The sequence below is a fragment of the Podarcis vaucheri genome (assembly GCF_965113315.1).
Source record: "Podarcis vaucheri genome assembly, chromosome: W".
Classification (NCBI taxonomy): Eukaryota; Metazoa; Chordata; class Lepidosauria; order Squamata; family Lacertidae; genus Podarcis; species Podarcis vaucheri.
This window is the reverse complement of record NC_138757.1, coordinates 11,052,293-11,181,210: the sequence shown is the minus strand read 5'-3', so window position 1 is coordinate 11,181,210 and position 128,918 is coordinate 11,052,293. Positions and strand designations below refer to the sequence as shown.

At 45.1% G+C, this 128,918-nt stretch overlaps 1 protein-coding gene across 7 annotated transcripts; it reads right to left on the bottom strand.

The window, feature by feature from the left end:
- Nucleotides 1-16,621: 16,621 nt before the first annotated feature.
- On the bottom strand, nucleotides 16,622-80,957 carry LOC309523296 (zinc finger protein 711-like). 7 transcript variants are annotated; one of them, XM_082207077.1, is made up of 9 exons: nucleotides 80,659-80,957; nucleotides 71,573-71,674; nucleotides 66,964-67,488; nucleotides 31,271-31,429; nucleotides 27,150-27,296; nucleotides 24,905-25,042; nucleotides 22,382-22,426; nucleotides 21,361-21,504; nucleotides 16,622-19,457 (listed from the first exon to the last, which is right to left on the bottom strand). In XM_082207077.1, the coding sequence occupies exons 2-9, from the start codon at nucleotides 71,655-71,657 to the stop codon at nucleotides 18,280-18,282; spliced, it is 2,421 nt and encodes an 806-aa protein (XP_082063203.1). In that variant the 5' UTR covers nucleotides 71,658-71,674; nucleotides 80,659-80,957; the 3' UTR covers nucleotides 16,622-18,279. The 7 variants fall into 7 exon arrangements, with proteins under 7 accessions (XP_082063203.1, XP_082063202.1, XP_082063208.1 ...); XM_082207076.1 differs by having other exon boundaries at nucleotides 22,382-22,429; nucleotides 80,659-80,956; XM_082207082.1 differs by lacking the exon at nucleotides 21,361-21,504 and having other exon boundaries at nucleotides 16,622-16,855; nucleotides 22,382-22,429.
- Between the last annotated feature and the right edge of the window lie 47,961 nt (nucleotides 80,958-128,918).

Sequence of the window (128,918 nt, the reverse complement as noted above, 5' to 3'; positions counted from 1 at the left end):
TCTCTCTCAGTGCTTTTCAAATCTCACTTGCTGTTTCAAGGTCTCACACATGAGATAACAGACTTCTCTAAACTCAAAATTAAATTGGCATGGGCTTTGTCCTCCAGCCTTTGGTCTGCTTCATCTACTTCTTCATCCTCATCTTTTACAGGAGGGTTAACAATTAACAGTCCAACATTGTTCTTTCTTTAAAAATGCCTGCATCTGTAAACTCCATGACATATAATTGGACTCTCCCAGATTCTCTACTGGAAAACATGAAGCTCCCCCTTGAGCTCCAGCTCCAAGTCCAGCCATGGGTCCACCCAGCTTTCAGCTTTCCACTCAGTCTTTACTCACACGTGGCTTGAAGAATTGTTTGGCTCCTGGTCTCAAACAGACACTCCCTGCCGACGCCTTCACACAGCCAGCTGCTTGAGAAACGCTGAGTCACTTCTAGTCTCTGGGTTCTTTTCACACTCTGTCTCTGCCCACTCAGGACTGGGCCCATAACCTGTTAGAGGGGGATTTTCCACTGGTGGCAGATGACAGAAGACTGTGACACCATGAGACCGGTGTAAAACCAAATTAAATAAGGACTTTATTACAAAACAACAAACAGCAAAGCTTCTGGGTGTTTTTCCTGCAGACAGAGTTTAAACTGCAGCTTTTCTCCTTTTGTAGCCACGGCCAGCTGCAACCAATTAGCCCAGAGCTCACAAAAACTGTTCTTAAAGGTACAAACATGTTTCTGTGCAGAATGACTCCCAACATTCTCACACCAGGTAGACCGATAGTTTTGGGCTCTGGAGCCATCCTGGAACCCATTGCAAAATATTTATTCTTTTTTTCAAACCTTATGCCAAGGGCTAAGATCCAAGATGTAACTGAACGACTGCAAGGAATCATAAAACCCACTGACAAATACCCCTTCCTCTTGGTTCATGTGGGAACCAATGACACTGCAAGCAATAGCCTCCAGAAGATCAAATGAGACTACGAGGCTCTCGGCAGGAAATTGAAGCAACTAAATGCACAAATTGTCATCTCATCTGTCCTCCCAGTTGAACGACATGGCCCAGGGAGAGAGGGAAAAATAGTGGAAGTGAACAGCTGGCTTTGCAAATGGTGTAAACAGGAACAGTTTGGATTCTTAGATCACGGACTGCAGTTTCTTGAAGATGGACTTCTGGCAAGCGATGGGCTGCACCTCACAACGGTTGGGAGAAATGTTTTTGCCAAAAATCTCAGAAACCTCATTAGGAGGGCTTTAAACTGACTAATGTGGGGGAGGGAGACAGTGCTCCTGAAGGTAGGAGTCTATCAATTGATGAAGATGATCATCCAAATGTCATAGACCAAATGGAGCAAACAGCACGCAGACCTAGTGGTGGGAGGAAAAAATCCTTAAATAAGAGACACGGGGGAATGATTAATGGACTTCAATGTCTGTACACTAATGCGCAAAGCATGGGAAATAAACAAGATGAGCTTGAGCTCTTGGTACAGCAAACTAAATATGACATAATAGGCATCACTGAAACCTGGTGGGATAAGTCCCACGATTGGAATGTAAAAATGGGGGGACACAATCTATTTCAGAGAAACAGACCAGACAAGAAAGGAGGAGGAGTGGCGTTATATGTCAGGGATGTGTATACCTGTGAAGAGATCCAAGATTTAGAACCTCAAAGCCAAAGTGAGAGCATTTGGGTCAAAATTAAGGGAGAGAAGAATAACAGAGACCTCATTGTGGGAGTTTACTATAGATCCCCAAGCCAAACGGAGGACATAGATGATGCCTTCCTGGAACAGATGGCCAAGCATGCAAAAGGAAGGGAGATAGTAGTAATGGGGAACTTCAATTACCCGGATATTTGTTGGATGTCAAACTCAGCTAAGAGCATAAGGTCAAACAGATTCCTCACTGGCCTTGCAGACAACTTCATTGTCCAGAAAGTGGGAGAAGCAACAAGAGGAACAGCCATTTTAGATCTGGTCCTAACCAATGTTGATGACCTGGTTAGTGGGGTAGAAGTGGAAGGATCATTAGGCGCGAGTGATCATGCTCTTCTGAAGTTTACTATACAGCGGAAAGGAGCAGCCAAGCATACTAGGACTCAATTTCTCGACTTTAAGAAAGCCGACTTCATAAAACTTAGGGAAGTGCTGGGTGAGATCCCATGGACAGTAATACTAAAAGGAAAGGGAGTTCATGATGGCTGGGAGTTTGTTAAGAGGGAGATAGTAAAAGCACAACGTCAGGCAATACCAATGAGACGGAAACATGGAAGGTGCCTAAAGAAGCCAGGGTGGCTATCTAAAGAACTTTTAACTGAGTTAAGATTAAAAAAGGATGTGTACAAAAAATGGAAAAGGGGGGAAACCACCAAAGAGGAATTCAAACAAATAGCCAGCACGTGTAGACACAAAGTCAGAAAAGCTAAAGCACAGAATGAACTCAGGCTTGCTAGAGAGGTTAAAAGCAACAAAAAAGGCTTTTATGGGTATGTTCGTAGCAAAAGGAAGAACAAAGAAACAGTGGGGTCACTCAGAGGAGAAGATGGTGAAATGCAAACAGGGGACACAGAAAGGGCTGAACTCCTCAATGCCTTCTTTGCCTCAGTCTTCTCCGATAAAGAAAACAATGCCCGACCTGAAGAATTTGGAGCAAATGATTCAGCAGAGGAAACACAGCCCAGAATAACTAAGGAGATAGTACAAGAATACTTGGCTAGTTTAGATGTATTCAAGTCTCCAGGGCCAGATGAACTGCATCCAAGAGTATTAAAAGAACTGGCAGATGTGATCTCAGAACCACTGGCAGTCATCTTTGAGAATTCGTGGAGAACAGGCAAAGTCCCGGCAGACTGGAGGAGGGCAAATGTTGTCCCTATTTTCAAAAAGGGGAAAAGAGAGGACCCAAATAATTACCGCCCAGTCAGTCTGACATCAATACCAGGGAAGATTCTGGAGCAGATCATTAAGCAAACAGTCTATGAGCACCTAGAAAGGAATGCTGTGATCACCAATAGTCAGCATGGATTTCTGAAAAATAAGTCATGTCAGACCAACCTGATCTCGTTTTTTGACAGAATTACAAGCCTGGTAGATGAAGGGATGTAGCCTACCTTGATTTCAGCAAGGCATTTGACAAGGTGCCCCATGATATTCTTGTAAAGAAGCTGGTAAAATGCGGTCTTGACTATGCTACCACTCAGTGGATTTGTAACTGGCTGACTGACCGAACCCAAAGGGTGCTCATCAATGGTTCCTCTTCATCCTGGAGAAGAGTGACTAGTGGGGTGCCACAGGGTTCTGTCTTGGGCCCGGTCTTATTCAACATCTTTATCAACGACTTGGATGATGGACTCAAGGGCATCCTGATCAAATTTGCAGATGACACCAAACTGGGAGGGGTGGCTAACACCCCAGAGGACAGGATCACACTTCAAAACGACCTTGACAGATTAGAGAACTAGGCAAAAACAAACAAGATGAATTTTAACAGGGAGAAATGTAAAGTATTGCACTTGGGCAAAAAAAAATGAGAGGCACAAATACAAGATGGGGGACACCTGGCTTGAGAGCAGTACATGTGAAAAGGATCTAGGAGTCTTGGTTGACCACAAACTTGACATGAGCCAACAGTGTGACGCGGCAGCTAAAAAAGCCAATGCAATTCTGGGCTGCATCAATAGGAGTATAGCATCTAGATCAAGGGAAGTAATAGTGCCACTGTATTCTGCTCTGGTCAGACCTCACCTGGAGTACTGTGTCCAGTTCTGGGCACCACAGTTCAAGAAGGACACTGACAAACTGGAACGTGTCCAGAGGAGGGCAACCAAAATGGTCAAAGGCCTGGAAACGATGCCTTATGAGGAACGGCTAAGGTAGCTGGGCATGTTTAGCCTGGAGAAGAGGAGGTTAAGGGGTGATATGATAGCCATGTTCAAATATATAAAAGGATGTCACATAGAGGAGGGAGAAAGGTTGTTTTCTGCTGCTCCAGAGAAGCGGACACGGAGCAATGGATCCAAACTACAAGAAAGAAGATTCCACCTAAACATTAGGAAGAACTTCCTGACAGTAAGAGCTGTTCGACAGTGGAATTTGCTGCCAAGGAGTGTGGTGGAGTCTCCTACTTTGGAGGTCTTTAAGCAGAGGCTTGACAACCATATGTCAGGAGTGCTCTGATGGTGTTTCCTGCTTGGCAGGGGGTTGGACTCGATGGCCCTTGTGGTCTCTTCCAACTCTATGATTCTATGACTCTCTGGCATACATTGAAGACACAGCACATTTCATTCGACAAGTTTAACGGTTACAAGTATCAGACGCTACGGTTTTAGTACACAAAAATTCCTCTGGAAGAAGTATGCCACATCATTCTACAATTGTGGGAATCTAGACAGGACCTGCACCCCCCTCTGAATTCCTATTAGACTTATTGGATATCGTTTTTGAAAATAATTATTTTCGTTTTTTAGATCAATTCTATTTTCAGTCCCAAGGTGTGGCCTTGGGCTCACCTTTAGCTCCTTTGGTGGCCAATATTTTTATGATCTCATTTGAAAAAACTCATATTTTGAATAACAATCCATATTCTAAGTCTTTGCTGCACTATTATAGATGATCTGGTTTTTTCTGTTCAGCAATGAACATTACTTTTTACAGTTTTCTACTTGGATTAATTCCATACACCCTTCCCTGTCTTTTTCAGGACAACATAGTACTAATTCCTGCAAATTCCTAGATGTGGAGGTGGTAAAACAGGACGGGTACTTACTTGTGAAACCTTTCCATAAACCCACTAATTGTAATTCTTTACTTCATTACTCTTTCTTTCATCCTAAGTATTTTAAGGACAATTTACCGTATGAACAACTGTTGAGGATCAAGAGGAATTCCTCACTACATAATGATTTTCTAATTGGAGCTGAAACCCTTTCCAAATCTCTATTAACCAGAGGCGTCAGCTGCATCCCATTGCTGACAGAGGAGGAAAGTGTGGAGAGACAGGAGGAGGTACCGTATTTTTCGCTCTATAACACGCACCAGACCATAACACGCACGTAGTTTTTAGAGGAGGAAAACAAGAAAAAAAATATTCTAAACGAAACAGTGGATGTATGATTTTTGTGGTTCATGCTATGGCCACAGACATGTGATCTGACAGTGAGTTTGGAGTAGCCGAATGCAAAAATCCTGAGGATCCATGTGGATCCATGCTTTGTAACCACGTTTTAAGTGGGGAGGGAAGGAAAAGCACTCAAGGGACAAGGAGCACGCATGGGGTGTGTGGAGAAGGATGCTGCTAATAATGCTATTTAGCAAGCTGAGTGGGGAGGAGAGAGGGACAGAGCCTGCTTGCTTTAAAGGAACCAACTGGACAGGAGCCGCTTACACTCGTGTAAGCGGCTCCTCTCCTCTCCCGCTTTGCTCCTTTAAAGAAGCAGGCTCTCTGTCCCTCTCTCCTCCCCACTCAGCGGCTCTTCTCCCATTTTGCTGTTTCAAAGTGAGCCGCGGAGGAGGGAAGGAAGGGGAACCATGGATCTTCTGCTCACGACTGCAGCAGATCCCCCCCCCGCCACCCGTAGGCATTCCCTCCATAACACGCACAGACATTTCCCCTTACTTTCTAGGAGGAAAAAAGTGAGTGTTATGGTGCAAAAAATACGGTAATTAGGCAGGAATGCAGAACTAGGGAGGAGCAGCCTAGTTGCAGTAGATGCCTGAGCTCCAAGAACAAGGAGAAGGAAGGGGGCGTTCAAGGGAGAAGACACAGACTGACAGTTTAAGCTCGGACTCAGAGGGAGGGCCACTGGAAATAGCCCATCCCATGACACATAGGCACGCAAGAATTAATGAGAGGTGTGAACAGGAAAGGAAGTGAAAGTGGGGCTTTAAATGTGGGAAGAGGAAGGGGTGGAACTCAGACTCTGCAACAGCTAATTTGGAAGCAGACGCTGAGTGACTGAGCTCCAGAGTGATTTGTGTGTTTGAGAAATAAACCTGAGTTATTTACTGCCAGAGTTGTCTCACTTCTGTGGGAGAGACCCAACCATTACAGATTGCTGAGTCTCAAGTTATCTCTCATGCTGGAGGACAACAAGAACGTGATGGATGGGCAAGTACTGGACATGGGAAATGCAGCTGGAGGAGCAGAGGGAGGGGCAGGAGAGTCCTCAGACCCCATATTAGAGTTGCAAAGCTACACACGGCAGCTCAAATCTCAGGTAGACGTTTTAGCAGGAACGTTAAATGAACAGAAGTTGAGCTCAGAAAATGAAAGGAGCCTCAGAGCCAGCAAGGGGCTTGGGGTGCACCCTGCTAAATACAATGGAGACACAAAACACTATGCAGCCTTTAAAACTGAAGCCAGATACATCTTGGACATAAGATCAGCTGAATTCAGCTCAGGTAAGCATCGCATCGTGGTTTTGATCAGTTGGCTGGGGGGGCTAGCGAAGGACTGGGTCATTATGCTGATGGAGGGCCAACACAGCGCTCTAGGAAACCTGCGGGAGTTTTGGGAGCTGATGGATTCCATGTTCAAGAGCCCGCTGGAGCATGTGGCCACGGAACAGCAACTATTGAACTTGCGACAAGGAAGTGGCTCGGTGGCTTCTTATTGGACTGCTTTCAATTTGCTAGTGCAAAGAGTTGGCTGGGGACAGAACACAGGGCCGCTTGCCGCCGTGTATCACACAGGATTGAACCCGTCAGTCCTAGATGAGATGGCGAAGATGCAACCCATGCAGTTGCTGGACGAGATAGTCTGAGCCTTCCTATAGCTCGGCTTACAGCAGGAGCAATGGAAGCTGGAAAAGAGGGGGGCAGGAGGACTATTGGGGTTGGGGTCCACACTCCTAAGCTGCCGGAGCAGGGGGTCAGCAGCACACGTAGTCAAGGAGAAGCTGTTGAACCAATGCAGTTTGGCTCGGTGGAAGGGGGCAGAGCTAGAATGGCATGGAAGGAAGGAAGTCAGTGTTAGGATCGTCCTACTCACATGTAGGACTCCGATAGAGCCACATGCCCAACTGGCATGTTCTCTCCCTCCTGGTCGGTTGTTTGGGAGCTTCAAAAGCTTTCTCCAGCCCGAACATCACAGCGACTGATACCAAGAGGCATTAGCACGCTTATGGAACCTGCAGAGTATTGGCAGTTCACATAACAGACTCAATAGCTCAGCATTTTGGCTAAACTACTTTATTTACGTATAATGCACTCGGAGCATTCTGACTCGGCTCCTTCCACTTTCTCATCAAACAACAAAGAGAAAAAACAAAGGACAATAGTCCCACATCACGGAACACAGTAAGACAAAACATCCTGTCTCCATCACTTCCCACTATGTGGAATGAAAACATACACCATCATGTGACATAAAACAATCCCGTGACTGCAAGCACGGAGTAAGAATCTTAACAGTCAGCAGCATAGGGAGATGCACAGTTGCTTTGTGTGTGGGAGGTAGGGGCATTTGGCTAGACAGTGTCCCGATAGGAAGACAGGGGGGTCCCTGTCAGGGGCCAGTGTTGAGGAGAAGCTCAAATCCCAAGCAGCACAGTCAGGAAACGGCTGATCCCAGCTCTCCAGGGAGGCCAGAGACTGGGAGGCAAGCCAGTAGAGGGGCCTCAAATGGAACCAGCCGTTCCTGGGATAGCTCTGCCAGTGATGCTACAACTCCCAGATGGTTGGAGGGTGCAAGTGCCGGGGTTGGTGGAATCGAGAGCCTCGCTAGATTTTGTAGATGCAGATTTCGTGAAGCAACACAGCCTCGAGACCCAGTGGTTAGACTCCCAAGTAGAGGTCCAGACGATTGATGGTTGGCCCCTAGTAGCAGGGGAGGTGGTCCAAACCACACAGCCGTTAGGGGTGGAGGTGGCAGGGCACAACAAAACGAGGAGGTTCCACGTCATCAAGCTAGCTACTTATCCCCTAGTCCTGGGCATGATGTGGCTCACAAAACACGACCCCGCAGTGGCCTGGGTTCAATGGTCCTTAACGTTCGCATCAGCCTATTGCCAAGCAAATTGTTTGGAGCGTGAAACACCTAGAGAGGTGGGAGTGAAAGGGGTGGAGGTAGGAGGGAAACTCACGGGAGAAGAGAGTTCCATACCCCCACAGTATAAGGCCTTCAGGGACGTGTTCTGCAAGGAGGAGGCAGATAGGTTACCGCCACACCGACCTTATGACTGCAAAATAGACCGGGCGCCAGGGGCCCAAATACCCACGTCGTCTCTACACCATGTCGGAGGCGGAATTAGCTGAGCTGAGGGAGTTATTGCAGAAGAATTTGGCAAGGAGTTTTATCCAGCCAACCAAGGCACCAGGAGGAGCCCCCAGTCTTCTCTGTATATAAGAAGGACACCCCAGAGAAAAGGCTTATTGTGGACTACAGGAAGACTGAACAACTAATGATTCCCAGCCGGTACCCCTTGCTACGTATTGGGGATCTGCTAGAGAGGTTGAGATCAGTGAAAATTTTCACCAAACTGGACCTGGGGGGGGGGGGGGCTACAATCTGATACGTGTGAGGCAAGGCAACAAGGGGAAGACGGCCTTCAATACCAGGTATGGGACTTTTGAGTACCTACTGATGCCATTTGGGCTGCAGTCGGGCACTGCCACCTTCCAGGCCTTCATCAACAATATTTTGGCAGACTTGCTGGACTGTAATGTGCTAGCTTGCCTCAACGATATTTTGATCTACTCTGAGAGCCCTGGCGAGCACGTGCAACACATAAAGGAGGTGTTGCGACGACTGCGGGTGCACAGGCTCTATGTGTGAGAGAAGTAGAGTTTTTGGGATTTAGAGTGTCGCCTGGCGGAGTATACATGGATCCTGCGAGGGTGAAGGCGGTGTTGGAGTGGCAGAAGCCCAAGACGAAGAAGAATCTGCAGAGGTTCTTGGGCTTCACTAAGTATTACCAGAGGTTCGTGCCCAACTACTCACAACTCACTGCACCCCTCACGAACTGCTTGAAGGATAAGAAGCTGTTTGCCTGGACAGAGGAGGCGCAGTGCGCATTCGAGAGGCTCAAGGAGATGTTCGCAGCAGAGGAGTATCTGAACCATGTAGATCCATATCGACTGATGGTCTTGGACGGCTTGTCAGTACCCGCATAGGAGAGCATCACTCCCGTATTACTAACCAAATTATGGAGGCACCTTTGGTGGATCACTTTGTGAAGCATAACCATTCTGATACAGACTTACTCTATACAGTCCTAAAACACGGTACAGTGGTACCTCGGGTTAAGTACTTAATTCGTTCTGGAGGTCCGTTCTTAACCTGAAACTGTTCTTAACCTGAAGCACCACTTTAGCTAATGGGGCCTCCTGCTGCTGCCGCGCCGCCGGAGCATGATTTTTGTTCTTATCCTGAAGCAAAGTTCTTAACCCGAGGTACTATTTCTGGGTTAGCGGAGTCTGTAACCTGAAGCGTATGTAACCCGAGGTACCACTGTACAAGGAGGGATTATGTCAAACTGTTACATCAGGAAGAAGCTAGGTTGATTTTCCTATTTAAATCCCTATATCCGGGGGGATTAAACAATGAATTAGACCTAAATTGTTTTGTTTAATTTGCATGTCAATGTGGCTGTTGTCTGTAGTCTCATTTCTGTATATTGGATGCTGTACCTTTAAATTTTATGTTATTTCATTCACCTGCTAGTGGTCTTTATAATGCAACCATGTCTTAGCTAACAGTGTCAGCCTATTACACTGATTAGTGAAAGCTGAACCATATGTATCCTGTGTAACCTTTTGAACGTTTTACTTGGTAATGTATCTCTTATTGTGTAATAGCCATTTATAGAATATTCAGGTATATCATCTCATTTATTGTATTTGCATGTAATTGATTCTATTTGGTATTATTATCAGCTGAGGAAGAACACTGATTGAAACAGTCGGTTATCCTGGAAGGACTGTCCTATTGCTGTGTCTGGAGCACCAACATTATTCAGCTTACTCTCTGCAAATACTGCATAAGACACTTACCTTGGAAGGCATGTTGCCTCAAGCTTTAGTGATTTTTCGTGACATTATACTAGCCTAAAATCCCGCATTTTGAGACATTTTCTTAACTCACATTAGTTAGTGTCACCATGTATATATTACAGATAGGTAGCCATGTTGGTCTGCCATAGTCAAAATAAAAAAAATCCTTCCAGTAGCACCTTAAAGACCAACTAAGTTAGTTCTTGGTATGAGCTTTCGTGTGCATGCACACTTCTTCAGATACACGTATGTATCTGTGTGTATCTGTGTGTATCTGAAGAAGTGTGCATGCACACGAAAGCTCATACCATGTATATATTGTAAGTTATCTGATTGTAAATTAAGACATAATTCAATAGTGATATAAAAGTATTGTAATTATATTATTAGCCTACCATGTTGCTTTTGGATTGTCAGACTGTTCTGTTTGCAACACAGGGGTTCTTTTTTATTAGCATACTGATGGTACCTTGCCCCAAACCTCCTAATGGCAACTCCCACATGGCTTCATGTAGATATCAAATAGCACAAGAGATAAGATAGTCCCCTGTAGCACCCCATAACATAGCCGCAAGAGGGCCAAAACACACACTCCTAATCCTACCTTCTGGACTTGATCCTGAAAGTAGAATTGGGAGCACTGTAATACACACAGTGCCCTCAATTGCCATTCCATGTCATTTGCCACAGGGTTGGTGCTCAGCAGCTCTTTCTCATATTTTGAATTACTATGACTTTATTGAATTGTATTAATCATTTTGATGAATTTGTTGTTTTTTTATTTATTAATATGCTATTGTGTTTGATAGTATAGTAAATACAATGATTGTTTTTTAATGCTATTGTAATTACTGTGAGTTGCTTTGAACTCAACATTTATTGTTGGAAAAGTGGAATATAAATATTATATCAAATCAGTTCCCCAGAGCCAGTCCAGGAGGATACCATGGTTGATGGTATCAAAAGTTGATGAGTGATCAAAAAGCAGGAGCAAGGTTACACTCACCCTGTCCCTCTGAAGATGTAATCCATCAGGTTGACCAAGGACAACACAGTTCCGTAGCCAAGCATGAACCCAGATTGGAATGGATCTAAATAATCTGTGTCCTCCAATAATGTTTACAGCTCTGCACCACAGCCCTCTCCACCACTTTTCCTCCAAAATGGGTATTTGCAGCCACCCCCTCAAGCAGTGAAGAGTTAATCACACTCTGGACCAGGGATCAGGGATGCTGTTGAGAAGCAGGGTGGTTGGTAGACTAGCAGCATCCAATACCTGTCTCTCTGGCCCATCACCAGGTGCAGACCATCCATCTAAGTCAGGCTTTACCAAACTTGGGTCTTCAGCTGTTTTTGGACTACAATTCCCACCATCTCTGACCACTGGTCCTGTTACCTAGGGATGATGGACCCTGATAGATTCAGTCAGGCCTTGCAGGACCCTGCTCCCTCTGGTGGCTCATTGGGTGAGCTTGTTGAGAACGCACCTAGACGCCCTCTGTGACCCTGCAGAAACTGAGCCCCCTGGTTCACTGAGGAGCTCTGGAAAATGAAGTGGGACCTCAGACGGCTAGAGTGAGTATGGCAGGGTGCCCGCAACAGAGTGTCAAGAACATCCTATAGAACGCTTATGAAAGCCTATGAGATGGCAGTGAAGGCTGCTAAGAAGTCTTACTTCTCAGCCTCCATTGCATCCGCTAGCTCTCGCCCAGCGCAACTTTTTAGTATAATTGGGTCTCTAACGTCCCTAGAGGGACGGCCAAATTTAAATATGAATTTGACACACAGCTGTGAGGCATTTGCAACCTTTTTCACGGAGAAAGTCTTGTTGCTCTGCCGTGACCTCCCTGCCAACTTGTACAATAACGGAACTGGATCCCCCTCGACTGTCTTCGGGTCCAGTATTGGACCACTCCGATCGGATACTCACAGCCGATGTGGACAGACTCCTCCAAGCTGGAAAGCCCACCACTTGCCCTGTTGACCCTGTGAGGAGAACCTGAGCTTACAGGGTTAAACAGCTCAGAGTGTACGTCCTGCCTACTGTGGGGTGGGGAGAGACTCTGCGTCACTTCCGAGAGTCTCAGTCCTTTGTTCTATTCTGCTTTCGCTTTTACGTGGAGCAGACGTGTCTCACGATGCTGCGTGCTGTGTTAGACAATGGATAGCTTTGCTGTAAATAAACTGCTTTTAGTTTCTTAGTATCTCTGTGTGAGACTGCTTTGTGCACACTGAAGCACAGAAGACAGCAGCTTTCTCTGGACGCTGCTAAACTCTGCTTTTGCTCAGAGCTTTGGAATGCAGAGGCCTGGCGCAGCATTGGAAGCGGGCCGGACGCCAGGCTTATCTGGGCAATAAATCAACTCTACAGACCCGTGCCCATCCTGGTTGATTAGAGTGTGTCCACATGAGGTGTGGGGCCCCCTGTGTGACATCATTAATTTGTCCTGTGGAGTGTGGTGGTTAAGGGTTAACCTCCTGAATGTCCTGTATCTGGGAAGGAGCTTCGGAACGGAAGCTGTTAAGTTGTCTGTGAAAGTTAGTTTCACTTTGCTCCGAGAGCGAGAGAGAGCAAGATGTGATCAAGTTCCAATGGAACTGTTTGTTGTTTTTGCTTGTAAATAAACACTGTTAGAGATAGAAGAACAGTGTCTGGATTTCTTTCCTTTCTCCTTCTCACACGGAGGCAACCGCTGCTACTCTACAAAACTGCCTTAGGTCGTTTTTCCACAGAGGCTGTGCGCAGGAGAGGCGCACAGTAGCTTGCGCAGAGAAAACGGACAGAGTTTTGGCACAGAGGAAACGCACCTGACAGGCAGATAATCCAACAGGTTATGGAAGGCTTCGTTTATTTTGCCGGGTGTGAGAAGGGAACACAAGGAAAAGGCCAGTTCTGAAATCCTGCCTGGGGATGGGGCAGTCCTGATTTCACTGGTGAAAGCAGAGCTTGCTGCAGATAGCATATTCGAAGGACCGGCCAGCAGAAGCGTGAGTAAGCTTATAGCCCCGGGGGAAGATGGCTCAACCGCAAGCACATGAGTCTTACAATGTGCCTTTTGAGAGGCTGAATGGCAGCAACTGGGAGGACTGGTCACACTGAATGTATTACTGGCTGTTGGGAGAACAGCTCTGGTCTTGCATGCAACCCCCTCAGGCTGCTGAGAGAGCTACTGAGGCAGACGTGGCTGCAGCTCTGGAAAGGGAGCAGAGTGTGCTTGTGCTGGGCATGCAAAGAACAAGCGTGGACGCTTGGCTTTTGCCTCACCTTGAGGGAATTAAGGAAGCCTGGGTCGCTTGGCGGGCACTGCAGAGGGCGTGTGAAGCCACAGTGGGAGCCAAAGACCGAAAGGGGGCCGTGAGCCTAGTGAGGGCTAAAAGCAACGTTCCTGGAAGCTGTTTCTACGCTTCAACACATCTGTGTGATGGACAGGGAGAGAGGCAGAGAGCTGAGAGGAAAACAGTTGCAGGCTGTTCCTCTGGAAGCTGTGCACCCAGGAGTGGGGGTGCAGGCAGCAGAAGCTGTGAGAGCTCTGTAAAAGCCAAAGTCTCCAAGAGTTGTTTTCGCTGTGAGTCGACGTCACACCTCATGAGAAACTGTCCACTAGAGGCCCAAGACTCCAAGGACGGCCGGAAAGGAATGCAGGGGAAGCAGATAAGAGACTGTTCTCGAGACGGTTCTCAGGCACAGTGGAGTGGGAGAGCCAAAAGCCGGAGTGAGAAAGGCAAGGAGAAAACATCTCTTTTCCACCTAGCTGCATCCATGGCAACCCTGGAGGAATGGAATGTAAACAACCAGCTAGTTTCTCTTTTGTCGTCAATACTGGAGCGACTCATACCCTAGTGCCATCAAGTGGGCTTCTTCGGAACTGCAAGTCTGTGAAAAGTGGACATTTTGTGTCACTGGCTGATGGGAGCAAAAGACCTTTAACTGAGTCTGGCATGTTATATTGTTCTTTCCTAGACTATGAGGTCCAGGCTTTTGTGGTTCCAGAAATTGCCAACTGTCTTTTATCCGTGTCTGCTCTTGTCGCTGATGGTTTCAGTGTAACGTTTGCAAATAATGTGTTCTTTTTCCAGGGATGGGAAGAAGCTGTACAGTGTTGAGTGCAAGAATAGGCTGTTCGTGGTTGAGATGCCTATTGCTGTTGATGACCCCCCTGAGGTAACACAGGTGCAGTGCGCAAACGTGCCACCACACAATGATTGTTTTCATCTCTGGCACCACAGATTTGCGCATACAGGTTGGTCATATATCAAGAAGGCCCCAGAGTGTACTGAGGGGTGCAAGTTTAAGGGATATGACAAGTTCCTAGACTGCAGAGCCTGCAAGCAATCCAAGGTAACCACATGCTCATATCCCAGATCCAGTCAAAAGACTAGCAGGCCTTTGAGCTAGTCCATGCAGATTTGTGTGGGCCCATGCCAGTGGCATCTTTGGGTGGGTCCAAACATGTTTTGTTGCTTTTGGATGGCCAACAGCACTAGAGTTGAATTTTTTAAACATCTTTATGCGTCCCCTCGCCAAGCTTGTCCGGAGCTTTAGTCTGGGCTGCCATCAGTATGCTGATGACACCCAACTCTTATCTGCTGATGGATGGCCAACCTGACTCTGCCCCAGACACACTGGTCAGATGTTTGGAAGCTGTGGCTGGAGGGCTGCGTGCGAGCCAGTTGAAGCTAAATCCTTCAAAGACAGAGGTTGGGGTCGAAGTATGCTGGGTCGGGACGATATGGGGTTGGAGGGCCAACTCCCATCTCTTGCGAGGGCGCAATTAGTGCCAGCACCTTCTGTCAAGAGTTTGGGTGTAATCCTCAACGCCTCCCTTTCTATGGAGGCGCAGGTTGTAGCTACAACAAAGGCAGCATTTTTCCATCTCCGTCATGCTAAGCAGTTGGTCCCTTACCTCTCTCGCCCTGATCTCTCCACTGTGATCCACGCGACGGTCACCTCCAGGCTTGATTATTGTAACTCACTCTACGTGGGGCTGCCCTCGAAACTGACCCAGAAACTTCACCGGATGCAGAATACCGTGGCAAGACTCCTTACGGGGTCCTTGCCGCAAGATCACATTCATCCAGTGCTATACCGGTGGAATACAGGATCCAGTTTAAGGTGCTGGTTTTAACCTTTAAAGCCTTATACAGCCTAGGACCCTCGTACCTACGGGACCGCCTCTCCTGGTACGCCCCACGGAGGACCTTATGGTCTGCAAATAATAACATCTTGGAGATCCTGGGCCTCAGAGAGATTAGGCTGGACTCGACCAGGGCCAGGGCCTTTTCGGCCTTGGCCTCAGCCTGATAGAATGCTCTGCCACAAGAGATCAGGGCCTTGCGGGATTTGACATCTTTCCACAGGGCCTGCAAGACAGAGTTGTTCCACCAGGCCTTTGGTCAGGGCTCAGCCTGACTCTTTTCTTTTTGTATAAGAACTAATATGAAAGAGGCCTCCCAGCATTCTCACAGGCCCATATAAGATCAGCGTAAACAGCTGCGCCAATGAGCACTTATTGTTCCCAACCCTGCAGAAAGCCATCTAATTAGACTTTAGTTTGATTTTGACCTGTTTTTAGGAGGTAATTTAATTATTGTTTGATTTTATACTAACGTTATATATCTGATGATGAGCCCGACTTTGGCCGGGGAGGGTGGGATATATATAAAAGTTGTTGTTTTTATTTTTATTTTTGGAGTTGTAGTCCAAAAACAGCTGGAGACCCAAGTTTGGGAAGCCCTGCTCTAAGTTTATCTCAACACCTGCCTCAAACCCCTTGCCTAGCCTGGTACAGTACTGAAAACCCAGGTGGGCACAGCTGGGTAAAGTCAGGCCCATCCAGCCTTCTCACTGAAGTCTCGGTAATGCAAGGCAGATCAACCTGCTCACCCACAATCAAGTCATGGATGAGTATGGACTGATCTGGCATTCAGCAACAGCAGCACCAGACCAGGGGGCTCAGCAGATATTCTACCAATAACTTATGGTGGAGTGAAAGAGCTGGAACAAGTAATTGAGACCAAGCAACTAAGCCTCCACCCCCAATGTTGTTCAGCCTCCACTACAACTGTGCCCTTGCCTGCCCACCACCACTGGAATTAGGGCAGCATCTCAACCACTCCCTGCTACCTGCTCACCCAGAAGCATTAAAGCACCACCATTCACCCCATATGCAGCTAGGGGATTGGACCACAGAATAGGAAACTAAGGGCCTGTACTATACGTGCCCCACACTGTAAGTAGATGCTAAATCTCCTGAAGCTTAAAATGAATTTCAAACCAGACTACATTTACTTTTTGTCTACTTTAAATGTTACTGTTACAACTCTCATTGAACTACTGCAAATGACTAATATTGGTTCACTGAATAGAACACAGAAGAAGGAAAAGCTGAATATGAACACAAAAATGCCAGGCAATCACACATGACCAGTTAAATGGAAAAAAACCATTCTACAAACCTTTTTCTCTAAATGGAAGTTAAATTTCTGCGCATTTAACTGAGAAAAATTAAAGACACTATTATTTCTCCTCTTTACTTACTGTGATTGCAATTTACAGTAAGTTCTCAAAAATAATGACCAGGCTATCAAACAATTAAATTATGAAATAAATGATGAGTGAGCAATGCATGCCTGAAGTGCAAGAGATGGATTTTATTGTATGCTCATTACAATGAGTAATAATAATCTTGCATAACAGTGACAATCTTATTTTACAGAGTGTACATCATTTTTTTACAGCAACATAAAACACAAGTAGTTTTCTAAGGTTTCCCAAACTTAACTTTCTGAAGTTTAGAAATATAAAAGAAAATGGTTCTCAAGGAACGGATTCTCATCTGATGGAAAAACCAAGTATGAATATTTTCTGAAACACAAAGCCATAAAATAGTAGCATGAAGTAAAGTTACAATTTATCATGTGAACAGCTGTGTAAAAACATGAAGCAACTTAAAAAAAGTTTTTTAAAAGTACACATATGCATAACATTTATGAAGTTTTTAGTTATTAAATTGTCCTAGACCAGCTTGTTATACTAAGCGCCATTTTGATTTGCACCATGCTAACACAAAGCATTGTTTAAAGGGATGCATATTTCAAATGTATACACTGTAAACTGAAGATCCACCTCCAAACTCCAGCGGTAGCATAATGTCCTGGTTAACTACTGCATATATAACTTTATTATAGATTGAAAATGCATGTTTATGTTATATGTTTCACATGAATTGATTAAAAGGTGCAACTTTCATTTCTATATTGAAACATTTTTTATTAGCACGAAAACACCACAGTAGTCCCACCTTGCCAGGAACATTGCCCCATAAAATTCTCTAGGTATTTCTAACTACTGCAGTATTGATATTCATTTTGTTTATTATTTTTTAGGGAATATAATAAGGAAGCAAAAAAAAAGAAGTGTGAAACCTTAGCACCAACAGCCGCATCTTTCTATTTGTTTTCCTTTTTTAAAATAATAACAATAATTTTATAATAATTATGTTGGTCAAAAGGTACTTTTTGTTATATGTGCCATACTGAACATTCGACTGCATTTTTCACGTAAGAAGGGAAATTATATACATACACATCTTTAACCTTAGCACCAAACAATACCTTTTGAGCTCAAAAACAATGTTGTATTTTTAACATCACATCCTACAATAAAATGGGCTAGCAGTTCTGGGGAAACATTTAAATATTGCTCATTGAACTTAAATAAATAACAGAAACAATGTTTCCTGATGAAATGTGTGTTTGCTTTAAAAATGAAAAAAGACAGATCTCAAAATTTGACTTAATTCCTGAATACTATTTCCCAGCACAATTTAAAAATGTAATGACAAAGTACTGACTTCTATATAGTGTCACTGTTCAAAAAATGCATAATGTTAGATTTGCCTTAACATACATTTTTAAAGAACTCCATCCCTGATTTTCATTAAGGATTTAAATTGCATTGTTGGTAAAGGGCTAAGATAATTGACTTAAAATATTTTCTTTAGCTTAGTTATGTATAATACTTGAAACAGAATACATTCAGTCTCTTTCTACATCTTTTCAAACGTTCATCTCTTTGCATTTTACAGTGTTCTTTAGGTTCTGATGAGCAACTATCATAGAGCTATGAGATCCCATGTCAAACCCTAATAATTTAAAAGACTTATAACACAAATAATGTAAAGTTATGATTTAATATCAAACTTTGAAAAGAGGAGAAACAGTTCATGAGAATTTTGTTCCCCAATTATGATGTCAGTTTCTAAACTGCTTTCTTCTATAGCTCATATATTATATTAAGGCCTCTTTGTGATGCCTCATTATATGCTGCTTTTTCTCTGATGGTCTACGGAATCCCTTTTTGCAGTACTCACACCTGTGTGGATAGTCTTTTGTGTGTATTGATATGACATGCCGCTTGAAGCCTGATGCATCTGTAGTGCTGTACTCACAATATTGGCATTGGTAGACTTTTCTTCCACTGTGGGTCTTCATATGCTTCTTCAGTTCAGTGTGTTGCCTAAATCCTTTCTTGCATCTTTTGCATTTGAAAGGCAGGTCCTTAGTGTGAACTGAAAGGATATGTCCACTAAGTACAAAAGGATCTGAAGTCTTAAAGTTACAGTGCCTACACTGATGTATCTTTTTACCTTTGTGTGTTTCACTGTGCTTTTTGAGCTCTGATGGACGGTGGAAACCTTTTTCACACACCTCACATTTGTGAGGAAAGTCCTTTGTGTGAACAGATATTATATGTCTTTTCAGGTCACTCGAGTTGGTGCTCTTGTGGTCACAATGTGGGCACAGATGAGTCTTATGCCCTTGAAACAACTCTGTGTGCTGCTGGAGTTCTTTCTCATCTGTGAATGTCTGTGGACAATGTTCACACTTAAAGGGCAGGTCAGTACCATGCTTGGTTTTGATGTGTGTCTTCAGATTGGACTGATCAGCACAACGGAAGACACAATGCTGGCACTGGTAAGGCTTCTCCCCTGTGTGGGTCCTCATATGCTTTTTGAGCTCAGAAGGATGTCGGAAACCTTTTCCACACTCAACACAAACATGAGGGAAGTTCTTGCTGTGGACTGCAAGCAGATGTCTATTAAGCAGTCCTTGCTCTGCAGTCTCATAGTCACAATATTTGCACTTGTGCAATTTAGGTTCCTTATCTCTTAAGATCAATTTATTTGAACTCAGTGGGCTTGCTTCACTGTATCGCCTGGTGTACTCTGTGAATTCGTGCGTTTTGTCAACTCTGTTGATAAGCTTATGGCTTTCCAAATGATTATGAAAGCTTACTTTCTTGTTAGTTGTAAAATCACAATCTGTGCATTGGTACTTCTTCTTAATCATGTGATCTGGGTGGTTTTTCATATGCCTTTTCAAGAATCCCCTGGATTTAAATTTTTTTCCACATATATGACAAGGGTAGACAGTTAAGGGCTGTCCATCAGGACCTATTATAACAGCTGTTTTAAATAAACATAAAATATCATGAAATAAATTGTAACAAGAAAAAGAATAATTCTGACATCAGTCAAACACAACACAGTATCATAAAAAATAGTGAGCAGAGCAATCCAAAAGTGGGAGTGGAGAGAGAACTAAAGGCAGATTAACAGCTTTTCCTATGACCCACCAGGCTCAGGCCAGCAGGGCAAAAAGTGTGGAGGAGGGCAGGGCTGCATTTTGCCTTTTATAAATTTTTCCTTTCCTGTTATCATTTTTTATTTCTTTTAAAAAGTTACCTTCCCATTTACAGTGGAACCTTGGTTGCCGAACGTAATCCGTTCTAGAAGACCATTCGACTTCCGAAACGTTAGACAACTGACGCGCAATGGGAGGTCGGCAAAATCCATTGAAAAAATGGAGAAACAAGCCTCGGAAGCCATTTGACTTCCGAAGCACATTAGAAAACAGAAGCATTCACTTCCAGGTTGTCGGTGTTAAAAAGCCTAAATGTTCGACTTCCAAAGCGTTCGACAACCAAGGTTCCACTGTATTCCAAATGGAGGGAAATAAACAATGCCAGCTACAGGGTTAGCATAGTTTCCCCCCAATTCTGGGGACATGTCAGTGCAGTGGGAGGGGGATGGATTCTATGGATCCAGTTTCAGCACATTATTGGAATGCCTCCTTTTTACTCTCTCCAAAATCTCTACTCTAACACTGCAAATCGTTATGCAGCCTCAAAGAAGAGGCATACAAGGCCAGACCTTCCTCTTACAGTCTTTTCAGTTTAGCAACTTAGCAACTTTCTAGTGTGACAAGTTCAAAACACTTGTCAATGGTATTTTGGCTAACAACTCCTCATCCAATACCAGAAAGCAACTATTATATATGGATTGCTTTGAGAGACAATTTACTATCCCAAGCCAAGTTCCAATGTACCTCAGGGTAGTTCCAAAACAAAAACATATATGGTGTCAGGCTTCCATGAATCAGTTTTTGTTTGAAAAATGGCATGGGACAGTTTTACCCCAACGCTTTAGGTTAGCAGGAACAAAAAGCTTCCAAATATGGGATATTTTATTCCCCCTGGTGTTTGGAAACACACACACATGGTATGTGTACTGTACTTATATCAGTTTTCCTGGATAGTTTTTGTTTGAAAACTTTTACTCCAGTATTTCACACTGGCTGGAATAAAAAAGGACCTCTATTGCAAAATTCAGTCATTTTCTTTGGATATTTTTATTCCCCAATACTTTTTTATTTTTGTTTTCAGACAGAAAACTGTAAATGGTAAGTGGCTGAATTATGAGAATATTCTCTACTGCTGTGCAAGTGACAATGCACCACAAGGACTACATCGTAGTCTTATTTCTATATAAATTCTGCAAACAAAATGAACCTGGGTGGGGATTCTTTTCCTCTTGCTGATTGGTAAAATATTTCAAATTACAATTTCTGCTAGCTGTTTTATGTGTACAAACCCACAATGCAACACACTAAAGAACAATATCTTATAAATTATCTTTTTGCCATTTCCAACCCATGTCCCTCCTACTATGTTAATGTAACAAGAACTTAGCTACTACATGAATACTACATGAAACTGCAGTATAAATAAATCAGGAAATACTCTTCTGACAGTGCAGATAATAAAATAAGAGAAAATTGGACAAAATTTTATTGTAGTTTTCTCACTACATGAAACTGCAGTATAAATAAGTCAGGAAATACTCTTCTGACAGTGCAGATAATAAAATAAGAGAAAATTGGACAAAATTTTATTGTAGTTTTCTCTTTAAACAAACCACCCTCCTAATGATGTAAGAATGTGGCAATAACTACTCTTTTTTATTCTAATTTAATAATGTTAAAAGCTACAGGTAAGTAGGTAAATTCTAGCCAAGAAAGTAATTTTACCTGTTTGCCACTGCCTTGCTTCCCCTCTCCTCCTTTTTTTGGCTTTCTGTTTAAGAAGTCTGTTTGTGCTAATGCTATCACAGATTTGCAGGTATTGTGTTGCATTACCATTTTTGCTTTCTAATCTTGCATCCAAGTTGGGTCCTGATATGAAAGACCAGATACGCATCACAATGTTGCAAGTAGCTTCCTTGTAGGAGCTTATTTTGAAAACTGAAGCTGTTTATAGCGAAAGAACCAGCCGCTGCAATTGTGTTTGCACTGAGAGTGAGACAATGAGATTCTGCTTCGTAATAAGATGCTAGAAGCACTCGCCGGAAATAGCTACATACATTGTTTAATATAACACATAGAAAGCAATTATTTGCTATTGTTTCTATACATCTTACATAAGCCATTCTGGAGTCAGCTGAAGAGCAGGGAAAATATTTTGAGTTAATCAATCAATCAAATAAATAAATAAATAAATGCTGTCAGCTAATATGATTCTCATATATGAGTCTATGTATATTCAGGCTGCAACCATATGCACATTACTTGAAATAACCCCCAATGAACTCAGTGGGACTTATTTTTGAGTAAACACGCTTAAGTAAACATGTCCAAAAGCACTCCTATAATGAAAGATTCACTGGTTCCAGAACTGATAGGGGAGAAAGGAACAAAAATTGTCCCATCAAAGAACCTAATACACAGCTCTCTGCTCCAACTTAAGTTTCCCTTCCCAAATTCCTTCCTGCTTCCTTTAGATTCTTGATAGAGACTTTCACCCAAATGAAGCAGAGGTGAAGAGGGTTTATTTTGGTAATGTCACAGCTGTGGTAACAACGGCTGCAGCTATGGACAGCCCTACCCAAATAACTGATTAATATCATACTGTAATGTTGCTTTCTTTTACATTTAATTTATCTGCTATTCTAACATTCATGTGCTGATTCTTATTAAATTGCTGATGGAGCCTAAATGTAGTTAAGAACTGCTTTGCAATACTAGACATATAAGCAAGTCTTCATCTACTCACCTGGTGTTTGACAGTCTTCATACCTCCGGGGAAGTCTTCTATCATCTCCTAGGGGAAAAGGTTAGCCTTTAAATGTTTGTGTGAAACTATTTTTAAAAATAACATTTGCCACATAAGCAGAGGTCACAGCATTAACAGTACTGTCACACCATTCAGCAACAACAAGCCTCATATGAATGAGATTGGATCTACACTGAGTCTGACCTCTTGTCCATTTATTACAGTTCTGTTGATGACAGTAGCTTGCCAAGATTTTAGACAATTGTCTTTTTCAGCAGTATCTACCTGAGAACCTTACTAAATGGTAATGCTGTGGATTGAACCAGAGACCTTCTAAAAGCAATGTATATGCTCTACCATTGAGCTATTGCCCATATATATGTGTGTGTGTGTGTGTGTGTGTGTGTGTGTACACACACACACACACACACACACACACAGAGAGAGATTATTTGGCCAACCATCTCTCGACCCTGCACTATAACACTTGATCAGGGACAGCCTGCCCAAGAGGCACAGTAAGGCCATCACCTCAAACAGCAGGTTGCGGACAGCTGGGAAGGATGATAGATCTGGCCTCCAAGGAGTGTGCTGCTCGCCACCTCCTGCACTTGTTGGCCACCTCCACTGAGCACAACATGCTACCCATTCCCACCATCATGCACTGCCTGCCGCTGCCCACCCCTCTCCAGCCTCCTTTTACTCTCAGGCCACATCCAGCTGGCTCAGACAGTGGCAGCAGCTGAAGATGTGGTGGCAGTGGGGAGCTGTGGCAGCAGAGCATCATTTTAAGTTTTGCCTCAAGTGGCCAAGCATCCTGAGCCAGCCCTGCCTTTATACCAGTGAAAAGGAACAGATAAGGGTATATATGGAATAAGGGAAGTAGAAAGGAAGTTTAAAAAATATGCTGTGTGCTTCTGGTCAGCCACTTATGAGACAGGATGGAAGGCACAGCAGCAGCAACAGCAGCAGCGGCAGCCTATATTGTCTGCTTAAAATGGGAAATGCCGACAGTTAAAAGAACAAAAGGGCAAAATACAATAGCTTCTTCTACAATAACCATGGCAACTGTGGTGATGGTATTTGTAGACACCTGCTTTTATACACTGGTCAGATAGCATATGACCTGTTCACACTTGCAACAGCTGAATTTGCCATCTAGCAGCAGAGGTTCTTTTAAATGAAATATATTTTTTATTTTATTCTGCAGGTTTGTTTCAAATGCTTTTCTAATTTCATCAGGTGAGATCAACTATTTCTGAGGAAAGGAGAATAGGTGGAACAGGAGTTGCCTCAGAGGAGTACTTCTTGGAGTCCAAGTGTAGGTGGGCTGGCAACTTTCTGTAATTATAAACAGAATATACAACTAAGTGCTTGAAAACGCATTTTTTGAGCAAGACTTTGCACCTCCCTTAGTAACAGTAAGTATTAAACTACAAAACATCATTTTGAAGGTATTATTTCAACCTATATATGAACTGGGAAAGGTGGAAAGCATTCTGGAGCCTTTAAAACATGGGTCGACAAACTAAGGTCCGCGGGCCAGATCAGGCCCAATTGCCTTCTAGATCTAGCCCACGGACGGTCCGGGAATTGCCGAGTGGATTGCCAGTGCGCATGTTCTTTCCCTCTCCATCCCTCTCACGGCAGCGCTTTTATCCTCGAGGACAGAGCAATCTTGTCCCACGCCAGGCGTCATCAATGGCAGGAGTTGGCTCGCCTGCCCACCCGCCTCAACAGGGTGGCGCTGTGAAGGGGGCGTGTGACGCCGGGTGCCAGCTGCTTCTGCGTTTTCCTCCTGCTCCTCCTCCCTCAGTCCACCCTCCCTTCCTTCTCCACACCCCTTTTCCGCACCGTTTCCGCGCCGTTTCCTCGCACACTTTCTTCATTGCTGCCTGCCTCCCTCCTTCATTCCTCCCATGGCGTTCAGACGGGTTGTTGCAGTGGCCGTGGCCGCCGCTTGTGGGTTGGCAGGCGGCTCTGTCTTCTTCTCTGCGGTGCCTCTTGGGAAGCAGCAGCAGCAGCAGGTGGTGGGTAAAAGCTTGTGATGCCCCAGTTCCCCTACCTCCATCTGTGGCTCCTCAGCCGGGGCTGCTGCTTCTGTCTTCGCTGGCCAACACAGCCTCCTACCCCGCCACGGTGCCTGGCTGGCTGGAGAAGCCCAACTGCAGCTATTGGGATGACAACTGGGACAGGTAAAGCGAAGCATCTTCAGGCCTCTTTGTGGGCGGGCAAAAATCGTTCTCTCCCCCCCCCAAAAAAAAATACAGTCCGGCCCCCCACAAGGTCTGAGGGACAGTGGACCAGCCCCCTGCTAAACAGGTTTGCTGACCCCTGCTTTAAAATGAATTCATACTCTTTGGTACAACATGTCTTATTGCTCTCTTATGTCCACAAAATAGCAAAACATTATTTGGGCAGAAAGAGATTGGTCAATGCAATTAACTCTATGGGAACACTGCAAATTAAGCAAGAGTGGAGAAGAGACTCTCATTAAGATTAAGATATAATCTAGCCTCCTACCATAAGCAGCAGCCCACGCAACAGGAACAAAAGTTTTATTCACACAGGAGTCTTCAAGCTGTGCGTCGGAAAGTGATGTTGCTTCTTCTTCACCAACAATAACCTCCATGTAGACTTCATCAGCTATTTCAGCACAACCTATATTCAGTTTTAAAGGGTATGGGGAATTAATGACACTATCCATGCAACTTTTCATCTTTGCTCAATTAATTCATATTTGACTCAGTATAGTTATCTACTACCAGAGTACATCAATCTATGTGTGAAAACCAAAATCTGAATGCCAGATTCATGAAATTGTCTTGAAAGGTTTACCCCCATGACTAAGACTGCAAACCCATGCATATCTACCAGGAAAGAAGCCCACTTAACTTGGTCGGGGTTGCTTCTCAACAGAAGCAGCCAGCGGGGAGAGGCGCAGCTACACCTGGCCTCCCATCAGTGGCATCAATGTGCATACCATGAGAAAGCTGCAGTTCGGAGGTTGGTGAGGCAAGGGCTACACCTACTTCTAAATGAAAATGCTTAGAATTGCATTGCAAAGCTATTTATTAGCTGTGACAAGTTTAACATGGTTCCTCAGCACACAAGATTGACCTAAATATGGTCGTCTTTTGAATTTATTCACAACATAATATAGCCGCATCATAGAGTTCTAAGAATGTAACAACACCACCTATTTCTATAGCATTTGGAGTGATCAAATAACTTCACATACGTAACCAAGTAATCTTTACACCAGCTATGTAATATCATTTTTTCAATTTTGCAGATTGAGGGAATGAGTGGCTTGCCTACGAATACTAACCAACTAAGTCATACTTGGGAGTAGACTTATTAAAATTAATGAACATGAGTAACTTAGAAGCATTGTCTCTGTAGTCAAATTTCAACCAGGAACAAAACATGCATCTGTGCATGGCTTAGACATTAATTTGTTGTTTTTAAAAAGTACAGATTTTTTTTTAAAAGCAAACACTAACAAAAGAGTGGGTTTGGTGATGTTTCTTTATATTATTAAGATGTACAACGGTATAAACAAATTTTGAATACTGAATAAAAATGCAGTGTAATCCTAACCTGTAGTTCTGGCTGGAGGCATTTGGAAGGGGCAGGGGTGCCCCAAAAGCCCCTAAGAGCAGGCCCACGAACTATTCCAGGCTGAAAATGGTGAAATGATTCCTTCATTGGCTTTAATTGGTGTGTGGGGGGGTAATAAAAACCCACAGATCTGCAAGGTTTGTTTCTCAGACAACCTACTCCTTTTCAACTTCCCACCCTGGACAGCATGAAGAGGTAGATTGTCTGCCACTTCACTCTACACCCCACCTTGGATTGCTCTGCCCACTAATAAAATTGTACCACATTGTAGAAAAATTACAAATTTGCAAGTGATAAATTATTGGCATTTATGTATCACGAGTACAATCCTGTGTGCGTTTACTCTGATGTAAGTCTCACTGTCTTCCATGGGGCTTATTCCTTAAAATAGTGTTTACCTGCTTACCTTGGAGTAAACCCTGTTGAACTCAATGAGACATTGTCTTTTGAGTAGACATGTACAGAATTTCACTGCTAATCTATGAATAAAAAATGTAAAATTAATTAATGAAGGGCTTATGTATATGTGCTCTATGTATAGGATGTCTTATTTTTATGTTACGGTAACGTGTTGACATTAAACCTGACAGTGCTGTAGTTCATAAAATCACTTCAGAACGTCCAAAAGGCATAAATAAATAAGAAAAAGTGAATGTTGACAATCACCTACTTTGATGATCTACATTCATGGGCATAAGTCTAACAAACGGAGAAATATCTAGTTATTTTCAGACATTCACAAAATGCCTCTGGGATTGTCAGCATCCCCATGTAAATGCCAGCTGCCGTAACATTACTGAAATTCACTTAAACATAAAATAAATAATACACACTGCACAGATATAAGTGTGCTACCAATAGCAGCTAGGCAACTGTCCATCTACATACTGGATCACAAGTCTGTGATGAGGCAATATAGTGCAAACAATAGGACACTCATGACTAGGTTTGCTATGACCTCTCCATATGGGCTTTGCACATAGCTTGAGGAGATTGGATGTGTTAGGATCTCTATCCTCGTTTGAAGTATAAAATGATCAGTTATCAATATATGGATAAAATCAATTTACTTTCATAGTAATTGTAGGGGGAAGAGAAAAATGACAAGATTACTCTCTTAGCAACACAAAAATAAAATTCTTACTAATATCTTCATCCTCCTGAGAGGAATCCTTAACAGCCATATAAAGCATCTTCTCTCGCTGTACTCTGCCAACACCTCCTTGCTCTAGAACTCCAGCTACAGAATGCCCATTATGAAAGTCACTCTCTGTTACAATTTCTGTTCCACCTTGAAGAGAATAATTAATTTTCATTTAATAACATTTTAAAAGAAACAGCAAGATGTTTCATTTCTCTCCTGTGTGCTTGGTGAAATAAGAAGACAACAAAAGTCACTAGGGGAAACGATAGCTTGATGGGACAGCATTATAATTTGTAAGTAGCATGACAAATTGCCATGGCCTGGGCATATGGCAGGCATGAACTAACTTAGAAGAGCCTTTACAAGGGCATGGGGAGAGAAGTTAGTTCTGAAAGTGGAGTGAGATAACTGAGGAAGAAGCAGGGGTTGACTGAAGCTATCTGGAATCTACGGGCACAGCTTTCATAGTATTGTTATGTTATTTAATTGTTTTTGATTGTCTTATGAAAAACAATACAAGAGGTTTAACAGGAGACCATTTCAAGGAAGTATTCATTTTACACAATGTAGACAGCAGCCCTGGTGGGATCCACTTCAGTGAAGGGCAAGGGCAAGGGCCACCCCCTCAGCATTGCCTTTGGGGGGGGCTTGCCCTAAGTGTTTGTAAGTGTTTTAAAATGTTTTTTTATTTCTATGCTTGACTTTTTAAATTTGTTTTGCTTGGCTTTGTTGTTGCTGTTAATTTGTGGGTAGGAGGAAGAGAAATACATGTCTGTGAAGAGGGGACTTGGGGAGAGCAAGGGCCTCCCCCCCCCCCCAATCATAGTAGTTCTGGACAGGGGGAGGTATGGTGTAGGAGGTGGCACAGGCCGGGGAAGGGGCACATGACACAGGCAGTTAGTAACTGTGCCATATGCCAACCCCTCTTCCAAACTGGGGAAATTGTGGTTTTCTTATCAGACAGCTCTCAAATCTGCGGCTGCTGCTGTTGAATGCCAGGTTGGCTCTGAATAAGATCTGCCTTATGCATGATCTGATTATGAATGAGCAGGCGAGTCTGGTCTGTATCACTGAGACCTGAGTGGGTGAGCAGGACGGAGTTGGCTGCACCCAGCTGTGCCCACCTGGGTACTCAATGCAGTGTCAGGGCAGACTTGAGGATCAGGAAGCGGGAATTGCTGTGGTCTACAGAAATTCTCTCTCTCTCCTGGCTCTCTGTCCAGTTGCGTGGGGAACAATAGTGGTTGTTCCTGGCATTGGGTAATCAGGACAGATTAGGGATTCTGCTGGTTTAGCACAACACCTTGCTGCCCAGCAGTTTCCCTGACACAGCTGGTCTCAAAAGCAGTGCTGAGGACCCCCAGATTGCTGGTTTTGGGAGACTTCAACATCCATGCCAAGGCAATGGACTCTGGGGTGGCTCAGGACTTCATGGCTGTCATGATGACCATGGGGCTGTCACAACATGTTATCAGCCCAATGCATGTGGAATGCCACACTCTAGACCTTGTTTCCTCAGAAAACAGAGTGATCTAAGAGTGGGGGATACTGACATCAGTCCCTTGTCATGGTCAGATCACGTCCAGTTGAGATTTAGGCTTTCAGCACCTTTCCCCCCTCTGCAGAGGCAAGGGCCCTATGAGGACAGTCTACCTTTGGAGACTGATGGATCCAATTGACTTCCAGACAGCCTTGGGTTTCCATGCTGATATGACTCCTGTCGAAGCCCTCGCTGACTTGTGGAATATCCAAATGGCTCAGGCTATTGACTTGATCGCCTCTGAGCACGCTCTCCCACTTCATAGACCCCATTTGGTTCCCCGGTATACTCCAGAGCTCAGGGCAATGAGCCCAAGCTGGGAGACGGCTTAAATACAAGTGGAGGAAAACGCCAAACGAATGCAATCAAACACTGGGGAGGGCTCATCATCAAGCCTACTTAGTGGTAGTGAAGACAACAAAGAAGGCATACTTTGCTGCCTCCCTTACATCCTCATTGTGCCATCTGGCAGAGCTTTTCCAGGCAGTGCGGGGCCTTCAATAGTCTGGCCCAAAGGAGCAAGCAGAACTAATGGTAGCTCACAGTGACTTGTTTGCAAAGCATTTTGAGGATAAAGTTGCTTTGATCTGATGGGACTTTGACTCTGCTGTTACAGCAGATGAATCTCAAGGGGTGTCCAGAGCACTGTCTAGTCTTGTTGTGTTGCATGAGTTTCAGTTGTAAGGTTTGAGGCTGTCAACAGCATGCTTGGATCAGTCAGGGTGATGACTTATGCTCTGGATCCTTGCCTCTCTTGGCTGATAGAGACTAGCAGAGAAGGGACATTTGGCTGTGCCAGGAAGGTGACTAATGCCTCCTTGTGAGAGTGGATGGTCCCTGCCTGCTTGAACCACTCCTCAAGAAGCCCGCTCTGGATTCGCAAAATCTAAGTAATTACCAGCCAGTTGCCAACATCCCCTTCTTTGAGTGGGTGTTTGCAGAGCAGATCCAGGTACTCTTGGAGGAAACTGATTTTCTAGATCCATTTCAATTGGGGCTTAGGCCCAGTTTTGCCACAGAAACAGCTTTGGTCACCCTGTATGATGACCTCTGTCAGGAGAGAGACGGAAGAAATGTGTCACTGTTCATTCTCCTTGACCTTTTTCAATACCATCAACCATGGTATCCTTCTGGAGCAGCTATCTTGAGTTGGTGTCATGGACGGGCAGGAGCATGAGAGTTGGGGGGATGTGTGGGCAGAGGAGTCAGGTGAGGTTGAAAATCCAGGTGAAGAGGCCAGTGATTTGTGGGGGTTCCGTGCCACCCATGGGGCAGCTGCCGGAGTGGAGCTAGAGGTGGCCAGAGACCAAGTTAAAGGAGGTGGGGAAAGAGCTGGAGGAAGTATCAGAAGCTGAAGAGCCTGTGACGGGTCCAGAGACAGTTGTGCCTTTGGAATCCCCTCTGTCCCCCAATCTACTGTCTCCACACTTATGGAGAGACTTAAAGCAATGGGAGCAGCTGGAGCTGCCAGTCAGGAGAAGCCATTGGGTACTTGCAGGCACAGCATCAGACTAATAAGTTTAAGAAAGCAGGAACGGGAGTGGCTATACTGTTGCTCAAATTGTCCAAGACAGAGAACCGGCCAGAGAGGTAGATTGCCTAGCCAGCTAGTTAGTGTGGAATAGTGTGCATATCCTTGCACCTTAGGAGCTGATGTAACTGAGTGCTTTGCTAATAAAGAAATAAAATTCCAGTGACTTGTCCTCATTGGTCTGGGTGTGTGCAGGACAGATGGGCGGCCCTGCTTTGTGGTGGTCCCAGGCCTACTTGGATGGTCATTTCCAGAGGGTGATGCTTGGGGAGAGCTGTGAAGCCTTCAATGTGGGGTTCCTCAGGGTTCGATTTTATCCCTCATGCTGTTTAACATCTACATGAAACCGCTGAGTGGGGTCATCCAGTTTTGGAATACGTTGTCAGCAATATGCTGGAGACACACGGCTCTACTTCTTCTTTACACCTTCAGGTATGGAAACGGATGTGCTGGAATGTTGTCTTGCCTCAGGAATGAACTGGATGAGAGCCAACAAACTGAAGCTCCATCCAGGTAAGACTGAGGCACTGTTTGTTGGCGGTGCCCTAGTCCACATGGATGGGAGGTGGCCTGCTCTTGATAGGGTTTAGATCAGGCATAGGCAAACTCGGCCCTCCAGATTTTTTGGGACTACAATTCCCATAATCCCTGAACACTGGTCCTGTTAGCTAGGAATGATGGGAATTGTAGTCCCAAAACATCTGGAGAGCAGAGTTTGCCTATGCCTGGTCTAGATTACTGCTCTTCCCAGAGAGGCTTGCCTGGTTACTTCACTACATATTTTTAGGCACCAGGCAAAAACGTTCTTCTATAATCAGGCCTTTGGTTGATTAAACAATCTATGGCCCTTTACATGTGCTTGTACACAGGAGTTATTGATTTTTGTTGTTCTTATTATGATGATGATCGGTATTTTGTGTTTTCATTTTGGACTGTTATTTTGTAAACCTCCTTATGATCTTTGGATGAATAGTGGTATATAAAATTAATAAATAATAATAATTTTTGAAAACACTAGAAACTAGCAATAACAGAAGCTGGGATACATACCTATTTCCACATCATCCTCAGCTTCAGCTTTAAATATGTAAACTTTAATAACTTCAGAACCAAAACCATCATCTTTAGATACGTTTTCATGTGAAACCTCACTGTTGATTTTTAATGGTGTGTTTCCAATATGGTCGAGCTTTCCCCCAACATCATCCACTATAAAAACAAAACAAAACCAGTTAGAAGGAAGCAAGAAGTGTTAGCAATGTTGGTCCATTGTTCTTAGCTCATTTGTGCAAAACCTAATATGACTGGTAATATAAAGCTGGTGCACAGACCAATCACCTTGTTCTTGTTTATTTTGTGAAGATTACACATAATATGAAGAGATTTGTTTTAATTTTTTTGTTTTACTGTTTTAATAAGTCAATGTAGTTAATTTCAGCATAAAAACGATGAAGTGCAGTGTAGAAACATTTCTGTTACATTATAATGTCTGATTAAACAACTAAATAAGTCAAGATACTTTGTTTTTGTATTGATACGCTTCCCTCCCCCTTCAAACACAGTTATATAGTATTAAATGGTAGGTTTGTTCATGTTACCATTTTTTTAAAAAAAAATTATCATTGTATGTATTTATCTTTGCAAGATCTTCAAAATACCAAACACTGCTAAGATGAGAATCTCTTTGAAGGGTGCAGGAGAATCGCCACTTATGTGGGGGTTCCGGTTTGGGCCGCTACACATGTCACCAGGATGTGCATGAGTGGGGATTCCCCCGTTCCACTCCTGCCTCACCCCCTTTTGGTATGTGTGTCAGCGGGAGAACACATGCTCTTCACACGCAAGTAGGGAAATGCCTGTATAGCATTCCAAAAGATGAAAGGGTAACAGAACAACAGTGTAAAATGTTAGTGAGTCACCCTGTAAGAACCAGGAGAGATGTAACACTTAGAATTTCATAGATCAGAGCAGGATGGTACATTCAATCCCTGCATCTTACCCTTCCTCATAGTTAAGTTTATGTCAAACTAGATTTAACCATGGATAGGACTGAGGGCTTTTTCTTAACTAGAGAATTGATCAGTATGAGTTGTACAGGTGAAACTCGAAAAATTAGAAGTGCCACAGGCTGATAGCATCCATGCCACGCCGCATTGAGGCAGTAATTGATGCAAAAGGGGCCCAACCAAGTACTGAGTACATATGCATGCTTCTACTTCTCAGAGGTCCAATATTGCTCTATTTGCAGTCCTTGTTTTGCTGATTTCATTTAATATTCTAATTTTCTGAGATTGTTAATTTGGGGTTTTCATCAGCTGTACGCCATGATCATCACAATTATAACAAATAAAGGCTTGACATATCTCGCTTTGCATGTCATGAGTCTATCTCATATATATCTCATATATTAGTTTCACTTTTTAAGTTGAATTATTGAAATAAATGAACTTTTCCACGATATTCTAATTTTTCGAGTTTCACCTGTATTCAACTAAGTCCTAATCAAAAACTAGTTATGTCAATTCACTTCAATGGGTCTACTATGAGTAGGACTAGCACTGAGTATCACCCTATATCTTGTTTAAATGTAAACTATGCTTAAGGTTGGTGTCAATACAAGTCCTAACCTTAGTTAGCCTTACAGTGGAGGAGCAGGAGAAGGGAGGGAAGTGTGTGTCATATGAGCCCACTCCTGATCTCTTAACCATGATTTAAGAGATTCAGAACATTACATCTATAATGGGCTTAATTCTGAACTCACAAGCAACCCTTTCACAAAATCAGCAATATCATCTAGTCCAAGTGCTTTAACAAAATTTAGCATAATTTACTTTGCTGGAACTTGGAATTAAATGCCCAAGATGATACCGCTCTGCAACTGGTCAGCAAGAGGTCAAACTCCTTTGTAGCAATTAATTCTTCCAGGAAATTTTCACATATACCGTATTTTTCGCTCTATAACACGCACCTGACCATAACACGCACATCGTTTTTAGAGGAGGAAAACAAGGGAAAAAATATTCTGAATGAAACAGTGGACGTATCATTTTTGTGCTTCATGCTGTGGCCACAGACATGTGATCTGATGGTGAATTTGGGGTGACCCAATGCAAAAATCCTGAGAATCCCTGTGGATCCATACTTTTTAACCACGTTTTTGCACCATTGCAGCCCCAGGCAACAGTGGGTGCGTGATTTTTTTTTTTGGGGGGGACAGGCTGTAGCCATGGACATGCTATGTGCTCTGATGGTGAATTTTGGCTGACCCAATGCAAAGATCCTGAGGATCCATGTGGATCCATGCTTTGTAACCACGTTTTTGCACCATTGCAGCCCCAGGCAACAGTGGGTGCGTGATTTTTTTTTGGGGGGGCAGGCTGTAGCCATGGACATGCTGTGTGCTCTGATGGTGAATTTGGGGTGACCCAGTGCAAAGATCCTGAGGATCCATGTGGATCCATGCTTTGTAACCACATTTTAAGTGGGGAGGGAAGGAAAAACACAGAAGGCTAAGAATGCAGGAGAGGGCTATAACGTGAGGAAAGGAAGGCAAAAGTTTCCCCCCACCCACCCACACAAGCCAGCCAGCGTGTGCTCTCTCTCTCTCTCTCTCCCTCTTTAAATGGAAGAAAGCATATTTGAATGCTGTGTGTCTCCAAAAACAAAAAGCAGGAAGTCAAATCAGAATTTTAAGCCGAACCTGTAATCTCTCTTCCCTTCACAAACATTGTTCCTCCGGAGCAGGGAGAGGATAGAAGGACGGACGCTCTGCTTTCCCCTCTACTTGCCTGGAGGGGAGGGGCTTCCCCTGCTCTTTGTTCCGTTTGAGCAAACACAGCAAGGAAACAGAGAGGGCGGGCAGTAAGACCCTGAGGCAGAATGCAGGAAACCTGCCACTTCCTCTCTTCAGGCTTCCCTTCTCCCTGAAGCGCGGTTTGATTTTTGCCTCATTTTTCGGCTCCAGGGACCACACATTCGCTCCATAACACGCACAGACATTTCCCCTTCCTTTTTAGGAGAAAAAATCTGCGTGTTATAGAGCGAAAAATACGGTAATTTCCCAAGTTAAAGAAAACTACATTCAACATGTACTAATAATATATAATGCTAATAATATATAATACTTAAACATAATAATGCATATTTGTTTTATGTGTGCTCATATTGCCTGTGCTGGATGTTATTTAACAATACCTGCTAAAACTGTAGCAGTATTTGGTGTCACTGATGAAACTTGTATTTCAGAAGTTTGTGAATGAGTCAGAACACTGCTGGAGCTATTGAAAACAGAACTAAACAGAACTATATAGAATTAAAAATGCTAAGCACATTAAAAATATTTATATATCAGTACTGCTACTGTTAACCGTTGCAAAATTAAGCTTCTGTGACTGACTGGAAGGTGTTTCTTTAAAAATCCATCCCTCCTGCTTATGCAACCTGCATGTGTGCGAGAGCAACCCCATGGCATACAGTAGCCTTCCCCAACTGTTGGTCCCCAGAAGTTGTTGGCCTACAACATCCATCATCCCCAGCCACCATAACCAATGGTCAGGGACAGAATCATAAAACTGTAGAGTCAGAAGGGACCATGAGGGTCATCTAGTCCAACCCCCTGCAATGCAGGAATGTTTTGCCCAACCTGGGACATGAACCCATCCATGACCATGAGATTAAGAGCCTCATGCTCTACTGAGCATCTAACATCTGGGCCCAAGGTTGAGGGAAGTTGGCATAAAGCATAATGAGAGCCCTTTTCTTTTGCTAGCTCACAGAAGGTTACAATACTGATCAGAATACAAATAGCCTGAATGCTGAGAACCTGGAGAAAACCAAATCAACTGGATTAACATTTAGAGAAAAGGCTACATCAGTGTTTCTCAACTGGGGGCCAAATGGCCTCCTGGGGGCCCCCATAATATTCCAAGGGGGCCACAGGTGAAAATCACATAAATGGGGGGGGGGCACAGCATGAGACTAGGGGGCCACATAGAGAAGTGAGAAGTGAAGAAAACAGAGAAGGGACCGATAAAAGAAAACAGAAAACAGAGAACAGAGAAGTGACCAATAAAAGAAAACAGAGAAGTAGAGTGAACAGAGAAGTGACCATGCTTCCCAGTGGATGGATCGCCACGCAGAATCTGCGGCAATGTCCCTTCGGCTTCCTTCTCCCTCCCACTTCCACCACTGCAAGCACCAAGCTGCCCGCATCTCATTTCTCATGGGCAAGGTGTGCGGCTGCAACAGTGTTAGTGTGTGGGGTGCTGTTTCTTCGTGTAAGTATTGCTGCGAAAGGAGGTACTGCATGTTGCTGTATGCAAGAATACTGCATGTAATCTTCAGGTATTTTTAGCTGCTGTGTTTACCATTTTTTTCGCAGTTGCTGTGTTCAGTTGCTTCTCATTGTAAAGATCTATTGGTATGAGACATAATTTTTCACTTGTCTTTGTTCAGACGTTCTAACGCTGTTTTATTTCTGAGAAGTGATCTCAATTTTGTAGTTGCGAACATATGTAAAATTAGTCTTCATCTGTATCAGTCAAGTATCTTGGCTACGGATTTATTCTGTCACCACAAGACCACACAATACCTATGCGTTTGATATGTATGCTGACACTTTCCAATGAGAATATGTGTCCATGTAAGTTGCAGAAACATTTTTAAACTTCTCATAAAGACAAGTAGGATAAACCACTGGAATATTTTTGAGTGTCGCGAGATAAAATTGAAAATGTTTGTTCAGAAATCTGTTTTAAATGACAAAAGGTTTAATTGCATCTTATGATATATTCAAATTGACAGCCACACACTATAGGGCAATCAAATCCATCCCTTTGAGCAATACATCAGTGTTGAAGCATATTGACAAAATGACAGATGTTGAAAACCGGCTACAGTGGTACCTCGGGATGCTAACGGGATCCGTTCCGGAGCCCCGCTTGCATCCTGAACGGAACGTAAGACGTGATGGCACGTCTGCGCGTGCGCGGGTTGCGTTTTGCCGCTTCCGTGCATGACGTCATTTTGAGCGTCTGCACATGCGCGAGCGGTGAAACCCGGAAGTAACGCACTCCGTTACTTCTGGGTTGCCGCGGAGCGCAACCCAAACGCGCTCAACCTGATTGAACCCGAGGTATGACTGTAGTCTCGTAGTTAAAAGTTCAGAAGTTTGCTTTGCAAATTGATGAATTGTGTTTACCAGATAACACAGCAATGCTTATGTTAGATATTTGCAAGACAGAGTGTCTGTTTTGACAGCTTTGTGAGGACAATGACAAAGACTTCACATGCTTATTATTGCATACAGAAGTCTGTTGGCTGTCGTTTTGTTGCTTTGTGGGACTCAGTTGTGACATTTTTCAGAGGCAAGAAAATATGACCTCTGTTAAATGTGATATATTTTACCTGTTTGATGTCTCTGAAAAGCTCAGTTTGTTGAACAAAGAACTACAGGGCAGGAATTGTGACCTTTTTTCAAGCAAGGAGATTATTACAGGCTTTCTTCGAAGAGTCAAACTGTATACCATCAATTGGATGTCGAGAATTTGCAGTTTTCCTCTTTGGCAGCAGTTAGTGATGAATTGAAAGAGGATGAAATAATTGTGTATGTGAATCATTTGAAGCAGCTTTATAATGATAAGGAAGTTTGTTTGCATGATCTGCTGGACATGGATATTCCGGCCTGGGTAGTTGATCCATTTGCTGTGAATGCTGCTGTCATAGAGCTACAGAGTGACATAGCAGCCAAAGTAAATTTCAGTCAAGAAAAACACCATTTTGGGATAAAGGATACAATATCTAAAAAGTTTACACAGCTTTGAGATAAAGCAAAATTGTTTTTCATGTCATTTCCTACTCTGTATTTGGCAGAATGAGGTTTCAGTCATGTGAATTATTTACTCAGCCTAACATGGAATCGCCTTAACGTAACGGACAGAGGTGATCTTCAGTTATCCCTCACAACAATAGAACCAGATGTGAAAAAGCTTGTTTCTGGTCATCAAGCACAAGGGTCACATTGATCAAGAAATACATTTTTATGTAATTGTATTTTGTATAAATTATAGAACGTTCTATTTACAAAAAAAAGACATTTAAATAGCTACCTTTCAAGCAGTAGGGCAGGGGGGCCACAGGAAGGAAACAAAGTCGGAAGGGGGCCATGGTCGGGAAAAGGTTGAGAAACACTGGGCTACATTATGCCTTTTAGAGATCCCCTCCAATATATGCAGGTAGAAAGGATAGTGCCACCACTGCAGAAAAAGTTATTTTTTCAAAAATATTGTGAATAACTCCTTAATTAGGGTTGCCATATTTTGAAGAGCAAAAAGGGGGACACATTTGCCAATTTCTACTTTTTACTACAGATTGCAATTTTTAAAAATCTGTGTGTGATATAGAAATATATATCTACACATACCCCTCTATCTTCCACACCTCTTTCTAATGCTCCCTCAGTCACAAACAAGAATTAACTAACAGACCACTGGATCAGACAATCTTTCACCTTTGCCACATGCAAGAGAATAAAAAAACCCCCATAGAATAGACCCACGATTTCAAACAAAGAGAAAAAGACACCACAAAAATCAGGAGAGGTGTATTATCGCCATGCTATCATGCAGAACGAAGGCAGGGAATAATGTAGGGGTTCTGGATCATGTAAACTGGGTGATGTGGTGGAAAGGGGAGGGGAGGAAAAGAAGGAAGGAGGGGGGAAATCGGGAGTCCAATCCGGAGGGAACTACTGCCTCAGCCTTGCTCCTCCTTGAGCCAGTGTGGTGTAGTGGTTAAGAGCGGTAGTCATGTAATCTGGGTAACCGGGTTCACGTCTCCGCTCCTCCACATGCAGCTGCTGGGTGACCTTGGGCCAGTCACACTTCTTTGAAGTCTCTCAGCCTCACTCACCTCACAGAGTTTTTGTTGTGGGGGAGGAAGGGAAAGGAGATTGTTAGCCGCTTTGAGACTCCTGAAGGGGAGTGAAAGGCGGGATATCAAATCCAAACTCTTCTTCTTCTCTCCCCTTCCCTCCACTGGATCTCCACTGCAGCCACCACCAGCCTCTCACTGCCTTGCTTGGTCTACTCTCAGTGGCTACTGCTGTGGCGCTGCTCAACCCCTTCTCCGGGACCTCATGTGACCTGCCACAATTTGATACATTAAACACAGTGTGTCTGGTTTCCTGGAGGGGCCCTGAAGCAGACTGCTTGCTCGGGGCCCACGGCTGTACTTAGGAGCTGATTTGCTAGGAGTACCTGCACCCTGCCAGAGGTGAGCCAGCCATTGCCAAGCTTCCCAAAAGAGGGAACCAGAGTTTTCTCTTGTAGGGGCAACTTCATGGTTACCATATTTGATTTGGGTGCTGCTTTTCTCCTCTTCTTTTTTTTTTTTTAAAAAAAAACCCCGACATTTTTGCAAATGAAATTTTACCCCTGAAAAAGCAGTGGTGTCTGGGAAAATCTGGACATATAAAAACCCTACCTGAACTACTCACTTAGCAGAGAGCCTGAACCTGTATTAGAACAATAATGCTTTCTTCTTCTGCAATAGCCATTTGTCTTTGAAATGTAAAGCATTTATTTTTATTTTAAAATTTTATTACACAGATCTGCATAATGTTAACTATACCTACATTGTAGAGGGATAAAAAGGTAACAACAAATCTATGGACAGTATTAGTGCTAAAAAGCAATGTGTAAATGCTTGTGGATGGAAAATGTAAGAATTTCAGACTATTCATAAACAGCATAGCAGCATAGCAGTTTTCCTGCTTGGCAGGGGGTTGGACTCGATGGCCCTTGTGGTCTCTTCCAACTCTATGATTCTATGATTCTACTAAACGCATAAACAGTGAAGAAGTTACTCAATGCAGCAGTCAGAAGATGTGTACTAAAATAATTTTGTCAGAACAAAAAGATGACAAGCAAGTGACATCTTGGCATACAGCTGAAATGAATTGACTATTGAATATTTCTTTTGTTTCCTTCTTTCAAGATTCTGGTTGAAAAATCCTATTTGATGCATAACAGCCCACTTCTGCAAATTCTCATGCATTGGCTTAATTTTAGTCAACAAAAACAATTATGGGAGAGCAAGAATAAGGATCTTTACAAACAATAAAGATATAAATGTATACCATAGGACAAAGAATGTGTTTCAAGGTTCTAGAGATGCTAAATGCACAGGACAAAGTAAAAACAAAATTACAGAAACTTAACTTATTCTTATATAGTGATAACAGAGGCTGTTCATACATCATTTTGATATGTCACTAATAAAGAAATGTAACCAAGTTAACAGGAAGTACCATACAAGATTTGATTTGCTTTTTATACTTTTCATTTATCTTGTTTAAGATAAGAAACAGAAATGCTAATGTCATGAACACGTCTGCCCAAAGTAGAGAAGTACAGCATGAGTTAGCATGCAGTCAGCAACAAAGAGGCTTGCATTTCTCTCAGACAGCTGGAAGCAGTTGGCTGTCAACTTCTCTCCCCCCCCCCCCCGCCCCTTCTTGACAATGAAAGGAATGCAGATAAGCCATCAACAGAGGGCGGGTTGGAGAGAAGCCAACTCTATCAAGAAGCACAGGCAGGCTCGAAGGCAGGAGGGGGAGCATTTCCTAACTGAAGAGGAGGTAGTTAACCCCATGAGTCCAAGGAGTAGATGAATGGGGAAGGTATTAGACAGAAAGCAAACCCAGAAATGTAAGGGTCATCATTCAGGATATTCTGAAGAAGCAGGTCAGAAGGGTCAACTGAATCGTAAGACACGGACGCTTGGCTAGAGCATCAAAGGCTAATTGTTTGCTTTGCAAAAAATCTTCAAGCTAATTATGACTTGCATATGCTGTGTTATCAAGATGGCAGCCTGGGCTCCTGACAGCTAACATACATATAGGCCTGGGTTCTCATATTACAGTAAGCCAAACTATAGCATACCCAGGCTGTACATGTGAGGAGAATCAGAACTTACAGGGTTAAACAGTTCTGTGTGACGTCTCACATTCTGAGGCGTGGTTTTATTCACATACGTGAATCTTTCTTTGTGTGTGTTTTACTTTCGTTTTCAGCTGTCGAGCCAATGAGATGTCCGCTTGATCTCCAGGTTGATTTATGATGTTTTTCTGTACGATAATAAAGACTTTTTAGATAGCAAGAAGCCTGCGTACAGACTTTGATTTATCACCCACACAAGGCACTAACCGCTGCTGCGAAACTCTGCTTGGAACCAGGAAGAAAGCTTAAGGCTCACATTTGGCACAGGGAAGTGTGCCGGACGCCATTACATTCCACAGTACAAATGTAATGACTCCCAGTCAGAAGAGGATGCACCCACTTTGCTCTTCCCAAGTCCTTTTAGCACAATACAGTACAGCAACTAAGTTGGACAGAAACCCCAGATGATGAGCTTGCATTTTTTTTAAAAAATGTATTTAGCCCTTCTAGAAAAAAAGTTATGAAGCGAAATGTGTAAGTTCTCTTTGAAGCAATTTCTGTGAAATGAGCCAACTGCTCTTGCCTGTTAGTGGCTTTAGCCAATGAGGTAAGTCAAAGATTTGAGTGTTAAGTGAGTTGTTTGGACACCAGGCAACAGGAATCCTTGGTGTTCTAAAGAGCTGCTGTTTCCCCTTCTCCTTTAGTGTACCTTTCCTGTTTGTGTCTTATTTCCTAGTCCTTAGATCCAACCATTTGCTGTTCTATTTGTTTTGCTTTACTGCCTGCCAGCCACATAGAGCAGTACGCAGGCAGCTACTTGACATACTTTATAAAAATACGTATGTTGGGGTAGAGGAAGAAGTGCTGGAATCACAGCCTGCTGGCCATGTGGAACAAACAGTAAGCCACAACTTGAAAAACTTTATGAAAATGGGGGGGGGGGGAGAGAGAGAAATGCAAGATCCTGTTTTTTTGCCACCTGCTGACACATGGAGCTAGCAGCTGCTTGAAAGAGAACTGCTTGGAAGAGCTTTCCACCCCAATAATAAGTTTCAAAGCTGCAGAACAGTCTTAAATACCAGCTACAAAAGATAACTGTTACAACGGAACAAAGGAACACATTGCTCTCAAGTTATGAGGTTCTGTCCTTTATGCAGTTCAGTAAATGTTCCTCTTTGGTCCCAGAGAGAGTTCCTAAGCTTGTTCATCATTGCAGAGCTTAGCTTCATCTGCCACTGCTACTGCTAGCCATCACTGACTTTTCAAGTTTCCTCTCCTACTTTGAGAGATCTGCAGCTCAGATTGCCAGCAATGAGTCAACAAGTAGCCTAAGCCTGTGAAATGGAAAAAAAACACAGCCTTCTGCTTTCACCTAGAGTGGAACGTCTTGCTTAATGTAAACTTATCTGCCTTGCAAATACAAACCTTTACATAAGTTTGAAATTCAGCATATAGAGATATTTTATGCATATTAAACTTATAACTTTAACAGAATGCAGGTGTGTGTTGGCTATAGCAACCCTTTGTTGTTTTCGTTGCATGCTCTACAGTAGGGGTGACCAATACCTGCTTTCCAACATTGCAATATATTGCCAGCTAAGCTTTCTGATATGGCAGTATATTACCAGGTCAGCAAAGAGAAAAGAAAGAAGAAGAGTTTGGATTTGACATCCCGCTTTATTACTACCCAAAGGAGTCTCAAAGCGGCTAGCATTCTCCTTTCCCTTCCTCCCTCACAACAAACACTCTGTGAGGTGAGTGGAGCTGAGAGACTTCAAAGAAGTGTGACTAGCCCAAGGTCACCCAGCAAGCTGCATGTGGAGGAGCGGAGACACGAACCCAGTTCACCAGATTACGAGTCTACCGCTCTTAACCACTACACCACACTGGCAGGTAGGAAGAAGGCAGCTGCCAGCCATTCATACAATTAGCATCACCGTGCACAGCAGCTGCCCCTTTCTGGCAAAGCTGGCCGACCGGAGCACATCAGCCAAGGCACCACATGGCATGGCACTGTGGAGCCGCCAGCCTCCCCCAAACCACCTCCCACGGCTCGCCTCGAAGATAGGTTTCTCACCACGCAAGCGGCATCTACCAGGAGCCACTGATCTGTTTGGTGGAAAAGAATTTGCATTATTTTCTACTCTATGAAACTAGTAAAAGACCAACAACTTGACAGTCAGCATTAAGTATGTCTTTTTATTTGTGACGATGCATGTGTATGACTGGCTGCAGTAATATAAAATCATGCTTGGATTCAGTGATCTTTTATTTTCTAGCTCTAATCTGCAACAGCACACCAGCAACAAACAACGTTAACAGCCAAAACGTAACAGCGTTTGCAAATGAAAGTTTTTTAAACATTATTTGCTAACAACAACAAAAAATGGAACAGATTTTTTTTTAATGTTTGAACCATTTTATGTTCACATCTCTTTGATTTTCCTGCTCTTTTGGAAGCGGCAGCGATTTTCTGACTTGTGTCCTTAAAATTCCAAATTTGAGCCCCCAGACCAAAAGGCTGGTGACCAATGACTTAGCATGTTTTCTGAACCAGAGAGGTGAAGGTCTCTCCTCTTTTAACTACAATCTGTAATCTTAACCATGATCCTGGGTTCAGATGACATGCTAAGCCAAACACTGGTTTAGATGCTGCTCTGTACTGAAAAGACCAAGGAGGGGCAAAGTAGGTGCAAACTCCTTGACCGGTCCAGTACGTTTCCACAGCAACAGAATTCCCGGACTTGTAGCAGAGCGGGCACAGCGAGTGCTTGACGTGTGAGTGAAGAAACAGTCCACACGCTGTAGTTCTTCTAAACTAGACAGCTTCATTTACATCAGACAGATAAAATAACAAACACTCCATCAGAAACAGCAGACATGATGTCTCTGCCTCTCTCCGCAGAAAAGTGAAAGTACCTCACAGAAAAAGAACTCAGCTTTCCCGGATGTTGGGAAGGCTCCTCCCCAGATGCAGGACACACAGAGATGTTAACCTTGTAAACACCAAACCTCACCCCCTCTTGTCCTGCACTGGGGGAATGTAAGTGTGACCACTTACCTCTAAACACAGACCTTCACAGAACTCCCCATGACGCTGGAAGGTCAGCGGTTTCGTGAACCCATCTGCCAGGTTCTTCGAACTGGGACAGTACTTCAGTTCCACTAATCCCAACTGAACACTCTGACACACATTCTGGAAACGGATGTCTAGGTGTTTGGTTCTGGCCTTAAACTGCCCAGACTCTGCCAACTTCAGACAGGGTTGATTGTCCTCCCAAACCGTGACGGGCAAGCAACACTCGCCGCAGATCTCTTGAACCAAGCACACATAGAACTCCAATTCCCTGCAAATCTCAGACAGCGCGCTGAACTCAGCCTCAGTAGAGGAGAGTGCTATGAAACTTCGCTTTCGGGACTTCCACCCAACCGAAGAGTCCCCAAACTTCACCACCATACCAGAAACAGACTTCCTGTCCTCCAGATTCGCCCAATCGCTGTCTGCCCAGGACGTCAACTTGACATCGCCTTTGGCTGACAGCTTGAGACAGAAGTCTTTGGTATCTTCAGCACCCGCTTGACACCATTCTAGGCTTGAGTTTGTAGCTTCCCGGCTGAGCAGATTGGTAGCAAAAGCTATGTCAGGTCTGCTCCACTGGGACAGATACAACAGACTACCCAGGCCTGACTGAAAGAAGTCAGCATTTTCAAACTCAGTGCTTCCCACTTGCTGACTGTCTTTCACGTAGCTTGTCTCCATGGGTGTCCTGACCCCTGCACATTCAGACATCCTGAACTTCTCAAGCAACTGCTCAATCTTGCTTCTCTGACTGAGCAAGTAACTTCCATCTTCAGTTCTAAAAATCTCCACGCTCAGGTAGATCTTTACTGCACCCAGGTTCTTAAGTTTAAAACATTTAACAAGCTCTTTGGCAAACTTCTCCACCTGTCTATTTGTCTTTCAGACATGGACTATATCATCAACAAAGACTAAAACAATTTCCTGTGACTCTCCTGACCCTTTAAGGTACAGGCAGCTGTCAGAAAGACTCCTCTTGAAACCTAGCTTCTCTAAGGCTTCATTCAGACAAATTCCTGGCCGATTGTTTTAAACCGTAAAACGATTTGTGCAATCTCCACACAATGCCTTGCCCCTTGCCCTCAAACCCTGGAGGAGGAAGCATGTACAACTCCTCCTGGAGGTCTGAGTTCAAGTAGGCTACATCCACATCAAAGTAATGCACCTGCAAACCTCTTTGTGCAGCAATGGCTAAGAGCGTGTGCAGAGTTTCACTTCTGGAAGTAGGAGCATACACCTCAGTGTAATGCAGCCCCTTCCGCTGCGTGAACCCTCTGGCTACTAACCTAGCCTTGTACTGTGGTTCTCCAGTTTCTGTGGGTTTAAGGCAATAAACCCACCTGCTGCTCACAGCCTGTTTGCCAGCCAGCAATCTTGTGAGGGAGAACACACCTAGAGACTCCATAGAGCTCATCTCCTTCTGCATCGCCTCTTGCCATTTGCTGGCTTCTTCCTGAGGCAGTTTCTGAACATCCTCAAAACTTTCAGGTTCACACTGAGCCACCCCAACACATACACTTGTGGCCTCAAACCTGTCAGGTGGTTTACCTTTCATGGCCTGGGTTGACCATCTTAGTGTGAGCTCTGGTACCCCTTCTGACCCACTAGGGCCAGCTAGACCATCCCCAGTGTCAGAGAGGTCCCCCTCTGAATTGCTGCGCCTTTTGAACCTTACAACTGGACTTGTGGGCAAGGACAGTTCACTTTTTGGCTCTGACTTGACAGCTTTAGGAGAGGTTCTAGGCTGCTCCTGCTCTGGACTCTGTTCCTCAGCAGCAGGATCAGACTCCACCTCTTCCTCATCAGCTGAGTCAAGACAACTCTCTGAAAGTATATCTGGGTTACCATGTATGCGTGTCCACCCACTTTGCTCACAGAACTCAGCACTTCTGCTGACTAGAAGTCTGGACTGACTGCCTTCTGGATAGGCAAATCTCCACCCCTTGGTCCCTGGTTCATACCCACAGAAGATCATCTTCCTGGACCTTGGTCCACCCTTTCCGTGTTTGGCATTTGGCACAAGAACCAAAGCCTCACAACCAAAAACACGGAAGAAATGCACCTTGGGCTTCTTGCCATGCAGCAGAAAATAAGGTGTGTCCCCTACAACAAAACGATAGGAATGATTCTGAGAAAATGAAGCACACCACCAGGCTTCAGCCCAAAAACATTGTGGGAGCCCAGAATCAAAAAGCATAGCCGCAACAGCCTCTTGTAGCATTCTGTTCTTGCATTCAGCAATGCCATTTTTTTTAGGACTATGTGGGACTGTCAACCTGTGATGTATTCCCTTCTGGCGGAAGAAATTCTGCAGCACAGACGCGGTGAACACTGCACCACGACCAGACTGAAAGCTTCAGATCTTTGAAGAGAATTGCAATTCTACAGCAGAGATCCAGTCTTTCACCAATGCTGCATCTTCCCTTTTGTGTTTAAGCGGGAAGACCCAAGAATTCCTCGAAAAATAACCCAAAAGCAAAAGAATGTGTTTTGCCCCACCCAGACTAGCTACTGGCATAGGGCCACACAAGTCTGCACGCACCAGCTCAAAAGGCCTGGTTGTCACCCTACTAGACCAGGGGTATGAGCACGTTTTTACCTTGGATTGCTTACAAGCTCTGCAATCTAAAAACTTATCACATGCCTTCATTTTGCACCCCTCAGTGCACCCTGGGGCCTTCTTAACGTAACCCCAATTCACATGTGCCATACGTCGATGCCACAAATGTTGACAGCCATCATATGTTGGAACATTGGCACACTGCACATGTGTTGACTCAGTGGGACTGTTACTTGCAACAGGCATTTCTACCACAAACAGCCTGTTTTTGCATTCAACACTGAACAGTTGATGCCCACCCCTGGAAAAAGAACACACTATTCTCAAAACGAACGCTGAAACTGTTGGCAACGAGGGCAGTGACGGATAGAAGACAGCTGGACATTTCTGGAACTACAAAGGCCTGAATCTTGTCTGCAAGAAAGGACAGTACAGTGAGCCAGACATCATCAGAGCACGTCGACTTCCATCTGCCAACTTGACAGTTCTTCCATTTTTAACAGCCTTACAATCCCGCAGAAGCCCACCAGATGGCATGCTCCACTGTCAATCACGAAGGTCAGCACAGCGTCCTGTTTACAGCTCTTGACTGTTGCCATGGAAGCTGCCAGGTGATACTGCAAAGACTTGTACTTGCTCTCAGTTCCTTTGGAACTTTTGTGCATTTTCCCACATCTTTGCACTGAGCTAATCTGCTTGACCTTGCATTCCTGAGCCTCTACTGGGCAGCCTCTCACGAGATGGGAGGGGGACCCACATCTGTAGCAGTGTCTCAAAGCAAACACTTTCACAGATTCCTCATTGCTTTTCCCTGCACCCCCACTCCTCGGTGCACAGCTTCTAGAGGAACAGCCAGCGCCTGCTCGCCCACCACCTTTCTGTCTCTTCTCCTGTTCATCACAAAGATGCGCCGAAGCATAGAAACAGCTTCCAGGAACGTGGCCCTTAGCTCCCACATGGCCCTCGACTCCCTCACGGCCCTTGGCTTCCACTGTGGTTTCACAAACCATTTCCAGTGCCTGCCAAGTGGCCTGGGCCGTCTTGAGACCCTCAAGGTGGGGCAACAGCAGATCGTCCACGCTAAGCCTCAGCATGCTCGGCACACTCTGATCCCTCTTCAGAACAGCTGCCACGTCTGCTTCACTCCAGCAGCTCCAGCAGCAGCCTGGATCGGTGGGGTTTGCATGCAATCCCAAAGCTATTTTCCCAAAAGCCAGTACTTAATTCTCCTCGACCAGTCTTCCCAATTGCGCCCATTCAATCCCTCAAAAGGGACAGTGAAAGCCTCCTGAGCCTGAGTCATCTTCCTGGGGCTATAAGCTTACTCACGCTTTCTGCCAGCCGGTTGCTTCAAAGATGCCTCCTCCAGCAGGCTCCTGCTTTCACCAGCGAGATCAGGACTGCCTCTGCCCCTTCACAGCAGCAAACAAGATCTCAGAGCTGGACTTCACTTCTTATCAGGACTGCCTCTGCCCCTTCACAGCAGCAGACAGGATCTCAGAGCTGGACTTCACTTCTTCTCCTCCTCACACTCAGCACAAACGTGGCTGGCAACTTGCCATAACCTGACCGGTTCAGTAAGTTTCCACAGCAACAGAATTCCCGGATTTGTAGTAGAGCGGGCACAGCGAGTGCTTGACGTGTGAGTGAAGAGACAGTCCACACGCTGTAGTTCTTCTAAACTAGACAGATTTTATTTACATCAGACAGATAAAATAACAAACACTCCATCAGAAACAGCAGACATGATGTCTCTGCCTCTCTCCGCAGAAAAGTGAAAGTACCTCACAGACAAAGAACTCAGCTTTCCCGGATGTTGGGAAGGCTCCTCCCCAGATGCAGGACACACAGAGATGTTAACCCTGTAAACACCAAACCTCATACTCCTCTCTAAAAACTAACATATTTGCACGGTCCTAGTAAGCCATAGTTTGGTTTACCATGACTTGTGAATCAGGTTGTTGGCTTCATGCACACACATGTAGAGCTCATATTAAGCTGATTTTGTCACTGGATTTGATATGATCGCAGCTTTATGCAGATACCAGAAAAATTAATAAATAAAAGGGGTGAGAGACCAGGAACCCCGTCCCACCCAGAACGGCCACCTGATATCTCACAGGAGCCCTCGTGTGAGCTTCCCAGAGCCTGGTAAGCAAGACAGTGGGCTTAAGCAGCTTTTTCCAACACCATGTTTTTCTACCACGGAAAGAGCTTTTTAAGTAACCCTTCCCCCATCTTGCTTTCTGGGCTCTGGGAAAGTCCTGAGATATCTCAGACTACCCTGTGAGATCTTGCAGAAGTGTTGCAGAGCCTTCTAGAGGACTCATGTGACCTGCCCAGAGCCCCAGCTTGCATGGGGAGCAATGCCCACTCAGCACTTTAGAAAGTCTTTAGAAAGGTAGAGATGGTTATGCAGGGCTGTTCCGGTTTTGCACAATTTTGCTTAGATGTGTGATAAGCCAGAAATATAACCCTCAAGTAAGAGATCTACCTGTATCTGTTCTCCTACTGCACCCAGCCTGTGTAAGCTTCAGTGCACAAGCATTGCATGAGATGAGATGTTAAGTCTCTGAGTTGATGACAGTAACTCAAGTATTTCAATGGTCAAGTGTAATTATATTCTCCACCATTTATTGCCCACTTATCCTATCTAACTGTACTCTATCATAGTAGTGTTTGTTTTAACATAACTGCATGGGTGAGGAAGAGGAACCCCAGGAAAGATATTTGATCATAAAAATAGTACCCTCAGGTAAAATATTTGTAACAGTATTATTGTAGCACATAAAAGTGCATGAAGCATATCTTACCTTTATATATATAAAAAACTCATGTTAAAAATTGTTCAGTCTCCAGTCTGAAAGGCAGCAGTTTTAAATTAAGTGATATAATAATGAACTAGTATCCTAAAATCATCATCTCGGACTCAGAGGTGTATACTACACAACAAAATTAAAACTTGAACAGACAAGTTTGAATCCAGTGACAAAATGTGTGCAATGCATAGGGTATTTTAATTGAATATAGTAATTGCAACTTCTAGAATGTAGTTTAATATCAAATCTAGGCCTGGGCGATATGAGGGCCAGAGCACAGTGGAGGCTTCACCAGGCGGTATACCACGAGTGAAACCACCATTGCTCCCAAGTCCCTCCGCCCTCAGTGTCTGGCAGGAGGAACAAGAGCCCCCGGGCTGGGCTTGAGATTGGGTGGATAGGTGAAGGATGCTTGAAATTGGGGTGGTGGTGGGTGGGTGGAGGATCGTGGAGCATCAGGCAGGGTGAAGGAATGGTAATTGGGGGGTTGATGGATGAAGGAGTCCAGAGAATCAGGCAGGGGGTGAAGGAGCGGTGAATTTTAGCGGGAACACACTGGAGCCCAGAGGAGAAATCTGTTCCTCAGGAAATAGGCTGCCCTGAGGGGAAGGGACTGTGGCACTGGGGAGGTTAGCGAGTGATGCAAACCAGGGAAACAGTGCTTGTCCTTCCCCTTTCCTAGTTTGCTGTGTGTGTCTGTTGCATCCCTTCCTTTTCAACATTGCAATGTATAGTCATATCGCAAATGTTTCGCTGGTGATACATTTCGATGTTGAAAAGCTGACATCACCCAGCCCTAATCCAATCTATATTAGTAATATTTAAATGTGGAACTGTAAGGTGTAGTTTAGACACTACAGTGGTACCTCGGGTTAAGAACTTAATTCGTTCTGGAGGTCTGTTCTTAATCTGAAGCACCACTTTAGCTAATGGGGCCTCCTCCGCGCCACCACCGCACAATTTCTGTTCTCATCCTGAAGCAAAGTTCTTAACCCGAGGTAATATTTCTGGTTTAGCGGAGTCTGTAACCTGAAGCTTATGTAACCTGAAGCGTCTGTAACCCGAGGTACCACTGTACTTGCTGTCTAGAGTTCATACAGTAGGTAGTATTCCCTTTATAATGCTTTAAAATGTGAAATAGTTGCATGGATTTAGTCTGATGTAACCAAAGGGTGATGCTGGCCACATGACCCGGAAGCTGTACGCCAGCTCCCTCGGCCAATAAAACGAGATGAGTGCCGCAACCTCAGAGTCGTCCGTGACTGGACTAAATGGTCAAGGGTCCCTTTACCTTTTTAACCCTACCTTAAGTACATCCCAACTAGATGGGTCAACAAATTATTCTAGTGACCAATTTTACTGAATTTACATCAACACAACATCACTTTTTTTTCTTTTACAGCAAGTCTTTAGTGAAAATATATTAGTACATGTCAGATTCACAGTAAAAATTTGGTAAAATAGTTAACTTGTGTATTCCCACCAAGATGACAATAAAATAATGGGAGCACGATACCAACTGATTAACACCAGAGCTGAAGTAAGACTGAGTCTCAACTCATCGCTGAGCCCTGGACAAGAAGCCACAGCTTGTCCATACAGATCAAAGCCAGTCAATGATGGTTCAAACAAGCTGAAACTGTTTTGGAACACATTTTTAAAAGAAAAGCCTGACTAGCTTTTCAGGTACCCTTTAATTGCATAACTTTTTGAAGAAATACCTGAAGTAACTGATATTATGGTTTCAAGTCTTCTTTATTCTGTTACATTTTAATCCAGGAAGACCCATTTATCCTAAATAGAACCCAGTAAGGCCAACATGTACAGTTGCGATTGAAATTACTCAACCCCCATGGCAAATCATGTTTATCATCAAAATTTACAGACTCCAGCTGTTTGCAGTGAGCGAATCAAACAAAAGCAATTGAAATAGCTCCACACAACAGATGCTTCAAGTGGTTTCCCAAAATGCAGCTGAAATTGCAACTTATACTGGCTTCTCTAGTCTTGCTATTATTCAGCCCCCTGAATAGAATCCCTCACAACAGCACAAATACAACAGGTGTTGTCTCAAGCATACCTGATGCAATGAATCAAGGGCTTCATTAGTTGCACCAGGTGTACTTGAGCTGCAACACATGAAATACCTGAGCTGGCTAGGGGGTTGAGGACTGTCAAATTTGGATGCATGTTAGATATATGGCTAAGTCAAGAGAATGGTTCAAGAAGGTAAGAGAAGAGAACATCACCCATCACAAACAATGAGCAGCATACAAGAACACAGCGAAGGCACTGCATGTTCCTAAAGACACCAATGGAAGCAGAGTTTCCAAGTTCAAAGTTACGGTGGTTACACTACCTGGATGGGGCAGAAAGAGGAAGCAAACTGCAGCAGAAACCACATTTCTGAGAAGACAGGCTGGGAAAAACCCTTCGAGTGACTGCAAAAGAGCTGCAGTAAGACTTGGTGGTAGCAGGCACTGATGTTTCAGTGAGCACAGTAAGGCGCATACTAAACGCAGAAGGTATCCATCAGTGTTTGAAACTCCCATTGTTCTAGATGCATTTTGCGACGGAATTTCATTAGAGTGAGCAGTTTCTGAGCTCTGGGTGCAGTACTGCACCTAAAATTTCAGATAAAAACTGCAGGGTGGAAGGAAAGGAGGAGCTTTTTCTGCCTCCTCACTTCCAGCTGCTACTCTGAAAACTGAAGAGACCCTCTTAATAATATTAGGGGGGTGGGCTAAACCATGTGAAAAATGAAGATAAAAAATTAGCTGCAGTTCATTCATTTTCAGCTTTGTATCTCGTTATAAAAAACCATGCCTAGACATTCCATTGTTGCACCCATAACCTGCTGGAATGTAATGGCGCCCGGCACGCTTCCCCTTGTGCCTTGTGTGTGGGTGATAAATCAAAGACTGTACGCAGGCTTCTGCTATCGTATTTTTTGCTCTATAATACGCACCTGACCATAACACGCACATCGTTTTTAGAGGAGGAAAACAAGGGGAGGGGGAATTCTGAATGAAACAGTGGATGTATCATTTTTGTGCCTCATGCTGTGGCCACAGACATGTGATCTGATGGTGAATTTGGGGTGACCCAATGCAAAGATCCTGAGGATCCATGTGGATCCATGCTTTGTAACCACGTTTTAAGTGGGGAGGGAAGGAAAAACGCAGAAGGGCCAAGGAGCATGAGAGGGGTGTGCAGAGAAGCAGCTGGCTAAGAATGCAGGAGAGGGATCTAATGGGAGGGAGGAAAGGAAGGCAAAAGTTTTCCCCCACCCACCCAAGCCAGCCCCCCCTCTCTCTCCCACCTGCATGTTTTCCGGCTGCCTGCGAGTCCCTAAAATGCTTCCCTGGACGCAGCAGCACCGGAGCACGGAGAGGAATTAGAAGGAAGGACGCGATCCTTTCCTTTCCCCTCTGCTTGCCTGGAGGGGAGGGGATTTGCCTGCTCTTTGTTCCGTTTGAGCAAACAGCAACCAAAACAGAAGAGGGTGGGCAGTAAGACCCTGAGGCAGAATGCAGGAAAGCAACAGCTTCCTCATTCGTGCGATCGGATTTTTGCCTGATTTTTGCCCCTGCACTCGGACCAGTCGGCTCCAGGAACCACACATTCGCTCAATAACACGCACAGACATTTCCCCTTACTTTTTAGGAGAAAAAAATCTGCGTGTTATAGAGAGAAAAGTACGGTAATCTAAAACAGTCTTTAATGAGTAGAAAAACATCATAAATCAGACCAGCGATCGAGCGGACATCTTCTCAGCTCGACAGCCAAAAACGAAAGCAACTCACACACAAAGAAAGATTCCCGTATGTGAACAAAACCACGCCTCAGAATGTGAGACGTCACACAGAACTGTTTAACCCTGTAAGTTCTGATTCTCCTCACATAACCTAGGTTTAAGGCGGCATTTAGCTCCTAGATTTCATGTTTCTTTTTTTAAATACATTTTTATTAGAAATTTAAACAAAACATATTATGCAAAAACATGTCATCCTTAATTTTTCCCGTACCATAAATATGCGTGCCAACCAAATCTGTTGTCATGTCCTTCTAATTCTAATGACTCTTGCTTATCCAACCTCATCCAGTCCCTGATCCATACCAAACAAGCAGATTCATAATGCAATTTAAGGTCTGGGAGGGCAAAATATTATAAGAAATTAAATGAACAATTAGTGAACCCATTGAAAGATGTCATGAATGAAATATTGAATACAGGCGAAATCCCAGAAACATGGAAACAGGCCTATATAACAATAATTCCAAAACAAGATGCAGACTTACTGCAAATTAAAAACTATAGTCCTATCTCCTTGTTAAACAATGATTACAAATTGTTCGCAAATATATTAGATTAGAAATTAGATTTTTAAAAAATTAAATGAATATATATATCACGATCAGGCAGGGTTTTTACCAGGCAGACAAATGAAGGAGAATATAAGAAATATTCTGAATATAATAGAATACCTGGAGGCTAAAAATGAAAAGAAAGTGGCAATGATGTTTTTGCCGTAAAGCCATGCGGGCCTGGAGACTTGCCATTTTTAGAGCTTTTTATTGCCTCAAGTAATTCTTGCATTCTTATCTGGGAGTTAAGAATGATCCTTTGTTATTTTATCTGTGGCATATTACTACTTCTGATATACTCTTCTATCTTAAATGTTTTTTCTTTCCCTTGTCTATACAGCTTAGAAAAATATTTAACAAATCCTTCCCTTATTTCCTTCAACTTGTCTGTGATTCTGCCATTTATGTTAATTTTGTTTATGGAGTTCCTTTGTTCACTTTTTTCAGCTGCCAGGCTAACAACTTCCCTGGTTTATTTGCATGCTCAAAATATTTTTGTTTTACCCTTATTTTCCAGCTAATTTCCTCGTTTATGATCATTGAGTATTGAGTTTGTAGTGTTTTAATTGCTTGTTTTACTGCCTCTTTATTTGCTTTGGTAGCTGTTTCTCCTTTTTCATAATTTCCTCTAAAATTCCTTTTTTCTTTTTCTCTCTCAATTTCCTTTTAAATGCGTTTTGTTGTATAAAGAGTCCTCTCATTACAGCCTTGCTTGCGTCCCAGACCATCTGTAATTTTGTTTGCCCTTGACTGCTTATTTCAAAATAATCTGTGAGGGTCTTTTTTGCTTTTCCCACAAATTTTTGGTCATCTAATAAATCATCATTTAATCTCCATCTAAAAGAAATTTGGTTTTCTTTTTGTAGTTCCATAATCAAGGAATTGTGGTCTGAAAAGGTTCTGGGATTAATTTCAATTTTTTGACTCTTATTTCCAATTCTTTGGAAATCCATACGGAGTCTATTCTTGAGCTGCTGTCATCTACATGGCTGTAAAAGGTATACTCTTTATCAAACATATGTCTCATTCTCCATAAATCTATCAAATTTAGATTTTGAGTCATATCAAAAAAGGTTTTTGACAAGTTGCCTTCCTTAGTCTCTCTCCCCCCCTTCATGGATCACTGCCTTGCCGTGGCGAAGGGGCTTGAATAACTCGGAGAAGCTATGAGCTATGCCATGCGGGGCCACCAAAGATGGACAGGTCATAATGGAGTTTTGACCAAACGTGATCCACCTGGAGCAGGAACTGGCAAGCCACTCCAGTATCCCTGCCAAGAAAACTCCATGGACAAAGACAACAGGCATATAAAAGTTATGATGCTGGAAGATGAGCCCCTCAGGTTGGAAGGCGTCCAACATGCTACTGAGGAAGAGCGGAGGACAAGTACAAGTAGATTCAGAGCTGATGAAGCGGCTGGGCCAAAGCCGAAATGTCTCTCAGTTGCAGATATGCCTGGAAGGGAAAGGAAAGTCCAATGCTGTAAAGAAAAATATTGCATAGGAACCTGGAATGTAAGAACCATGAACCTTGGTAAGTTGGATGTGGTCAAAAATGAGATGGCAAGAATAAATATTGACATCCTGGGCATCAGTGAACTAAAATGGACGGGAATGGGCAAATTCAGTTCGGATGACCATCATATCTACTACTGTAGGCAAGAATCCCATAAAAGAAATGGAGTGGCCCTCATAGTAAACAAAAGAGTGGCGAAAGCTGTACTGGGATGCAATCTCAAAAATGACAGAATGATCTTGATACGAATCCAAGGCAGACCTTTTAACATGACAGTAATCCAAGCTTATGCACCAACTACTGGTGCTGAAGAAACTGAAATTGACCAATTCTATGAAGATTTACAACACCTTCTAGAAATGACACCAATGAAGGATGTTCTTCTCATTATAGGGGATTGGAATGCTAAAGTAGGGAATCAAGAGATAAAAGGACCCGGCAAGTTTGGCCTTGGAGTTCAAAACGAAGCAGGGCAAAGGCTAATAGAGTTCTGCCAAGAGAACAAGCTGGTAATCACAAACACCCTTTTCCAACAACACAAGAGACGACTCTACACATGGACATCACCAGATGGGCAGCATCGAAATCAGATTGATTATATTCTCTGCAGCCAAAGATGGAGAAGCTCTATACAGTCAGCAAAAACAAAACCTGGAGCTGACTGTGGCTCAGATCATCAGCTTCTTATAGCAAAATTCAAGCTTAAACTGAAGAAAGTAGGAAAAAAGCACTGGGCCGGTAAGATACAATCTAAATCAAATCCCTTATGAATACAGGGGAAGTGAGGAACAGGTTTAAGGATTTAGATTTGCTGGACAGAGTGCCTGAAGAACTATGGATGGAGGCTCGCAACATTATACAGGAGGCAGCAACGAAAACCATCCCAATGAAAAGGAAATGTAAGAAAGCAAAGTGGCTGTCCAACAAGGCCTTACAAATAGCGGGGGAGAGAAGGCAAGCAAAATGCGAGGGAGATAGTGAAAGATACAGGAAATTGAAGGCAGATTTCCAAAAAATAGCAAGGCGAGACAAGAAGGCTTTCTTAAACAAGCAATGCAAAGAAATAGAGGGAAACAATAGAATGGGAAAAACCAGAGACCTGTTTAAGAAAATTGGAGCTATGAAAGGAACATTTCGTGCAAAGATTTCCATAATAAAGGACAAAAGTGGTAAGGACCTAACAGAAACAGAAGACATCAAGAAGAGGTGGCAAGAATACACAGAGGAATTATACCAGAAAGATATGGATGTCTCGTACACCCCAGGTAGTGTGGTTGTTGACCTTGAGCCAGACATCTTGGGGAATGAAGTCAAATGGGCCTTAGAAAGCAGTGCTAATAACAAAACCAGTGGAAGTGATGATAGTCAGGCTGAACTATCTAAAATTTTAAAAGATGGTGCTGTTAAGGTGCTACACTCAATATGCCAGCAAGTTTGGAAAACTCAGCAGTGGCCAGAGGGCTGGAGAAGATCAGTCTACATCACCTCCTGGGCCCATCACCTCCTGGCAAACAGAAGAGGAAGAAATGGAGGCAGTGAGAGATTTTACTTTCTTGGGCTCCATGATCACTGCAGATGGTGACAGCAGTCACGAAATTAAAAGACGCCTGCTTCTTGGGAGAAAACCAGTGACAAACCTAGACAGCATCTTAAAAAGCAGAGACATCACCTTGCCGACAAAGGTCCATACAGTTAAAGCTATGGTTTCCCCAGTAGTGATGTATGGAAGTGAGAGCTGGACCATCAAGAAGGCTGATCACCAAAGAATTGATGCTTTTGAATTATGGTGCTGGAGGAGACACTTGAGAGTCCCATGGACTGCAAGAAGATCAAACCTATCCATTCTTAAGGAAATCAGCCCTGAGTGCTCACTGGAAGGACAGGTCCTGAAGCTGAGGCTCCAATACTTTGGCCACCTCATGAGAAGGGAAGACTCCCTGGAAAAGACCCTGATGTTGGGAAAGATGGAGGGCACAAGAAGAAGGGGTTGACAGAGGACAAGATGGTTGGACAGTGTTCTCGAAGCTACCAGCATGAGTTTGACCAAGCTGCGGGAGGCAGGGGAAGACAGGAGTGCCTGGCGTGCTCTGGTCCACGGGGTCACAAAGAGTCGGACACGACTAAACAACAAGTATCTTTTTTCCTGGCTGATCTGTCTTTAACTAGAGATGGAACTCCATTTAAGTCTCCCATTAGAATGATCTTTTGATCTGCGAATTCAAGTAATTCTGTTTCTAATTCTAATTGTTTCTAATGCTTTCTTGTCATTGGGTGCATAAATGCCAACCAGTATCACTTCCTCTCCCTGAATTTTAATTTGTATTATTAGAATTCTACCCTTTTCATCCTTCTGAATCAATTTGGGTTCAAGTGAGAGTTAATATAAAAGACAATTTGTTTTATCTGATGAGATGAAATCCATACCTATTTTTTTTATTAATTAAGACCCTTTTGTGCTTTTTTGCAATATGTGTCTCTTGGAGACAAATTATATCTAATTTCTGTTTTGCTATTACATGTTCAATCCAATGACGTTTGGCTTCACAGTTTAAACCATTTATGTTCCAACTCAGTTAATTTAAGATTGGCCATTTTCAGAGTCAGTTACAGTATCTACTTTCCCTGATGCAGCCTCTTCCAGTGCTAGTTGTTCCAGAACTTTCTTTTGCTAAGCTCGGGGGTATCCCCTATCTTGTTTGGGATCTAAGTCTCTCCTGCTTTTGTCCAGAAATTCTCTCGCCTGAAATTCTGATGTCAGTCTATATTTCCTCTTCATGTATGTAAAGGAAATGCCCTCTGGGAATTCCCATTTGTATCTGATGTCGGCTCTCCAAAGAACCGTTGTCAAAAACCTATATTTTGTTCTTCTTAATCTCAGTTTCAGCGGAATCTCTCTAAAAATGTCTACTTTCTGCCCAGCAACCACGAGATCATTTTCAAAACTGTTCTGAAGGATTGCGTCCTTCACTTTTTTTGTCACTAATGTTAGGAAAATGTATCCTGGCTGCTTCCGTTCTCTACTCTGAAATGATTTAATTCTAACACAGCTTTCTACTAGGCCGTCCAACCAGTCTGTGCTTTCCTCCATCCATTCTGAAATTGTCTGCATCACATATGTCTCTAGAATTGGCTCAGAGTCTGGTAGGCCTCTGATTCTGAGCGTCCTGTCTCTTGTAATTGCAAAAGTAGAACCTGAACCTCTAAGTCATTCTGTTTCTCTTGAACCCCTTGTACCAATCCCAACACCCCTTTTTGTTTCTCTTTTACTTCTGTGACCTCCTCTCTTAGTTTTTCTAATTTGTCTACTTGTTTCCAAGTTGTTGACCTTATCTCCCAATATCCCAAACTGTTCTTTCAAAACTTTATTTGAGTTCTCACTGTCTCTATGTACTTCTTCCTTCAGTGATAAGTTAGATTTTTCCATATCACTGCGGACCTGTTGTGTAAATTCTTTCATTGAGTTCAACACCTCTTTTCTAAATTCCGAAAGCTACAAGGAGGAGGAGGAGTTTGGATTTGATATCCCACTTTATCACTACCCGAAAGAGTCTCAAAACATTCTCCTTTCCCTCCCCCCCCCCACAACAAACACTCTGTGAGGTGAGTGGAGCTGAGAGACTTCAAAGAAGTGTGACTAGTCCAAGGTCACACAGCAGCTGCATGTGGAGGAGTGGAGACGTGAACCTGGTTCCCCAGATTATGAGTCTACCACTCTTAACCACTACACCACACTGACAATGCAAAAAGATCTGTCTGTTCTTTCTCTCCCTTATCCCCATTGTCACCAAGCTGTACGCTGGTCCATCTAGTAGCTGCCGCAGCAGTGGGAGCAGTCGCTTTCCTTGTTGTTACTCTGTCTGTTCCAGACATTTCTTATCTGTTGGTTCCCAGTATTGTGTGAATTGATCAAGGTCACACCTGCAGGCTCTGAGTCTATTCAAGCCGTGAGACTGACCCCCCCCCATCTCTCTTGGTTTCACTTTCCCTTTTGTCTGCTTTCTCCCTCCCCACCACACTGTAACAAATACTTTTATCACCAAAGCAAAAGGGAAATGTAAAAAAACAAACCCCAAATTTCCATTAGATCAAGAAATATACAAATACAATATTGTGCAGTGAAAGAAATAGTTCATTAATATTCCAAAAGGCAGAGAAAGTGAAGTGGTATAAATATGTTAGGCCAGTCCAATTTCCTGTTGTCGTCTTTTAGAGAAAAGGGGTAGAAGAAACATTGTTCTTTAAATTGTACTTATCTACTTGCAAGGTCTCAAATGATGATGGTTTGCGAAAGTTCCAAGACTTATAGTTCCTTTTTATTTTTATTGTAATCCCATGGCATGTCTTCAAGCTCAAAAACAGGCCGGATTTTTAATCAGAAAATCTTATTTGGGGAGCTCTTTCAGGTTTTTTGGGGGGGGTTCAGAATGCTTGGGAAGCTGTTCCAGGCTATTTTCCACTTTTGGGGGGTTACCCCCCAAATGTGCAAGAGTTCCCTGCAGGCTTCCTTTCCTCTCCTCCCCCTTTTCTTCTTTAGCTCCTCCAAATTTTTATATAAAATTGCTAAAACCACCAGCAGTCAGTAAGGTTCCATTTGTATCTCACTAGGTATCTGGATACAGTTAAAGTTGCAAGCCGTTAGAATGTAACCATCCATCCAGTCAAAGTTGAGTGTTACAGTTCCCCTTTGCTATAAGCAGAATCCGAGTCCCATTCACAAAAAAGTTCCCTTTGCAGAGCCTGTCCGCAAATATCGGAAGCTGACTTCCTGTTTTGCTTCCGTTTTGCCAAATAGTAAATTTAGAGTCTAATTCCACGTTTAAAATATTTTATTGACTTTTACCTCAAATCTGCCTGCTGCTTCTGGTGACACATCATAGCTTTGGCAGCAGGCTGCGTTGATGCTGAGAGCGATCTCAAGCCTCTTCCCCTTCCCTCCCGTGCGCACAGCAGCGGCCGAGATGATTGGGGGGAGGCGAGATTTTTCACTCTGCTGGAACCCTCAGGTCCCCACTCTCCTGTGGGGTTTTTTTGGGGGGGGTGCTGAGATCCAGAGCTGCCCTCCAAGCCTTTCCTGCCAGCTCCATGTCGCAGACAACACCCAGCACACCGCCATTATCCTTCGCAGCAGACTGGAAGTGATTTCATATGTTTCTAACACTGGTTTCCATGCCAGAACTCCAAGGCATACACCACTAATGACCCAAAGGAAGGAAGCTGCCTTTCCTCTAATTGCTTCTTTGACTGCTCATTAACCATGCTGGTGTCTCCTGGGCCCTCATGGTACCTTGCCTCAACTGCCCTATACATGCCAATTGAGTTTCTAATAGTGTATTTTTCAACAACTCACAAGCGTTTTGGAGTGATTTGACTCTGCTGACTTTGGCTTTCAGCTTTCTTTTTACCAGTCTCCTCATTTAATGGAAGTATCCTCTTTTGAAATCAAATGTGAGCATGTTGGATTTTTTTGGCAACTGGCCATTTGCATGCTTATTTAATTTAATAGCACTATGGCCACTGCTCCAAATTGGCTCAATAATACTTACATCCTGGGCACCATTCAAGATTAAGTGCAGGTTTGCCCCCCCCCCCCCAGTTCATTCCAACACCAACTCTTCTAGACAGAGTCGTTTAGAATATCTAGAAATTTTACCTGATTTTCGATAGTTGTGGGCCTATTACTTTCTGGTCTGGTCCACACAGTAAGCCCAGAGAAAAAACTGAGCAAATTACTGCTAATGCAAATTATCAATATCATATTGTTGCTCTCAGCACAAAGAAGTATACAGTGGTACCTCGGGTTACAGACGCTTCAGGTTACAGACTCCGCTAACCCAGAAATAGTACCTTGGGTTAAGAACTTTGCTTCAGGATGAGAACAGAAATCGTGTGGTGGCAGCGCAGTGGCAGCAGGAGGCCCCATTAGCTAAAGTGGTGCTTCAGGTTAAGAACAGTTTCAGGTTAAGAACCAACCTCCGGAACGAATTAAGTTCTTAACCCGAGGTACCACTATAGTATCCCAATCAAGGGAAGTAATAGTACCACTCTATTTTGCCTTGGTCAGACCACACCTGTAATACTGTGTCCAGTTCTGGGCATCACAATTTAAGGAGGGTATTGACCATCTGGAATGTGTGCAGAGGAGGGCAACCAAGATGATAAAGGGTCTGGAAGCCAAGCCTTATGAAGAACGGTTGAAGGAGTTAGGTATATTTAGTCTGGTAAATAGGAGACAGAGGTGAGATCTGATAGCCATCTTCAAATATCTCAAGGGCTGTTACATGGAGGATGGCACTGCTCCAGAGGCAAGGACCCGAACCAATGGATTCAAGTTACAAGAAAGGAGGTTCTGACTTTCTGGCACTAAGAATTGCTCAACAGTTGAACAGACCCCCTTGTGAGGTGGTGGACTCTCCTTCCTTCCAGTTTTTAAAGCAGAGGTTGGATGGCCATCTGTCATGTATGATCTAGCAGAGATTCCTGCATTAGAGTTTGGACTAGATGACCCTCGGGGTCCTTTCCAACTCTACAATTCTATGAATTGTGGAGAGATTATTTAGAAGATAAATGCTGCAGAAATGCCTGTTTGCCAAAGATCAAGAAAAATACTATTTGCCACCTCTAACTTACCTTTCTTGGCTGTTTCCAGGTGTGAGATGTTCAGATTCACTGTAGATTGCCAGCTCCCAGTTTATGTGATGTCTTAGCATGTACTATGCTGGTGATATCACACCCATCCTAGAAGCCCTTGAGATATGTGCCATAGTTCTACAGCTGTGCTATTTCTTTTTTTGGGGAAACCCCTTCCCTAGTATCTATCTCATAGGAAACAATAAAGGAATGAATTCATAACATTTGCAAAATAAGCAATGCCATTTTACAGGCTAGGTAACTTCTGACCAACATGCCAGATGTGGATGGCATATTATGTGATCTGCAGCAGGAGCAACAATGTTGTTCTACACATTGCTAGTTACAAACTCCACTACCTTTCAAGACTGTCATAATGATAACACTGGGGTGGTGGAATTCTACTACAATTAAGGCAGACTTGCTAGGGGAAATGGAATAGCACCAAGAAAAAGTTGCCCAATATATTGCTTATATTGTAATAAGTATAAGAATGGGCCCTGTTATTACTAGATTTTTGTATTTTTCTCTGATTTTATTATACAATTTTAATGTTTGCATTTCTGCATACCGCTTATCAATTTTAAATATTAAGCAGTTATAAATGCTGTTAAACAAAATAAATAAATTATGGAAGAAGGTGGTGGTGGAATATTACCTTACCCCTAAAAGACAGCTCCAGTGTGGTTCTGTAGTGGGTAGTATAGGATCATCAAAGAGTAAAGTTACTGTAACTTCCGTCATAGAGCTTCAGTATGCTGATGACAACGTAGTGTGTGCACGCTCAGAGGATGACCTCCAAACCATCCTAAACATCTTTCCAGAAGCTTACGAAAGGCTTGGCCTATCACTCAACATCCAAAAAACCAAAGTGCTGCACCAACAAGTACAAAATAACCCCTCTGCAGCACCACAAATCCAACTCAATGGTGTAACCTTGGAAAATGTCCATCACTTCTCCTACCTAGGCAGTTATCTTTCCACAAGGGCCAACACTGATGCTGAAATCCAGCATCGCCTGAGTTCTGCGAGTGCAGCTTTCTCCCGACTGAAGTGCAATGTTTGCAGTGTTTGAGGGATCAGGACATTCGCAGGGAAACCAAAATGCTTTTTTACAAAGCTATTGTACTGCCAACCTTACTATATGCTTGTGAAACATGGACCACTTATAAACGCCATCTCCAACTCATCGAAATATTAAATCAACAGTGTCTCCAAAAAATTTCACACATCACTTGGGAAGACAGGCGAACTAATACCAGTGTACTGGAAGAAGCAAAGATCAACTTCGTTGGACTGGTCATGTGCGGATGCCTGATGATCGTCTTCCAAAGCAACTACACTATTCCGAACTTAAAAATGGAAAGCTTAATGCTGGTGGTCAACAAAAGAGATTTAAAGAATGTCTCAAGACAAATCTAAAAAAAATGTAGCATAAACACTGACAACTGGGAAACATTGGCCTGCGAGCGCTCCAGTTGGAGAACAGCCTTTACCAAAGGTGTCAGGGGCTTTGAAGACACTCGAACTCAGGACGCAAGGGAGAAACGTGCTAAGAGGAAGGAACGCTTGGCAAATCCACACCGTGATCAACTCCCACCCGGAAACCAATGTCCCCACTGTGGAAGGACGTGTGGATCCAGAAATGGTCTCCACAGCCACTTACGGACTCATTGTTAAAACTGTGTTTATGGAAGACAATCTTACTCGGCTACGAGTGATTGCCAAAGAAGAAAAGAAAGAAGGATCATCAGTAATGTACATGCATAAGGATCAAGAGCTAGCAATCCACTGTGGGTGTTTGAACATCACAAACCTGAAAAACAAAAACAAAAGATGTTTTATGTTATTTGTGTCACATCTCTTACAGCAAAATCAATGGCACCTTAAGGACAAATTTCTTATGGTATAAGCTTTTTAGGACTACAGTCCACTTCATCAGATGTTTGAAGTGTTATCCTGAGTTGCAGTCAGATAGTATGTGTATGTATAAAACAAACACATACCTCTCTCTCTCTCTCTCTCTCTCTCTCTCTCTCTCTCTCACTTTCACCCACGACACACACGTGCCCCCAACCCAACAGTGTGTGTGTAAATATATATACACACAGAAAGACACACATGCAGTTGATAACACTTCCTATATCTGATAAAATAAATGGTATTTCACAAAAGCTCATGTCACAGTAACTTTGATAGTCTTTAAGGTCCCGTAAGAATCTGCTGTTTTTATTGAGTATCTGAGCTTCAATTTATGTATTGCCATTAATTTCCTGAAACAGGTCATTATAAAATCTAGATTTTTTTAAAAAAAAAACCTTTAAAAATGTAGAGTAACGTACTCCATTTGGAAATGTATGCTAAAGAGCTCAAGGAATAATAAAATCTGCTATGTCATATGTGTTCTTGAGATTCTTTCATAACGTTTTCCATTAAGTCCTGCTCCCATGGGTCCCAGAATGTATATACAGTGGTGCCTCGCAAGACGAAATTAATTCGTTCCGCAAGTCTCTTCGTCTTGCGGTTTTTTCGTCTTGCGATGCACGGTTTCCCATAGGAATGCATTGAAAATCAATTAATGCGTTCCTAGGGAAACCGCCTTCAGACCAGGTCCGGGGACAGTCTGTCCCCGGACATCTTCTGAAGGCTGGGGGGGGGGGACAAGGGCTTTTCTTCCCACCCCCAGCATTTTAAAAAACCCTGGGGTCCTCCGCTGTCCGGGGCGATCTTAAAATGCTGGCGGGCGGCATTTTAAAATCGCCCCGGACAGCGGAGGACTTCTCCGCTGTCCGGGGCGATTTAAAAGCCCCTGGGAAGGCAGGCAGGGGGGACAAAGACTTTCGCCCCCTGCCCGCCTTCAGAAGGTGTCCCCGCCCCCCCTCCCCACTTCGGAACAGCTTTCCGAAGTGGGACGGCTGGGGCAAGTGTCCCCGCCCCCCTCCCCACTTCGGAACAGCTTTCCGAAGTGGGGCGGCTGGGGCAAGTGTCCCCGCCCCCCCTCCCCACTTCGGAACAGCTTTCCGAAGTGGGGCGGCTGGGGCAAGTGTCCCCGCCCCCCGCCCCACTTCGGAACAGCTTTCCGAAGTGGGGCGGCTGGGGCAAGCGTCCCCGCCCCCCCTCCCCACTTCGGAACAGCTTTCCGAAGTGGGGCGGCTGGGGCAAGCGTCCCCGCCCCCCCTCCCCACTTCGGAACAGCTTTCCGAAGTGGGGCGGCTGGGGCAGGCGTCCCCGCCCCCCCTCCCCACTTCGGAACAGCTTTCCGAAGTGGGGCGGCTGGGGCAAGCGTCCCCGCCCCCCCCGCCCCACTTTGGAACAGCTTTCCGAAGTGGGGCGGCTGGGGCAAGCGTCCCCGCCCCCCCCCCGCCCCACTTCGGAACAGCTTTCCGAAGTGGGGCGGCTGGGGCAAGCGTCCCCGCCCCCCCGCCCCACTTCGGAACAGCTTTCCAAAGTGGGGCGGCTGGGGCAGGCGTCCCCGCCCCCCGCCCCACTTCGGAACAGCTTTCCGAAGTGGGGCGGCTGGGGCAGGCGTCCCCGCCCCCCCGCCCCACTTCGGAACAGCTTTCCGAAGTGGGGCGGCTGGGGCAGGCGTCCCCGCCCCCCCGCCCCACTTCGGAACAGCTTTCCGAAGTGGGGCGGCTGGGGCAGGCGTCCCCGCCCCCCCGCCCCACTTCGGAACAGCTTTCCGAAGTGGGGCGGCTGGGGCAGGCGTCCCCGCCCCCCCGCCCCACTTCGGAACAGCTTTCCGAAGTGGGGCGGCTGGCGCAGGCGTCCCCGCCCCCCCGCCTCACTTCGGAACAGCTTTCCGAAGTGGGGCGGCTGGCGCGGGCGTCCCCGCCCCACTTCGGAACAGCTTTCCGAAGTGGGGCGGCTGGCGCAGGCGTCCCCGCCCCCCCCGCCCCACTTCGGGACAGCTTTCCGAAGTGGGGCGGCTGGGGCAGGCGTCCCCGCCCCCCCCGCCCCACTTCGGGACAGCTTTCCGAAGTGGGGCGGCTGGGGCAGGCGTCCCCGCCCCCCGCCGGGACAGCTTTCCGAAGTGGGGCGGCTGGGGCAGGCGTCCCCGCCCCCCCCCCGCCCCACTTCGGGACAGCTTTCCGAAGTGGGGCGGCTGGGGCAGGCGTCCCCGCCCCCCGCCCCACTTCGGAACAGCTTTCCGAAGTGGGGCGGCTGGGGCAGGTGTCCCCGCCCCCCCTTCAGAACAGCGTTTTAAAATGCTGGGGGTCGGGAGCGAAGCGCTGCCGACCCCCAGCATTTTAAAACCTCCCCGGGACACGGGGAGATTTTAAAATGCTGGGGGTCGGCAGCTAACGCTTCGCTCCCGACCCCCAGCATTTTAAAATCTCCCCGGGACAGAGACTTCTCTGCTGTCCCTTGGAGATTTTAAAATGCTGGGGGTCGGCAGCGAACGCTTCGCTCCCGCCCGCCAGCATTTTAAGATCGCCCGGGGCAGGCAGGGGGAAGGCAGGCGGGGGGAGCAAAGACTTTTGCCCCCCGCCGGCCTTCAGAAGAGGTCCTCTTCTGAAGGCCGGCTGTGGGCGAAAGTCTTTGCTCCCGACCGCCAGCATTTCCCTATGGGCTTTCGTCTTGCGATGCAAGCCCATAGGGAAATTCGTCTTGCGAAGCGCCTCCAAAACAGAAAACCCTTTCGTCTCGCGGGTTTTCCGTCTTGCGAGGCATTCGTCTTGCGGGGTACCACTGTACTCTAGACCAGTGTTTCCCAACCGGTGTTCCGCGGCACACTACTGTGCCATGAGACGTTGGCTGGTGTGCCGTGGGAGGGAGGCGGGCGAGTCGGGCGGTGAGAGGCGGCGGCGGCAAGGATCCGCGTCGAGCCGGGGGCGGCTCCGCGGTGGTGGTGCCGAGCGGCGGGGCAGCGCGTCCAAAAGGGAGGAGCGCGAGACAGCGGAGGAGGAGGAGGCCGGCATGTCCGGGCAGCAGCAGCAACAACAGCAGCAGCAACTCCCGGCGACGGCTCAAGCCCCGCCGCCGCCCCCTCCTCCGCCCGCTATCGCCGCCACCACCACAACATCCGCCGCCGCCTCAGTTGCCGCCGTCCCTCAGTCCCTCGCTCTGCTGCCTCCTCCCACCCCCAAAGCTTGGAGGTTCCCCGGCAAGGGGGAGGGAAAAAACTTTCACTTTCGTGCGTCCCTCCCGGCGTGACGCTGCGCGCTGACGTCACGGGGTTGTAATGGTGGTGTGCCGCAAGATTTTTTTCATTAAACAGGTGTGCCGTTGCCCAAAACAGTTTGGGAAACACTGCTCTAGACTGATGCATCATTCCCATGGACCTCTAACTGTGAAAACAAAATCTCATTATATGGGTTGTATTAGAGCCACGTGTGACAGAAGGCTCTTCGATTTAGCAGGTGTTTTAATGGAAAGTAGGGTAGTGTCATTTTTTTCAGACTCCTCCATTGTCTCCAAAGACAGAAGGAAGCCAACTCAACTCTTTCCTCTGCAATCTCCTACAAGCCCTCCAAAATCAGCTCAAAAGAGTTGGGGAACCCTTTGGAATAGTGAAGTATGTAGTGTGTGTGACTGTCAGAGAAAGGAAAATTTGCAGAAATCCCTTCACTTCCATTCTGGGCCATGGAAGCCTGTGCTAGATCCAACAGTCTTCCATAAGTGAGGGGATATGAGTGGATTTAGGCACACTAACTTACTTACTACAAACCACATTTAAGCTGTATTGACTATTCGACTGGCATAACACTATTTCTGCCAAAAATTTACTGGGAAAATACATCATACTCACAACCAATTATATTTCATAGCCTCTCATCATTGGATCATTTCTAGTCTGAATAGTCAAATGTTGTATAAACCTTTACTTAACTTACAAGATATCATTAAGTAGTCTTCTGATGTGCTCTTGCCATCATCCTCATCTTCAGTCTTTATAGTAACTGTAGAACCAGGAATAGTGCCAGATGTTTGAATCACAGTTTCTGTATCTGAATTGGTTACAAGAACCTCTTCTGAAACCATTGTGGGAGAGTCAGATCCTGACACAGAATCTTGTACCACATGTTCCAAATGTCCATCAGGACTCGTAACAAGATCAGCCACAAAAACCTCATCAGGAACGCCAACAGTTTCTGCTACTATATCTGAAGTCAAAACATGATCACGGGTATCTAGTGCTTCTTCAATAGATACATCAGCTTCCAATACAGATTCAGGAACTATCACCCCTTCTGTAACATCAGTTTCGGTTATGATATCAGGTCCTTGGACAACTTCAGTGGCTAAGCCATGATCAAGGGTGATCCCATCTGTGACAAAATTGGAAACTAGTACAGCTTCAGGAACTGACACAACAATATGATCTCCATCAATGTGAGCAGTACCAGTCATTCCAGCCACTATGAAACAATTGTGAATGAGATAAAGCATTAATAGTTGCATTGCTGTAGCATAACAATTAGCATCTAAGAAATACATCCTACGAATATGACATAAGAATCAGAGACCCAGGGTGTATATTTTGATTTAATTGTTTCAAATATTAATAACATTTAAAGTTCAGAAAGATAGAACACATCACTGAATAGTTTTTATATATGGCTCCTGTGCACCTACATTTTATAAGGTTTTATAACCCCTGTGCTCTTGAGGCCGTAAACAAGAAACCCCATCTAACCCTGAAAGTGGCACAAACGATCATTAAGGATGTTGTTCTAATTAACATTGGAGTGTAAATCCAAACATATCCTTGAAGCTTCCTGGGAGATAGGTGAGGCAAGGAAAGTGAGATAGAGAAAGGAATGTCAACAGCCCTGCCAAAGGCCTAGTTGCCAGGGTAACGGTGATAGAAATGTAACATTTGAGGCCCAAATGGTCTGGGCACTTGGAACACCCAAAGTTAATTGCGGGGGAGCAGATGGCAGTATACATACAGTTGCAATTCAATCCCCATGGCAAATCATGTTTATCATCAAAATTTACAGACTTCCAGCTGTTTGCAGTGAGCGAATCAAACAAAAGCAATTGAAATAGCTCCACACAACAGATGTTTCAAGTGGTTTCCTGAAATGCAGCTGAAATTGCAACTTATACTGGCTTCTCTAGTCTTGCTATTATTCAACCCCCTGAATAGAATCCCTCACAACAGCACAAATACAACAGGTGTTGTCTCAAGCACACCTGATGCAATGAATCAAGGGCTTCATTAGTTGCACCAGGTGTACTTGAGGGGCAACACATGAAATACCTGAGCTGGCTAGGGGGTTGCAGAGTGTCAAATTTGGATGCATGTTAGAAATATGGCTAAGTCAAGAGAATGGTTCAAGAGAACATCACCCATCACAAACAATGAGCAGCATACAAGAACACAGCGAAGGCACTGCATGTTCCTAAAGACACCAATGGAAGCAGAGTTTCCAAGTTCAAAGTTACGGTGGTTACACTACCTGGATGGGGCAGAAAGAGGAAGCAAACTGCAGCAGAAACCACATTTCTGAGAAGACAGGCTGGGAAAAACACTTGAGTGACTGCAAAAGAGCTGCAGCAAGACTTTGTGGTAGCAGGCAGTGATGTTTCAGTGAGCACAGTAAGGCGCATATTTCTTGTTAATATTTCATGCCTCCGATGCTGCAGATGTGATTGGTATAATTCACATGCCTGGCTGGGAAGAGTGTGAGAATGTGTACTGTTACACTGAACTTTTGCTTTTGACCTGTCTGTTCTCTCAGAGCTGGAGAGAAGGGATGCAATAATTCCTTTGTCTGTATGTAGTGTGTAAATAAATATGCAGATTAGCTCTACAATGTCTCGTTCTTCTTGCTGTGTTATGCCAGAAGATTAGTGTGCATATATCAGTTGATATATGTAGCTGAAGCGCACTGAAGAAGGTGAATGCCTTTTCCAGAGCTGCGCATACCGGAGGACGCTCAGAGTTTGGGGGCTGCAGGGGCACTCCAGGGCGTTTTCCCAACAGTTAGCACCTCCTCCCCCGCCCCACAGAGGCGGGGGATCTATTAGGAAGGTCCACTCTTGAAGACTGATGTATCCAGTGATCAATGCCTCTTTAAGAGAGGGGGTGGTCCCTGCCTGTTTGTAGGAGGAAGTGGTAAAACCACTCCTTATGAAACCTCCCCTGGATTTGGAAAACCTAACTACCAGCCACTTGCTAATCTCCCTGTCCTGGACAAGGTTCTGGATTGAGTGGTCGCAGACCAGATCCAGATGCTTTTGGAAAAAACTGATTTTCTGGATCCATTTCTTTCTTTTTTTATCAGAATAATTACCGGAGGACGCTCAGAGTTTGGGGGCTGCAGGGGCACCCCAGGGCATTTTCCCAACATTTCTATGCCAGAACTCCAAGGCGTACACCACTGCTGACCCAAAAGCTCAAGAAAAGTTGGCTCCAATAAGCTCAAAATCATATAAATAAGCCACAGTAGTTTTGGGATTCTGTTCTGTGGAGCGATGAAACAAAATTGGAACTTTTTGGCCCCATGGATCAGCGCTATGTCTGGACGAAGATGAATGAAGCACACGCTGAAAAGAACACTCTGCCTACAGTGAAGCATGGTGGTGGCTCAGTGATGCTCTGGGGCTGCTTTGCATCCTCTGCCACTTGCAGTTTGCAATGTGTGGAAGGCAGGATGGATTCATTGAAGTATTGGGAAATCCTAGGAGGAAACGTCATGCTGTCTGTGAGGAAGGTGAAGTTTGGGTGTCACTGGACCTTCCAACAGGGCAATGGTCCCAAGCATACCTCAAATTACACCAAGGTTTGGTTGCAGAAGTAGTCCTGGAAGCTTCTACAGTGGCCATCAGTGTCACCTGACCTGAACCCCATAGAAAATCTCAGGTGGATTTGAAGAAGGCGGTTGCAGCACACAAACCCAAGAATATTGCAGTCATACCTCGGGTTACAGACGCTTTAGGTTGTATGTTTTCGGGTTGCGCACTGCGCCGAACCCAAAAGTACCGGAACGGGTTACTTCTGGGTTTCAGCACTCGCACATGCGCAGAAGCTCAGGAACGCTGCCAGAAGCTGTTGTCTGGCAATGCATCTAGTTTGCAGTAGGCTGTAGCAGCAAAAGGCTCCTCTACTAAGTACTAAAGACGCTTGCCATGAAGGGGTTGAATAATAGTGAGACTGAAGAAGCCAGTGTAAGTTGCAATTTCAGCTGCATTTGTATTATGTATTTACCATCTCGTGACCTGTAACCTTTCTTGATGCATGTAGAAAATTTAACAATGTTATATTTTGATGTTTTATGACTCTGTGTGCTGTGTCTATAAAACTCTTGTTCTGATGCTCCTCGTAGCACACCTTTTTCTTAACTGGATAGAACCACCATGTTAAGTTGAGCTCTGCCCTATTGCAATAGCTATAATAAAAGCTGGGTTCCTCCTGGATGCTGGACTTAAATTAATTTCCTTGGTTCCATGTTTTATTTAAAAGATGGTCCCTCACCTGGGTAACAAACAAAGTGGTGTAGACGTAATTTTTTACCACAAATACAGTCTGGTAAACTACTCTACCTTCCAATACATTTAATTATAGTTTTAAGAAGTTATGATAGCTGAGCTACTAAGCTTCAAAAGATCCCCATAGGTAGCTCATGTTATTGTCTTCTGAAGGAGAGGATAGGTTAGGCTGGCTGTTTTTTGATAGCCATATCTGGTCCATTCTAAGTACACACACACACACACACACACACACACACACACACCCCTCACTGAGCCTGTTTCCGTCATACCCTTTTGCACAGCATTTTAAATGTCTTTGTGGGAGGGGGAGCTGTTGTTTGTTGTTTGGTTTTAACTATTTATGCTTTTATCTTGTATATTTATCTTATGAAACACCCTGAGATCTTTTGAAGAAGGTTGGTAACTAAGTAAATAAATAATCTTAAGATCCACTGAGCTCAGCTCAGTCAGCTAGGTTCTGGCTGAGCTGGGAGATACAATAATGTATCTCTGGCTGTGTTCAGAACCTCCTGACTCGGATGAAAATCAGCTGGATCCTAACCTGCTCATCCCAGTGGAACTTACTATAGGATTGCTCTCCTAGTATACAGAATATTATTAATTAAAACAAAAAAATTAACTCTCAATTGCCATCCAATACTGAAGCTTACATTATTTCAAAAAATACAGTAGTATTATAAGCAATAATTGTTTGGGCATCCTTTTGGCAAGCTCAAAGTAAAGATAGCACCACTCTAGTGTGTGTTACAATCCATACACATCCCTCAAGCCTCTGGTCTACTAAAGCAGCAAGTTGGCAGCAGTGCAACATAGAACAGGTTGTCAAGAATGCCAGCCAACCCCTGTGCTACAGCCAGGCCTTTACGACCTCAGGCTCCTGCTTAGTAGTGCCAGAAATGCCTACTTCCTGTGTCATGTTTGGCACCTATGCCACAGGTTATTTATTCATTATACACTGCAAAAGATTAACAAGCATGAGTTAAAAATGAAAGGTCGTTTTACCAAAATCCTGCATAATCATGGTGTGAGGCATTTTGCATTCCTCTGTCTGCAACCCAAGACTTCCACCACCTGGATCCATAATCATCTATGCTCATTCACAAACTGTGAAAAGAAAAGTATATAGAAATTACTACTTGTACTAAGATAAATGTCTTAGAATGATGCTTTAGCACTTAATACAGAATTCAATGCAAGCCTCTTTAGCAAGCACATGTAAAGTTATCTTATTACTAGATTTCACAACAAGCACAAATATCAGCATCCACCCCCAGCATCTCCTAGTAGAGCAGAGAGAGAACCCTGTTTGAAATCCTGGAGAGCTGCTACCAGTCAGTGTAGACAATATCTGGCTAGAAGGAACAATGGTCTGACTCAGTATAAGGTGGCTTCCTATGTACCTACCAGCAGACCAGCTGAGGAATAAGAAAGTAGACTCAGTTGCTATTTGGATGACAGGATTTGCAAATAATAGCGTAACCAACCTACAAACATTTATAAATGAGTAACACTTCAATTTATAGTGGTACTCTAAGCATGTCTACTGATAAATAAGTCCCACTATGTTCAGGGAGGCAAATGCCTTAGCAAATCTATTTCAGATTGCAGCCTAACACAATGTTATTTATAGAGTCATACCATGGAAGCTGAATGGAATCCATTCCAGAAGTCCGTTAGACTTCAAAGGTGCAGATTCGGATTGGCCACAGGAGCTTCCTGCAGCCAATCAGAAGCCGCAGAAACCCCGCCGGACGTCCGGCTTCCAAAAGAACGTTTGCAAACTGGAACACTCACTTCCGGGTTTGCGGCGTTTGGGAGGCAAAACATTCAACTGCCAAGGCATTCGTCAGCTAAGGTACAACTGTACTGAACACAGTAGTAAGTACCCAGATAGTAGGGCTGTTTAATAAATTGCCGTATCATTGAATATGGTATTGAAATAACATCATGGTAAGTGCTTCAACAAGGCAATATGCTGGTGAACAAAAGGTGGAGACTTAACAGCTTCTCAGGGCTCAGCTGAAGATACTTTACAGATAATGCAGGCACTGTGTCTCCAACTTTGTTTCCTCTTTCCCTCCTCACCAATAAGAAATGATGATTACTCGTTAGACAAACCAGCAAACTTTTTCAGCTTCACTGTTATCTTTCCACTTAGAGCTCAGCTAATTATGCACAGCCTGATAAACAAAGAACTGAAAAGCTCTTCTTTCTTTCCTCACCTCCATCCTACTTTATTGTCCCATCCTGCTATATCCAGTAAATTAGTATTCTTTAAGATCATCCAATCCTTTCCAGTGAAAGGCCGTGAGGGATTTTTCAGGATTTTACCCCAAAGATGTTGAGCTTTTTTAGGATTGAAGTTGTTGAGGTGTTTTTTTTAGGATTTTACCCTAGGAAATAAACTGCCACATGGGTTGGATTAAACCGACTGGCGGGCCGGATTAGGCCCCCGAAACAGACTTTGGACATGCCTGCTTTAACCATACAAAACATGCTGCTTCGTAGTACAACCTACGGTCTGGCAAAGCGAAGCCACCTCTTTCTTTTAAATCTGTTAATAATTTACATTTTATTCTGGGTTTCTTACCTTGCCAAATGTAAGATAAAGATAAAAACCAAATACCTGTGCCATTCTTTGAAACAGTTAAGTCCATTAATAACTGGAATGGTTTGAAAAAGGAACATTTTTGGAAATGCTTTAATTGTACAATTTTAATTGTACAGATTCTCCCCCATAACGACAGTTTTAATCTATTCCAGCTCTCTAGCTCTTTTTTTTATACCATTCCAGGCCTTTATATAATAATCCTTATAAAGATTGATGTTTTTCATAGTAATCCAAACTCCTAAGTATCTGGCTTTGTTCATAACTTTTAATCCTGTCTCTTTTTCCAACTCTACTTTTTCTTGTGCGTCCAAATTTTTCACCATAAGTTTTGTTTTTTCTTTGTTGATTTTGAAACCGGATAATTGGCCGAATTCGTTCATTTTCTCCAACAGTTTTAAAATACTTTCTAATGGGTTTTTTTTTGTAATTATCAGGTCATCTGCAAAAGCCTTGACCTTATAGGATCTTTTTCAGATTTTATTCCCTTCTATTTTTGGGTCGTCCCTAATTGCTTTTAAATGTGTTTCTAACACTGCTATGAAGAGAAGGGGAGTCAGTGGGCAGCCCTGCCTTGTCCCTTTAGAAATGTCAAAAGGTTCTGACAGTTCATTGTTTATAATCAGTCTAGCCCTTTGAAATGTATATATTGCTTGATGTTGTGGCGGGAACCCAAAACAAAGAAGGACTTACAAAGATTCTTAGGGTTCGCCAACTATTATTGTAGGTTTGTGCCTGCCTATTCAAGACTTACTGCACCGTTCACTGATTGCCTCAGGGGCAAAAAAAAACCTTCTGGTGGACAAATGATGCGCGACGGGCATTCCAACGTTTAAAAACCATGTTCTCTTCAGAGATGTATCTGGCACATGCAGACCTTCATCAACCACTAATAGTGGAGATGGACGCTTCAGATAGGGCAGTAGCGGTGCTGCTGCTACAAGAGGACATAGAGGGCAACCTTCGGCCGTGCGTGTTCCACTTGAGAAAGCTGAACCTTTCTGAGAAGAACTACACAATTTGGGAGAAGGAACTTTTGGCAATCAAGGAAGCCTTTGAAGTGTGGAGAAATTTCCTGGAGGGAGCTCTGCACCAGGTAGAAGTGCACATAAACCATTGGAATTTGGAATGTTGTCAGGCGGTGAAACAGTTGAATCTGAGGCAAATTTGGTGGGCAGTTTTTTTGATAGGTTTGACTTCAGAGTCAAGTATGTGGCCGGGAGCCAGAAACAAGGGGCAGACGCCCTTTCAAGGAAACCTGAATACCAGGAAGAAGAATCAGTCTTGGTATACAGGCATATCTTGACACCGAAACAGTTGCAGTTGGCGGCAGGATTAGTGAGAGACGAGACAGACTTTCAGCGGCAGACAAGAGAGGATGCTTTCCCCAGAGACAAATTGAGGGCACTGGAGGGAGATAATAATGATATTGAGGGTTTTTCAGAAAAAGAAGGACTTTTGTACAAGGGTGAGACTCTCTACGTTCCAGCAGGGGACCTTAGAGCCACTGTTCTGCGTCAATGTCATGACAACCCTACAGCAGGTCCCTTTGGTCAGTACAAAACATTATACCATGTGACGAGACAGTTTTGGTGACCAAGGGTAAGAGAAGATGTAAAGGATTATGTGCAAGCTTGTAAAACGTGTCAACATGCAAAGAGACCCAAGGAAGCCCCACCGGGCTTACTACAACTGCTACCTACCAGTCAAGAGCCTTGGGAAACCATTGCTATGGATTTTATAACTGGTCTATCAAGGTTGCAGCAACAGACAGGAATTTGGGTGATGGTGGATTCCCCCCCCCCAAATGGCCCACTTCATGCCTCATAAAAGACTCCCAACAGCCCCCAAAACAGCACAGTTGTTTGTAGATCATGTGTTCAAGTTGCATGGACTTCCCTGTCAAGTGATTTCAGATCGCAGAACCCAATTTACCTCACAGTTCTGGAAAAAACTCATGCAGTTGCTCAAAGTGGAAATAAGCCTTTCCTCGGCCAGGCATCCAGAAACGAACGGAGAGTCAGAGAGAAGGAACACAACATTGCAGCAATACCTACGTTGCTATGTTAATTACCAGAAGGACAATTGGGTAACCAAGCTTCCTCTAGCGGAGTTCGCATATAATAACGCCCTGCATGTTTCAACAAAACAAACCCCATTCTTTGCAAATTACGGTTACCACCCTCGTGCGTTCCCGTCCCCGTCCCCAACCAACACCTTGCCAGTACCTGCCACGGAAGAATTTTTAGAGGAGTTGGCAGCCATTCAGGAATTACTGGAGGAACGGTGGAACTATGCTAAAGAGGCTTATAAGAAGGCAGCAAATGATCACCGCCAACCAGGTAGGGAGATAAAAGTTGGGAATCAGGTATGGTTGTCAACACGTGATCTACCGCAAAGAGGCAGATGTAAGAAATTAGATCATCAGAGAGTGGGTCTGTTTGAGGTGACAGGCCAAATTAAGCCTGTGACTTTCAGACTCCAAATACCTTCATCTATGAAGATTCACCCCATGTTCCACAGGTCAATGTTATCCCCAGTGGTGCTGGTGCATCCATATCAGACATCTAGGGAAACTCCTCCCCCTCCCATTGTAGTGGAAGTGTAGAAGAAGATTATGAAGTTGAGCAGATTTTGGACTCTCGATAGCAACGTAAAGAATTACAGTACTTGATTGGGTGGAAGGGTTATGGACCAGCCAAGCACTCATGGGAATATGCAGAGCATGTGCATGCACCTGATTTGCAAAAAAACGTTTCATGCGAGACACCCCCAGAAACCCAAACAAGAGGGGTGGGAGGAGGAGAGTCTTAGAGGGAGGGATGATGTGAGGAACCAGACTGAAGGGTATTGCTCTGAGGAAGAATGGTGGGAGCCCCCCTCTCCCTCTCTCTCTCTTGCTGCAAAAGACTGCTTTCGCTTCATGCTGTTATCTACAGAGAGGGGGAAGGTAAGCCTTGCCTGGCAGCCTAACACTTATGCTGAAATGGGAGGTTGGGTACTATGTGAGAATGATGGGGAGGATGTTTTTCCGTAGGCAGTGCAAGCAAATGTGTGTCTACTCACAAGCAAGCACTACTGGATTCAATGAGGCTTACTCCCAGGAAAGTAGAAGTTTAGTTGATCTCAGTAAGGCTTATGCATGCGGATTCCACTCAGACCTCTGAGTGGGGAAGCAGATGCAACTTCGTACAGTGGTACCCCGGGTTAAGAACTTAATTCGTTCTGGAGGTCTGTTCTTAACCTGAAGCACCACTTTAGCTAATGGGGCCTCCTGCTGCCGCTGCTGCACGATTTCTGTTCTTATCTTGAAGCAAAGATCTTAACCCGAGGTAATATTTCTGGGTTAGCGGAGTCTGTAACCTGAAGCATATGTAACCTGAAGTGTATGTAACCCGAGGTACCACTGTATTGTCTGGAATATAAGACGAACCCACAAATAAGCCGCACCTTTAAAATTCAAGGCTTATTTGTGGGTGTGGCCCGCCTCCCGGCATTACTGTACTGAACAGGGGATGGGGGGGGCGATGGGCGCCCCACTCCCCAAGCTGGCGTCTGGTTCAGAGCATGCTGCGTGTCTGCCTCCTAGCACTACTGCCCTGAATGGGGGACAGCCGACGATCAGCTCCGAGCACACAGTGTGACCACCTCCCAACACTACCACCTCGTGGCACTACCTCCCCAAGGGAGGCTTGGGAACGGCAGGCAGGCAGGCTGTGCGCCGTTGCCTCATGCCCCCGGGCTTCTTTCCCCTTCCCCTTTCCTTACGGCAGCTCTGGGGAAACTTGGCAGAGGGAAACTGTGCCATTGCCCCATGGGCTGATTCCGGGGGGGGGGGGCAGTGCCGCTTTGCTGCAGCCTCCCCCCTTCCCCTTTCCTTACAGTGGCTCAGGGGAGGCTTGGGAGACGCAGATGGGATGGGCGCAGTTGTCTTGCACCCCCGACGGCCCTCGTGAGCAGCTGTTTCAGCAATGATACCGTAAGGTCGCAAATATAAGCCACACTTTTAACTTTTCACAATTGGAATTTGGGGGGAAAGTGTGGCTTATATTCGGGCCAATACGGTATATTATATGGAAGTTCATTTAATATTTTTATTGAATCTACTACTTCCTTAAATGTTCAGGCCCTCCTCCGCTGCAGGGAGCCTCAAGGGCCTCAGCAGCTGCAGGGAAGCGTGGTGCACCCCCTGCCTGCTGCAAGGGGGTATAGCCTGACTCTCTGCTGCCAAGGGGAGGTGTGGCAAGGCCCTCTGTTGCTGGGGGGAAGCATGGCACACCCTCCACCACTTTGGGGAGGTATGGTGGGACCAGTGTTAGAAACTGAGATATGAAAGCTAGGAGCTAAATGGCACCTTCAACCTAGGTTATGAGCATAACAATGGAATGTCCAGGCACACTTTTGTTTAACAAGAATACAAAGCTGAAAATGAATGAACTGCAGCTAAAATTTTATGTTCATTTTTCACATGGTTTAGCCCACCCCCCCTAATATTCTTAAGAGGGTCTCTTCTCCAGTTCCTCCTTTCCTTCCACCGTGCAGTTTTTATCTGAAATCTTAGATGCAGTACTGCACCCAGAGCTCAGAAATTGCTCACCCTAATGAAATTCCCTGTCGCAAAATGCACCTAGAACAATGGGAGTTTCAAACACTGGGTGAGACCCTCAGCCGGCACAGGGGGGCGCAGAAAAGCCGTCTGCTGCTGCAGGGAAGCGTGGTGAACCCTCCACTACTGTGGAGAGGCACGTCAAGACCCTTTGCTGCTGCGGGGAAGTGCAGCACACCCTCTGCCGCTGTGAGGAGGTACATTGGGACCCTCTGCTGCCACAGGGAGGTTGAGCAAGGCCCTCTGCCGCTGCAGATATATAGTGCTTGATATATCGAAATATCGTAATATTTAGCTGGTGATATATTGTGATGTTGAAAACCAGATATCGCCCAGCCCTACCAGGTAGAAATACTAAGTGAGTTGCATCCAAATGTGTTCCACCACTCACTGAAGGCTTTTCAAGCCACTGGAGGCTTTCGTGAACAGAAAATGGTGGAAAGCAATTTTTGCCAACTACCCTTCCCTCTGCAGTCTCCTCAACTTCCACACAATTCTACTCCAGAAGGTTAGATGAGCCTTTGGAACAGTGTGGGAGGGGGAAGGAGGGCTGCAAGAGGAAGCGAAAATGGCGAAAATGGCTTCCCTTCTTTCCATTCATGAAGACTGTACTGGAACAAAAAGCCTTCTGTGAAGAACACCATACCATAGGTTCATTTAAATTTTATAATCACAATTTTTGACAGCTAAGGATTTCTGTTGTTGTTTTTACACATTTAGTGTGAATAGTAAAAAGTGGTGTAACAGGTGTATAAGACTACTGCAACAAGAAAAGGCTGGAGCAATAATCTACCACCAGGTAACAAAAGACCACCTCAGGTTCCTGTAAACGTTCCTGTAAATTATTATTTTGAAATAGCTGTGATTCACTTCTGAATATCCATTTCCAATTGCAGGATGTTTAGAACTTAATAGATTATGAAAATCCATTACATATCAGTACATACCATAATACTACATTAATTCAGTTTATGCATTGTACAGACTCATTTTATATTTTGTCAAAATCCTTTGCTGCTGTAGTAGACAACATTACAATTTTGGGGTTCTGTTTTTAAAAAACTTAGCACTTTCTTAATGACATCAAACACATGAATTTCTTAAGTCTCTTGGATAGGCATTTTAACTCACTTTTAAGTTCCCCAGAATTAAAATTAAAAAAAAAATTCACTCTTCTGCAAATGCAGTGCTCAATTGCCCAGTGTGTGCAAACTGTATTTACTTGGCTCCATTCCAGTCTGGCTTTACGACTGTTCATGGCACAAACTGCCTTGATAACACTGAGTTATGACATTTATCTGGAGAGAGATGAAGGGTGTGCCACCCCACTCATTCTCCTTGATCTCTCAGCAGCTTTTGATACTGCTGGCCACAGTATCCTTCTGGAGAGGCTCAGAGGAACTGTGCTTCAGTGGTTCCAATTCTACTTACAGGGCCATTTTCAGAAAATAGTAATGGGAGGCTACTGTTCAGCACCATGGGTGTTGCTCTGTGGTGTCCCACAGGACTCCATCTTGTCCCTCATGCTCTGAAGCCTGTGGGAACTGTCATTAGGAGATTTGGAATGAAGTTTCATCAATATGCAGATGTCACCCAGCTCTATCTCTCTGTTCCACCTGCATCGGGAGAGGCAGTTGAGGTGGTGCTTAGAGGTGGTGGTGGTTTGCATGTGGGCCAATAAACAAAAGTTGAATTTTGAAAATACAGGTTGTATGTGCCCCAAGTCCTCATGAAGTAGGCTGTAGTCTATATCATTAAAGTTTATGCAGTAGATGCATTTAATCTTAAAGAAGCTGAAAGACTAAGCCTGGGGTTTTTTGGTAAACATGTGCAAGTAAAGGCAGCAAACCACTGCAAACTTAAAAGCACATGGGCAAGTCCCAACAAAACTTAAATGTAAACACACACAAGGGGTCAGACTGTTTCTGGCTGGAAAGAGCTCTCCCAAACCAAGTCGTGGGGCTCAAAACGTAAATTCTTTTTTCCAAAGGCTTCCAAGGTGGCGGCTACTCAATAAAGGGGATGGGGAACCTTGCGCTTGAATGAGGCGGAGACCCGCATGCCTATATACACACACAAAATGCTCCTTTCCCCTCGCTTCCAATCAGCGCCCGTGACGGGCAAACAATAAAGCGGCTCTTTAGAGCGCGGGTAGGGCAAAAGGGGGTGGGGTTGTACCCATCCTTCCCAGAGCTAGTGTTGCACGGCCGAGGAAGGCAAAGAGCCAGCGATGCCTCGCGCGGGATCTGAGATAAGACATGACGACGAAGGCTCCCATCAGCTGTGGGCTGTCGGGGGAAGGAGGAAGTTTTCAGCCGACAACTCCCCTGACAGCCGCACCGCCGGCGCTTCCTTCTTCCCCTGCACCCTTTCCGTTTTGTCTTTAACATCCCACAGTACTATAAGGCGCAGAAGCGAGGTTTGTCTGGCGCTACAACCACTGGCTATTGGAAGACTTCGGGGGGAGGTGTGTGTTTTCTAAAAGTTGAATAAGGCAGAGGAAGAAAAAGGCCTCTGTAAGCTGTGCTTCTCTGTTATCTCTGCCGCTGATTCTGACAGCCGCCATTTTGTTTGCCGCCATTTTCTGGCCGCCTCTCGGGGACAGCTACAGTGCTGGGTCGAACCGCGCGGCGGAGTAGAAGCCGAACGCACACTCGCGCCCCTCTGCTTGTAAAGCCCGAGCGGGTTTACATGTGAAGCAGGGAGTAAATTTTAAAAAGTGGTGTGCTACGTGAGTGTTGGTAGGCGTTGGGGCCTGTTCTGGGGCCTAAGCAGCCTGGCACCTCTCCCACACATCCGCCCTTTAAAAAACAATTAATTAAAATTTTCAACAATCCCCTTTCCGCGATTGAGCACCCCCCACCCACTCCTCACCTTCGCTTGGCGTGCTCCTGCTCGAGCTGGAGGAGTGGAGAAAAGAGGACTTGACTGCCGCTTTCCAGGGTTCGCCAGGTCCGAGGCCTGCACTAATCACAGGCTAAGCTTAGGAAATTGCAGGTGAGCGAGAGAGCGAGCGGCCTGCTCACTCGCAAACCCACACGCACATCCCCCCCCCGCCCTTTATCCCTTCTTCTCCCCCTCCCCCCAATAGTCTAGCGACCAGTCTTTGCTAAAACAAACGTCACAAAGGAGCGGGCATCAACCTCTTGTGCGCACCGTTCTTCTTTCACTTGCCCCGCCCCCTTCCCGACAGCGTTCTGAGCACGCGTAGCAAAGTTAATTAAGTTAGCTGTGCCCATGCCTTCGTGCCATTAGTGGGGAGAGAAAGGGAGCTGTAGCAGAAAAGCAAGCTGAAGGCTCCTTCATTTACTGCAGTGGAGGAAAATGGGAGAGGAAGGAGACCGACAACCAAATGCATTGAGTGCTTGATTTTGCGTTTCATTTTATCACGCCATTGTCAGTCCGAAAGTAGGAAGGCAGAATCTGCTCTTGACAAAACTCCAGAAGCATGAAGAAGATGGGTGGTTTTTGTTTTATTTTTTAGGGAAATAAAATGAATTTTAGTTTTGAACCCTTTATTAAAAATGAGAAGTTAACAGGTATTGTTACCAGAAAAGTGTATTACCAGAAAATGGGGGGGGGGGTGTGCCTTTAACAGCCCAACTCCCCTTTTATGGGACTCAGAGCATAACTGAGTCAAAGTATCCACAAACATTTTAAAGTTAGATGTGTGAATACTTAATATAAGTTGTACTAGCAGGGACTTGGGTTCAATAATTGTGTTCCAATATTGGAACTGAGGACATTCAGATGTTTTCCACGTAATCCATAGTTCAATGTTTACGTCACTGATGGTGGAATCTGTTTCACATGCTTTGTGGAATGCTTGTACCTGTAGACAGTGTAATGCAGTTAAAGTAACTTGATGAGCATATCAATATCTTTTCACATATGACAATGTGAGGGAGGATTCTGCAACACCAGAACTGACACTACCAGTTATTTCCAATTGTTGTTACTAATTCAGTTAATCCACTGCAAGTTAACCACTTGCCAAGTAAGTTAATGACCATCATTTCACTATGAAGGCCACACTTCATGAATATAATGTGATCCTCACTATACTTGTCAGGAAACTTCCACTGCAGTTCCTTTCCAATTGCATATACAGGCATTTGATTTCCATTTAATTTAGCTGTTGCCATTATTATGATATCCATAACATGACGTGCCATTGCTGGTGTTGCAATTTTGTCATTTAAAAGTGGAAGCAATGCTGCATTACATTTTAGTTTCCCTATACCAGGTTCATTTTTTGCATGAAAAGCAGCAAAGAATACTCAAGGTACTTCCTCCATTCTTTGTGTGTCTTGAATATGCATTCTCTCCAGGACAGAGTTTAGCCAAGGATATAAAACTTCCTTGGGGTGAAGGCAGGATTGTGATCAATGTAGCATGGATTAACAGTTGGCAAACGTAGGTCCCTTGTCACTTTACCAGTTGCAGGAAAAGTAGTGTAAGATTCGGGGAGGCAGTTGACTATTTTCTGGCTCCTCTGCTGGATATGAATGCTGTCGTCATCATCCTCCATATCTACTTCATGTTGAGGATGCTGAATAATTGTAACACTTGAACCATGGAAAGAGGTTACGGCAATAGATGATTGATCAATATCTATTGTTGATGTTACAAAGATATTGAGACACTGTTTGAGCAGGCACACACCATTTATTCATGTACATTTCAGGCATAGGCAAACTCAGCCCGCCAGATGTTTTGAGACTACAACTCCCATCATCCCTAGCTAACAGGACCAGTGGTCAGAGATGATGGGAATTGTAGTCTCAAAATATCTGGAGGGTCGAGTTTGCCTATGCCTGGTACATTTGTTACTGTGGCTGATACTTCTTGCACTCAAGTATATGTAACACTCAGGCCCTGATAAGACAGTTTATAATTTTCTTCTTCTTAGTAACAGCCTGAATCATGAGACCTATATACAGTGGGAGGGCATACTGATGTATGTTTTGGTTAGGAGACTTAGTTTGGTCAGAATCGGGTATACAATTCCACATTTAACACTAAGTACACTACTTCTAGTACGGGAGCCACTATAGTCTCTAGAAGGCCATGAAAATTTGTTCCCCGGGCTTTTTAGACTTGTCTACCAATGTGCTATCTGAACCAAAGTGGTGCATTGTTGCCTACTGTGATTTTTTTCCCCAGCTCTCCCACTCAACTTATTTTATGTGCATCCTGTGAACATGTGGTGGGACACAGGGTGGCACAAAACAGATGTATGGAGGCATGGTTATTGAAAAACAGTCCTTGTCTCTGCCCTAAAGCACTCAAATTCTACTTCATATCCTCCCTAAGTGGTGTAACTTTATGCATGTGGGGGATGTCCTGGTGTGTGCATGTGTTCATGAAGAGGTCCTCATACTGCAGGTTTCTAAAAATAGTTTTTTTAGAGAAGTAGAGCATCTGGATAACATTAAACAATGGCATTATGCAGAAGTTAGCTGAGAGGAATAGATGAATTCCCTCTTTCAAAACTTTGGTTTTCCTTATCAATTGTTATTGGCATCTTTCTTTTCCATTTCTTAATCTGAAGGTTTATACTTTACACTCAGCAGGAAGGAGTATCCTTCTTATTTTCAGCTTTTCTTGGTTCCCTAGATTGCAGATTTAGCCTTCCGCATCCTAACTCCTCAGCATTCACCTTTTTATGAATCCCTGTTGTCAGGGCTGCTACCCAGTCCCAGCTCACATAGGACCACGTTAGCCAGCGTTCACGTTAAAAGAGTCTTTATTGGGTTACAGGTTCCATTTCCAAACTGCAATGTGCAGCCCTACGTCTTCTATGTCAGACCGGCGAAGACCCGTCTGAGTCTCCGCCTCTAGCACACCAGCTTAATACCCTAGCCTTGCTCCACCTCCTGCGCCTTTCCTTCCGTCTCTGGGTCCTTCTGCCCCCCGGGGTCTCTTCTTTCCTACTCTCTTCTGACGCGGACCCCCCTGACCCTTCCGCCTCCTTGCGGCGGGCTTTGGGACCTGGCTCACTCTCCGGGCTGCTTACTGCGCCAGCTTCCGCTGCATTTGAACTTGGCGCGCGCGCCCAACTCTCTACCTTCCTCTTGATCGTTTCGTCGCTCCCCGAGGTGGGCGTGACTACTCCTGACTCATGCCCTCCCTCCTGCTGAAAGCCTCCGGAACCCGATGTCTGGTCCCCTTTCTCCCCGCTGCTCCCGGCTGGGCACGTGGGTCCCGATCTCCAACTGCTGCTCTCTGATCCCTCTCTGGACCCTTCTTCCTGGGGTGTCCCCCTGCTTTCCCCCCTTGCTCTGACCACTGGCGCTCCCTTCTGGGAATCCTCGGACTCACTGGACAGGCTCGGTGATCTCGGGTCGTCATCCCCACTCATCCTTCCTTCGTATTCCTCCCCCTCGCTCTCTGTCTCCTCCCTTCTCTGCGTCTCTGCTCTTGAACCCCTGACATCCATCCCCCCCTCGAAGCCCCCCCTTCCCCCCTCCCCGCTTTCAGGTGTGGGTGCTGGGTGCTCCATCATCACGGGAGTGAATGCCGGATACAGTTCGCTCCCCGTCGCTGGCCGCCAACTGAAGACCTCCGAGTCTTCCTCCTCGCGTTCGTCAACGTTGATCTGCTCCGCCTCCATTTCAGTGCCGCCGTGCTCGAACCCAAGATCCTCCCCGAACACGTCCATGTCAGTCTCTGCGTCGGTCGCTCGACCTGGCATCTCCAGCCACCTCTGGCGCCACTGCTCCTCTGGTCGATCGTCCCACCAATACGAGGTGTCTGACGCCGAACCCTCCGGTGACCCCTCTGGGGAACGGGTGCCCGGTGCGGGCTCCCCGTCCGAGTCGAATCCATGGAACGTGCTGGAGGAAAGTGTGGGCGTGAACAACCAGTCGTCGAAGAAGCCTGCTGGCATGGGTCTGTGTGGGAAAAGGGCATGAAACTCGTCCTTGAGCAGGGGTTCCTCCAAAGCGTAGTCTGGCACCCAGCTATTAGCACTGGCCCGGGTGCCCTCTCTGGCTAGGAGGTATTCTACTCCCTCTTCCCCCCATCTGGAGTCCAAAATCTCTGTGACTTCGTTGATGGGGTCCTGCTGTGGCAATCTCCCCGCCTCCGTCCGCTCCTGAGACGGACTCGGTGCCGTTCCTTGTTCCTGGAATCTGTGAGGTGCCTTGTAGGGAGTGAGCACCGACCTGTGGAACACTGGATGCATCCTGGAACCCTCCGGCAGTACCAGCCGAAAAGCTACTGGGTTGATCTGTGCTTCGACTTGGTATGGACCGAGTTGCTTGTGCCCCAACTTCTTCTTGGCTAACGATCTGGTCGGCACTGCGTGGGCTGCCAACCAGACCCAGTCTCCCACTCGGATCTCTTCGCCAACCCGCCTGTGCTTGTCAGCTTGCACCTTGTATGCGTGCTTCGCTAGCTCCAGCTGCCGTCGGAGTTGATCGTGGACCTCCTGCAACTCAGACGCGAAAGCGTCCGCCGTCTGCGGTTCCCCTTCCCCCACTCTCTCCAGTCCCGGGAAGGTTCTGGGATTCCTCCCATTGTTGGCGAAGAACGGCGTCACCCCTGTGGACACGTGCTTCGTGTTGTTGTAGGCGAACTCGGCGAGCGGCAGGTAATCCACCCACGTCGCAGGCTGTTGATTGGCATAGCATCTCAGGTACTGCTGCATGATGGCATTGACCCTCTCCGCTTGCCCGTTGGTCTGCGGGTGTCTCGCTGATGTCAGGTTGATCTTGACGTTCAGGAAGCCCATCAGCTTCTGCCAGAAATTCGAGATGAACTGGCGTCCGCGGTCGGACAGTATAGACCGCGGCAGCCCGTGCACTTTGAACACGTGATCTATGAACAGTTTGGCTGTTTGTTCCGCCGTGGCCACCTTCGCACACGGTATGAAATGTGCCATCTTGGTGAACAAGTCCACCACCACTAGTACAGCTGTCTTGCCTCTCGAGCTGGGTAGATCCGTGACAAAGTCCAGGGCCACCCTCTCCCACGGTTCAAACGGCGTTTGCAGCGGTTCCAGCAGTCCCGCCGGTGGTTTGTGCACCGGCTTGGCCCTCTGGCAGGTGTCGCACCTCACGACGTAGTCCGCGACTTCCCCTCTCAGTCTGGGCCACCAAAAGTCCCTTGCGACTAATTCCACCGTTTTTTCTGTGCCAAAGTGTCCGGCCGTGGGTGCGTCGTGCAACTGTTGCAGTACCTTGGCGCGAAGTTCGTCTCCCGGCACGTAGATGGCCCCTTTACGTAAGAGCAAGCCGTCTCGTATCTGGAACTCGTCGCTCTTCGCCGTGCCCTTGTGCACCTCGGCCATCTTCGCCTGCGCGAATGAGTCGTCCTGCAACGCCCGCCGCACCGCATCCAGGTCTACTGTGGCTGAAGCGCACGCCCACGCTGTTGGCGCGAAGATGTGCATGGCTGCCGCTGGCGTCGCCTCTTCGAGGTATTGCGGTTTTCGGGACAGTGCATCCGCCATGATGTTGGTGTCGCCTGGGACGTACTCTATTCGGAAATCGAAGTCAGCAAAGAACTCTGCCCAACGTATCTGCCTCTGGTTCAGGAACTGCGCCGTGCGCCAGTGCTCCAGATTCTTGTGGTCCGTGCAGACTTGCACTGTGTGCTTGGCGCCGATCAGGAAATGCCTCCACGCTTTGAACGCTGCATGAATGGCCAGCAACTCCCTGTCCCAGATGGTGTAGTTCTGCTCCGATTTGCTGAGCTTTCTGGAGTAGAACGCTCCCGGCCTCCAGACCCCCTGCGGGTCTCTCTGCAGCAGGACAGCTCCCACGGCTCTATCGGACGCGTCTGTCTCTACCCGCATCGGTCTGCTGGGGTCGATATGCAGCAGTTGCTCTTCCGACGCGAAGAGACGCTTGAGTGCCTGAAAGGACTGCTCCGCCTGCTCCGTCCAGATGAATTTCTTTTTCTTGGAGCTTAGCGTGTCCGTAATAGCCGCCGTCTGCATCGCGAACCCCTTGATAAACTTGCGATAGAAGTTGGCGAAGCCCACAAACCGCTGGACCTCCTTCCGGTTGCGCGGGCTCTTCCAATCCAACACCGCGCGAACCTTGGCGCTGTCCATGGCTAGCCCCTTGTCCGACAACTTGTAGCCCAAGAAATCCACCTCCGTCGTGTCGAACTGGCACTTCTCCAGTTTGGCGTACAGTCTATGCTGCTGCAGCCTCTTCAGCACCTCCCGAACGTCTTGGTCATGTGCTTGCTGCGATTCGGAGAATATCAGGATGTCATCCAGGAAGCAGACGCACTTCTTGTAGAGGAGTCCCGCCAACACATGATGCATGAAAGCTTGAAAACAGTGAGAACCGTTTTGCAATCCAAACGGCATCACTCTGTATTCGTAGGTGCCCAGAGGCGTGAACATGGCTGTCTTCCACTCATCGCCTTCCCTCATGCGGATGAGATTGTACGCCCCTCGCAGGTCCAACTTGGTGAACACGCGTCCCTTGCGCACCGTCGCTAGGAGGTCGTCAATCCTGGGCATGGGGAAATCAGAGGGCTTGGTCATCTTGTTCAAGAGGCGAAAATCAACTACAAGTCTTTTTTGGGGCGTGTCTTTCTTCTTCACGAAGAAAACAGGACTGCCCCCCACTGCCTTGGACTCCCGGATGAAACCGCGCTCCAAATTGTGATCTATGAACTGTTTGAGTTCCTGTAGTTCGTCCTCAGACATGGAATACAGCTTCCCTTTCGGCAGCGTCGCCCCTGGTAGGAGGTCAATCTTGCAGTCATACTGCCTGTGAGGGGGTAGCTTGTCTGCCTCCTTCTCGCAGAAGACCTCCAGAAAGTCTGCGTATTTGTGGGGGACTGCTTGCAACGTTCCCAACTGCAGCTGTGATTCCTCCTCCTCTCCCTCCTGTCTGGGCAGGATGCAGTGCTCGGCACAATAAGAAGAGCCGAAGATCAGCTGTCGCTGGTACCAAGCCAGTGTCGGACTGTGCCTGTCCAGCCAACTCATGCCCAACACAATGGGTGTGTCCGACAGTCGGGTGACATTAAAACTGATGACTTCCCTGTGGTTACCAAGTCGCATCACCATTGGCGGCGTCTGCTTCACCACCTGCCCCCCCAGCAACTCTCTGCCATCCACTGTGACGACTTGCAGGGGCAGAGTGGCAGGCAGTAGCTGTATAGCGTGCTGCTCCACAAAATCCTGCGCTATAAAGTCTGCGTTACTTCCCGAATCCACAGAAAGTGGCACGTCTATAGTGATGCCATCGGGTAGCTGGAGAGATGCGGTGAGCTGCACGACTGGTTTGGGTGGGAGGGGGTCTGTGGGTTGCAAGATCGCTGGGGACTGCTTCACTGATTCGTCTGGCTGGGCCCCAGTGCCTCTGCCTCCAGCCAGACATCGTCGTTTCCCTGCTGGGGTTCGCTGTGCTGCGTGGCTGCTATCACCGTTGCGGAGGCTGCAGTGTGCTTGGAGTTCCTCTGGGGACACTCTCTCGCCAAGTGTTGAGGGCTGTCGCATATGTAACACTTCCGGGTACCTCTAGGAGGCTTAGTCTTGACTGCTCCCGGTGCAGGGGCTCTGGTAGCTGACTGAGCCCTGGCGCCTCCCACCTCCATAGGTTCCACTCCCCCTCCTGGCGGAGGTGTGGATTGCGCACGCGCAGCTTCCCTGGGAACGAAAGAGAAACTTCTCGCTGCTTCGCGCCCTCCACGTCCTCCGTCTCTGCACCATGGACGTTCTTCCAGCCTCACCCCCACAGTCAGCGCCCTTTGGACCACCTCCTGTGTGCTCCGGGGCCTCTCCCCCCTCGCAATTTCGTCTTTAACAGCACTGCTCAGACCCTCCCAGAACAGGTCTCTGACTGGAGGTGAATCCCGGTCCCATTCCAAGGCACTGACTAGCGCAAAAAAGCGGGCGTGATACTGCCGTACGCTCGCCCTCCCTTGTCTCAGTCCATGTATCTCCCGTCGGGCAAGATCCACGTCAATGGTAGATAAAAAGCACGCATCCATCGCTTTGATAAAGGCATCTGCACTCTGAAGCGCCGGATCTTTATCCCTCCACAAATTGCGCAGCCACGCTTTAGCATCCCCATGCAAATGGGATAGTATAAACCCCACTTTCTCTTCCTCATCTCTAAAGTCTTTTGCCAGCAGTTGCAGTGCGCACATTACGTCTGCTCGAAAATTGGGGTACTGTTGCAAATTCCCATCGAAGTGAGCCACAAGCCCTCCTGCTCTCCGTGCCAACCCAACCCCCTCCGGTCTGGGTCCCGGTTGCCCTTGCTTAACCAACGCTTCAAACCTGGCGTGGAGATCTCTGTAGGCGGCCGCAGCATCCTGCTCCCTTTTCTTGGATGCCAGTACCTCTGCGTTCAATTGGGTCACTGCCTGTTGCAGCGCTGAAATTTTTTCTGCTTCCGTCATCTCTGCCAACCTTTGTGAGCTTGCTCCCAAACACCAATTGCCTCCTCTCGCTGCTTCTGCCTCCGCTGCGAGGTATCAGGTGTCCGAAGCTATGTCAGAGACGGGTCTTACTGTCAGGGCTGCTACCCAGTCCCAGCTCACATAGGACCACGTTAGCCAGCGTTCACGTTAAAAGAGTCTTTATTGGGTTACAGGTTCCATTTCCAAACTGCAATGTGCAGCCCTACGTCTTCTATGTCAGACCGGCGAAGACCCGTCTGAGTCTCCGCCTCTAGCACACCAGCTTAATACCCTAGCCTTGCTCCACCTCCTGCGCCTTTCCTTCCGTCTCTGGGTCCTTCTGCCCCCCGGGGTCTCTTCTTTCCTACTCTCTTCTGACGCGGACCCCCCTGACCCTTCCGCCTCCTTGCGGCGGGCTTTGGGACCTGGCTCACTCTCCGGGCTGCTTACTGCGCCAGCTTCCGCTGCATTTGAACTTGGCGTGCGCGCCCAACTCTCTACCTTCCTCTTGATCGTTTCGTCGCTCCCCGAGGTGGGCGTGACTACTCCTGACTCATGCCCTCCCTCCTGCTGAAAGCCTCCGGAACCCGATGTCTGGTCCCCTTTCTCCCCGCTGCTCCCGGCTGGGCACGTGGGTCCCGATCTCCAACTGCTGCTCTCTGATCCCTCTCTGGACCCTTCTTCCTGGGGTGTCCCCCTGCTTTCCCCCCTTGCTCTGACCACTGGCGCTCCCTTCTGGGAATCCTCGGACTCACTGGACAGGCTCGGTGATCTCGGGTCGTCATCCCCACTCATCCTTCCTTCGTATTCCTCCCCCTCGCTCTCTGTCTCCTCCCTTCTCTGCGTCTCTGCTCCTGAACCCCTGACACCTGTGAAGGGCTTTCATTTGCTTTCATTTATCATAAGCAACTTCCCATTTGGCACAGGTGTTGGCATATCTTGAGAGAAATGTATTCAGCTTGGCATTTCTGTAGGAGTTTTACATTGGCTGTGGTCTTTCACTTAAGGGATATGTCAATTAGCTTGCTCTCCAAAAGGGATGCAAAAGGCTAATTTGTACCTTGGGTACATTGTCTAATTTACAGGGGAAATCCAACTGGAATTTTATGTGGCCCCATGGTTTTCAAATCTTGAAACCCAATCCATTAAAAAAAATACTAAAATTGGTCCATATTAGTGATTTTGATTATATAGGGCACACACACATAGTGACATATGGGCATGCACCATTTTCCTGCTCAATCAAAGCATACTGTCTCACACGGTTTCTGAACCTTCTGGGTAAAAGGGACAGGGAGAGATTGGTACAAGTACAGTGACAGGTGAAAACAAAGAAATAATATGATTACCAAGGAACCTGTTTAAACCTTTGGAAGGGTTGAAGAGTATGTGGAACTCAGCCCTCATGTTGATGTAAAACACTTGGGTGCAAATCAGAGTATCCCCTTAAGTTTCTATGTCAGCTAGTTGCTCTCAGATGGAGAGCCAAAGATACACACAGAGGTATTCACTAGGCCTGGGCGATACATCGATATATTGCCCAGGACCAGTATGAGGAGCAGACCATGATGTCGGTTTCACTCAGCAGCATATCGCTGGTGAAACCACCACCACTTCTGAGTGGAAGCTGAAGGAAGGCACTCCGGGCCACTGAGGCCACCCAAGCCTTGAGCAACAGCAAAGGATCCAGGAGTACCCCCAAGCTATGAACCTGCTCCTTCAGATGAAGTGTAACCCCATCAAAAGCAGGAGATCTCCCACTCATCTGGTCTAGGGAACCACCCACTAACAGTGCCTCATACTTATCTGGAGTTAATGATAAATAATGAAATTACAGAGGGATTTGATATCGAGAGAAGGGTTAGACAGGGATGCCCCCTGTCACCACTGTTATTCATTACGGCACTGGAAACTCTTCTAGGAGCATTAAAAAAAGACAAGGAAATTAGAGGGATAAATGTAGGAAACCACTGCTACAAAGTTAAAGCATTTGCGGATGATGTGATTATAACGATGGAAGCACCATTAGAAAGTATTCAAAGCAAAGAACCCTAGAAAAAATGAAGGAATTCGGCAAGGTTTCGGGTTTTAAGTTGAATAAAGAAAAGTTGAAACTGTTGACAAAGAATATGGGAGAGAAAGACAGAGAAGAGTTAGAGAAAACAACAGGGTTAAAAATAGAAGGTAAAGTGAAGTATTTCGGCCTTTGGATAACAAATAAAAATATGAACTTATTTAAAGACAACTATATCAAAAAATGGAAAGAAATCAAAGAAATCTTAGGAAAATGGAATAAATTAAAATTATCGCTATGAGAGAAAGTATCAATGATTAAAATGATGATACTCCCAAAAATTCTGTTCCTCTTCCAGACCGCACCTATAATGATAGGGACTAAATATCTGAAAGACTGCCGAAAAGACCTTGCCAATTTTATTTGGCAAGGGAAAAAAGCTAGAATTAAATCTGAAATTATGACTGGGTCTAAAGAAATAGGAGGCTTTGCAGTTCCAGATTTAAAAAGATATTATGAAGCTGCATGTTGGAGCTGGTTGAAAGAGTGGATGCTACTTAAAAATATGGAGATTTTGGAATTAGAAGGTTGGGATAGAATTTATGGCTATCTAATGTATGAGAAAATACAGGTACAAAAAAGATTTACGAATCATTTAGTGCAAAAGGCTCTATTTGAAGTTTGGGAGCGAACAAAGCAGAAAATCATAGAAAAAACTCTGTGGTGGACCTCCCCAGTAGAGGCAACCTCGACACTCAAGAATAATGCAAGAAAACTGTGGCCAGCCTACAAAGAGTTAGTGGAAGAAATGAATGGAAAACCAAAATTAAAAGTTTATGAGGAATTAAAAAAGATGGGAATAAATTGGTTGGAATATTTTCAATTGAAAGCGACTTTTGAAAAAGATACAAAAAGCAGAGGGTTTGAAAATAAAATACAGTGGTACCTCGGGTTACATACACTTCAGGTTACATACGCTTCAGATTACAGACTCCGCTAACCCAGAAGTATTACCTCGGGTTAAGAACTTTGCTTCAGGATGAGAACAGAAATCATGCAGCGGCGACACAGCGGCAGCAGGAGGCCCCATTAGCTAAAGTAGTGCTTCAGGTTAAGAACAGACCTCCAGAACGAATTAAGTTCTTAACCTGAGGTACCACTGTATCAAAGTTAGATAAAGAAGTCTTACAGAGTAAACAAAATATACTTACAAAAATGTATAAATTATTAAATAATGTACAAACAGATCAAGAAATCAAAAGTAATACTATGTTAAGGTGGAAACAAGATTTAGGTTATGAAATTGAATACAAAGATTGGGTTAAATTTTGGGGGGGGGGAATTTAAATTTTACGGCTTCTTATCAGTTGAAAGAAAATTTCATGAAGATGCTGTTGGGATACTGCCAGGGAGACATAGGCCATCATGCCTCCACGTCGTCTCCCAGTCTCCTGTGGAAACAGTATCAGTCAATTAGCGACACGAGCCTCAGAAATAGCTGTCCACATTCCAGGACTCGTGCACGCCCTTTTTGCAGAGTTTCCACAATGAAAGATTCACCCAGGAGAGTGTTGGGAAACTGCCAGGGAGATAACGTCCATCATGGCCCCCAAGCCGGAGTTCGGAGATTCAATCGGCCTCCCGTAGTCACGCAGATCCAACAGTTAGGGGCACAAAGCCTTAGAAATTCCTAGCCACATTCCAGGGCTTGGTGCACCCTCTTTCAGCAGAAACACAGCCAAAAGCTTGCATCACAGAAGAGCATAATTTACAGACTTTATTTAGTGTTGAACAGAACAAAAGAAAACACGTCCATTCTGTCAGCGTCTCTGAGCCGACTGAGAAAACGAAAGGAATATCAGCAGAAACATAAACATCCTGTGAACAGGACATGCGCAGACTCTGTAACTTACAAAAGCCTGCTCCCTTTTAAGGTGGAACGGAAATATCCTAACATCCTCCCCCTTTCCGTGTAACCTGTTGTACCTGTGGTTCACCCAATTGCAACCTTTGTACATAAACCTTAAGTTGTTCTTTGTTAACAACCTTAGACAACAGATCAGCAGGAATTTCATTTCCTGCCATGTAAGACACCTGAATCAGTCCTTTCTGAATACACTCTCTTGCACGATGTAGCTTAATCTGCAAGTACTTGGTTCTCTGCTTGCAACTCTCTGAGTTCAGCAAAGCCAAACACGATCTATTGTCTTGATACACTTGTATAGGACATTTCACAGACACCCTGATGTCCTTAAACAGTTGCATCAACCATTCACAATCCATGAGTGAAAATGACAGAGCATTGAGTTCTGCTTCACAGGAACTTAGGCTCACTGTTGTCTGCTTCTTGCACAACCAGTCAAACAGGCAGTGGTTGTACATGTAGCATACTCCAGAAGTGCCACATGCTTAAAGTTGCTTTATTTTCAGTTCAGTATTGAGAAATCACAAACATGCATCTTGCCTCTGCGGGAGCAGAGAAGCAACCCTCCTTCTCCTCGGAACGAAGAACACAGAGAGACTCGCAGTGAAAAACAGGAAACCAGTGTACGTCACACCCAGCTTCCCATTCCCGTGGGAAAACCCAACAGTGCTCTGACTGTGGAATGTAAACATTGTCTCGTGACAAGCACTTCGCTGCACAGTGAAGAGAGCAGAAACCAACAGTACCATCCGTGGTGTCACTTCCAAAACTAGCATCTGCAAAGATTTCAAGACCTCCAGTCTTCTGACTGGTGAACCTCAGCCTGTAGTGCATAGTCCCTTTTAAATAGCGGGCTACGCGCTTCAGAGCTTTCCAATCCTGAACCGTAGGATTGTTGGCATGTCTGCTAAGCAGATTACAGCTTACAGCTATGTCAGGTCTTGAACATCTGGCAATGAAATTCAGCTTGCCTAGAATGCATCTGTATAGCGTTGTGTCAGAAAACGCTTCAGCAGTACTATCTACCTGGTAACCTGTCACCATCGGTGTGTCTGCTGGGTTTGCATCAACCAAATTCAACCTGGTTAACACATCAGCAATTTTCTGTGTTTGGTGTACCAGAAAATTACCTGCTTGGTCCTTCTCCACCTGCAGAGAAAGATAGTTGGATACCTCACCAAGATCCTTCATGTCAAAGTGCTCCTTCAGCTGAGCTAGGGTGCTTTGGTAAAAAGCCTGATTCTTCCAAAACATCAGAAGATCATCAACAAAACATAAACAATACAGTTTGTTTTGCCCCTCCTCCTTGACAAACACACATGGATCAGCTTTGCCCTGGTGAAAACCTAGAGAAAGCAATGTCTCAGTGAGTTTTGTGTTCCAACACCTGGCACTCTGCTTGAGAGCATATAAGGATTTCCGCAGTTTACAGACCATTCCCTTCTGTATCTGCATCCCATCAGGTGGAAGCATGAACAGCTCCTCCCCCAAAACCCCGTACAAAAAAGCTGTATTAATGTCATGATGGGTAACATGCAGTTTCTCCTCCGCAGCGACCTTGAGCATCAGCCGAATGCTCTCATATTTGACTGTGGGTGAGTAGGTCTCGTGGTAATCCTGTCCTGGTACCTGTGAAAAACCTCTGGCAACCAATCTGGCTTTGTGTCTGACTACCTTGCCATTCTGGTCTGTCTTGGCCTTGAAGACCCATTTGCTGCCAACCAGTCTCATTCCTGGGACTACCGGTACCAGTTCCCAAGTTTGGTTCCTGTTCAAGGAATCAACTTCAGCCTTCATGGCATTAAGCCAAGGCTCAGCATCTTTAGAGGTCAACTCCTGAACCTCTTTGAAGCTTGAAGGTTCCCATACCTTCTCTGAGCTACTAAGAACAGCAGTTGCTGTCTTAGCAAACTCATCAGCATACCTCTTTGGAGGTCTGCCTTTGGTCGCCCTTTCAGATCTGCGTACTAGACGCAAGTCTTCTGGACTCATCTCCTCTTTCTTAGGAGAAAAATGACCAATGGTGAACAGTGGTTCTTCCAGTTCATTGTCAGACGCATCAGATGGTCTGACTGAGGCCTTTGCGCTCTGGTAGTCTGCTGTGTCATCACTGTCACTGACACCAGCAGCAGCAGCAGCGCCGCCCACTGAACTGGAATCCGAACTCTGATCATCATCCTCATCCTCATCCTCTTCATCATCCTCAGCAGCTTTCTCAACTTTAGCTGCTTGCTTGACATCACCTTCATCCTCCTCTGGGTAACTCTGGAAAATTCCCACATTTTCCCCCCACTTAGGATTGTACTCAACACTCCTTGTGAACTTAATGGATTTAGAGTCAGTCATCCATACCCTGTATGCACCTTTTTCGTACCCCATGAACAAACCATGTGCCCCACGCTTCCCAAGCTTGTTGGTTTGTTGTGTGCGTACCCACATGTCAGAACCAAATATTTTCATGTGTTTGGTGTTGGGTTTCTTGCCAAACATCTTCTCATAGGGGGTACAACCAATGGGTGATGACAATCTGCGATTAAAGGAATAAACCAAATTCCCCAAAGCTTCCCCCCAAAACTTATCAGGGAGATTGGCATCATGCAACAAGGTTTTGATTCCTTGCAGCAATGTTTGATTTGCTCTCTCCACAAGACCATTCATCCATGGCGATCTGGGCGTTGACATGTCATGCTGGATTCCCTTCTCAGTCAGGAAAGCTTCAAACTGCTGAGAAGTAAACTCCCCGCCCCGATCAGTAAATAAACAAGAAATACGTTTACCGTGCACATTCTCCAACCAAGCACAGAATTCCTTAAACTTCGGAAACGCTTGCGATTTCTGTTCGAGCAAATACACATGAATGTACCTGGTAAAAGAATCAATCAGAATCATAAAGTACCTTGTTCCTCCTAAAGAGGGCGCAAGTGGCCCAACCAGGTCCGCATGCACTAGCTGGTAGGGTTTGGAAGCCTGCCTGCTAGACTCCTTGCCTTTTGGAGCAACCTTCACCTTGTTCTCTGCACAAGATACACATTTCATGTGAAATTTACAGGGTTTGATGTTCAAACCCTCAACCACCTCTGGCATCTTGGCCAGTGCCTTCCAAGAGAGGTGACCAAACCGGCGATGCGCATCGTGAATGCAACCTGCATGAAGAACTTTGTTAGTTTGTGCAACACAACAGGAATCAGCATTTGACACAACAGCAGTGTCCTCATAAGTTATATGGAACAAACCATCCATAAACTTTGCATGCAAATAGTCCTCTTTGCCTTTACTGATGACACAGACGCTCCTCTTGAAGGAAATCTGAAAACCACGTCCAGTAAGCTGTGGGACGCTCAGCAAGTTGCTCGCCGCTCCTGGAACGTAAAGTACATTACTGATGGTAGTGTGCAGACTTGCAAGTTTCACAGTCCCTTCTCCAGCAATTTGCAACGTCCTTCCATCAGCCAGGTGGATCTCACCTTCCTGAGGCTTGAAGGAGATAAAGAGATGCCTGTCCTTGGAAACGTGGCGGGTGGCACCTGAATCCACAATAAACCTGCCTCTGGCTGTTGGAGCAGTCTTTACAGCAAGCAAACCCTTGTTTTGCACTGGTGTGGGCTTTTGCAGCTTGCCCCCCTGCTGCTCCTGGCCAGCAGACGTGCCTTTAGCCTTTGGTGAAGCTGTGCCAGCAAGCAAAACCTTGCTTTCCACTGGCGTGGGCTTTTGCAGCTTGCCCCCCCCGCTTCTGGTCAGCAGACGTGCCTGTAGCCTTTGGTGAAGCAGTGCCAGCAAACAACGCTTTGTTTTTCCCTTGCGCGGGCTCTTCACCCTCCCTCTGCTCCTGGCCATCTGCAGGTGTCTGCCTGTGGCTCTGTTTACCTTTGCCTTTCCGGCCTCTGCAAAGGCGATGGCCTTGGTTCCCATGAGAAACAGAGCTCTCAGCTGCCGACTCCTTGGCTCCCCCTGGATGCTGGAATGCTGCCTGGGATGACGTGATGGTCAGCTCCCCCTGCAGCTTGCAACCGGTGCCCTCAGCATCCCTGCATTCACTCGCATTCTGGGAAACAGCTAGGACCTCCGATGCAGTCAAACTCTGGGCTGGGATTATTGGCTTGTGAGCTTTTTTCAAAGCAGACCACATTCCACGTGCAGTGGTGTTGCCAGCCAGCGTCTTAATTTCCTCAAGAGATACGGATAGGACTATTACGTCCATCGCTCTCGAATCAGCTGATTTCCATCTCTCTGTCAGAGGAACTGGGGGGGGCTTCACTCACGGTATGCCACACCCGAAACTGACGCAGCAAAGATTCACACCATTTTGCCCAGGTTTCATAATTCTGCCCATCCAACTTAGGACACTGAGTATCCTCTGAGGTCTGTAAGAAATCCATCTCAGCTTTTACTTTAGCCGTGAGTCTATTTATGCCTTCAAAGACTCGTTATCTTGGCAGCCATTAATCACGAAGCCTCTTTGGCTCGGCTCCCAGGCCAATTAATCTGCCAGAGATCAAAGACTCCTTGCGAGGTAAAACAGAAAAACGTCCCTTTGCTTTCGCTTTTCCCCCTTCATACCTCTCAAACGCAGTCTGTTGCAGCTTTACTCTCCTGTAGGTGCCGTGAATCTGGGCCCGAAACCTTGTTGTTGGGAAACTGCCAGGGAGATAACGTCCATCATGGCCCCCAAGCCGGAGTTCGGAGATTCAATCGGCCTCCCGTAGTCACGCAGATCCAACAGTTAGGGGCACAAAGCCTTAGAAATTCCTAGCCACATTCCAGGGCTTGGTGCACCCTCTTTCAGCAGAAACACAGCCAAAAGCTTGCATCACAGAAGAGCATAATTTACAGACTTTATTTAGTGTTGAACAGAACAAAAGAAAACACGTCCATTCTGTCAGCGTCTCTGAGCCGACTGAGAAAACGAAAGGAATATCAGCAGAAACATAAACATCCTGTGAACAGGACATGCGCAGACTCTGTAACTTACAAAAGCCTGCTCCCTTTTAAGGTGGAACGGAAATATCCTAACATCGAGCATATTCTACAGATTTATTCAACGTTGGTCAGAACAAAGGAAAAACATGACTGCCTGCCTCCGTGTCGAGGCAACAGACTGAAAACAAAAGCTATATACAAAACAGAAACTTCCTGTGAGCAGGAAGTACGCAGGCTTGTGACACACAGCAGCCTGCTCCCTTTTTAAGGTGGAACGGAAATATCCTAACATCCTCCCCCTTTCCGTGTAACCTGTAGAACCTGTGGTTCAACCCTATTGCAACCTCTGTACGTAAACCTTAAGTTGTTCTCTGTTAACAACCTTAGACAACAGATCAGCAGGAAGTTCATTTCCTGGCATGTAGGACACCTGAATGAGTCCTTTCTGAATACACTCTCTTGCAAGATGTATCTTAATCTGCAAGTACCTGGTTCTTTGCTTGCAACTCTCTGAGTTCAACAAAGCCAAACAGGATCTATTGTCTTGGTACACTTGTATAGGACATTTCACAGAAACTCTGATGTCTTGAAACAGTTGCATCAACCATTCACAATCCATGAGTGAAAATGAAAGAGCATTGAGTTCTGCTTTTTTCACATCATCTTCATCTTCCTCTGAGTGACTCTGGAAAATTCCCACATTTCCCCCCCACTTAGGATTGTACTCAACACTCTTTGTGAACATAATGGACTTAGAGTCAGTCATCCATACCCTGTATGCACCTTTTTCATACCCCATGAACAAACCATGTGCCCCACGCTTCCCAAGCTTGCTTCTCTGTGGGGTGTGGACCCACATGTCAGAACCAAAGATTCTCATGTGCTTGACGTAAGGTTTCTTACCAAACCTCTTCTCATAGGGAGTACAACCAATAGGTGATGACAGTCTGCGATTATAAGTGTAAACAAACAAGTTCCAAGACTCCCCCCAAAACTTCTCAGGGAGATTGGTATAATGCAGCAAGGTTTTCAAGCCTTGAAGCAATGTTTGATTTCCTCGCTCACAAAGTCCATTCATCCATGGAGATCTAGGCGTTGAGAGGTTGTGCTGGATTCCCTTCTCAGTCAGGAAAGCTTCAAACTGCTGAGAAGTGAATTCACCGCCTCGATCAGTAAACAAACAGCCAATACGTTTACTGTGAGCATTCTCCAACCATGCACAGAACGCCTTGAACCTAGGAAACACTTCTGATTTCTTTTGGAGCATAAACACATGAATGTACCTGGAAAAAGAATCAATTAAAACCATGAAGTACCGTATTTTTCGCTATATAGGACGCACTTTTTCCCCTCCAAAAATGAAGGGAAAATGTGTGTGTGTCCTATGGAGCGAATGCAGGCTTTTGCTGAAGCCTGGAAAGCGAGAGGGGTCGGTGAACACCGACCCCTCTCGCTCTCCAGGCTTCAGGAAGCTATCCGCAAGCCTTTGGAGCGCGGTGGGAGTTCCCGCCGGGCTCCGAAGGCTTGCGGATAGCAACCTGCAGCCCGAAGCCCGGGGAGCGCAGCACTGCACACCCTGGGCTTCGGGCAGAGTTTGGTGGTTATAGGGTTAAACTCCTTGGTGTCCTGTATCTGGGGAGGGGCCTTTACGCAAGGCCGTGCTTCACAGTCTTTGTCTGTGAGTTGGTTTCAGTTTTAGGCAGAGAGACGCTGTAGACAGACACTGCAGACAGTCTGTGTGTGCTTTCAGCACAGGAAAGATGCCGGAAAGTTCCGGTGGTGTACAGATGATTTACTGCTGTAAATAAACACTTTAGAGATAGCAAAGAACTGTCTCTGGACTTGATTTATCCCTCTATCTCACACGGACAGCAGGACCGCTGCGACTCTGCATTTTCTGCCCAGGTCGCCCCAGCAGATGTTGAGCAGTGGGAGCGCGACTGGACGGCAGATTTATAGCCACAGGTTATGGATCTTACGTGTTTCCTGCCAAGTGTGAGGAGGGAGACAAGCAAGGCTGCCAGCTTTGAGCTCCTGCCAAAGGGAAAGGCAGTGGGAGAGCGCTGGTGAAGAGTGGAGCCAAGAGGAGGCTGCTTCTTCAAAGGACTGGCTGGCTAGCAACGCGTGAGTACGCTTAAGCCCCGGGGTGTGGAAAAATGGCTGCCCTGCAACCGCAAGCCCATGAGACTTTTAACGTGCCCTTCAAACGCTTGAATGGTTCAAATTGGGAAGACTGGAGCAAGTGCATGTACTACTGGCTGGAAGGAAAACAGCTTTGGGAATGTACGCAGGCTGATCCAGTTCTTTCTGTGCCCGGAGCTGCAGCTGGAGAAGTTGAGAGGGCTGCAGGGGCGGTGAGGAAAGACAAAAAAGCTATGTCTCATGTGGTGATGGCGATGGAGGCGTCGCAACTCCCTCATATTGATGGCTTGCGAACTTGTCACCAAATTTGGTCCGCTTTGACTAGAATACATCAAAGGACCACAGCTGGGGCAAAGATCCATGTGATACGTTCTGTTTGAGAAGAGGCTGTCCCTAGGGGAATCAATACGGGACCACATTGTTCAGATGCTGACTATTTTCAGCAAGCTGCGTCAGCTCAATGTACCCTTCCCAGACGAACTCAAATCTTATACCCTGTTAAGCTCTTTGGACAGGAGTTATGAGAACTTGGTTCTAACGATGGAAACGATGCCACCAAACGATTTAACGATTGAATATATAAGCGGACGCTTGATTGATGAAGAATCGAAGCGGCAGAGGGCTGGGAAGGAGGGCACAGGTTGCACCCCAAGAAGGAGTGGGGGGGGTGGCAGCCAGAGGCAGCGAAGACTGTGTAAAAGCTTTCGCTTCCAAAAGATTCTATCGATGTGGCAGCAATACACATCTGGTACGCAATTGTCCGCTAGAGGCCCAGGAAGGCAAGGACACTGGCCGGAAAGGAATGTCAACAAAGCAGATAAGCGGCAGTTCCAGAGCCGGTTCCCAGCAGAGACGTGGGAAAGGAGCAGGCCAGGAGAAAAACAAGGACAAGTCGTTTTATCATCTCACAGCTGCGATGGTGTCTCTGGGAAGCAACAAAGGCCCCAGTCGGGGGGGAGAGTGTTGCTATGGCAGCGTTGGAAGACAGCCAGAGAGCCACTATGACTCTTGTTGTGGACACTGGAGCTACCCATTGCCTAGTGCCATCTAGTGGGCTCCTCAGAAACTGCAAGAAAGTTAAAACTGGTCGATTTGTGTCACTGGCTGATGGTTCGAAGAGACAGTTAACTGAATCTGGTTCTTTGTACTGTTCCTTTATAGATCATGAAGTGCAGGCTTTTGTGGTGCCTGAGATCGCCAATTCTCTTTTAAGTGTGTCAGCTCTTGTTGCTGATGGCTTTGATGTGGTGTTTACTAACAACATGTGCTATTTTTACAGGGATGGAAAGAAGATCCACAGCGTTGAGGGGAGAGACAGGCTCTTCCTGGTGCAGATGCCTGTTGCAAATGCTGCTGTTGCAGAACCCCCTGAAGAGGCACAAGTGCAATGTGCAAATGTACCACCACATGATAATTGTTTACATCTATGGCATCACAGATTTGTGCATGCGGGGTGGTCTTATGTTAAAAGGGCCACTGAGAACACGGTTGGGTGTGGGTTTAAAGCATGTGACAAATTCCTAGATTGTCGAGCGTGTAAACAATTGAAGGTCACGACATGCACATATCCCAGGTCAGACAGGAGGACCAGCAGACCCTTTGAGCTGGTTCACGTAGATTTATGTGGACCGATGCAGGTAGCTTCTTTAAGTGGATCGAAGCATGTTCTGGTCCTGATTGACAATCCGACACAAGGGGGAGGCGGCTGCATTGATCAGGGATTGAAATTCACCCAAAGGTAATCTCGGATCATAATGCAATAAAATTGGAAATAAAGGGATTTGAAGAAAAAACGTTTAGATGGAGAATAAATGAGAACCTTCTCAATGATCAAGAAATTTTAATGAAAGCACAAAAAAAATTGACGGACTATTTTGTAAACAATTCTAATAAAGAAACGAAAATGAATATAGTATGGGATGCCAGCAAAGCCGTGATGAGAAGTTTCTTTATTCAGCAGAATTCGATTAAAAAATTTTTTAGAGAGAAAGGGAAAAAAGAGATTTTGAAACAAATAATGGAAAATGAGAAAAAACAAATCAAAAGACCAAACAATTTGAAAATAAAACAAAATATAAAGATTCTACAAACACAATTTGTAATGATAATAAATAAAGAAGTGGAATGGAATATTAAAAGAATGAAACAAAGAAATTTCGAATTTGCTAATAAATCAGGAAAATGGTTGGTTTGGCAGATTAAGAAAAGAAAGGAACAGAATACAATTAACAAAATCATCGTTGAGGGAACTGAAATAGATAATCCGAAAGGAATTAGAAAAGGATTCTTGGATTTTTATAGACATTTGTATAAAAGAAGAGAGAAGAGCAATATGAAAAAAATAGAAAAAATTTTAAAGGAAAAAGAGGCGCAGAAAATCCCGACTGATAAAAGAGACAGACGGAATGACCCAATAGAAACTGAAGAGATAAAAGAGGCTATAAAGTAATTAAAAAAGGAAAGACACCAGGACCAGATGGATTTACGGCAAGGTATTATAAAGAGATGAAACACATCCTACTAGTACCATTGAAAGAAGTTATGAATAATATCTTAAAGAAAAAGGAAATTCCTGAAACTTGGAAAGAAGCTTTTATCATGTTTATTCCAAAACAAGACTCTGATCTAACACAAGTAAAAAACTATAGGCCTATTTCGTTGTTAAACAGTGATTACAAGTTATTTGCAAGTATTTTAGCTAAGAGGATGAAAAAGTTATTATAAGAAGTGATTCATAAAGATCAAACTGGTTTTCTACCTGGCAGACAGATGAAAGATCATATAAGAAATATAATTAATATTTTGGAATATCTGACAGCCAGAAATGAAAAACAAGCTATGTTGATATTTGTAGATGCAGAAAAGGCCTTTGATAATATATCTTGGGATTTTATGTTAAAAAATTTAGAAGCTATGGATGTAGGTCAAGAGTTTTTTAATGGTATAAAAGCTATATATATGGAACAAAGAGCAAAATTGATTGTAAATAATGTGATGACAGAAGATATAAAAATAACTAAAGGTACAAGACAGGGATGTCCTCTTTCACCACTATTATTCATCTTGGTGTTGGAAATCTTTCTGAGATCTATAAGGAAAAATAAATCAATAAGAGGGGTAACAGTGAGTCATAATGAGTACAAGGTTAAAGCCTTTGCTGATGATCTGGTATTGACTGTGGAAGAACCGTTAAGAAGTGTTAAAGAGGTATTAGAGGAGATAGAACAGTTTGGTCAAGTAGCAGGATTCATACTTGTTATGTACTGAGTTGAATAGGATCCAAACTGCAGCAGTCTGATTGGTCCTAGAACAATAGGATCCAAATTGCAGCAGTCTGATTGGTCCTAGAACAATAGGATTCAGAATGCAGCAGTCTGATTGGTCCAAGAACAATGCAGCAGTATGATTGGTTGGCAGGAACCACCCAATCATGCTCCAGATATAAGTGAATCCACAACCAGATTGGCTTACAGTAGAATTCCAGAATTAACCAATCATGTGCAGCCCATTGTGTAAATAATGTATATAAAGCAGATACTTTGAGGGGACATTCATTCATTCCTCCTCACCACTATGAGCTGAATAAAGAGCATGAAATCACTTTGCTACTCTGAGTATATTTCACTGGCGACGAAAGTGGGATCCCGCTGAGCTGACTGCCACACACAGCACCGCAGCACCGCCACCTGCCGCAACGCTGCCTCGCACCGTGTATCCAGGCTTCAGCTCCGGAACACAAGGAACTCAGAATGGCAACCGACAGCAGCTTCTCGCCGTTCAACCCAGCATCTGGAGACTGGGAAGCGTACGCCTCCCGTTTCACCTTCCTCCTAGAAGCCAAAGGGGTCACCAATGAAGAAGACGCCAAGAAGAGGGCGATATTCTTCAGCATCTGCGGAGAGGAGACATTTGAAATCGCCCGGGCTCTCCTTGCACCTGAAGACGTCGCTACTGTTCCATACAAAACAATAATGGAACAGCTGAAGGGGCACTTTTCGCCGCAGCCCTCAGTGGTGGCTCGTCTAAATGCCTTCTACGCAAAGCGGCAAGCCCCTGGGGAAACCATAACTGGGTTTGTGACCTCTCTCCGCCAAGCTGCCCGGTTCTGCAACTTCTCAGAGCTGGAGAATATGCTTCGTGACCGCCTCGTCGGTGGCCTGAAGGATGAGAAGCTGCAACAACGCCTTTACGCCAAGAAGGACCTAACGTTCCAGGTCGCTCTGGAGGAGGCCCTGGCAACGGAAGCTGCCAAGAGGTCGACGCAAGAGGCACGGCTGAGCCTGCCACCCCAACCGAGGGTCCACCATGAAGACCTCACCGACGACTCAGGATCTGACAGGGAGGAGGTGCACCGAGTACAGCAGCGCACTCAAGCAGCCCACATACCACAGCTGCCTCGACGAGAAGGAGGGAACTGCGCAAGCTGCGGGGAAAGTTACGAGAGGAGGACCTGTCGTTTCCGCAACGCAGAGTGCAGGCAGTGCAGAAAATTGGGACACATCGCCCGGGTGTGTCGAGCTCGGCCCACCCGATGCCAGGCATCAGATGACCAATCCAAGAGCCCCAGATCCCGGGGCCCAACGCACCAAGGCAACCCTACGGAGCTCACGGACTTCCAGGTATACCAGTTGCCCCACCCCAACGTAGAGAAAATTTATGTAGAGGTACAGATAGAGGGGGCCCCATGCCGCATGGAGCTTGACACGGGTTCAACTCTATCCATAATCTCGGCAAGGACCTTAAGGAAACTGTGTCCTATTGGGGGTCCCAAACTCAGGCCGGCCCCATTCACCCTCCGGGACTTCCAGAAACGTAAGGTCCCCACAATGGGGGTGGGGACCTTCAGGGTGCAATACCGAGGGCGGACGCGGCAACTGGACTTGCTCGTGGTCAAGGGCCCCTACATTAGTTTACTGGGATTGGCAGGGTTTGGACCACTGGGGCTAGCCATCACCGGGGTGAACCACACTACCTTACAAGTGGACGTGGACTCCATCTGCAAGGAATTTCCAGGGGTTTTCGATGGGAAATTGGGACAGTATACGGCCCCCCCCAATTGCTCTACAGCTTGACTCCGCAGTACGACCGGTCAGGCTCAAGGCCCGCCGGGTTCCGTTCGCCCTGAAACCCCGTATAGAAGAGGAATTGGACCGGCTCGTGGAGCAAGGAGTGCTGGAGCCGGTGCCTAATGCCCCCTGGGAAACCCCAATTGTCACACCCGTCAAGCCTAATGGTTCGGTCCGCATCTGCGCAGACTACAAATGTACCATAAACAAGGCCCTCACGGCCCATGCATACCCAGTGCCAGTGGTCAGCCATGTCCTTGTCAGCATCGCCCTAGAGCCAGTGCACCAACTGGACTCTTGCACCTCAACCCCGACTGGGCTGGGCGAGCTGGGTAGCACCGCCAGAGACCTCCTTCTCGCAGGAACAGGTCACAGTGCTGTGGACTCACAGCTTAGAGCTGAGAGCACCGGATTCACTGTCTCAATAATACAGTCGTTGTGCAGCAGAGTTTGCAGAGTCTTGCAGAGTATAAACCACTCAGAGAGCAGCTCTGTAGAATATCTTCCTTTTATTCTGTAACTACAACTATGATACAAAACTATATACAGAGCTGAATGTTCTAAGCATAAATCAATGCTACACTGAGAGTCTGCAGCTGCTCTTAGCAGCAATCTTATCTCTAGGATCTCTAACACTCTCACTTTCTCCGATACACTGACTGACTGACTGACTCTTTCTCTCACACACACACAGATATGTTGCTGGGCAGAATAAGTAGATAGGCAGGACACGCCTCCTTCTCTCTGGAGAGTCAGCAGAGACCATCAGGAGATGATCAGGAGATTCTTGAGTATGGGAGGGGTGAAATCTCCTCATCCTCCCCCATTTCATCCGACCATTTCAAGAATCTTTAACATAACTGCAATTTACACATACACTCCAAAAGTTGTTCTCTGCTTACAACCTTGGTTAACATATTTGCAGGCATCTCTTTTCCTGGCATATAACACACTGTGACAATACAAATGAATAAGCAGCTTCTGGAAAAATCTTCACACACATTTCTTCCTTTCAGATATAAATTGACATTTCTAATTAGGCAGATTTGAACAAACCACTTTTCAGAACTCAAATACACACTTTCCTTCAAATATCAGGTAAGGAAATAAATAAAGCGTTTTGTGCTACTACTCTCAGCACACTTCATGCCTGGTTTAAAAACCCCACCAGAGTTGCTCGTGACCGCAGTCTTTGCAAACTCTTCAGAAAACCTTTTCGGTGGTACACCCTTGGTTGTTCTCTCGGATCTGCACAAAACTCTCTGATCCTCTTGTTCTGGTGCTTCCTCCTCTTTGGGAGAATGGGGAGCTAAAGTATATGAAGCTGCTAAGTCTGAGTCAGCGTCAGACTCACCTGAGGCTTTTGGGCTCTGATAATCTGTGCCATCATCTGGAACTACATTGGCATCAGGATTATCACCACCAACAACACTTGCCTTTCTCTTAACTTTCTTTGCCCCTTTTGCACCATCATCACAAATGGGATGGCACTGAAAAACGCCAACTCTGTCCCATTGTGGATTGTCTTCAATACTCCTGGTCAGCCTTATGGTTTTCGTGTCTGTGATCAGAACACGATAAGACCCTTTCTCATATCCTAGGAAAATACCATGTTCTCCACGCTTGCTCAGTTTGTCACCTTGCGAGGTGTGCACCCAAACCTCCGAACCAAAAATTTTAAAATGCTTTACACATGGCTTTCTTCCGTGAAGCATCTCATATGGGGTGCAATTTACACTAGATTGGTACCTCCTGTTATACACATGACAGAAAAACGAAAGAGCTTCAGCCCAATAGGGATTGGGCAGCCCCGAATCATGTAACAGCATTCTGATTCCTTGCTGCAGGGTCTGGTTTACTCTCTCACATAAACCATTCTGCCAGGGTGATCTGGGCGTGGCGGTCCTATGCTCAATGCCCTGTTCAGAAAGAAAACTCTCAAACTCTTCTGAACAAAACTCTCCACCCTTGTCTGTGAAAAGAAAATGTACATTCTCATTATGTACATTTCTGAGCCATTTACAAAACTGGCGAAACTTGGTAAAGGCTTCAGACTTTTTCTGCAGCATATAGACCCAAACATATTTCGAATAGGAGTCTATCAGAACCATGAAAAACCTTGAATTGCCTCTAGAGAGCGCTAGAGGCCCCACTAAGTCTGCATGAATGACTTCATATGGTTTCTTGGCCTCTCTCCCAGACTCTGTACCTTTGGGAGCTTGCCTTGCCTTACTCTCAGCACAAGAAACACATTTCATGTGGTAGGGACATTCTTTCAACTTCATACCCTGAACCATATCAGGCATTTTTGCCACAGCCTGGAAATTCAAATGACCATAAACGCGATGATAATAATGAATACATTGGTCATGCAACTTCTCATTCTTGTCCACAGATAAATTGCAACACTCTTTCTCAGTTGCTTCTGCAGTGCCTGTACCTGAAACAAAAGGCAATTGGTACAATCCATTTACACATTTTGCATACAAAATGAGCTTGCCATCTCTAAGAATTTCACAGCGAGATTTAGCAAACACCACCTTAAAACCTTGACGATCAAGCTGGGAAACACTCAACAAATTGTCCTGAATATCAGGTGCATACAGGACATTCTGAATAGTTGCATTCAGGCTCTTTAAGAACACAGTTCCACTTCCGGTTCGGCGCCAGCGCTAATGGCTGCTCCCTCTCCGAGCTCCGGAGAGAGGACGGCTCTGTGAGTTCGGGTCTGACCCGCTACGGCAAGCGGGGGACCCCTAAAATCACAGGAACGGAGCCTGTGAACAAGGAGATTCGGTGGGCACCTGAAGCGCCCCCCTTTACCGCAGAAAGAGCCTTTTTAAAGGCTCCGGAACGACAACGGGGAGCGCGGTGCTGAGAATCGCTACCCAGCCCGCAGGGTGAAGCCGCGTCGCCATTAGTGGAGAGCGCCGATTCCTTCCTGAATAATTTGGACAAGAAAGACCCGTGAGTAAGATCGAACCTCTATTCGTGTCAAAACTACTTGAAATTAGGCTGAAAACGGGAAAGGCGAAAATTAAGGAAGTCTGCCTTCCCCCGACTGCATGACAATTAAAGCAACGAAAGTTACTAAGCTGCATCCGTATGGGACATTGTTTTTAACTGCTTGAATCCGACATTTGGACTTTGACTATCCCCTCTAGCTTGCAGGGCAGAGGGGAGGAAAAAGTGACTTTATAAGCTGCATGATCAATTTAAAGGAAAAGGAAATTCTCTGCAGCCTCCAACCTGGCACAAACTGCTTATAAGACAAAGGAACACTGAACTGACTCTAGATTCCCGTGAAAGTAACAAAGTGGAAGTCTTACTGGTTACTTGTTACAAAGTTTTGGGACTCTGTGGCTACAATATATCAGGGAAGGCTGGGACTGTATCTATTGGAAAAGTGTAGCAATATATATATAGAAGCCTCCTGATATATTTGCTTTTTAAGTACTCTTTGTCTTTGTTTGTGGACATTTTGATTTGCTCCCTCTAGAGGGTAAATTAAAAGTTGCTATACCTTGGGACAGTGGAATTTTCCTTTAGGAGAAGGCTCCCGTGGGAAACGACCTTGGGATATGAGTGGCCCAGCAGACGAGATAAGCACGAGAGCCAAGACAAGGCAACATCAACAACAGCTACAGCAACAAAAGAAAAGAGGCTCGATCTCAGGTATAACCCCTACAGTGACAACAGGACAAGAAAAAGGCACAGCAGTCTCCATGGATGCAGTGTCGCAAGCCCTTCTTAAGATAAACCAATCTCTGGAGAATCTAACAAAGCAGACGGCAGAAAACACCAAGAAATTGACAGAGAATTCACAGAAATTGACAGATTTAACAACAAGACTTGACCTGAATACAGAATCTATAAACAGGCTTACGCAAGAAAATTCTGCCACACGCCAAATTGCGGAGGAAGCTAGAACTATTGCTGGAGAGACCCAAGAAAAATTAGAACCGATTGCCAGGAAGGTCTATGACCATGATGCAACTCTGGCATTGTGGGAACTACAAAGAAAAGAAAGGAATTTGAAATTACGATCAATTCCAGAGGACGAAGGAGACAATCTTACGGATTTCTTAACGCAAGAGTTTGCTGACGCCTGGGGAGATCTAGAGGAAGACGAATTTAAAATCACAACAGCATTTAGACTGGGCAAAAGACAGAACAGAAAGGCACCGAGAGACTGTTTGATTACCTTGAGATCGAAGGAGGAAAGAGACAAAATTTTAAGACTGCATTTTGAAAAAGCCTTACAAATCGGGAACTCACCGATACAGATCTTTAAAGATATTCCTAAACACATTCTGGACTTGAGAGCTTCTTATAAGGATTTGGTCTACCTGCTGAAGAAGAACACCATTCTTTTTAGGTGGGAATTTCCACAGGGATTGTCTTTTGATTACAGGGGGAAGAAGGTGAAAATAAAGACGATACAGGATAAAGACAGGTTCCTGCAAAGAAATCAAGAAGATCTACAGAAAGGAACTGTAGACCCAATTGCTGAGCAAAAGAGTGTAATAGACATCTTGAACCTCTCGTTTGGACAGAACCTTCCACCACCAACAGAGGAAGAACAACAATTGGGAGCTGTTGGAGGAATACCAGAAAAATAACAAGATGGCCCTGCAATTCCTTAGCTGGAATTGTAATGGGATGAACATGCCTTTGAAGAGACGACAAGTATTCCATATTTTGTACAGAGAACAACTGGACTTGATTTGCTTACAGGAAACTCATATAACTAGAGCTCACAGGAGACTGCTTATAAATAAAAGATTGGGACAAGAATTTATTTCGTCGGACACAGTGAAAAAAAGAGTTGTGATTTATGTAAAAGAGAAGTGGGCCCCAAAAATGATGTTCAAAGATGAACAAGGAAGATATTTAGCGGTGGAGATACAGGTACAAGGAGAAAAATTTTTGATAATTGGGATCTATGCACCAAATGAAGGTAAAGCAGAATTCTTCAAAAAACTTCATGAAACTTTGATGGACTATTTGGAATATAATATGATAATCATGGGAGATATGAATGGTGTAGTTTCTACAAACATGGACAAGACACAAAGACTGACACTTACTAAAGAAGGGAGACTCCCTAAGACCTTCTTTGAAATGACTGAAAATATGGACTTAATAGACATCTGGAGAACAAGGAACCCTCTTGAAAGAGAGGGAACCTTTTTCTCCCAAGCAAAGATGACCTGGACCAGAATCGACCAAATATGGGTTACTAGTGGAATGGCTCCGAAGATTAAGAAGGTAGAAATCTGCCCAAAAACCTGCTCCGACCATAACGCCGTGAAGATGGAAATGAAATTTACAACAACTGGTCAGTTTAGATGGAGAATGAATGACACCCTGTTTCGAGATAGAGAGATCCACATGAAGGCCCAAAAAACTCTAAAGGACTATTTTGAAATTAATCTAAAGGGCGATGTGGAAAAAAGAGTGATCTGGGACGCAAGTAAAGCTGTGATGCGAGGATTTTTGATTCAACAAAATTCAATAAAGAAGAGAAAGCAGAATGAGAAAAAGGAAAAACTTCTGGAAAAGATAAAAGAAGGAGAGAAAAAATTAAGATTAAAACCAAAGTCCCAGGAGATTTTGAGGGAGATCAAGTTATATCAAACACAATATATGGAATTGATGAACCAAGAGATAGAGTGGAAAATAAAGCAAATGAAACAAAAGACATTTGAGTCGGCAGACAAATGTGGTAAACTTCTGGCATGGCAACTAAAGAAAAGACAGAAATTAAATACAGTTACAAGTTTAGAAGTGGATGGAAAGATTATATCTAAACCCAACGAGATAAGAAATTGTTTTGTGAGCTATTTTAAAAAACTTTATTCTCAAGGATTACAAAATGAAGAGGACATAGATAAATTCCTTAATAAATTTGGATTACAGAAAATCTCTCATCAAAGTAAGATGGATCTAAACCAGAGAATTACAGAACAAGAGATAGAGGGTGCCATTCAGGACATGCAATTGGGCAAATCTCCAGGGCCAGACGGACTGACTTCCAGATATTACAAATCTTTAAAGGAATGGCTGATACAACCGTTAAAGGACGTCTGTAACGAGATCTTAGAGGGAAAAAGGGCACCCGAATCGTGGAAAGAAGCATATATTTCACTCATACCAAAGACAGAGACTGAAAAGACTCAACTGAAGAACTACCGCCCAATTTCGTTACTCAATGTGGATTACAAATTTTTTGCAGACATTTTAGCAAAAAGATTTAAAAGAGTACTGATGGAGAAGATTCACAGAGACCAAGCAGGCTTTCTCCCAAAGAGACACCTCTCAGACAATGTTAGGAATATAATAGACATCTTGGAAAAGTTAGAGGTGAACATAAATACTAAAGTAGTTTTGATATTTGTGGATGCGGAGAAAGCCTTCGACAATATTTCTTGGAGTTTTATGAAAAAGAATCTTCATGGGATGGGGGTAGGACAAGGATTTGAGAATGGTATGGGTGCAATATATTCCGAACAAAAAGCTAAGTTGATTGTAAACAATGTAATAACTGAGGAACTTAAGATAGAAAAAGGAACACGACAGGGGTGCCCAATTTCTCCACTGCTTTTTATTTCGGTCCTGGAGGTGTTGCTGAACATGATTAGAGAGGACCAGCAAGTTAAAGGTGTAAAGGTCGGAGCCAAACATTATAAGTTAAGAGCGTTTGCAGATGACCTTGTATTGACTTTGCAAGAGCCAAACACTAGTACAAAAAGAGTGTTGGAAATAATCCAACAATTTGGACAGGTAGCTGGATTCAAATTGAATAAACAAAAAACTAAAGTCTTAGGGAAAAACCTAACAGATATGGAGAAGAAGAGACAGGTTTGATGGTGGTTAAGAAGGTGAAATATCTAGGGGTTAATTTAACATCTAAAAACTTGAATTTGTATAAGGACAACTATGAAAAATGTTGGTCAGAAATTAAAAAAGATCTAGAAATATGGTCAAATTTGAGATTGTCAATGTTAGGCCGAATTGCAGTGATTAAGATGAATGTATTGCCTAGAATGTTATTCTTATTTCAAACTTTGCAGATTATTGACAAGATGGACTGTTTCAAGAGGTGGCAGAAAGATATTGCGAAATTTGTCTGGCAGGGCAAAAAGCCCAGAATAAAATATAAAATATTAACAGATGCAAAAGAAAGAGGGGGATTTGCCCTGCCGGACTTAAAATTGTACTATGAAGCAGCAGCATTCTGCTGGCTGAAAGAGTGGATGCTCCTCGAGAATACAGATACCTTGGATTTAGAAGGTTTCAACAATGCATTTGGTTGGCATGCATATCTATGGTATGATAAAATCAAAGTGCATAGTGCCTTTAAAAATCATATTGTTAGGAAAGCGTTGTTTAATGTCTGGATGAGATATAAAGATCTGTTGGAAAACAAAACCCCTAGATGGTTGTCACCTTTAGAGGCTAAGGCACACAAGAAAGTCAATATGGAGGTCGGATGGCCAAAGTATTGTGAGATTTTAGAACAGGATGGAGAGAAATTGAAATTAAAGAGCCATGAAAAACTAAAACCCAAAGTACAAGATTGGCTCCACTATTATCAAATAATGGAGGTTTTTAAACAAGACAGGAAAATTGGCTTCCAGGTGGAAAAATCAAAACTTGAGACAGAATTGTTAGAACCCAATACTAAGAATTTGTCAAGAATGTATAACTTGCTGTTGAAATGGAATACACAAGATGAAATAGTTAAATCAGCTATGATTAAGTGGGCACAAGACATTGGTCATAATATTATGCTTGCTGACTGGGAAAGGTTGTGGAACACCGGTATTAAATTTACGGCATGTAATGCCTTAAAGGAAAACGTGATGAAAATGATCTATAGGTGGTACATGACCCCAGTTAAGCTAGCAAAAATTTACCATTTGCCTGATAACAAATGTTGGAAATGTAAGGAAACTGAAGGTACTTTTTATCATCTTTGGTGGACATGCCCGAAGATTAAGGCTTTCTGGGAAATGATATATAATGAAATGAAAAAGGTATTTAAATATACCTTTCTTAAGAAACCAGAGGCCTTTCTCTTGGGCATTGTCGGCCAATTGGTGCCAAAGAAGGATAGAACTTTTTTCATGTATGCAACAACAGCAGCAAGAATATTGATCGCAAAGTATTGGAAGACACAAGACCTACCCACCTTGGAAGAATGGCAGATGAAAGTGATTGACTATATGACATTGGCGGAAATGACGAGCAGAATTCGTGACCAGGGAAAGGAGACTGCGGAAGAAGACTGGAAGAAATTTAAGATTTATCTTAAGGACTATTATAAACTTGATGAATCTTAGAATGTCGAGATTTTACAGAGAGAAAGGGTTGCAGTAATATAAGATTAGATTAAGAAAGGACTATGATGAACTAGGACGGGAAAAAACATTTACAAGTTGCTATAAAAATTTGGACATGAGGATGCAGAAAGGGGAGGTATGGGGAAGTCCGAGGAAAGAAGTTTATGAAAGGACATTATGAAATTATACTTGTTTGTTTGTCTTTTTTCTTTTTTAATGTTTGTTTGTTATAAAAACTTTTGTAAAACCAATAAAAATTTTATAAAAAAAAAAAAAAGAACACAGTTCCCTGAGCCACACTCGTGAGAACTGTCCCATCTGCTTGATGAATTGCTTTCTCTTGCTTCTCAAGCTGAACAAAGAGATTCTTATCTTTGGCCACGTGGTTTGAACAGCCAGAGTCGACCACGAAGAAACTCCGCCCACGTTGACTGGAACAGCGAGAGATCAAGGCCTTTGAAGTAGCAGGTGCTTGGGGATTTCGTCCTCCTCCCCCTCTGCCTCTGAAGTTTCCCTTCTTCTTTGAAGACTTCTTACACTGGAAACTCAAATGGCCTTGTGCTCCACACGAAAAGCACCGCTTCAATTTCAAAGCTTTAACAGCAGCAGTTTCACTTTCACTTTCCCCTGCTGAAGACTCAGGCACATTTTCAAGCACATTTTTAACAGCACAGTCCCGGCTTTCTCTAACAGCCTGTCTGCGATCCCACTCATTCAGGAGCACGCTAGACACATAATCTTCTGTTAGCCGGTCAGAAGGCATTGTAGAAATCTGGGCAGCTACTCCATCATAAGACTCATCTAGGCTATTGATCATCAGCATTGCAAATACAGCCTCTGAAATAGCCAGGTCTCGCTGAACAAGGTCCTGTCTGAGACGCTTTAATTGAGATAGATGGCTAGGCAAATCACCACCTTTCTCCAACTGCAGCCTGCACAGCTTCTTAAAGAAAATCACACTGGAACCAGCATTTTGTCTCAGATGCATATCTCTCAACTTATGCCAAACAGCTTGTGCAGTCTCTTGACCCTCTAAGTTCACCAGCAAGTGGTCTGAAACACTCAAAACAATTGTCCCTCGGGCTTTCATGTCTGCAGCATGCCACTCAGCCCAATCATCATCATCCTTATCTGGAGGGTCATCTTCTATCGTGTGAAATAGCTTCTCCCTCTGTAAAAGCGCTTTCATCTTTACTTGCCAAACTGCATAGGTTTCAGGCGTGAGGAGAGGAAAGGACAGAGCCATCTGGCCAGAATGTGCACAGGCCATGTCTGCTATTACTTAGAGCAAGACACTTCCCTCGTGCAACACAGATAAAGCCTTGACTCCCTCAGCCACTCTCTCTCCCACTCAGAGCGCAATTAACAGGCAAACAGGGATGCTATCTTCTTCCTTTGGCAGTCAGCAACATACCTCCATAAATCAAGCAGCAGCAACAGCAACAGTGGCAGCTTGAACACTCTGCTCCAAAACAGCTCTGCTTCTGGGCACCACAAATCAGTCCAGCATGCAGCGTCTGTTCCACCGTCCGGCAAACAGCAACAGAAACCTCTGACGACTGGGACGCCTGGGACGCCTGGGATGACTGGAACAACGCCAGGTCAGACGACTGGAACAACGACTGGGCCCACAACCGATGTCAGCATCGCCCTAGAGCCAGTGTACCAACTGGACTCTTGCACCTCAACCCCAACTGGGCTGGGCGAGCTGAGTAGCACCACCAGAGACCTCCTTCTCGCAGGAACAGGTCACAGTGCTGTGGACTCACAGCTTAGAGCTGAGAGCACCGGATTCACTGTCTCAATAATACAGTCGTTGCGCAGCAGAGTTTGCAGAGTCTTGCAGAGTATAAACCACTCGGAGAGCAGCTCTGTAGAATATCTTCCTTTTATTCTGTAACTACAACTATGATACAAAACTATATACAGAGCTGAATGTTCTAAGCATAAATCAATGCTACACTGAGAGTCTGCAGCTGCTCTTAGCAGCAATCTTATCTCTAGGATCTCTAACACTCTCACTTTCTCCGATACACTGACTGACTGACTCTCTCTCACACACACAGATATGTTGCTGGGCAGAATAAGTAGATTGGCAGGACACGCCTCCTTCTCTCTGGAGAGTCAGCAGAGACCATCAGGAGATGATCAGGAGATTCTTGAGTATGGGAGGGGTGAAATCTCCTCAGTCCTTGCCACCCTGGCTGGGTCGAAAAATTTTGGCAAGCTGGACTTGGCCCAAGCATATCAACAGCTGCCAGTAGATGAGGCCACAACAGAGGCACAGACGATTGTGACGCACAGAGGAGCGTTCAGGGTAAAGCGGCTGCAATTCAGTGTCAGTGTTGCACCAGGCATATTCCAGAATCTAATGGACTCGCTCCTTAAAGGGATTCCTGGCGTCACCCCCTTCTTCGATGATGTGTTGATTGCCGGGCCCACACCAGAGGAGTTTGAGGACCGCCTCCGCACCGTTCTGCACCGTTTCCAGACGGCGGGTCTCAAGGTGAAGCGGGAAAAATGTCTACTAGGAGTGCCTCAGGTGGACTTTCTGGGATTTATGGTGGACGCAGAAGGGGTCCATGTTGGTTTCTGCTCTCTTCACTGTGCAGCAAAGTGCTTGTCACAAGACAATGTTTACATTCCACAGTCAGAGCACTGTTGGGTTTTCCCACGGGAATGGGAAGCTGGATGTGACGTACACTGGTTTCCTGTTTTTCACTGTCCTCTCGGTGTTCGTTATTCCGAGGAGGAGTACGGTTGCTTCTCTGCTCCAGCAGAGGCAAGATGCATGTTTGTAATTTCTCAACAATGAACTGAAAATAAAGCAACTTTAAGCATGTGGCACGTACTATTCATCATTCCGTTGTGCACAGGACTCTGCAATATCAACATTATGGTTATCGGGCCCAGAAAGACGTAAATCAAACTGAGGAATGCAGACTCCAGCAGTCGAGTCGGAATGCCGGCAGAGGTACAGAGGAACGGATCGCGTTATCTGCTCTGCGCGTCAAGTTTGATTGATGGAGGTATGTGCAGCCTGCCAGTTTCTAATTTATGGTTTTATGGCTGGACTTTGAACTTTTAAAGCCGTTTTGCCGCAATACAGGCAATGGCTGGGGAAAACGAAAGTACTTTTTAAAAGTGCTTTTGGAAGAAGCTGCAGTACTGTGACGCAGCTCGTTTAAAGCAGCAATGATGGCTGATGCAAAGCTGGTTGATGCTTTTGGGTTTCCTAAGCTCAATAAGAAAAATTACACGGAGTGGGTGCAGTATGCAGAGGCAATTCTGCGGAAAGAAGGTCTGTTTAATGTTATTACAGACAACCCCCCAGCTCCAATTACAGCTGAATGGACTGCTAAGGATTCCAAAGCAAGGGGAACGCTTACGTTGATAGTATCCCCAGAAGAGCTCTGTCTGTTGCGTGGAAAGACCACAGCCAAAGAAATTTGGAACTCTTTAAGAGAAGCTCACTTGAGGACAGAAGCTGGTTCCTCAATGTATTATTATGCCAAGCTGCATGGCATGGCTCTTGCTGAAGGTGGAGATGTGCGTAAACACCTGATGGAGATGCAAAATCTGAGACATGAGCTGCAACAGAGAGGACTCACCTTTCCAGAGGCTGTGTATTCCTTTATGATACTACATTCTTTGGGTCCAAGTTGGGAGTCCGTTGCCACTCAGATTGCTGTTCAACCAACTGCTCAGCTCACAGTAGCCTATGTTACTGCCGTGATCCAGAATGAAGCAGATCGCCGGGGTGCTAGCTGCATGGATAAGGGGGAGTCTTCACAGACGTCATCCCAGAATGCAGTGGAACCACCAGAGGGCGCCAAAGCTTTGAAGGCAGTGAAATGCTACTCGTGTGGACGTCTAGGCCATATGAAGAGGGAATGCAAACATCCCAGGGCCAAGACAGAGCAGCGCAGCGGAAGCTCATCGCGTGGAAAAGGCCAAAGCAAAGGCAAAGGTCCGGTGTCCAGGACAACGCAGCACAAGGCAATGGTCTCACGCTTCACTCCAAAGGTTGCAAAGGTCCAGAAGACGTCTAGATCTTTCTTCGTTGTTGATTCAGCAGCTACCCACCACATGTGCAACGACAAGAGACTGTTCGTGTCTTTTACACCGCAGGAAGGTGCGATTCACCAGGCGGATGACCACACGATCCCCAGTCAAGGCTACGGAACTGTTGTTCTTCACAGTTTGGACTTATCGATACAGGATGTACTTTATGTTCCGGATGCCACACACAATCTTCTAAGTGTGATGCAGCTGAATGAACGGAACATTGACGTTTCCTTCAAGAACAAGAAATGCACCATCACAAAGAAAGACGATTATGTATTGCATGCTGAATGTGTTGATCGTTTGTTTGTTTTGTATTATGATGATGTTGTGCAGAATGAGACTTGTTGCATTGCAGGTTCTAACAAAAGTTTGCATGCAGGATGTATTCATGAATTTCACAGGAAATTTGGTCATTTGCATTTTGAGGCAGTATCTAAAATGCCTACTTTGGTTGAAGGTATGACTATTAAACCCTGCAGGTACCACATGAAGTGCAAGGCATGCGCAGCAAACAAGGTGAAAATGGCTGCGAAAGGTAAGGTGTCTAGTAGGCAAGCTACAGAACCATACCAGATTGTTCATGCTGATTTAGTCGGTCCACTATCGCCCTCTTTGGGTGGCAATAGGTTCTTCATGGTTCTCATTGATGCATTTTCCAGGTATATTTACGTATATAATCTCAAGCAGAAATCAGAGGCTTTTCCAAGGTTCAAGGAATTCTGTGCTTGGTTGGAAAATGTGCATGGTAAGAAGATAAAAACTCTTTTCACAGATCGCGGGGGAGAATTCACTTCTCAGCAGTTTGAAGCTTTTCTGACTGAGAAAGGAATTCAACACGATTTGTCCAATCCTCGCTCGCCATGGCAGAATGGACTTTGCGAAAGGGCAAATCAAACATTGCTTCAAGGGTTAAAAACCTTGCTGCATGATGCCAATCTTCCAGAGAGTTATTGGGCCGAAGCTCTCTCATGTTTTGTTTACAGTTACAATCGCAGGTTATCTTCAGCGATTGGTTGTACCCCGTATGAGAAGATGTTTGGCAAGAAACCATACATCAAACACATGAAAATTTTTGGTTCTGACATGTGGATTCACTCACCACAAGGCTCCAAATTAGGCAAACGTGGATTGCATGGTATCTTTCTAGGTTATCAGAAAGGTTCTTACAGAATAATGATGACTGACTCTAAGACAATTAAGCTCACAAGAAGTGTAGAGTACAATGCCAAGTGGGGGGAGAACGTGGGAATTTTTCAATGTTATCCTGATGACAGTGATGAGACTGAGGATAAGCAACAACAACCCACACCCACTGATGAAGGTTCTGATTCTGAGTCTGAAACTGAATCGGGTGATTCAGAGGATTTCAAGAGTGCGAAAGCCTCTATGCGACCCTCTGAAAGCTCTGATCAGGAATTGGAAGAACCATTGTTCACAATAGGTCATTTTTCTCCTAAGAAGGAAGAGGAGAGTGTTGAAGACCAAAGGCTGATTCGCAGGTCACAAAGAGCCACAAAAGGCAGACCTCCAAAGAGATTTGCTGATGAATTTGCCAAGACAGCAGTAGCAGCTGTTAAAAGCTCCAAGAAGGTATTTGAACCTTCAAGTTTCCAAGAAATCCAGGATTTGGATTCTAAGGAAGCTGAGCCATGGTTAAATGCTATGAAGGCTGAGCTTGATTCCTTAGAAAGGAACAAAACTTGGGAGCTAGTTCCAGTAGTTCCAGGAATGAAACTGCTTGGAAGCAAATGGGTCTTCAAAGCGAAGACTGATCAAAATGGCAAGATAGTCAGACACAAAGCCAGATTGGTAGCCAGAGGTTTTGCACAGGTACCAGGTGAAGACTATCACGAGACCTACTCACCCACTGTGAGATATGAGAGCATTAGGCTTATGCTCAAGCTAGCTGCAGAGGAGAATCTACACATTAGTCACCACGATGTAAATACAGCATTTTTGTACGGATCTCTAGGTGAATCACTATATATGCTTCCACCTGATGGCGTACAGGTAAAACAGGGATTTGTTTGTGCTCTGAAGAAGTCCCTTTATGGTCTCAAACAAAGTGCACGGTGTTGGCACACAAAACTCACTGAAGCATTGTTTTCTCTAGGTTTTCAGCAAGGGAAAGCTGATCCATGTGTGTTTGTCAAAGAGGAGGGGCAAAAGAAGCTGTATTGTTTGTTTTATGTTGATGATATTTTATTCTTTTGGAAAGATGTCACAATGTACAGTAACACCCTAGCTCAACTGAAAGAGCACTTTGACATGAAAGATCTTGGTGAGGTAAACAACTACCTATCTCTGGAAATAGAGAAAGATCAAAGTGGTAACATTCTAGTACACCAGTCAAGGAAAATTGCTGATGTGTTAAGCAAACTGAACCTGATGGATGCTAACCCTGTAGATACACTGATGACAACAGGTTATCAGGTAGAAGACACTGAAGAAGCATTTTCTGACACTACACTGTACAGAAGTGTGCTAGGTAAGCTAAACTTCATTGCCAGATGTTCAAGACCTGACATTGCTGTTAGCTGTAGTTTGCTAAGCAGACAAGTTAACAATCCTACTGTTAAGGATTGGAAAGCTCTGAAACGCATAGCACGCTATTTGAAAGGCACTATGCATTACAGACTGAGATTTAACAATCAGAAGTCTGGTGGTCTTGAGATTTTTGCAGATGCAAGTTTTGGAAGTGACACTACAGACAGGAAAAGTACGTCTGGAGTTTGCTACATGTACAATCAGGGTCTTTTTGATTGGTCATGCAAGAAGCAAACAACAATTAGCTTAAGTACTTGTGAAGCTGAACTGAATGCACTGTCTTATTCACTTAAGGATTGTGAATGGTTGTTACAATTGTGCAAAGACATGAAAATTCCTGTCAAATGTCCAATCCAGGTTTACCAGGACAACAAAGCATGTTTGGCTTTGCTGAATTCGGAAGGTTGTAAGCAAAGCACGAAACACTTGCAATTGAAGGTGCAACATGCTAGGGAACATATTCAGAAGGGACTCGTAACGGTGTCCTATATGCCAGGTAATGAAATTCCTGCTGATGTATTGTCCAAGATTGTGTCAAGGGATCAACACTGTACCTATGTACAGAAGTTGGGTTTGTACTGATATTGTACGAACACGCTGCCCAGTGATGTTCACAGAAAGGGGGAGGATGTTGGTTTCTGCTCTCTTCACTGTGCAGCAAAGTGCTTGTCACAAGACAATGTTTACATTCCACAGTCAGAGCACTGTTGGGTTTTCCCACGGGAATGGGAAGCTGGATGTGACGTACACTGGTTTCCTGTTTTTCACTGTCCTCTCGGTGTTCGTTATTCCGAGGAGGAGTACGGTTGCTTCTCTGCTCCAGCAGAGGCAAGATGCATGTTTGTAATTTCTCAACAATGAACTGAAAATAAAGCAACTTTAAGCATGTGGCACGTACTATTCATCATTCCGTTGTGCACAGGACTCTGCAATATCAACAGTCCACCCGACTGGGGACAAGGTACGGGCCATTTGTGATGCCCCAGCGCCCAAGAGCAAGACTGAACTTCAGGCCTTCTTGGGACTATTGAACTTTTACCATTCCTTCCTTCCCCACAAGGCGGCGGTAGCAGAGCCCCTACACAGACTCCTGGACAAGCGGGCCCCTTGGGTGTGGGGCCAGCGCCAGGAGGCTGCATTCCAGGCAGTCAAGGACTTGCTTGTCTCAAACTCGGTCTTGGCACACTTCGACGAGAGGCTGCCGGTGGTGCTAGCATGCGACGCCTCGCCCTATGGCATTGGCGCTGTCCTGGGACACCAACTCCCGGATGGAAGAGAGGTACCGGTGGCATACTTTTCCCAGACACTCAATGCAACTGAGCGGAACTACTCGCAAATAGACAAGGAGGGTCTGGCAATCGTGAAGGGAGTAAAAAAATTCCATGATTTCTTGTACGGGCGGCCCTTCACCGTGGTGACTGACCACAAGCCGTTGCTTGGCTTGTTTGCCCCCGAAAAGCAGACCCCCCCCCAAGTGCTGTCTCCTCGCGTCCTCAGGTGGTCAATTTTCCTTGCCAGCTACCAGTATGCACTGATTCACCGCCCGGGGAAGGCAATGGGCCATGCGGACGCCCTCAGCAGGCTACCACTACCGGAAACAGGCCCCGACCCAGCACCTGCACAAGAGGTTATGAGCCTGGAGCTGCTTCCCGACCGCCCCATCCAGGCACAAGAAGTTGCACACCATTCCAAGAAAGATAGGGTCATCTCCCGGGTCCTGGACTGGGCGTGGAGGGGATGGCCCAGCAGCAGCCCTGGGCCAGAATTCGCTGGCTACACAACCCGCAGACATGAACTGTCGGCCCACAAGGGGTGCCTGTTATGGGGAAGCAGGGTCGTTGTTCCCCAGCCCCTCCGCAAAAGGGTCCTCACAGCCCTACACGAGACACACCCAGGGGTAGTAAGAATGAAGGCCCTTGCCAGGAGTTATGTGTGGTGGCCAGGGATCGACGGAGAGATGGGTCTACTACTCTCGAACTACTAATGGGTCGGCGCCTTGCAATCAGATTGGACCGCCTTCACCCCGATAGAGCTCAGGATGAGGTAGTGGTGGGGGAAGGCAGGAACCCCCGGACCTTCGAGGCCCAGGACCCAGTGTACGCAAAGAATTTTGGGGCAGGCCCAGCATGGGTACCCGCCACAGTCACCAGGGTCACTGGCCCCGTGTCGTACGAGGTGCTAATGGATGGGGGGCAATGCTGGTGCCGCCACTGCGACCAGATACGGCGACGATTCCCAGGAGGAAACCAGGAGGAGGAAAGGTCAGAGGAGTCCCAAGGGAACAGAGGGGCAGTGAGGCCCATAGACCAGGAGGGGCCAGCAGGAGAGGCAGAATCAGTAAATACAGAGAGGACCTGCGAGGCCGAAAGGACACCGGAACCAGAACCACGACTGAGTGAGCCGGTTGCGCCAAACCAAACAGGCCCATCACAGCCAGCATGCTTGGAACACAAGCCAGAACCTGAACCCCGGACCAGGGAACACCACAGGCCGCAACGCACACGTAGGCCGCTGGCGTACCTCGAGGACTATGAATGCGACCTCCCGGGCAGGACTGGAACTTAGAGGGGAGGGGTGTTATGTACTGAGTTGAATAGGATCCAAACTGCAGCAGTCTGATTGGTCCTAGAACAATAGGATCCAAATTGCAGCAGTCTGATTGGTCCTAGAACAATGCAGCAGTATGATTGGTTGGCAGGAACCACCCAATCATGCTCCAGATATAAGTGAATCCACAACCTGATTGGCTTACAGTAGAATTTCAGAATTAACCAATCATGTGCAGCCCATTGTGTAAATAATGTATATAAAGCAGATACTTTGAGGGGACATTCATTCATTCCTCCTCACCACTATGAGCTGAATAAAGAGCATGAAATCACTTTGCGACTCTGAGTATATTTCAATACTAAATAAGAAAAAAACTAAAATAATTGCTAAAAACATGGAACAAGGTCTGATAGAAACAATGCAACAACAAATAGGAATAGAAGTGGTTAAGAAGGTTAAATATTTGGGAATTTGGTTAACCCCCCAAAATATTGATCTGTTTCAAAACATCTATATACCAATGTGGAATGGAATTAAAAGGGACCTGGAGGTGTGGGGGAGGATGAAGTTATCATTTTGGGGAAGAATTTCAACGATAAAGATGAGCGTGTTACCAAAGATGCTATTTTTATTTCAGACAATCCCGATAATCAAAGGGGCAATAATATATAAAGAATGGCAAAGAACAATTTCAAGGTATATCTGGCAGGGTAAGAAGCCAAGAATACAGTTTAAGTTGTTAACAGATGCGAAAGAAAGAGGAGGCTTCGCCCTACCAGACCTGAAATTGTATTATGAAGCATCATGCCTCTGTTGTTTGAAGGAGTGAATGAGATTAGAAAATGGAGAATTGTTAGACTTGGAAGGATTTGATAACAGATTTGGTTGGCACGCATATTTATGGTGTGATAAGAAAAAAAATTCACAAAGGCTTTGAAAACCACATCTTCAGAAGATCTCTTATAGAAGCTTGGGATAGGTATAAAAACCTATTAGAACCAAGGATACCACACTGGTTGTCTCCATTAGAGGTGATGAGTGTAAAGAAGATCAATATGAGGGGGAATTGGGTAACATATGGGAACTTGATTGTTAAAGAAGGAGGTAAATGGAAATTGAAACCCTACGAGGAAGTTAAAGAATATGTTAATGATTGGTTGCATTATTATCAGGTTAATGAAATGTTTAAAAAAGAACTAAAAGAAAAAGGTTATGTTGAAAAAGAATCGAAATTTCAAATAGAGATATTCAATAATTAATTTAAAATTTTATCGAAGATGTATAAATTGCTGCTAGACTGGTATACTAAAGATGAAGAAATTAAATCGGTTATGATTCATTGGGCTAGAGATTTTGGATATAATATACAGTTATGTGGATGGATAAAACTATGGAACGAAAGGTTAAAATTTACGGCCTCTACTGCGTTAAAAGAAAATGTTATGAAAATGGTATGTAGATGGTATATAACACCAGCGAAGTTAGCAAGAATGTATAAAGTGTGTAATAAATGTTGGAAATGTAAAGAAAAGGAAGGGACTTTTTATCATATGTGGTGGGAATGTAAGAAAGTGAAAGGCTTCTGGGAAATGATATATAATGAATTGAAAAAAAATGTTGAAATATACATTTGTTAAGAAACCAGAGGCATTTTTGTTAGGAATGGTAGGAAATGAAATAAACAGGAAAGATTATAAACTTTTTTTTATACGCAGTAACAGCGGCAAGAATACTGCTAGCCCAAAAATGGAAACAAGAAGAATTACCGTCGATGGAAGAATGGTGAATGAAGTTAATGGAATACGCAGAACTTGATAAACAGGAAGGATCCGAGGCCTACGAGACCACAGATTCACTGAAGACTGGAGTAAATTTGTAGACTATTTGAAAAGTATTTGCGATGAACAATTAACATTTGTAGGTTTGCAAGAGGCTCTGTGAAAATAATATTAGAAATATTGTAAAAAAGGCAATAAGATGGAGGAGGTTTTTAATATAAGGCAATACTAGATTAAGAAATGCGGAAGAAGGACTAAAACAGAGGATTTGCAGAAGAGCTGAGGTGACGGAAGCGAGCCGTCAACGGATGGTGCACAACATAGAAAAAACACAGAGACAGCGAGTATCTTTCAGGGTGGAGAGCAGCTCACTCGAACTGCTTCTTCCTCCGGTATCTTTATTGTTCTCCTCTCTAACAGCCTACGTCACATCGCCCGATCATGGCTTTACAACACTCATCACCATATAAGGTAATACTACAGAGCGGGAACATAACTCCATATAAGGTAATACACTTAATACACTGCAAAGCACGGACATGCCGCGTCACCGAGGTCAGCGAGGCACCAGGTGGCACTACAAGCCTCTGCCATGGCTTCATGGCTCCCACATGCCCTCTTTCTTTATTTTATTAATCAGAGTCATATATTTCATTACCAATACGATTATACCGAGCACGATAGGCCACCCTTGTAAGGCCTGAAGCAGGCCGTTGACGGGAGAACCATGCAGTACATACAGAGATTAAAGAAGGAATACATTGTATACAGCAACACAAAATAATGCAAATAACTACTATAATGATCACTATAATCAATAAATGTCGAAGCCGACTCCCATCCGGAAGCCAAGAATATAACCATGCCCATGGTTCAACGGAAGGAGGGGGGGCAAACGGATTGTGAGCTACCATGGTTTCCATATGATCAATCGTCGCAGATATGCTGACATTATTATCAGGAATAAACATACAATAATGAGAATGAACAAGTGCACATACCCCTCCTTTTGAGGCCAAAATGACATCCAAAACATAACGATTTTGTAAAACCACCTCTCTCATTTCAGACACCTCCTGGTTGAGATCCTTCAATGCTTTAATGGTATCATTGAATAATCCTTCAGTCCAATTTGCTAGCCGGTGGAGGTCCCTATAGTTCATCGCTGCGCCCACTGAGGGCAGCAAGGCTCGAGAAATCTGGGTACCAGTATATTGATTTATGGGTGAATTAACCTCCCGGCGATTTCGTAGTCTAAGAGAAGATGGTAACTTATCAACCTTATACAACAACGGAACCACGATACCCAATGTACATGTGCCTGTGAGGTTTCGAGGAATGGCTTTGTATGCTTTTTCGCCACAAAGCAACCATAACTCTCTTTGGAGTAAATAGCTGATATTGCTACTCTGTTGGGACCAATTAAAGGCTGCAGTAAATAAAGAACTGATATGAAATTGCTCATCAGTGGCATTTGCTAAGCCAGGGATTGAAGAATTCTGATTCCAAGCCACATGGTAGGCTTCCTTTCTAGTTTTTAGCCATGCACTGGTGTCACTCCTATAGCACTGAGATTGGTCACTGTATGTTCCTATAAGAGAACAAGAGCTATTAAAACTGAAATTCAATGTATATTGACAGTTTGGATATATGCCCCATGATTCTTTTCCCTCATCAATTTGAAAACAAATGGGGGCAGGCTCATGGAGGGTCAATTGTACTGGAGGCCAAAAAGTTTGGTTAGGGGATATAACATTTGTAAATTGAAAAGATCCATTAACAGGTACACCATGAAGCATTAAGCCTGAACGACGGGCAAAAGGGGGCATATGCATACACAACCAACATTTAGAAGCATGTAATAAACTGGCAAACTTAATCATATCCTGTACAAAAATATTATTCCTCCAAATCTTATGATAATTTTCTCCCCTAAGGGTCTTATTCAACAACGCTGTTCTTCTAGTTCGAAAGTGACTGAGCCATGGATACTGCCAGCCAGAGTAGAATTCTGACGGCAGCGGCTTGCCAGCTGATAAGGTGAAATATGGTGGTTTCAACTGGACTAGGTCGTCTGCTTCTCTTCCTTGTATAACAGTGCAACAAAGGATGGCGAGGCAGATGATGAGGAAGGCACTTCCGCAGTTGAAGGGACTCTCCATGGGCGTACGCATCGAGATGGAACCCACAAAGGCTTATCCTCGACGTCCACTGCCGCGTCCCCTCGTCCCCACGTGATCAGCGGAACAGGTCCATGCCACACGGGATCAGGCAAGTGTCGGTACACCACCAAGGGGCGGGGGAGTGCCTCCTCCTTCCTAAAATGCAATTCGGGGGTATGGGTCCTATTATGTGGATATAAAAGATGGTTAAGTACAAAAAGAACTTGGTAGACTGCCGAAGGGATATCTGCTGTTGTTATGCTTTGGCCGCCAAGCTGCTTAATCAACAGTGTTTTGAACGTCAGGTGCGCTCTTTCCACTATAGCTTGCCCTGTGGAGTTAAAGGGTATACCATGAGTTAATTTCACATTCCACAACATACAAAATTCAGAAAATGTTTTAGAAATATATGCTGGACCATTATCAGTTTTGATGCGCGCAGGTTTACCCATGACTGAGAAACAGCGAATAGTGTGCTGGATCACATGACGAGCTGTTCCCCCCCCCCCATGGGCGTAGCCCATATGAATCCAGAGTGGGTGTCCACCATGAGGTGAACCTTGGAGAGTGGAGCCAACACAGGTGTGTGTGTGACATCCATCTGCCAACACGCCAATGCAGACGTGCCCCTAGGATTGACAGCATCAAAAGGAATGGCCAGCGGTGATTTAGAACAAGAAGCACATTGGGAAACAATATCTCTTGCTTGGGCCAAAGTAATAGAAAACTGCTTTGCCAATGCTTTCGCAGGGAGGTGAAAGGTGTTGTGACATAGTACAGGATCAGAAAAGAGAGAAAAGGCAGAAATGTCCCTCAGCGCTGCATCTGCTCTTGCATTGCCCTCTGCTAAATACCCTGGGTGTGATGTGTGGGAACGAAGATGTGCAACATAATAAGGGAACTCTCTGTGCTGAAGTAAGGCTTGGAGGGCAAGAAACAAAGAAAACAAGTCAGAATCCAAGGAAGGAGTTACATAAGATATTGGTAAAACAGCAAAAAGGCGATATACATACTGAGTATCCACAATGAGATTGAAAGGTTGAGTAGAAAAGGATTGAAAGGCAAGAATCACAGCCGCTAGCTCAGCTCACTGAGCAGAAGACTGTGGAGGGGTAAATAAACATTTCCATTTTCCTCCCTCCCATGTCACCACCCCCCTACTTTTTGTTCCATCCGTGAAGAGGGTCAATGCAGAGGGAAGAGGTGTGAGAGACAAGGGGGTGGCCAAAACATAGGTGACTTGTGTCAGAAAAGTCAAACGGTCATCCTTCGGAGGGTTGAAAATGATGACACCTACAAAATCAGCCAAGGCGATTTGCACGGCAGCATTAGTTATCAATAAATGCTGCTGTTCAGTCTGTGAGAAAGGCAAATAAATTGATGCAACATCAAAACCGCTCAAGGCCATGGCGTGAGAACGTCCTTTAATGACAATGTCTGATGTGGATTCAATTACTGAATAAATGTTTTTTGGTGGGGTATGTGGCAAATGTAGCCATTCTATAATGCAGATAGTCTTCCTCTTGTCTGTCTGAGCATATAAAATTCCTGTTGGCAACAATGGTGTGGCAAACACTGCCAGATGCTGCTCGTGTGCAGAGGCTTCTGTGATCCTGTCCACGAGAGTAGATTGCAGGTGCTGATTAACGATCTGTAATGCAGTGATCATTGCTGGGGTGACCTGGATTACATCTGCTGGATCCTTGTGTCCCACGAGCGCCGAAAACAATGGTGATAATGTACTGGTGGGTAATACAAGGAAAGAGCGAGCCCAATTCAAATGTCCAAGAAGTTGCTGTAATTCCACAAGCTTCATGCTTGAAGGGATAGTCAATTGGGGAACAATAGGCAGCGCTGCTTGTGCAGTGACTTTATGTCCCAAGTAGGTGGCGGGCAATGTCAATCGAATTTTTTCAGGCGCTACGCAGACTCCCGCTTCCGCCAACGTGGCAGAAAGTTCTTGAAAAATGGTGGGCGGGAGTTTCTTCACAGCAATCAAAATGTCATCCATGTAATGATAACATATCACCTCTGGGTGGCGCATGCGGAAAGGTTTCAATGCTTCCCCCACAAAATGTTGACAAAGTGTAGGGGAGTTCCGCATGCCCTGAGGCAGGACAACCCACTGATATCGCTGGGTGGGCTGCAAATTGTTATATACTGGCAGTGTAAAAGCAAACCGTTCCCTGTATGCTGGGACCAGTGGGATAGAAAAGAAACAGTCCTTTAAATCAATCAC

Coding starts and splice junctions, on each gene's coding strand:
- LOC309523296 (XM_082207076.1), bottom strand. CDS start 71,657: ATGATTATGGATCCAGGTGGTGGAAGTCTTGGGTTGCAGACAGAGGAA. Junction 67,489..71,572: donor CATGATTATGCAGGATTTTG/GTAAAACGACCT, acceptor ATTGTTTCATAG/TGGCTGGAATGACTGGTACT. Junction 31,430..66,963: donor AGACTACTTAATGATATCTT/GTAAGTTAAGTA, acceptor TTGTTTTTATAG/TGGATGATGTTGGGGGAAAG.